General features: G+C 39.8%; 2 protein-coding genes across 3 annotated transcripts; one reads left to right on the top strand and one right to left on the bottom strand.

The window, feature by feature from the left end:
* Positions 1-2,293: 2,293 nt before the first annotated feature.
* Ccnb3 (cyclin B3) lies at positions 2,294-58,035 on the bottom strand. Its single transcript, XM_021153631.2, has 13 exons — positions 57,994-58,035; positions 50,158-50,291; positions 44,987-45,076; positions 31,469-31,581; positions 25,577-25,892; positions 22,810-25,479; positions 20,917-21,030; positions 16,672-16,764; positions 13,207-13,344; positions 9,253-9,408; positions 8,414-8,563; positions 2,633-2,763; positions 2,294-2,375 (listed from the first exon to the last, which is right to left on the bottom strand). The coding sequence occupies exons 2-13, from the start codon at positions 50,251-50,253 to the stop codon at positions 2,294-2,296; spliced, it is 4,149 nt and encodes a 1,382-aa protein (XP_021009290.1). The 5' UTR covers positions 50,254-50,291; positions 57,994-58,035.
* Positions 58,036-84,988: 26,953 nt separating this feature from the next.
* On the top strand, positions 84,989-95,461 carry Akap4 (A-kinase anchoring protein 4). 2 transcript variants are annotated; one of them, XM_021154043.1, is made up of 6 exons: positions 84,989-85,127; positions 88,131-88,226; positions 90,757-90,807; positions 91,243-91,344; positions 92,588-94,705; positions 95,117-95,461. In XM_021154043.1, the coding sequence occupies exons 1-6, from the start codon at positions 85,101-85,103 to the stop codon at positions 95,270-95,272; spliced, it is 2,550 nt and encodes an 849-aa protein (XP_021009702.1). In that variant the 5' UTR covers positions 84,989-85,100; the 3' UTR covers positions 95,273-95,461. The 2 variants fall into 2 exon arrangements, with proteins under 2 accessions (XP_021009702.1, XP_021009703.1); XM_021154044.2 differs by lacking the exon at positions 84,989-85,127 and adding an exon at positions 85,641-85,806.
* The last annotated feature ends 26,435 nt before the right edge of the window (positions 95,462-121,896 follow it).

The raw sequence follows: 121,896 nt of genomic DNA, 5'->3' as shown, positions 1-121,896 counted from the left end.
TCACTTGACTTTTGACAAGGGAGCTAAAACCATCCAGTGAAAAAAAGACAGCATTTTCAACAAATGGTGCTGGCACAACTGGCAGTTATCATGTAGAATGCAAATTGATCCATTCTTATCTCCTTATACAAAGATCAAGTCTAAGTGGGTCAAAGGACTCCACATAAAACCAGAGACACTAAAGCTTATACAGGAAAAAGTGGGGAAAAGCCTCAAAGATATGGACACAGAGGAAAAATTCCTGAACAGAACAGCAATGGCTTGAGCTGTAAGATCAAGAATCAACAAATGGGACCTCATAAAATTGCAAAGCTTCTGTAAGGCAAAAAGACACTGTCAATTAGACAAAAAGGCCACCAGCAGATCGGGAAAATATCTTTACCAATCCTAAATCATATAGGGGACTAATATCCTATATATATATATATATATATATATATATATATATATATATATATATATATCTCAAGAAGATGGACTCCAGAAAACAAAATAACCCTATTAAAAAATGGGGCACAGAGCCAAACAGAGAATTCTCAACTGAGAAATACCAAATGGCTGAAAAGCACCTGCAAAAAATGTTTAACAACCTTAATCATCAGGTAAATGCAAATCAAAACAACCCTGAGATTCCACCTCACACCAGTCAAAATTGCTAAGATCAAAAATTCAGGTGACAGCAGATGCTGGCGAGGATGTGGAGAAAGAGGAAAACTCTTCCATTGCTGGTGGGATTGCAAGCTGGTACAACCACTCTGAAAATCAGTCTGGCATTTCCTCAGAAAATTGGACATAGTACTTCTAGAAGATTCAGCAATTCCTCTCTTGGGCATATACCCAGAAGATGTTCCAACTAGTAATAAGGACACATGCTCCAATATGTTCATGGCAGCCTTATTTATAATAGCCAGAAGCTGGAAAGAACCTAGATGTCCCTCAATAGAGGAATGGATACAGAGAATATGGTACATTTACACAATGGAGTACAACTCAGCTATTAAAAACAATGAATTCATGAAATTCTTAAGCAAATGAATGGATCTGGAGGATATCATCCTGAGTGCGGTAACCCAATCACAAAAGAACTCACCTGATATGCACTCACTGATAAGCCCAGAAACTTAAAATACCCAAGATACAATTTACAAAACACAAGAAAATCAAGAAGAAGGAAGACCACAGTGTGGATACTTTGTTCCTCCTTAGAATAGGGAACAGAATACCCATGGAAGGAGTTACAGAGACAAAGTTTGGAGCTGAAACAAAAGGATGAACCATCCAGAGACTGCCTCACCCAGGGATCCATCCCATAAACAGCCACCAAATCCTGACCCTATTGCATATGCCAGCAAGATTTTGCTGAAAGGACTCAGATATAGCTGTCTCTTGTGAGGCTATGCAGGGGCCTAGCAAACACAGAAGTGGTTGCTCACAGTCAGCTATTGGATGGATCACAGGGCCCCCAGTGAAGGAGCTAGAGAAAGTACCTAAGGAGCTGAAGGGGTCTGCAACCCTATAGGTGGAACAACAATATGAACTAACCAGTACCCCCAGAGCTCTTGACTCTAGCTGCATATGTATCAGAAGATGGCCTAGTTGTCCATCATTGTGAAGAGAGGCCCCTTGGTCTTGCAAACTTTATATGCCCCAGTACAGGGGGAAGCCAGGGCCAGGAAGCGGGAGTGGGTGGGTAGGGGAGCAGGGCAGGGGGAGAGTATAGGGGACTTTCCGGATAGTATTTTAAACGTAAATGAAGAAAATATCTAATAAAAATAATAAGTATTTGTTCTATCATAGTATCAATTTCTCTGGCTCTGAGCTTTTGAGGCCTGCCTGGGGAGGAGAATTGGTTGCCCTTTTTGTATTGGGCACTACTCTCCAGGATTATTCTTTTATAGACTCTCTTAATAGTTCACACCTAGCTGAATTCCTTTTCCTCTAAGGAGAAACTGAGTAAGTGAGATCCTGAAACAAGCTTTACTGGGTTGTAAAATAACCTTCTTGGGCTATGGCCTATGCATGGGGTGTCTTAGTAATAAGAGGGGACATGAGCCATTCTAGTAACCATTGTATTTTATTAAATTTTTTAAACAAATATAACAAAACAATTTCTCTTCTTTCATAAAAGTAATTTAAATATTTTTAAGGTTCCATAACTATCAGTTTAGGAAAGTAAAGAGAGGAAAAATATTAATGAAAAGTTAACAAAAGGGAAACTTCGTGCATAAGATAAATGGATAAATTCATACTATTGGTATTTCTGCCCAGCCCTGACAGCTGCTGTCAGAGGTCCTCAGTGGGATAATTCACAATTCAAAAGATTCTCTAGATCTTGCTTGCTCAAAGGAGGGATTTTGGCGACTTCAAAGTAGGTCCTGCAAAAGGAAGTGTGGTCTGCTTAGAGGAAAGTAAGCCAAAAAAACCAAAAAATCAAAACAAACAAACAAACAACAAAAACACCAGGCTCCACAGGAGAAATGGCAAGTTAGAGCCTCTCGCGTCCACTGTAGAGTAGAACGGAAGGTACAAAGTTCCCGAATCCTCTGTTTAAAGTGAGATTTCTAGGCCCAATATTTTAATGGTTTATTATGAGTGAGTGTAAACTCCACTTTAACTGTAGTTTGGCACTTACTCTTCAGAATACTTCTGAAACACATTCTTGAAGATTCTATGGGATCGGAAGTTCAGCAAATGGTTTAACTTCCTGACCAAGATATGGAGTTCTGCCATCTTGTACCCAGTGGAATATTCCAGTGTAGGAATCTGACAAAAAGAAGAATGAGCATTAACTTCTATTATTGGAAGTATACCCTGACTCCAAGTATGCTTTTCAAGTCCAAACATCCCATCTCTGGTTTAGGCAGGGAAATACTCAAATCACTTCAAATAATCATACAGTATAGAGACTGACTAAAAATTATAGGCTAGCACCTAAAAGAATAAGTTATAAGCACAAACTTCCAAGATGATTATGTTCAAGTGTTATCATTTATGTTAGTCCTAATTAACTAGCCCAAAATAGTTCAAGGATGCTAGAATCCACCAAAGACCAAGGAATAGGATTTAGAATTTTATCCTAAACATATCATACTTATTCCTTTAGTGCCTCACATCTTTTTAGTTAATAGTTTGTCCACATTAAATATATCCTCTCACAAGTTTCTACTCATCTTTCAAGACTGAGCTTAAAAATTACCCTTGTACTGTGGACAGAGAGTGAAGCATATGAAAGTAGACAGGAAGGATGCTGAGGATGAAAAGCTTTAAATGACGATGGTGGTAGGGGTACAGGAAAGCAAATGTGAAGGTGTTCGTTAACTAAAATTAATAATGTATGAAAAAGTCATATAGAAACCCAGTATGTTGTGAGTCAATGTTAAAATATAATTTTAAAAAGACTTTAAACAACAACAAAAAAGTATTGAAAGCTGCAAGGAAAACAAACAAAAACAAAAACTGAAGTCATGTATAAAGGAAAATCCATGAGAATAACAGCTGACTTCTCAATGAAAATTTGAAAACTAGAAGGGCCTGGAATGATGCATTCAAATTCCCGAAAGACCATGATTGTCCATCTTGACTATACTAAAAAATATCTGCTATAGTTAAAGGAGAAAGACAGACTTTCCAAGATACAAATATCTCTAAAAATATCTTCAACAAACTAAATGTAAAGAAAATGTAGGAAACAATGTTTTGGGCTGTAAAGAGCAATGAACATAGCCAAGAAAGTGAGGACAGAAACACAAAGCCATATACAAAGATACAAAGTACCACTTGAAACACAAACAACAATTCCAAAATCAACAACACAATGGCCACAATTAACACAAACATTTCAAAAATAGCTTTAAATATTAATGACTTCAATTTTCCAATCAAAAGATACTGGTTGGCTGAAAGGAAGAAACCAAAATCCACCTATTAAGAAACACAGCTTTAAAGATAGTCACCACTTTGAATTAAAGACAGACAAAAGTACTCTAACCAAGTCGGAGCAAGAAGCAAGGAAACATTATTATTATAGTACCTGACAACACAGACTCCACACTAAAAGTAATCAGAAGAGATAAAGAGCAACAATTCATTCTAATCAAGAGAACAGTTAACAAAAAAATATTACTATCCTATATATGCATCAAACCCTGGGGTGCACAATTTCATTTAAAAATTACTGCTGAATTTAAATACAGATTAACTTCAACCCAATAATAATAATTATAGGTGGCTTCAATATCCCACTTTCTCCAATAGACAAGTCATCTGCACAAAAACTAAACAGAAAAGTATTAGAAATAAATAACAGCATATATCAAATACAGATATATACAGAGTATTCTACCCAAACACTAATGTCAAGCAGATATATACAGAGTATTCTACCCAAACACTAACATCAAACAGATATATACAGAGTATTCTACCCAAACACTAACGTCAAACAGATGTATACAGAGTATTCTACCCAAACACTAACGTCAAGCAGATATATACAGAGTATTCTACCCAAACACTAACGTCAAACAGATATATACAGAGTATTCTACCCAAACACTAACATCAAACAGATATATACAGAGTATTCTACACAAACACTAACGTCAAACAGATATATACAGAGTATTCTACCCAAACACTAAAGAATACCCATTCTACTCAGTTGCACATGGAAGCGTCTCTAAAATAGGTCACATCCCGGGGCACAAAACAGATCTTTAGAAATTCAAAAAGATTGAAATCATTCCTTGTATCTTATCTGACCACAATGGAATAAAACTTAAAATTGACAGCAAAAACAAACAAACAAACAAACAAACAAAACACAAAAAAAACCCTCTCCAATAAATATACAAAGTCGGGGATATTAAGATACTCATTGCTTAATGATTAATGGGTTAAAGAAGATATCAAAAGATATCTTCTAAGAACTAAATAAAAATGAAAGCACAACACAAGAAAACCTCTGGGATGTAATAAAAGTAGTCCCACAAGGGAAATTTATATCTCTAAGTGTCTGTGTTTAAAAGATAAAAACCAGAAAGAGCATAAATAAAGATCTTACTGATAAAACTCAAATTTTTGGAAAAATAAGAACAAACTAAAACCAAACCCAGTTGATAGCAAAAAAAAAAAAAATAATAATAAAAATCAGAGCATAAACCAATGAAAAAGAAAAAAAAAAACAATACAAATAATCAACAACCTAAAAATATTTTTTGGTTTTTTTGTTTGTTTTGGGTTTGTTTTTGTAGAAGATAAACAAGATTGATGGGCCCTTGGACCCAACTAATTAAAATAAAGGGAGGAGATGAATGAACAGAATCATAAATGAACAGGGAAACACTACAATGGATACCAGAGACATTTAGAATGCTCTTAGGGAAATATTTTTTAAAACCCGCACTCTATTAAGCTGGAAAACCTAAAACAAATGGGTAAGCTTCTATATTCAGCTAAAATTAAACCAAAAAGTCAACTATCTGAATAGATCCATAACAAATGAGAAATTGAAATAATAATAAAAGGCCTCTCAGCACCCTCTCAAACAGGTCCAGAGCCACATGGATTCACCAATGGAATTCTACCAGACACTCACAGTTCTACAATTAATCTTTCTTAAAGTATTCAAAAAAATAGAACCAAAAGGAGCACTTCCCAATTACTTCTATGAAACCAGTAACACTCAAGTACATAAACCAGGTAAATTACACAATACAAAAAAGCCAATATCCCCAGTGAACATCCTCAAAAATACTCAATAAGATACCTGCAAAAAGGATATAGACATGCATCAAAAAGATTATACACCATGAGCAAATCTAACTTATACCTGAAATAAGAGGACTGTTCAACATTTGCAAGTCAATAACAACTTAATAAGCCTTTGACAAAAATCTAACACATCTTCAGGAAAAAAGTCCTAGAGCAGCAGTTCTCAAACGGTGGGTCGTCACCCCTTTGCGGGGGGTGGGGGGGGGGGAGAAGTTGAATGACCCTTTCCCAAGGGTCACACATCAGATATTTACCTTACTATTTATAGCTAGCAAAATTACAGTTATGAAGTAGTAACTAAAATAAATTTATGGTTGTGGTTACCATGTCTGAGGCATGGTATTAAAGGGTCACAGCATTGGAAGGTTGAGAAGCACTGTCTTAGAGAATGTAGGGCTACAGGGAATATACTTCAACACAATAAAAGCTATCTATGAGAAACCATAGCCAACATCATCCTAAATGAAGAAAAACTTGAAGCAATCCCACTGGAGTCCAGAATGAAACAGGTATGTCCATCATCCCCACTCCTTTTTAATATTATACACAAAATTAGAGCAATATGACAAAAAATTAGAGGGATACAAGTGAGGAAATAAAGTGTCAAACTATCCTTATTTGCAGATGATACGATAGGATATAATAGAGAATCTAAAATTTCTATCAGAAAACTTCTAGAAATGTTAAATAAATTCAGCAATGTGGTACAATACAGAACCAACTTTTTATAAATCAGCAGTTTTTCTAACACTAGCCACAATATCACAGAAAGGGAGATTATGGGTGCGCTCATTCACAATGATTTGAAAGAAAACAGTGTCTAGAAATAAATGTAACCAAGGAAGTAAAGAACTGTACAATGACAACTTTTCACCCCTGAAGAAAGATACAGAAATAGACTAAATACTAAAAATAGAAAGATATGGCATACTCATGGATTTGTAGAACTAATTTTATGAGAGCAACTCATTTTACTAAAGCCATTTACAGATTCGGTGCAATCAAAATCAAAATCCCCAATCTAATTCTTCACAGAAAGAGAAAAATAAGAACCCTAAAATTCATATGAAACCACAGAAGACCCTAGAAAGCCAAAATAATCCTGAGAAAAAGAACAACATTGAAGGAATTACACTGGAGGTATTAAGATATATAACAGAGCAATAGTAATAAAATCAATATGATACTGGCACAAAAACAGACATGTAGACAAGTAATGATATTGAAGACACAAATATGAGTACACATAACTTCAGCCACTTAATATTTGAAAAAGATGCCAAAATCATAAACCAGAGAAAAGAATACATCTTCAACAAATGATTCTGGGAAAACTGATTGCCCACATGCTGAATACATCTAACCCATACTTATCACTTTGCCTAAAAGTTAACTTCAAATGGATCAAAGACCTAAACATGAAACTAGAACACCAAGACTTCTAGGAAAAAAAGAGAAGTAGTACTCTATACAGTGTACGTGTGCAGAAAAGAGCTTCCTGACTAGGATTCTACGTGCTCCCCAAGTTAAGGCCAACAATTGACAGCATGACTTCATAAAACTATAAAGCTTCTGCACAAATTTAGAAATAATCACCTGGAAGAAGAGGACACCCACAGAATGGAAGGTCATCTTTGCCAGCTATACATCTAACAGATTAACATCCAGAAATACGTAAAGAGTCAAAACTCAACTAGTCAAAAATGAATGCCTCATTCCAAAAAAAAGGGCTTGGGACCAGAACAGAATATTGTCAGAAAAAGAAAAAATGGTTAAGAAACACCTCAAAAAAATGTTCATCATCCCCAGTAATTAGGGAAATGGAAATAAAACAATTTTGAGATTTCATCTTACCCCAGGTATAATGCAAAAGATTGGTAGAAACATGAAACACTTAAAACTGCTAGAAAAAATACATCTGGTGGCAGTCCAGCAAACTGTCTATGTAGCTTTCTCAGCATTCAAAGGCTTGCTAATCAAAAGTGGCTCAGAATTTCTAGGTAAGAGGTCTTAGGAGTGGATCAAAAAATGCATTGTTAATCATATTGTCTCTCCTTTGGTTATATTTTACACATCTGTAAGAATTCAAAGTTTTCAAAGTTACTTTTCTCTACAATGTTTTATAAAATTGAGGAAAGGATCAAGTATGAATTCTAATTATAGGTATCTACAAGTGTTTGGAGGCTTTCTACCTGAAAGGTAGCAATACAGGCATGGCCTGTTATCCAAATGGACAGATCCTTGCACTAGCCTACAGCCTCTGGGTCAGTGTTTCTCACTCTGTGTGTGTATGTGTGTGTGTGTATGTGTGTGTGTGTGTGTACCTGTGTGTGTGTGTACCTGTGTGTATACATGCACAACTCATAGGAGAATTTTCAGGTATCCTGCGCTATCATTGTCCACCTTATTACTTTGAGACAGAGTGTCTCACTGAACCTCAAGTCAAGCTGGCAGCCAGTAAGTTTCCAATGATTCTCTTGATACCCCCCAACTTCCCCCAACACACACACACACACACACACACACACACACACACACACACGACTAGGGGCACAATCAAGCCTGGTTACATGTAGCTTTTTACATGGGTGCTGGGGATTTGAACTTAGAACTTAGTGCCTGAGCCACCCCATCTATTTACACAATTGCTGAGATTCCTCATATAGAGGGCCAAGGTGAAAGAGGCTGCAGCTAGCTTTGAAGGCCTCTCTTCAATATACTCATATTCCTGCAGGGTCATCTCACAGATGAAGCGGGATAAGGTTAGTGTCTTCATGCTAACATGGATGCACTAAAGGAAACAAGAAGAATGGTTAGCAATCAATTCAGGAAAACAGTTGCAGGATGAAGAATCTCTTTCAAGTTATCTCATCCCTAGTCCACATGGCTCTCTGCTTGAACAATGTACTACTTCTGCCCTTTTGCAGACTCCTGCCTACAAAAATGCAGACATTCTGGGAGAAGCTTATGGTACTGGCATGGGGGGTTGAGATCTTTAAGGCTCCTAAACAACCAAGTGACTCTTCTTGCTATAGTAGTCATCCTTTGATGGGTCAAAGTCTCCTAACTGTGACTCTGCACATAGTCCTACACTCTAGGAGATGGTTCATGCTCCATTCTGTTCCTTCTTATGTTTGAAAAAATTGTAACTTATAATACACATAAAAACAAACATAAAACAATTGAAGAACACAATGAATAATTTTAAGGTGATATTCCTCTAAAAACTAATATTCAACTAAGGAAAATAAGATTGCCAACATTTCCCCCAAATGTATTCATCCTCTCCTGATCAAAGAATATTTTTACCTCACCCTCTACTTTGCCCCTATTCCAAAACCTTATAGCTACACCACAGAAATCTATGATATACACCATCCCAAGTATCTGATAATCTTTCACGTAGAAGTCTGTCAGACACTCTGGATATAGAAAAAATAGTCCACAAATCAAAATAACTTAGCTGTGTCTCCCCATTACCGAAGCATATCTACGCAGAAAATTATATGCTGTGGGAATATTGATGTCAAAGTTGAGAGTTTTCAGGATGTTGATCTCCAAGGATGCCATATCACTCTTTTCATAAAGATTTTCACAAATGAACAGGAACTCTGACAGAGGAGGGGGACAGGATTCCTGTGGATGGAAAGAGACACAATCATCCATATATATTTAGTCTCTCTTTTAGTCTCTAATTATGATAAAAGGAAAATAGGGAAAGAAGTGAGGGATAAGAAGGAGTTGACCACATTTCTAGACATAGACTTTCAGGGCAGATCTGAGCTGGTTTTAGTTCATTTGAATGGCTCAACAGAAAGGAAAAAAAGAAAACAGAAAAAAGAGAAGAGTTTGCTGACCTAAATTCTACTAACATCAAGCAGAGGGCAGGGCTAAAGGTTATAGGTACTTACACAATGCTAAAAAAAAAAAGCCTAACATGTAATAGCATCTGAGAGTAGGAATGGGCCTTCCTGATGGGTGAGAATAGAACTGAGAATAGTGAGAGCCAAAGCCTGCTATGAGAAAGGAATGTAAGGAAGCCAAAGAAAGATGAGCTAGAGATAGAAAAAATATGCATGGCAGGATGGAGAGGAGCTGTGAATACCACTGTGCCGAGAGTGCCTTCTTATCCTCTGTTCTCTAGAGACTGAACACTGGAAAATCATGAGGATATAAAGAACCCTTGATGTTTTTACTCAACTTAGAGCTCACTGTACACTCCAGCCTTACTTTCCTCTTTACTTCCTTGCTGTCCTTCCCTCCTCTCTCTTCCTCCCCCTCCATTCCTCCTCCCCTTATGAAATCATCAGGTTCACATACCTCTATATTACTTGTTCCTTTTCCCACATTCATCCTAATTCCACACCTCCCTTGAAAATTCTTTCAGCTCACTTGTATAGTGATATTCCCCACTCTTGCTCCCTCCTCCCATGTTCCATCTTTACTTTCCTGGGTTTTTTTTTTCAGTTACTTCAGGATATATTCACAACTGAAGACTTGGAGTTAAAAAGCAGCAAATCAGAGAACACATGGCATCTATCGTTTTTGCTTGGGATACCTTACTCAATATACTATTTTCTAGCCCCATTGCTTTACCTCCATCTTTCATGATGCATTTTTCTTTACAGCTGAATAGCATTCCATTGTTTATACATACAGTTTTAATCATCCATTCAACGATTGAAAGGCATTTAGATTGTTTTCATTTCCTATTCTGAATAGAGGCACAGATGCATTGTTAAACATGTTATTTGTGATGTAGGAATATCAAGTCCTTAGGATATCTGCCAAGAAGTGGTATAGGTGGGTCATAGAGTTTATTTATTTGTAGCTTTTTATTTATTTGAGGATTTTCCAAGCTTAATTACAGAATGGCTGTACCACTTTTATTCTCACCAATAGTGAATGACGGTTCCCCTTTTCCCCATATGCTGTCTAGCATTTATTGTCATTTTTTTTGTAATGCTCCACCAAGAGCCACAGATTACCTACCAAACTTCTCAGAACCAGGCAGGAGAAATCTCTTTTCAAGCTGTTGGTCAAGACAGTCCAGAAGACTACCAAGACAATATAAGCTACTGCTGTTATGCTTGGGTGGCTCCCAGAGATTGAAAGAAAGTATCTGTTGCTGGAGACATCACACACTTTGGAAACATACAACTTTGGATGGATCTGGCCTGAAAACTTCCTCCCTGAAGTCTAGTTTTCATAGTACCAGAAGCAATCAACAGTCTTACCCAGCTATGATACTTGTAACCCACACCAATGACAAGCATAGCACGATATCCCTAAGGTGCAATAGTGACATTCCTGTCTTGGTGGTAATCATCAGCTGTCTAATAGACTTAAGGTCACCCACCTCAACAGGAAGAAAACAACACCTGTTCCTGGAAACCTACACCACTCCCCAGGGTGAGTGAGGTATTGATCTTAGAGAAGAGCCTACTACTGGGGCTCCACTAAACCAGCATAATTCCTAACTGCATTCTACAGCTTCTTCTTCTACCTACAGGTGAGTGCAATTCCCACCTTCATCAAAGAAGCGTCACTTTATAGCAGCAGGTGGAGAGCATTAGAGAAAACCATAAATGGTTAAGATGCAGAAAGCAAATGATCACGGGGTATCTATACCCAGTTGGTATAACTACAAGTACAAGACAACACCCACACCTAAGACTTAGGAAACATTGCAGGAAAGTGGGTATAAAGATTATAAGAGTCAGAGGGCTAGGAAAGCTGCTGTGAGATGCACCTAGAAATGACAGGAAGTATATATCCATGAAATCTCAATAATATGGCTGTCTAAAAAAAAACCTGAACAATGACAACACCAATTGGCATACTAATGTGGAAGAAGAAAACCTCACAAGCCCCACTTCTATACAAGGAATTACAGGCAACTAATAACTACTAAGAGAGGGGGGGTCCTTCTCAGAAGTGGTCAGCCCTGAAATCATGTACATACAAGCAATATTAAATGAACTCAACAGGTTGTATATTTATGTGTGTATGTACATAAACAATAATAATTAAAGAAAAAGAGATTATGAGTTTGAAATGGAGTAAGGGATGTTGTGGGGGGGACAGAAGAAGGAAAGGAAATGGGTAAAGACTGTAATTACATTTGAATTATTTTTTTATAATTTAAAAAATCTCTTTCAGGGGCGAGAAAAATAGCTCAGCACTTAAAAGTACCTACTGCTATTGCAAAGGACTTGACTTTGGTTCCTAGCTTCTATATCAACTGGCTTATAGCTGCCTTTAAATTCAGCTCCAGAGACACTCAACAACATTAATTTCATGTATATCTGCACTCACATGTGCAGACTCCCACACAGACATAAACACATTATTAGGAAATAAAAACAAATCATTTTTTAAAGTCTTCTTGCATTTCTAAATCCCATAAGGGGAAGATATTCTCCACTGGTCTTAGTAGATTTTCTTCTGACCACAAGAAGAGGAGTACTCCTGGCTCCAAAGCTTGGTAAATATACCCCATTGACCTACCTATGCCCACCCTTGAAAGTAAGATGTAGAACAGCATCTCTAATGATAAGCACAAAGGTGCACATGAGCAGAAAAGCAATGACATAGAGAGGGAGAAACAGAGAAGGTAGAAAAAATATAGGTAGCAAGGGGAAAGGAGAAGAGAAAACAGAGAGCGAGTGAGAGAGAGAGAGAGAGAGAGAGAGAGAGAGAGAGAGAGAGAGAGAGAAGAGGGAGAGGCATGGGAGCCAGCAGACACACCAAAAAATAGCTCAAAAAATTTTGAACCTTAAAAAAACTCCATAGTAAAGTTGCTATCTTGTCTTAAACACTAGTTTGATACTACTAACATAATTGAAGGAAAACTTAAAGAGTTGAACAAAATCATTAAGTACCTAAAAAAAGGAAAAATGAGAGAGATTAGAAAGAAGAAAAGATCAGTTGTCTTTATACTGTTTATACTATTACTTCAAAAATAACTCTTTTACCTAGGCCATTTTAAACTCACTATAATCTACACCAAACCATTTTCTATTGTCTCCAGTATCCCACTTTGTTTTATTATATGTGCAGACAAGGATGTAGTTGGTGGAACAAGAAAAGCTTTGGGAGAGGGCAGGAAATCATGAATAAACAAAGTTTTTAACAGAACCACTTATCAAACTAGGTGCCTTTCCCCATACATATTTTTAAAGACTAAACAATTGAACCTTGCTGATACCAGGACAAATATGCCACCATTATCAACCAGTGACTTTCCAGAGAAATAAACAAAAATTTGATAAGAAAGGTGTGTGTGTGTGTGTAATTTTTATATACATATAGATAAATTTATAAAAATTCATAAACACATTTTTCTCATGGACAAATACATTTCCATATGCACTCTATGTTTAGGATGGATATTTGTTAAGTTTTGCTCAGACCTTGAGGATTCAGACTCACCTCAAATTTGGCTGCAATCATGTAAGTAGTGGAACCAAGGAGTTGTAGATGATCCTTCTTGCATTGTGCCTTCATTAGGTAGAGATCTATTAGCTTCACTGCCAAATACAGGGTCTCATGGTTCAACTGAAAGGATGCCTGAAGGAACAAATAAGATAGGAATCTATATATTTTCCAAATAAATAGCCAGCTCCAAAGTAATCTAGAAACCTTGCCTGTCTGAAGCATCAAGGACAGCCCTAGATAGTTTGTACTTTGCTAGGAATATGGAAAATGTTTCAGAAAGGTACCAGCACATACCTTAGTCTAACCCCTCGAGGGACCCTACAATTATTTGTAATTGTCATTTGGACAGAAAATCAACCTTACAAGGTAGTCAGAAAATATATACCCTGTCTGTGATTGCCTCAAGTCCATATTCCCTTTTTCTCCTTAATCTCTAATACTCAGATTCCTGATTTCCTTGTTTATTACTAACTTGTAAGTTCCACAGAAATAGTGTTTATTTAGTTTTAAAACACAGAGATGGGGCGAATAGTCAGGTTCATAACAGGTCCATCTTCCCCTCTAGAAGTTCTATTAAATAATATATTATCTTTCCTTTTCTAGTTTGTAGAGGCAACTCATTTTTTTAATCTGTTGCACCTTTCATCTTCCAAACTTATGAATAACCAGACAAATCTTTATCATATTACATTACCTGGTCTCCCTGGTCCACATTTAAGGACACCTGTAATAGGCTCACTTTGATAGTCTAAGATCATTGGTGTATCACAAACTCAGCTGATTATCCACTTTAACATTTCACAGGTCCTGGAGATTCTTACATGAACATTTTATTTTGCTTTCCACAGTATCCAAATGAATGTCTTAAGAGAGAAAATTCCTATACCCAGAAGATGCTCCAACAGATAATAAGGACACATGCTCCACTATGTTCATAGCAGCCTTATTTATAATAGTCAGAAGCTGGAAAGAATCCAGATGCCCCTCAACAGAGGAATGGATACAGAAAATGTGGTACATTTACACAATGGAGTCCTACTCAGGTATTAAAAACAATGAATTCATGAAATTCTTAAGCAAATGGATGGATCTGGAAGATATCATCCTGAGTGAGATAACCCAATCACAAAAGAACACACATGATATGCACTCACTAATAAGTGGATATTAGCCTAGAAACTTAGAATACCCAAGATACAATTTGCAAAACACATGAAACTCAGGAAGAAAAAAAGACCAAAGTGTGGATACTTTGATCCTTCTTAGAAGGGGGAACAAAATACCCATGGAAGGAGTTACAAAGTGTGGAGCAGAGACTGTTGTCCTCAGGTGCCATCTACCTTAGTTTTTGAGACAGTCTCTGCTAGGCCAGGCAGCCAGTTAGCTCCAGTTCTGGAATTACTGACACATACTATAATGCTCATCTTTTTATGTGTAGGCTGGGGATCCATTCATGTCCTCATGCTTGGCTGGCAGAGAGCCTTCTATCCTAGTAAATGGGTTTAGCAGAAGACAGAACCAAGTTCTTTCCTGCTACATTCTTGCTGCCTACAACTCACAGTCCCATGAATCCTGGTGCTAAGCCATTTGTAGACAACTTGCTTCTGAGAGTTTAATAGTTAGCAGAGCTGTATGCTTTCTTCAGGCTATTAAAAGTCAGCCCTTGATGTAAGTATTTTTAAAACAAGAAATGAAAAGTAAGAGAAAAGTAGAAAAAAAAGGTAAAATAGTATATAGGAAAAACAATAAAATTTCTTGGAGTCAAAGAACAAGCATATTAATTAAAAAGGCCTTACATTATAACAACATAATTATAGAAATCAGAGCCACACTTAGGGATTGTTTGTTTAATTTCAAAAATAATATAATATACTTAACAAGACTAATATAGACCTAAAAGCTTAGATTTTTAAAACTGAAAGTCAAAAAAAAGGAATAAATTAAAACATGCAAACTGTTTAATCTTATGTTAGGAGAAGTTAATTAGTTCAGTTCTATCAATAGGGCTAGTTAACTAAAAGATTTGAATAGTTAAGATAATCACAGAGCCATTTTTTTTAAAAAAGAGTACAGTAGGGGAGAAGGACAAAAAAATAAAATAAAAAAGAGTCCTGTAGATCTATATTTATAGGGAAAGATAACTTGGACTATTTTTTGCAATTGTTTTGAGATAGGGCCTCACATAGTTCAAACTGACTTCAAGCTTGCTGGGACACTGAGGATGGCACTGCCCTCTTGACCACCTGTGTCTACTTCCCAAATATGGGGATTACATGCTTGTACCACCACATTCATGTTAGGGATTGCTTGGTTGTTTTGTTTTGTTGTGATGTATTATGTTTTAAAAAAAAAAAACAACCCAGGTATACATACTCTCAGACCTGTAATCTCAGAATTACAGGCAGAAGGATCAGGAGGTTAAGGCGCATGTGTATTACTGACATAAACAAGAGACAGCAGAACCTTAATAAAACATACAGGAAACTATCCGAAAGCATACATTCCAACTAATGTATAATTGTTAACCATTAGAGAATAAGGAGCAGTGAAATCAAAAAGTAACTTGCCTTAATCCAGCTTCTGTAGTGGAACAAGTGTGCCAAAGTAGACTTTCTGTTGAGTGAACTACAATCTGTAAAAGTTGGAACCTCACCTTATAACCAAACAACTGAGTACCAGTCAATCAAAGAAGCTGACTTTATAGCCAATTAGAAGGTGAAATCTCCTAAATCATGAGCATATAAGCGTAACACTAGTAGCCACCATGAGGGCTGTATTATATTCACTTGTCTTCATGGCTTATTTTTCCATCTAAATGATAAATTCCAAGAAATCCAGAACTATTGTTTATTGAGCTCTATACATTCAGTATGTTTTTAGCATGTTTGATTTGAGCTGGAAAAAAAAAGAACAGCTTCTCAAGGCTGAAGGCAGAATTTTTTGTACACTGTGTAAGGTTTATCCTTGGGTTATTCAAATTCTGACTTCTCTGCCCTCACATCTTGGTTCAATCCAGACATGGCTTTGTTGTTTATTTTTAGAAGCTCCTTTCCCAACTTTATATAAACATTACTCCTCATTCATTCTCTGCCTTGCCAATAAAAGCCAAGGAGCCAATACAGAGCTTTAGAGAGAGAATAAAGCGAGATTTCCAATGCTAAGAGGGGAAGAGAAAAGAGACAAGAAGGGAAGGAGGGAGCCACAAGGAGAGATAAAAAAATATCAGAAGAGGGCTGGAGCAAGGAAGGATGAAAAAATGCAACACAGGAATATTGTCTGGGAAGAAGCCTGACTCGCTTGCAGTAATCACTCAGTATTTGACTCAAGGCAATTTTAATAAATCTTAGTCGTGTGGTTATTGGTGAATTAAGCTGGTTAAGGAATAACTACTGCTGTACTAATTTTATGAATCAGTCTTAATATAATACTTTTACACGAGGCAACAGTTGCTAGACTTACCTGTACCTCCACCAACCAGTCCACAAGAATGGCTCTCATATAACTGGTGAGTTCCATTTGCCCATCCATGTATTTCTGAACTATGAACTTTTCCTGTGTTGTTGAAAAACATGTTAATAAAGTATTCTTGTACTCCAATTTTTTTAACAAAAAAATCTTCTTCATGATTATAGCTCACTATTTTCAACTGGTATCAGATATGAACATATCAGGTTATCTTTTTCTGAACAAGTTCCAGCTATCTTTGGAAAGTGGACATATAAGCTATTAAAGTGTCAGAAGAGATATTGGGGAATTCACCTATTGCTGTCAATGAATACTAGAAAAGTTGCAATTCTTCTTTGCAATTCAGTCTAAAACACAATACCATGGTGTGCAGACCAATGCTTTTCAAGTTTGAAATGCATATGTAGTACTCAAATATATTTTAAAGCTTCCTATTTTGATTTAGAAATCTAATCTTAGTTTCTACATTTATGTTAAGATTTACAGTGAGATACACCAGAGCCAGTCTACTTTTCTGTCTGACCTCTTAGCCACTCCTACTGAACACTCTGTGAACCATGTAGTATCCTGTGAGATCAAACTCAGTCATGGGCCCCAGAGCTAATATACAATCCACTCCACCCGCTGTGCTACCCAAAAATCTCATGGCTCCAGTGAATACAACCCCAGGTACAAACCTATATCTCAGCCTCAGCCTCAATCCCACTCCCTTCCACCTGAGGAAGGTGTAGCATTCTATGCCCTACCTCTAGGGAGCACCTTCCACTCCCACTGAGATCCCACATCTACTATCTAAGAACTGACTATTAGAATTGGGCTAGTGGGCCCTCACAGACTTCTGAAGATCAGCCATAAGAATCTTCGAGTTACAGATGGTTTGCTCCTGGGCTCAAAAAGTTGCATCTTTTCCTAGCTTAAACAGGACTAATTAAGACACTCCATTTGAACATCAACAGAGTTTCTTCAGCACCGAGCTCCAGTACTATTCATCTGCACCACAACTTGATAAATTGGAGTAGCAGCGAATAAAGATCCAAATACCCCACTCAACAAAGGGGAGAACAGATCTCTATACCAAAAAAAAAAAAAAAAAAACCCACTAACGTTTTAACTTCAGATGCTTATGTCACATCGTGTGTGCAACGTACACACACACACACAAAATGGAGTCATAGAATATTTTTAAAAATCATGACCTTTAATCTTCAAGCCTACTGGCTAGCTTTCCTTGTTCTGGAAGATGCTGTGCATGTTTCCAGGGAAGAAAAATTAATGAGTCTTACTCAGCTGTGATTCCTGCAAACTATAATAACAACTACCCTGGCAAGAGATTTCCCCTGGTACAATAGTGCAGTGAATGTTATGGAAGTAACCAAACACATTCTAATTGGATTTAAGGTCTAGTTCACAAGGTGGAAACCATATCTGGCACCGTTACTGGAGTCTAACACCAGGGGCTACACAGACCTAAGGGGAAACCTAACTGCTAGTACTCTAAAAGGACATAGTATTAAATCATCTTCTAATGATTTAATGCTACATCCATAGATTATACTCATCTTTCAACCCTCATCAGAGAAGCTTCTTTTTGAGCAGAAGAGCAATTAACTAAGACCCACAACTAGTCACTATGCTGAAAATAAGACAATATGGAATGATCAGCCCCAGCCAGCTCAGGAATGTTTATAGAAGAAGGAGTAGAAAGACAGTTAAGAGTCAGAGATGATGGCTGATTACATCGAAACAGTGTTTTCCTGGCATAACACATATGAACGCATAGTGGTTGTGATAAACACACAGAACCTGTAAAAACTCTGCCCAGATAAAATCTCAGCATAGAGGAAGAAAGTGAGCATGAAATCCCACCTCTAGGTGAGGAGCTATTGGCTATTTATAGCTTCTGAGAAAGGGAAAGTTCATTTTCTTGAAGAATGTCATTCTTGGTATATCAACTGTGCTCTAAGGGTGGCCCTATACCCAAGAATTAATACTAGGGCAACATATATTGCACTTGATGGACTTAGGAAAAGACGACACAAATTTGGATGCTTATGTAGGTGGGATGGATCTAGGAAGAGCTGGGAATTTGTGACTATATTCAAAATACATTGCTTGGGGGTTGGAGAGATGGCACAGAACTGACTGCCCTTCCAGAGGTTCTGAGTTCAATTCCCAGCTACCACATGGTGGCTCACAACCATCTGTAATGAGATCCGATGCCCTCTTCTGGCCTACAGGCATACATGCAGGTAAAACACTGTAAATACGATAAATAAATAAATCTTTAGAAAAACACACAAAATACATTGCTTGAAATTCTCAAATAATACAATAAATTTAAAAAAAGATTTTAGAGAAGAGAAAGGAGGCATGGAGTTGGATGGGCAGGGAGAAGGGGAGGATCTGGGAGTAGATGAGGGAACAAAAATCATGATTGGAATATACTGTATAGCATATGGCTCATGTGGAAAGGTATCACATGATGACAATAACATATGGCAGACAGGAATCACAGAAATCAAAAAGGCTATGGTCCCCAAATATCCTCCACAAGAATTCCTTTGATGATTGAATCTCCTCTTATAAAACCTACCTAAGAAAGACGATTCTACTTCCTGCTATCACCTCAAGTGAGAGACCAAGCCTCTGTGGAATGTTCTAGATCCAAATGATGGCATTAAAATCATGGAAAATCTGAAACTTGTTATCAAATGTGTAGAAATATGGGTATCCTGGATACCTAGTCTATATTTGACATATGAAGCTGGTGCGTTACTGTGTAACTGAGACCTTTATTTGAGGGATCTGATGTGCTCAGAATTGAATCAAACTGTTCAATAGTCAATTGTGTTAGAGAAATGGGAAATTGCTGCTGTACAAAATGTATTAGCTTTGGATGTAAAAAAGAAAAAAGAAAAAAAACAACTCTAACCCCTAAAAAAATAACATTTAGTACTTACTTCACCTTAAAAATTAATATGCTATATGAAGAAACTCTATTTTCAAAAAATAAAAGCTAGGAAACAGGGAAAACATTTTCAGATCTTATCTAATACTACTAAGCCAAGACACAGTTAAGGAAAACACAAAACAAAAAACAAAGATATTTCCTGTTTTCTCTAAGGTACAGATGGTCCTGAATTATAATATTTCAACTTAATTTTCATACTTTATGATAGGTAAAAAGCAATATACATTTAGTAGAACATAATTACTGGTTTTTAATTTTGATCTTTTTTCAGGGCTAAAAATATGTGTTCTTTCTCAATACTGGGTAGCTTCACCAATTAATATTTTATAGTTAATATTCTGGCTGAGAATGAACATTTCAATTTTATTCAGATTTTATCCTCTTCATATATCAAGAAGTATCTGTACATTAGAAAAATCATAGGCCAGGCATGGTGGTGCACATCTTTAATCCTAGCACTCAGGAGGCAGAGGCAGGCAGATTTCTGAGTTCGAGCCCAGCCTGGTCTACAGAGTGAATTCCAGAACAGCCAGGGCTACACAGAGAAACCCTGTCTCGAAAAACCAAAAAAAAGAAAAAAAAAAAAAAAGAAAGAAAAAAGAAAAATCATGGATTCTAAAATCAGGTAACCAATTCTCTCTAGAAAAAGTGTGTGATGTGATTTCACCATAATATATAAAGTCTGGTAAGATTTCTATTTGGTAGATAATCTCCTTACCTATTTCATTGAAGAGAAGAAAATTTGAAACTAGTGAATATTTGGAGCAAACTTTTCATTTTTAAAGGCAAAGAATACTGCACTAAATTGGAAAGTGGAAACAATGGGTGTTATTATTACACACAATGTCAGAAACATAGGAAAATAACTTCTAACAGAAGTTACTCAGATACAAGGTACTTAGGATTTTCATGTCTTAGATTGTCTGGTGAGCAGCTAGATGTTGCAAAGTTGTGGTCTTCATGGTAGTCAGATTTTTGTTTCTATTTCAATTCTACCATGTAATATATATGACTCTGGGCAGTTCTTCCCACAATATAAAAGGGAGATAATAATCTCCACCATCAAAACATTTTGGATGAATGAAGATAATGTCTACAAATCCTTTAATATAATAGTCATCTTACAATAAGCTACCAATAAATGTTATTCACTGATATTGTTATTTTCAACATCACTATAGGCCCCTCAATTTACATACTGAGGAAGAGAATGAGAAGAAAATGAGAACTAAAAATTACTGTCTACTTTCAACAACCTTCATACCAACCTCTCTTTCTTTCAAGTAAATGAAGATGTCTTTGGCATATATAGTGTTCAATAATGGATCATGGTCTTCCTTTTCAATTCTTTCCAGGCTGTCACTGTCATTCTGTATGGTTATCTAATTAGAAATAATCAAAAAGATATTAGGAAAGGAATATTTCAAAGAAAGATTAGTCCACACATACTTATATTCATTTCACTGTCTTCTATTATGGTTCCTCAAATTTCAAGTATTCTGAACTATCGTAGATCATGTCTTGGCCCTTCGATCTGCACACTGTTCTGCAATCAATATTTGCCTAGTATATGCCTGTTCTGCCCCAGGAACAAGGCATCCCTTTTACACGTAACTTCAAGCCTCTCTTTTTATATGTATGAGCATTTTACCTGAATGCTATGTATGTGGAGCATGAACATGCTTTGCCAGTTCAAGGACAGAAGGCATTCCATTCCCTTGGGACTGGATTGATAGTTGTAACAAGTCATGCAGGTTCTAAGAACTGAATCTGAGTCCTCTGCAGAAACAGCAAGTATTCTTAACTACTGGGCCATCTCTGCAGCCCCAATTCAAGCTTCTCTTATGACAACATTTTTATTATTTCAGCTAGCTATGTCATCTGTCTTCTAACATCTCATGCTATGTATGCCTCAATCTTTTGATCTGCCCTGACTCATCTTAGTAGTTTTTTCCTACATCTAAAACTTTATCTAAGTTGTTTTGCTTCTAAATAGGGAACATTTCTCCTTTAACTTGTTAAATATCATCCCTTTATTTCATTCTTATAATTTACAACTTAAAAACTTGTGTTATGTCCCAATACTTTTATCTGGCCTAATTCATCTTAGTAGCTTTTTCTTACATCTTAACCTTTATCTAGGTTGTTTTGCTTCTAAATAGGGAACATTTCTCCTTCAACTTGCTAAATATCATCCCTTTATTTAATTCTTGTCGTTCACAACTTAACTATGTCCCTTCTTGGGATATATATGTCTCAATATTTTGGCCTTAATAAGCATAAGTACTTTCTGATTGCTAAGCTTCATCACTATAAAATCATAAATTAAAGATATCCTATAATATCAACTTGAAATAAGAGGAAATTTTCAAAGGGTCTAGTAACATTTTTCCACTTCATGGGTAACCTCAGGGTATGAAAAATGAGAAATGGGAGATTATGCATCACTTCTCATTAAATAAGAAGGTAGCTAAAAAATTATCATCTCTTCCTGAGTTGAAGCTCCTTCCACAACACTGTATAAATTGCTTAGTTGTTTAAGAAGCATATAAAAAGAACACTTTTGAGGTTCTGGAGTTATGGCTCAGTGGCTAACCTGCTGCTTTTGCAGATAACTTAATTTCAGTTCCCAGCACCCATTTTGAGCAGCTCACTACTGATTATAACTCTAGCTCCAGGGATTTTTCAATGCCTCTGCCTTATACAGATACCTAAACTAGCATGCATAGACAGACACGGGCAGACAGGCAGGCAGGCAAGCAGACAAATAGGCGCACACTTTATTAAGATATTTTTTTAAACAATCTCTTTGGTAAAAGTTTATCTTAAATTAGATAAATCATCTTACCTAAATTAAACAAAGCCCTTTACTTATCTAATTTAGAAAAGAAAGAAAGAAAGAAAGAAAGAAAGAAAGAAAGAAAGAAAGAAAGAAAGAAAGAAAGAAAGAAAGAAAGAAAGAAAGAAAGAAAGAAAGAGAGAGAGAGAGGGGGAGGGAAGGAGGAAGGAAGGAAGGAAGGAAGGAAGGAAGGAAGGAAGGAAGGAAGGAAGGAAGGAAGGAAGGAAGGAAGGAAGGAAGGGAGAGAGGGAGGGAGGGAGGGAGGGAGGGAGGGAGGGAGGGAGGGAGGGAGGGAGGGAGGGAGGGAGGGAGGGAGGAATACCTCAGTTTCGTTTCCACCCAGAGTTGACTGAAAGCTTTTGGAACTAGATACATATGGGTTGGAGTTCTCAACAGGATTGAATGCCTTTGAACTTGGCATGACAGCACTGAAATTGTCTGTTCTGGATTCAAAAGCATTGCTGGACATATTAGGGCTATTCTCATTTTCAAAGACAAGGAATGATTTGAATAATTCCTCTTCATCAACAATTTTAGTCTCTTCAAGATTCTGTAGATCTGTAAAGGACAACTGGTCGGCAGGAATGAGTCCCTGACTCAGTGCTATTACCATCTCATACAGGGTATCTATGTTGTACTCTTCATCAGTAAATACCATTCTGGCTATTTCACCCTTCTCAGTGTCAGGCTTATGATCAAGGGATAAAGAGTCCTTGGGGGTTGCATTTTTATTGCTGGAATTCTCTTCCAAGGACAATAGTTCCTTTGGAGTAATGTCTGTTTTAGTGCTAGGTTTCTCCTGCAGAGTAGATTCGTCAGCTGTAGAGTTCTCCAGCAATGCCAATACTTCCCTCAAGAGAGTCTCTACATTACTGGGTGGATTCTCCCGAAATGCTAAGGCCACCCTCTCCAGCCTGGGATTCTTCATTGAAACAAGTAGCTCCTTCAGAACAGTCAACAGCTCTGCTCTGTGCTTCTCCTGTGAAGATAAGGACTCCTTCAAAGTTGCCACTTCATTGATGCTGGTCTCTTCCAAGGACAAGGATTTCTCAGCCTGAGCTTCCCTGGCAGCAGGGAAATCATCTTGAGTAGACTCATCTTCTGTGACCAACATCTTCATGAGGGCAACCATATCCTCAGTGCTGAGTTCTTCCAAAATGTTTAGAGGTTCTCCCAAGGCTTCTGAGGCCTCCAAGGCTTCTGAGGCCTCCAATGCCTCTAAGGCCTCCTTCGTAGTGTCAGAATGGTTCTGAATGTGAGGTGACTGATGACTAAGAGGCTCATCAACATCACTACTGGTATTCTCATTCAATATTTTCATTAAGAGGAATTCCTGTTCTAGAGCAACAGTCCTCTCTTGGCTTGATTCTTCAGTGGAGGAGCATCTGTCCTTACAAAATAGCTTTCTTAAAAAGGACTCTTCTTCGGAAACACTGTCCTGGGAGTCAAACATTTTTTGGGGGGAGTCATTTTTTCTATCAACCTGCTCCTGCAAGTCCAAAGACTTATGGAATTTCAATGTGTCTTCATCAGCAGAACTGAAAGGAGAAAATAGGTCCTGAGAGAAGTAGTTCTTGTCATCATTTGAAGCTACCGATTCTTTCCTATGTTCTCTTTCTTGACTGGTGGTCTTCTGTGAGGCAAATGGCATTGAGTGGGATAGTTTTTGTGAAATTAAGCAATTTTCATTTGGTGGCAATGGATTCTGAAGGAACTCAGGTGGAGGTTCCTTCCTATGTGATCCAGGCGTTATAGAAAACAAATTTCTGTCTTCATCTGTCATTTCCTGCCACTCTGACTGTGCTTGCTGTAAGGTTATTGTGTGAGTAGTACTCTTTCTTTTCAGTAAAGATGTATTTTGTTCCCTAAAGGATGGAGGCTCCTTAGTCAGTGACTTTGCTCCTGAAGTGACTGTTGGTAATACTAGTGGGTTTCTCAAATGGAACCCTGTCTCTTTAGTAATAGTCTGCTGCATCTCTACCTTTAAAGGCTTATGGGTGGAGGCTGGCTCCTCCCTGCTGTGCTGTTTCTTAAAAGCTGAATCTAACCAAAAATGTGAATCCTCCTCCATGTTATGCTTTGGTGAGACATGCTGCTTCTTCTGTTTGGACAATTCCCCAGGACTGATATGCTTCTTTGGCAGTGCAGATGGCCACTGGGAAGGGGGATCTTTCTCAGTGGTAGACTTCTTAAAGAACAATGGCTTGCTAATGACTCTTTCTTGTACTGCAGAGTTACTGAAGAAATGTCTTCTTTTAGGGAGCTGCTGCTGCTTCCTTAAAGGTGAGGGCTTCTTCAGGCAAGGGGCCTCGGCCATGTTATGCTGCTTCTCCAAAACTGTAGCTACTGGAAAATATAACATCTTCTCCTCAGTGGTAGGATTTTGCAGAGCCAGGGATTTTTTCACAGTGGACACCTCCATTCTCAAATGCTTGTCTGGCAGTACAGATGGCCCATGGAAATGGGAATCTTTCTTCTTAGTAGTTGACTTCTTAGAGAACAATGGCTCATTTTCATGGGTGACTGGCTGAACTCCTAGTGACCTCAAATTAGTGCCTTTTCCCTGAGTGTCAGGATTACTTTTAGAAGAGGATGGCTTCTTTGTATGGGTTGCTTCATTGGTACTATGTTTCCCTTTAAAAGTAACTGGCTCTGTTAAAGTATCATCTTTGTTATTTGTATTCTCTTGTAACACCTGTGGCTTCTTCAAGATGCTTGCATCTTCTCTAGTATTATATTTCTCTTCCAGTGAAGATGGCTCCTGTAACAAAGGCTTCATCTCAGTGGTAGGCTTCTTTTTCCTGAAATGTGGCTTTTTGACTGGTGGCTTCTCTTTAGTAGTCACCACATTTGATACTAATGATATCTTCTTGAATGAACTCTTCTCCTGAATCACAGGTTTCTCTTCTTGAACAACATGTTTATTCTTTAACCATAATGGGCTTGAGGTGAGCGTCACCTTCCTAATAACAGGCTTCTTCAAATCAGTCATCTGTGGATGGAAATAATTAACACAATTTTAGCCATTCATAAACAGTAGCTTCTGGTGAAGCTAAAAGCAGGTACCACTTATTCCCTATGGCTATTACCTCCTCAATGATGGTTGGCTCTTCAGGTTTATCCTTCTTTTTAGAAGTCATCAGTTCTGGATCAAACTCATTGTAATCTTCAGTCTCCTCCAGCGAGGTTAATGGTTTCTCCATTAGAAGTGTCTCCTGATGAAATGCACAACTCTTTAATGTCTTCCTCATAAGGCATGTCTCTTTAGTAGCAGGCTCCTCATTTAAAACTGTCTTTTCAAAGACAAATGGTTTCTCAGTAGTTAGTGTTTTAGGCTCATTGGGTATATCCAGAATAAACTCTTTCTCCATGTTTGACAGTGAGGTAACATGCCCCATCTTAGAACTGTAAATAAAACAAAGTCAGGGTAAGAAAAATGTAACTCTTAGTCCTCACCCACCACTTCATTCTGTTGCTACATTAACTAAAATCAAAGGAAAGAGCTTCAACTCCAAGACATTGCAAAGGGTTAAAAAAAGATATGTCATACCAAATCAAGTTAGTACCACACAGTATAGTTTCTATTCTTATATACTTACACTTTGTACTTTTCCCATGAAATCCATGTCATAATTTCTTATATATAGTTTATTTCCATTATTTATATACAGTGTTCCTACTATAATACTTATCTGGATGCATTATCTGCATATGCATTGATCGCTCTCACTAGAACTAGTTATTTATCTTTGACTATCAGCACCATGCCTCTGATAAAGTGCAGAATGAAATTATTACTGTTTAAGAGATGAAAATAATTAGAGATGAAGGCTGGTGTTTAATATTGATGGTATCTAACAGGATTCTCTGTAACAAGAAGTATTCAGAAGTTTGACTTCTCTTTAGTTTTTAATTTGACTTTTATTCTTCAAATGATTTGATTATATTACATTGATTACTCATTAATCATGGGATTCTATTCAAACCACCATTCGGAACACAAGGGATAAATGCCTCTAAAGACTACATAGCATATGATTCAATCCACATAAAATATACAGGATGCTAGGGTATAGGTCAACAGTTCTCAAATTGTGGATTGTGACCCCTTGGGGGTTGAACAATATTTTTTCAGAGTTCACCTAAGACATGGATATTTACATTATGATTCATAACAGTAGCAAAATTATAGTTATGAAGTAGCAACAAAAATAATTTTATGATTAATATATTACATGAGGGAAATATATTAAAGAGTTGCAGCATTAGGGAGACTGAGAACTACTGGTATAGGAAGAGCTGGAAATTAAATATCTAGATAAAGATTGTTTTGAAAGTGTTAACATTTTTAAAGTTACATGGTGGCAATAACACTAGAAAAATTTAAACCGCTGTATTGTAAAAGATAACAATTTAAATGTAGTGCCTTATTAAGATTCTGCTCATCAAAACACCTTCCCAGAACTTCCTGCTGAGTTCATTTACAATTCATCTCCAGGTCTTCAGATAGTCTACGTATAATAAGAACATACATTGCCTGGAGCTAGTCTGTCAACATTCAAATCCTATGCCCTTATTTAGGAACTAGGTAACCTCAGGCAAATTAATTCAGTGCTTTGAGTTCCCTACCTATAAAATGAGGATAAAAGTAATAGCTCTTTAATAAGTTTGTTGTGAATATTTGACAAAATAATATGCTTAATGACACTTAAAGGAATGTTAAGAACAGTTAAATGGCAATAAATTATATAATTTAGATAAAATGAACAAATTTGTAGAAAGTCACAAACTATCCACACTCATTAAAGAAGATAATAGAAAATTAATTAGACATATCATATGAAGGAACTGAGTTAACAACTGAAAACCTGACCACAAAGAGCTCAGGCTCAGACAGCTTCACTGGTGAAGTCTACCAAAAAGTTAAACAGAGATTAAAACCAGTTCCTCATAATCTCTTTAAGAAATAAGAAAGGTGGAAACAGGTTCCAACTCATATTTTAAGAACAGCTGTATTATGATTTCAAAAGAACAATAGTATTACGGGACAATAAAACTAAAAATCATACCTCTTATGTATAAAAATGGAAAACTCCCCAACAAAATACTAGAATAACAAATGCAGAAATGCATTTTACAGGATGGTCCACCATAATTAAGTTGATACCCTAGTAGTGCAAAGTTATTTTAACATCCAAAATTCAAGTATTATATCATACTAACAGAACAAAAATGATGTGATTATCAATAGATCCATACAAATCACTTGACAAAATTCAATACTTTTTCATAATTAAAACCACTCAGCAAACTATAAATAAAAATGAGATTCTTAGGCTGGCAAGATGGCTAAGCAGGAAAAGCTGCTCGCTATTTGGCCTGATGACTTGAGCTCCATCCCTAGGATGAACATATAAATACATAAACGCAGACACAAATGTGAAAAAAATAAAGGATAGAGCATACTAATTGGAATCAATAAGTTGTGTGTGTATGTGTGTGTGTGTGTGTGTGTGTGTGTGTGTGTGCGTGCACGCATGTGCATGCATGCACATGTGTGCACATCTAGACAAATGGACAGGCAGTCCAGTGGAAAGATAGGCAGACAACAGACAGATCAAAAGATGGCAGATAGACAGACAATAGATGGACAGACAGACTGATGAAAAGATAAACAGATACCAGACAGATTAAAAGATGACAAATGGACAGACAGATGAACAGACAACAGATATACAGACCAATGGACAGACAACACAAAGACAGACTGAAAGACGGCAGAAAGATGAACAGATGACAGACTGATGGATAGAGAAACAGACAACAATCAGACTGAAAGATGACAGACAGAAAGATAAACAGACTGACTGACAGACAACACAGGCAGATAGACAAACAGACAGGTGGACAAAAACCAGAAAGACTGAAAGATGGCAACTGGACACATAGGAAGATGAACAGACAACAGACAGACTCAAAGATGGCAGACAGAAAGATGGACAACAGACTAACAGATGACAGACATGCAGACAGATGGACAGAGAGACTGAAAGATAATAGACATACAGACATATGTACAGATAACAGATTGATAGACAACAGACAGACTGACAGGCAACATAGACAGACTGATGGACAGTCAACAAGCAGACTGAAAGATGACAACTGGATAGACAGAAAGATGGACGGCAGACTAACTGACAACACATAGACACACAGACAGATGAACAGACTGAAAGATAACAGACATACAGACAGACTGACAGACAACAGACAAACAATAGATTGACTGACAGACTTATAGACAACAGACAGACTGACAGACAACAGACTGACAGATGACAGACTGACAGACAGACTGACAGACTGACTGACAACAGACATACAGACTGACAGACTGACAGACAACAGACTGACAGACTGATAGACCGACAGACTGACAGACTGATAGACAGACCGACAGACCGACAGACTGACAGACTGACAGACTGACAGACAACAGACAGACTGATAGACAGACCGACAGACTGACAGACTGATAGACAGACAGACTGACAGACTGACAGACTGATAGACAGACTGACAGACTGACTGACAATAGACATACAGACTGACAGACTGATAAACAGACAGACCGACAGACTGACAGACTGACTGACAGACAGACTGACAGACAGACTAACAGACTGACTGACAACAGACATACAGACTGACAGACTGGCAGACAGACAGACAGACTGATAGACAGACTGACAGACTGACAGACTGACAGACAAACTGACTGACTGACTGACAGACTGACAGACAACAGACAGACTGACTGACAGACTGACACTGACAACAGACAGACAGACAGACTGATAGACTGACAGACAACAGACAGACAGATAGACTGACAGACTGACAGACTGACAGACAGACTCACTGATAGCCAGACTGACAGACAGACAGACTGATAGACAACAGACAGACAAACAGACAGATCAACTGACAGACAGACAAACAAACAGACTGATAGACAGACAGACTGACAGACTGACTGACAGACAGGTAACAGACAGACTGACAGACAGACAGACAGACAGACAGACAACAGACAGACAGACTGACAGACAAGCAGACTGACAGACAAGCAGACAGACAGACAGATATAAAGACAGACAGACAGATAAAAAGACCATGAATTCTAAAATAAGTGGTTGGGAGGATACATGAGAAGCTTGATTGGGGTGAAGGGCCAGCAAAGATGCAAATATAGTGTATTCATATATGAAATCCTCAAATACAAATACATCTGAAGAAGAAATCAGATTCATGAACCTGGTATAAAAGACATCTACAAAACCCTAAAGTTAAAATCATAGTTAATAGTGACATAATAATGCTTTTCTATCTAACATTAGCAAAAAGACAAGAATGACAAACTTTGGGTGCTTCTACATTTTACCAACATTCTAGCTAAGGTGGTTAGGTAATAAAATTAAATAAAGGCATCCCTGTTAGAAAGGAATAATCAAAATTATCTATAGTATCATATACAATTATATATGGTAATATATTTATATCATATAAATATATAGATATATAATAGTAAGGAATCCACACAAAAACGTTATAACTAATAGATAAGTTAAGCAAGATATCAGAAAAAACTAGATGCCCACATGCAGAATAAAAATAGACCTTTATCTATCACACTGCACAAAAATTATACTCAAGTTCACTAAAGACCTCAATTTGAAACAAAAAAAAAAAAACCTTAAAAACTGCTAAAAGAAACAGGAACTATACCTTATAAGATATAGAATTAGAAAACTACTTTCTGAATAGGACTATATTTGCTCAGAGATTAAAGTCAACAATTGACAATTGGGACTTCATAAAATGTAAGGCTTCTGCACAGCTAAGGAAACAATCGACCAAGAAAAGATAAGGCTCACAGAGTAGAAGAAACTCTTTGTCAGCTACACATTTAAAAAAGGATTAATATACAGAATACATAAAGAACTAAAAACAAAATCAGAAAAATTGGGTTATGGATCAAAATGAAGGGTTCTCAACTGAAGAAATAAAATGGGAGGTGATGGGGGAAAGTATAGAGGGTCAGGAATTTGAAAGGAGGAGAGTAGTAGTGGGAGAGGGAGGACTGGGGGTAAACATTAGAAAGTCCCAGATGCCAGGGACCTGAGAGGTTCCCAGGACATCACAGGGAGGACAGTAACCAAAATATCCAACAAAGACAAGATAGAACATGTAGAGACCATATCTGGTGGATAGGCCCTCAGTTAAGAGATGGGGCCATCCATCCATCTCAAAAATATTAACACAGAATTCCTCCTGTCTAAAGGAAATGCAGTGACAAAGAATGGAGCAGAGACTGAAGCAAAGGCCATCCAGAAACTGCCCCACCTAGGGATCCATCTCATCTGCTGACAACAAACCCAGACACTATTGCTGATGCCAAGAAGTGCTTGCTGACAGGAGCATGGTATAACTGTCCCCTGAGAGGCTCTGCCAGAGCTTGACCAATACAGATGTGGATGCACGCAGCCTAACATCGGACTGAGCATGGGACCCCAACAGAGGAGTTAAGGCAAGGACTGAAGGAGCTGAAGGGGTTTGCAACCCCAGGAAGAACAACAATATCAACCAACCAGACCCCTCCCCCCAAAGCTCCCAGGGACTAGGCCATCAACCAGAGTACACATGGGCATGGCTCCAGGCATATGCAGCAAAGGACTGCCTTATCGGGCATCAATGGGAGGGGAGGCCCTTGGTCCTGTGGAGGCTTGATGCCCCAGGGTAGGGAAATACTAGGGTGCTGACGAAGGAGTAGGTGGGCTGGGTGGGTGAGGCAGGGGAAGCAGGAGGGGATAGGAGGTTTGTGGAGGAGAAACTGAGAAGGGGAATAACATCTCCAAAGACGAATGCATAGTCTCTCCTTTATCATATGACACAATGCCTGCTGAGTGTTCTCTTACGTTTTTATTTTTTTCTGAGCAATTTCACCAACTCCCTTTTTTGTCCTTTTGGAAACATGTCTTTTAAGCTCTATATTGTCTTCCTTTGACTGGACACATTGACTATGAGATGCCTACAAGCAAACAAAAAAGAAAACAGTAAATTAAGAGAACCACATATTATTCAATACATGATTCTTATAAGAAAGCTATGACATGTTCCCAATCCTAGTCAGTTTATTTGAATGTTCACAATTTAAAATGTTCATAATGTATGGCACTAGGCCCATCCACCACAGTGGGAACTACACCAAGTAATCAGTATGATAATACTAATACATATCAACAAAATAGCAGCCATAAGTGTTCCCAAGGGATGTAGGATACAGTTCTGATTTCCATGCCAGGGATACTGGCTCATGAATAACTGACAAGATAGTTCGTCTTCTGTTCTGACTTAAAATGTACAGAGTAAGCAGGAAACATAACAAAATCTACTGTCAAATTTTGCTAAGAACAACTAGCTACTCAGGGTAGAACTCTAGCATAAATCTCTCTCTCTCTCTCTCTCTCTTTTACCTTCTCTCTTTCCCCCTGCCTTTCTTCAATAAAACTCTAAAACCATACTCTTTCTGTTCATCAAGGCCCACTGTGTTTGGACGATGGGATAGGCTTTCTCCTAACAAGCCTTGCCTAATCTCCCATCAGAAGGCCTTCCTACACTCTATTAGCCATGGACCAGACTAAGGACTCTCTCTTTCTCTCTCTCTCTCTCTCTCTCTCTCTCTCTCTCTCTCTCTCTCTCTCTCTCTCTCTCTCTCTCTCTCTCTCTCTCTTTCTCTCTCTCTCTCTCTCTCTCTTTCTCTCTCTCTCTCTCTCTCTGGTTTTTGGAGACAGGGTTTCTCTGTATAGCCCTGGCTATCCTGGAACTCACTTTGTAGACCAGGTTGGCCTCGAACTCAGAAATCTGCCTGCCTCTGCCTCTCGAGTGCTGGGGTTAAAGGCCTGCGCCTGCTTGGGAACCTCTCTCCCTCTGCCCTCTTCCCGTATTCCAGGGGCCGAGAATGTCAACCTGGTGCCCCTGGTACCAGGGGTTGCCCCTTGTCCACACCCCGCTGTGTGGGGTCAGTGGCTTCACACAGCCAGATGCCCACCTGGGGCCGAGTGGAAAGTGTCTGGCACTTCTCCCGTGTCTGCCTGCCCAGAGCACAGGAACTCTGGCAGGACTCGAGCTCTCTCCCTTCCCACCCACCCCCTTTCCCCTATACCCACACCCAACAACCTAATACCAAATTCACTGGGATCTTTCTTTTGAATTGCTTAGCTTCTAAAACTGTGACTAATGAATTACTAATGTTGGGGCTGGAGAGAGATGGATCAAGGAGTTAAAATACTCACTGCTCTTTTAGAGCACCTGGGTTAGATGCCCAGTACCAACACAGCAGCTCATAACTGCCTGTAATTCCAGTTCCAGGGTATACAACAACCTTCCTTTCCTGGCCTCTACAGATACCATGAAAGAGAAATGCCTATACACATACAAATAAATAACATTTAAACATCATATTAGTTGTATACACAATTCATAGTTTCTTGTAGCAGTCCAAATGCACAAAAACAACTTGCCCCATTCCACATGGTGCTGTCAGAGATTGTATATGAGAAGTACCAGGGGGAGTTACACGATGACTTTCCTTCTGCTTTGAGTATCTACTGTATTTCAGTCAAGTTCCTAGATACATTATTTAACAGAATATGAAATAAACCAAAAATTACAGGTATAAGATATATGTATGAATACATATATATGAAATTATCCAAAATTAACACATATATTATAATCTGCATAAAAAGAGATTATATTAACAGGGATCCAAAGTGGACAACTTTGCTTATACAACCATTTTCCATGGGGTCAAACGTGATCTGACAGAGGTATTTTAACAGGCACAAAAATACTTTACAGTAAAAAAAAACAGGCTTTGACTGGACGTGGTGGGGCACACCTCTAATCCCAGCACTCAGGAGGCAGAGGCAGGTGGATTTCTGAGTTCGAGGCCAGCCTGGTCTACAAAGTGAGTTCCAGGACAGCCAGGGCTATACAGAGAAACCCTGTCTCGAAAAACAAAAAGCAAAACAAACAAACAAAAACAAAAAACAAAAACCAGGCTTTGCTGTAGTCTAAGTGAAGTAGACTTTAAAACCTATGCTGGTTCTCATCTGTCAAGTAGAGATGCTAGTAGTATCTATTCTTTAGGATTTTACCAAGAGTGCATGGGCTTATACAAGAAAAATTCCTTAGACTAATTACTCAAGGCATCATAACCACTCATTAGGTATCAATTATGATTTTCTAAGACAGTGACTCCTTTTGGCCTGCTTTTTACATTGAATTACCAACATTCTATTATTTCTGATTTTCCTAACACCTTAACCTTATTCAAAGTTAAGTGACTCTTTTTGGCATACCTAGACAGTGAACTCATGAATTCTAGTAGTTAGGTCTAAAACATGTCCCTAAAACTCCTAGGTATGAGTCATTTGCCTCTGCTGGCTACTGCTACACACCACATTTGATTCCAAATTTTAAAGTCCACCTCTTCAGCTTCAGTTTTTTTCCCTCTACCTCCTCAACCCACTTGTCTCTCCCTACCTACTCAGTATCTTCCCAGAGCTACCTGCTCTGTCTCTCTTGCTTACTCAACAAGAATCTTATTGCCATCCCACAGAAGGGCTGTTATCAGGTAAACACAACCCTAAACTCAGCAGTCCTCAGAAACCTTGTGAAACAGATCCCTGTTTGTCAGGAAAAGCCATCACTTCCATTGTGCTCCCCCAATGGTCAACTACTGGGGCAATGGGCATCTAATTCCTGATTAATACAAGCATTATGTAACACATCAAAGTTTCCATGCTAAATCCCAGGCTTTCCTTGATTGTACCTCTCTATTCACCACTAATTGTCCCCACAAAACTGACAAGGTTTTCCCTGCTGCCTGCTATTTTCCATTTTCTGACCCTGGAAGTGTGGTTCCCCAAATAAAGTGTCTTTCTGCTTATGGAGTGATTTAATTTGGTAGTTTCACTGTGCCTTCACATACATATGGTGCCCAAACCTAGGAAAGACACTTGGGCACTGGAAGTCCAGTCCTACTACAACCAAACCAAACTGCCAACTTGGTCCTTCTGGCATAAATTGCCTCTGCTTGCTTTTGCCACCCACTACATTCGGCTTCAAAATTTGCTGTCTCTTCAGCTTGAGCTGCTCAACCTACTTGTCTCTCTTCACCTACTCAGTACCCTCTCAAAACTGCCTGCTCCCTCCCTCTCCCTCTCTCTTTTTTCTCTCTCTCTCTCTTTCTCACTAACTCAACAAGTCTTCCTGGTATGCCTTGTAGCCTCCCTATACCCTTTCTGGTACCCCATCACATGGACAAGAGCTATCTTGTGAAGCAGGTTTCTGTTTGTCAGGAAAAGGAATGCCTGTTCACATGATCATGGGCTTCTCTCTCACAAATCTCAGTCCCTTGCAAATAACCTCAGATTGAGACTTTGTCTTATGGCCTTATCTTTTGCCACGTCACCTTCCTTTATGTCTCCACTTTTATGATATTGCCATCCTTCTTCTGGTGGGTCTCCTATTTACAAGACCTTTCCTGAGTCTATCCTACCTCCTCTTGGCTTTCCTTCTGAGATTTGATACCATTTCTTCAAAGGTGTCTTCCTTTCTCCCTCTAACTAACAGGGGGCTCTTCCCATTCAGAATTAGGCTTCTCTTGCCTGTCTTCTCAATTTTCTCTCCCTCTTCAGACTCAGAGATACCATTAAGTGCTGCTGCCTTATTTTTTACTGTAAATATGATGGGGCCTTAATACAAGCTTGATTATTAGTCTCAATGGCAAGAAAATGGCACATTCAATTACTAAATCCTCATGGATTGTGATCATTTCTGCCAAGCACAAGAAAATGATCTGAACTATCTATCTCTAAGTCTTCTTTGCTCCTCCGTCTCCTCTCTCCTGATCATTAGGTTCTATCCAACAGAGATTCAAATCTCCGTAGGTGTGGATAATAGTAGAAAATTGTTACATGCTGTTTTACTGTACTGAAAAGCTGGCTCTTAGGGTGGGATTTGGTCTGCATACTTTAGACCCAAGCATGTTTGTCTCCAAGGCCAGCCTCTGACTCTATGACAGGAACAACAACAACAACAACAACAGGACAGCCCGGAGGGTGGGGAACACCATATTCTTGGGAATAGCTAAAAAATAAACTATTTCCAACAGAGGTTACTATTACTTTTCTAATGCTTTTTAAATTTATTCAGGAGAAATTTATGTATAAAATTAATGTGGCTAAATGTAATCACATGTTTATCTCTCTAAATAGTACTCCCCTTTTCTTGGTTTTCTTTACCAATATATTGGGCCATTCAAAGTCATGGATATCTTTGAAGCTTCTGCAGAAATGCAAATGTTTTTATCTTGGGATTTGTAAGATCACTGGGAGTGAAGTTTAAAGAAATATCTGTAAAATCCCATGCAGAGGAAGGAGTAGCTAAAACTTGCAACAGAAAAGGGTTGATAGTGAAAAATCTATATCCTTTATAATCTTAATTTGCTACACCATACCACATATGTAACTACAATTCAACTCTTATTTAGGAAAATAGATGTTTTTAAAAATTAGAACAAGGGGGCAACACCAGCTCTTCAGGATGGCTTAGCTTGGTTTAGTTTCCTTAGATGAAGAAGGCAACACTGGGCTTCTAATATATTTTGCATAAGGCTAAAATGTTTGATGATTTTCTCCTAAGAGTGAAAAACAACAGATGGGGACAAAACCACAAACAAGGTTTATGGAAAATAGGACTTAGGAACAATATTTGTTTGATGATTAAGTTTTATAAAATTCTAAGTTTATAATGGTCTGACCTAAAGACGTGTGTCTAATCACATATCTTTGCTAATTGTGGAAGGATTTAGCTACTTGAAGAAAACTGTCATACCAAAAAACAAATCTGTGATATTTTTAAAAAGTATACTGTAGAGGGAAGCAGAAACCGGCCTGAGTAGGACCACAGGCCTCATCCGGCTGGATCAGCGCCGGGGTAGCGGGAGCGCAGGGTTGCCTGACACCCGCCAGCTACCCACGACCCCCGCCGCAGGATTTTGGGACTGCTGGTGAGTGGAACACAGCTTCTGCTCCAATCCAATTGCGCGGGACCTGAGACTGCATTAGTTAGGGAAGCAGAAACCAGCCTGAGTAGGGCCACAGGCCTCACCCGGCCGGATCAGCGCCAGGGTAGCGGGAGCGCAGGGTTGCCTGACACCCGCCAGCTACCCACGACCCCCGCCGCAGGATTTTGGGACTGCTGGTGAGTGGAACACAGCTTCTGCTCCAGTCCAATCACGCGGGACCTGAGACTGCTCTGGTTGGGGAGAGAGAAATCCGGCCCACACAGGGCCACAAGCCTCTTCCGGTCAGAAAAGCACCTGAGCAGCTGGGGCGCAGGGTCTGCTGACACTCGCCAACTGCCCACAACACCCGCCACAGGATCTTAAGACTTCTGGTGAGGGGAGCACAGCTTCTGCTCCAATCCAATTGCGCGGGACCTGAGACTGCATTAGTTAGGGAAGCAGAAACCAGCCTGAGTAGGGCCACAGGCCTCACCCGGCCGGATCAGCGCCAGGGTAGCGGGAGCGCAGGGTTGCCTGACACCCGCCAGCTACCCACGACCCCCGCCGCAGGATTTTGGGACTGCTGGTGAGTGGAACACAGCTTCTGCTCCAGTCCAATCACGCGGGACCTGAGACTGCTCTGGTTGGGGAGAGAGAAATCCGGCCCACACAGGGCCACAAGCCTCTTCCGGTCAGAAAAGCACCTGAGCAGCTGGGGCGCAGGGTCTGCTGACACTCGCCAACTGCCCACAACACCCGCCACAGGATCTTAAGACTTCTGGTGAGGGGAGCACAGCTTCTGCTCCAATCCAATTGCGCGGGACCTGAGACTGCATTAGTTAGGGAAGCAGAAACCAGCCTGAGTAGGGCCACAGGCCTCACCCGGCCGGATCAGCGGCAGGGTAGCGGGAGCGCAGGGTTGCCTGACACCCGCCAGCTACCCACGACCCCCTCCGCAGGATTTTGGGACTGCTGGTGAGTGGAACACAGCTTCTGCTCCAATCTTTAAATAGTGACAACGATAACAACTAACCCCAGAGATTACCAGATGGCGAAAGGTAAACGTAATAATCTTACTAACAGAAACCAAGACCACTCACCATCATCAGAACCCAGCACCCCCACTTCACCCAGTCCAGGGCACCCCAACACACCGGAAAAGCTAGACACGGATTTAAAAGCATATCTCCTGATGATGATAGAGGACTTCAAGAAGGACGTTAATAACACACTTAAAGAAATGCAGGAGAACACTGCTAAAAAGGAAGAAGACAATAAAGAGGAAGCACAAAAATCCCTTAAAGAATTGCAGGAGAACACTGCTAAAGAGTTACAAATCCTTAAAGAAAAACATGATAACATAATCAAACAGGTAGAAGTCCTTACAGAAAAACAGGAAAACACATCCAAACAGATGATGGAAATGAACAAAACCATACTAGACCTAAAAAGGGAAGTAGACACAATAAAGAAAACCCAAAATGAGGCAACACTGGAGATAGAAACCCTAGGAAAGAAATCTGGAACAATAGATGCAAGCATCAGCAACAGAATACAAGAGATGGAAGAGAGAATCTCAGGTGCAGAAGATTCCATAGAGAACATCGGCACAACAATCAAGGAAAATGGAAAATGCAAAAAGATCCTAACTCAAAACATCCAAGAAATACAGGACATAATGAGAAGACCAAACCTACGGATAATAGGAGTGGATGAGAATGAAGATTTTCAACTCAAAGGACCAGCAAACATCTTCAACAAAATTATAGAAGAAAACTTCCCAAATCTAAAGAAAGAGATGCCCATGAACATACAAGAAGCCTACAGAACTCCAAATAGACTGGATCAGAAAAGAAATACCTCCCGACACATAATAATCAGAGCAACAAATGCTCTAAATAAAGATAGAATACTAAAAGCAGTAAGAGAAAAAGGCCAAGTAACATATAAAGGCAAGCCTATCAGAATTACACCAGATTTTTCACCAGAGACTATGAAAGCCAGAAGATCCTGGACAGATGTTATACAGACACTAAAAGAACACAAATTCCAGCCCAGGCTACTATACCCAGCCAAACTCTCAATTAACATAGATGGAGAAACCAAAGTATTCCACGACAAAACCAAATTCACACATTATCTCTCTACGAATCCAGCCCTTCAAAGGATAATAACAGAAAAAAACCAATACAAGGACAGGAACCACGCCCTAGAAACAACAAGAAGGTAATCCCTCAACAAACCTAAAAGAAGACAGCCACAAGAACAGAATGCCAACTTTAACATCAAAAATAACAGGAAACACCAATTTCTTTTCCTTAATATCTCTTAATATCAATGGACTCAACTCCCCGATAAAAAGACATAGACTAACAAACTGGCTACACAAACAAGACCCAACATTTTGCTGCTTACAGGAAACTCATCTCAGAGAAAAGGATAGACACTACCTCAGAATGAAAGGCTGGAAAACAATTCTCCAAGCAAATGGCGTGAAGAAACAAGCTGGAGTAGCCATTCTAATATCTGATAAGATTGACTTCCAACCCAAAGTCATTAAAAAAGACAGGGAGGGACACTTCATACTCATCAAAGGTAAAATCCTCCAAGAGGAACTATCAATCCTGAATATCTATGCTCCAAATACAAAGGCAGCCACATTCATTAAAGAAACTTTGGTAAATCTCAAAGCACACATTGCACCTCATACAATAATAGTGGGAGACTTCAACACACCACTTTCACCAATGGACAGATCATGGAAACAGAAACTAAACAGGGACACAGTGAAACTAAGAGAAATTATGAATCAAATGGATCTGGCAGATATCTACAGAACATTCTATCCTAAAACAAAAGGATATACCTTCTTCTCAGCACCTCATGGTACCTTCTCCAAAATTGACCACATAATTGGTCACAAAACAGGCCTCAACAGATATAAAAATATTGAAATTGTCCCATGCATCCTATCAGATCACCATGGACTAAGGCTGATCTTCAATAACAAAATAAATAATAGAAAGCCAACCTTCACGTGGAAACTGAACAACACTCTTCTCAATGATACCTTGGTCAAGGAAGGAATAAAGAAAGAAATTAAGGACTTTTTAGAGTTCAATGAAAATGAAGCCACAACATACCCAAACTTATGGGACGCAATGAAAGCATTTTTAAGAGGAAAACTCATAGCTCTGAGTGCCTCCAAAAGGAAACTAGAGAGAGCACACATTAGCAGCTTGACAACACACCTAAAAGCACTAGAACAAAAGGAAGCAAATTCACCCAAGAGGAGTAGACGGCAGGAAATAATCAAACTCAGGGGTGAAATCAACCAAGTAGAAACAAGAAAAACTATTCAAAGAATCAACCAATCAAGGAGCTGGTTCTTTGAGAAAATCAACAAGATAGATAAACCCTTAGCCAGACTCACTAGAGGGCACAGGGAAAGCATCCTAATTAACAAAATCAGAAATGAAAAAGGAGACATAACAACAGATCCTGAAGACATCCAAAACACCATCAGATCCTTCTACCAAAGGCTATACTCAACAAAACTGGAGAACCTGGATGAAATGGACAAGTTCCTAGACAGATACCAGGTACCAAAGTTGAATCAAGATCAGGTTAATGATCTAAACAGCCCTATATCCCCCAAAGAAATAGAAGCAGTCATTAATAGTCTCCCAACTAAAAAAAGCCCAGGACCAGATGGGTTTAGTGCAGAGTTCTATCAGACCTTCAAAGAAGATCTAATCCCAGTTCTTCACAAACTATTCCACAAAATAGAAACAGAAGGTACTCTACCCAACTCATTCTATGAAGCCACAATTACTCTGATACCTAAACCACAAAAAGACCCAACAAAGATAGAAAACTTCAGACCAATATCCCTTATGAATATTGATGCAAAAATCCTCAATAAAGTTCTTGCTAACCGAATCCAAGAACACATCAAAACAATCATCCATCCTGACCAAGTAGGTTTCATCCCAGGGATGCAGGGATGGTTCAATATACGGAAATCCATCAACGTAATCCAGTATATAAACAAACTCAAAGATAAAAACCACATGGTCATCTCCTTAGATGCGGAAAAAGCATTTGACAAGATCCAACACCCATTCATGATAAAAGTCTTGGAAAGATCAGGAATTCAAGGCCCATACCTAAACATGATAAAAGCAATCTACAGCAAACCAGTAGCCAACATCAAAGTAAATGGTGAGAAGCTTGAAGCAATCCCTCTAAAATCAGGGACTAGACAAGGCTGTCCACTTTCTCCATACCTATTCAACATTGTACTTGAAGTCCTAGCCAGAGCAATTCGACAACAAAAGGAGATCAAAGGGATACAAATTGGAAAAGATGAAGTCAAAATATCACTTTTTGCAGATGATATGATAGTATATATAAGTGACCCTAAAAATTCCACCAGAGAACTCCTAAGCCTGATAAACAGCTTCGGTGAAGTAGCTGGATATAAAATTAACTCAAACAAATCAATGGCCTTTCTCTACACAAAGAATAAACAGGCTGAGAAAGAAATTAGGGAAACAACACCCTTCTCAATAGTCACAAATAATATAAAATATCTTGGCGTGACTCTAACTAAGGAAGTGAAAGATCTGTATAATAAAAACTTCAAGTCTCTGAAGAAAGAAATTATAGAAGATCTCAGAAGATGGAAAGATCTCCCATGCTCATGGATTGGCAGGATCAACATTGTAAAAATGGCTATCTTGCCAAAAGCAATCTACAGATTCAATGCAATCCCCATCAAAATTCCAAATCAATTCTTCAACGAATTAGAAAGTGCAATCTGCAAATTCATCTGGAATAACAAAAAACCTAGGATAGCAAAAACTCTTCTCAAGGATAAAAGAACCTCTGGTGGAATCACCATGCCGGACCTAAAGCTCTACTACAGAGCAATTGTGATAAAAACTGCATGGTACTGGTATAGTGACAGACAAATAGACCAATGGAATAGAATTGAAGACCCAGAAATGAACCCACACACCTATGGTCACTTGATCTTCGACAAGGGAGCTAAAAACATCCAGTGGAAGAAAGACAGCATTTTCAACAAATGGTGCTGGCACAACTGGTTGTTAACATGTAGAAGAATGCGAATCGATCCATTCCTATCTCCTTGTACTAAGGTCAAGTCTAAGTGGATCAAGGAACTTCACATAAAACCAGAGACACTGAAACTTATAGAGGAGAAAGTGGGGAAAAGCCTTGAAGATATGGGCACAGGGGAAAAATTCCTGAATAGAACAGTAATGGCTTGTGCTGTAAGATCGAGAATTGACAAGTGGGACCTCATGAAACTACAAAGCTTCTGCAAGGCTAAAGACACCATCAATAAGACAAAAAAACCACCAACAGATTGGGAAAGGATCTTCACCTATCCTAAATCAGATAAGGGACTAATATCCAATATATATAAAGAACTCAAGAAGGTGGACTCCAGAAAGTCAAATAACCCCATTAAAAAATGGGGCTCAGAACTGAACAAAGAATTCTCACCTGAGGAATACCGAATGGCAGAGAAGCACCTGAAAAAATGTTCAACATCCTTAATCATCAGGGAAATGCAAATCAAAACAACCCTGAGATTCCACCTCACACCAGTCAGAATGGCTAAGATCAAAAATTCAGGTGACAGCAGATGCTGGCGAGGATGTGGAGAAAGAGGAACACTCCTCCATTGTTGGTGGGATTGCAAGCTTGTACAACCACTCTGGAAATCAGTCTGGCGGTTCCTCAGAAAATTGGACATAGTACTACCGGAGGATCCAGCAATACCTCTCCTGGGCATATATCCAGAAGATGTCCCAACCGGTAAGAAGGACACATGCTCCACTATGTTCATAGCAGCCCTATTTATAATAGCCAGAAGCTGGAAAGAACCCAGATGTCCCTCAACAGAGGAATGGATACAGAAATTATGGTACATTTACACAATGGAGTACTACTCAGCTATTAAAAAGAATGAATTTATGAAATTCCTAGCCAAATGGATGGACCTGGAGGGCATCATCTTGAGTGAAGTAACACAATCACAAAAGAACTCACACAATATGTATTCACTGATAAGTGGATATTAGCCCAAAACTTAGGATACCCAAGATATAAGATACAATTTGCTAAACGCATGAAACTCAAGAAGAATGAAGACCAAAGTGTGGACACTGTGCACCTTCTTAGAATTGGGAACAAAACACCCAGGGAAGGAGCTACAGAGACAAAGTTCGTAGCTGTGATGAAAGGATGGTCCATTTAGAGACTGCTGTATCCAGGGATCCGTCCCATAATCAGCTTCTAAACGCTGACACCATTGCATACACTAGCAAGATCTTGCTGAAAGGACCCAAATATAGCTGTCTCTTGTGAGACGATGCCGGGGCCTAGCAAACACAGGAGTGGATGTTCACAGTCAGCTATTGGATGTATCACAGGGCTCCCAATGGAGAAGCTAGAGAAAGTACCCAAGGAGCTAAAGGGATCTGCAACCCTATTGTTGGAACAACATGATGTACTAACCGGAACCCTGGAGCTCTTGTCTCTAGCTGCATATGTATCGAAAGATGGCCTAGTCGGCCATCAATGGAAAGAGAGGCCCATTGGACTTGCAAACTTTATATGCCCCAATATAGGGGAATGCCAGGGCCAAAAGAATGGGAATGGGTGGGTAGGGAAGTGGGGGGCGCTATGGGGGACTTTTGGGATAGTATTGGAAATGTAATTGAGGAAATTATGTAATAAAAATATTAAAAAAAAAAATAAAATGCTGAACAATCAAAAAAAAAAAAAAGTATACTGTAAAAGGAACTGGAAATGAGGTTCCTGGTTTCTCTATGGACTGTGTTTACAGTTTGACATGTATTTTCATACTAAAGGATCTTCAATTTTGGAAGTTACAAATTATATGGCTCAAACTTAACATGAATTCTGAAATCCTAATATTATAAAAGTTACTAGCTTATTATAAACTGTTAAAGCTAATCAAGACATAAAGTTAATGGTCAGTCACCTTATACATGATCAAATTCTTTCATCTGCTCAAAACCATGCTTGTAGTCATGCTAAGTATCATTGTAATTTTTTTACAAGCTTGGAGGGAGAAACAAATTTTTATCTCCCATTATATATTCTTCTCTATATATTGTCAAAGTTAAGCCTGAAGCAAATAAGTGAAAGCAAGTTATCAATAAATTTAAAGTTCGTTTAATATAGATGATGGCCCTCAACCCCCTCAGAGATCTGCTGAATATGGCATGGAAGGTATTTAATGAAAGGGAGAAGCAGGAAAGGCCACAAAATCTTCCCATGGTAGGCAGAAATACCTGCTTCTGGCTGCAGCCCTAAATCCATTTCCAAGAAGAATAGGACACCAATGGACTCTACCTAAGACCTGCTTCAAGTGTGGCAATACCCTGTCACTAGATGAAGAACTGTGCCTCACCTCACCTGCCACCAGGACCCTGCCCAAACTGTGGACAGGCAGGATGCTGGAGAGACAACTATCTTTTGCCTAACCAAGGTAGGTCAGTACCGCAAGATCCTCCTCCATAGGAAAATTTCCTAGGTTTTCTGGGCCTGGTAACTAAAAACCAATGATGCTGTGGGACCTTAGCTTCCAATAAAACCATCATGATTACTATGAAGGAACCTAAGGTAACTGTCCAGTTAGTGAGCAAGACCTTCATTTTTATTTGATATTGAGATCATTTGGTCAATACTTCTGCTTATTCCAGTAAATTTTATCCTTCTCAGATCTCTGTGATGGGGGTTTGTTAGCCCCACCAGCCTAGTGCTATAGGTCCTCTCCTCTATAGTTTGATACACACAAGAGGTAGTTTTGATTGTCACTATGACTAGGCTAATAGTGAATTCGAATTTAAATAGATAGAATTTAAATCCTGGGAGACAGAAATGATAGGTGAGGTTAATCCTACAGAAAAGAAAAATAGTCTTCCCCCAAACTCCCATAGTGCTTGAATTGAAAATGTTATCCCGGATTATAATTATACTATCATAATTCATTTCCAAAGCCTAGGGAGCCGTTTCTGGATTTTGGGTAAATATAGTCTCCCATCATTTTTTTAGTTATTTAAAATTCCATAGTCACTGTTTACTGGCTCCAGAGAACACATAAATTGACCCAAATGGTTTATACCAGTAAAAAGAGCCTCTATTTTATGATAGTGTGTCACTGATTCCAAATAAATACTGCCGTCAGCATTCCGAAAGAGTCAAGGTCTGCTGGTAAACTGGAAAGATCCCTCAAGGCAAAGAACATCTAAGGGTTCTGTAAAACTACAGAAAAGAACAGGGTTAGCATACTCACATTAGTTACATCTTCAAACACTGATCTCTTCTTTACTGTGCCTTGAGTTGAAGATGAAGATGAAGATGCTGGGTGGTTACTCTTTCCAATCTATAAAATATAAGAATCAGATGAACATGGACCATTATAAATAGCCCCTTTATGAACTTTGGGTCACATTCAGGGTGTGGATAAACTCCACCATGTCCAAGTAACTGGGATATGTATAATAAATCCTATAACTACAGTCAAAAGTTTTAGTTTAAACAGTCAATGAAGAATATAGTCATTGACAATAGGGACATGAAGAGATTACATGGTCTTCAGTAAAAAATTTCAAAATGAGTACGTTTGGTGAAACTGATTTATTCTCTTCTTCTCATAGTTATGGTTATACTATCCAGGATTAACTATCATCATAGGAGTAGTGAGCCTTTCTATAGAAATACCTCCAACTAAGTTAGTTAAAAAGCACACGTAATTAAGTCTTTCTTATACTAAGTGAACTTTAATACATATTCAATAGGGACAAACCTAGGTTCTAGTCCAGATTCAACTCAATTTTTTTTTAAAAATATATTGATCTTGGAAGAGTCACTTAACGTATGAGACTCTAATTTTCTCATCAGTAAAATTGGAATGATAACCTACCTTACAGAGTCTTTATGGATTACAAAAGAAAATGTACTTTTAAAAGTGTTTTCTTGTAATTGCACTAAAGATTGGACCCAGAGTCTTACATAGCCTAAGCAATGTTTCTACTATAGAATATATTTTTTCAATCTATATAAATTTTAAATGGAAAAAAAGTACTTTAAAGCTATGTAGTACTGAATACTTATAAACATCACATGAAAAAATGTATTTTAAGAAAATAGTTAATACAGATTATCTCTAATGTTATTTGATATGTGAGACTCACGGCAGAGAAAATAAGTGATCAAGGAAAAATGGAAGCCATATAGGAAGCAACAAAGTTTTTCTTTCTTGGTACTATACATGCCTTAACCTACTCCCACATGACTAAGACTATCTCTATGAAGTTGGAAGTTAGGAGAAATCACTCTTGTGGCATTTTTCTATCTTTTAACAGTTACTATTTGGTGAATATCTATCTATTAATTATCAGATTTCTCTTTTCCAATTCTAAGAACAAACTCTGCCTTATCTATATAAGAAAGTTCATACAATTATTAAACAGAACACTGGGATATGACACTAGTTTTGGGCTAACTACATCATTAACAGTATATGACACAGTAAATGCTCCAAAACTTGGAGAATGTTATCATGATGTAATACACCATTCAAAAAAAAGATGCAATTCTAAGAATTATTTCCCATTCTATTTCAGCTTTAAAACCCTATTCATTTTTATCTTATAAATAATAAGCAATAAATAATCCTAATAGAAATAATTAACAAATAATAAAGCATCACTTTTCTTCTAAATATGCTAAAAAATAAACACTTAGTCTTCTAATTCTCACTTGATATTACTGTTAAAATAATCTCCTCAATTTCAAATTAACAGTAGAAACAGGACTTAATAAAACTTATATTTACAAAATATGTCCAAAATAAGGTTGAATTGGAAAACCAATAGCCATGAAAGTAAACTTACAATATCATAACTACAGTCAGAACATTTGATATAAACAAAAGCTCAATTAAGGTATGAAATCTTTCTTGATAAATATGGATGGGAAATCCATGAAAATCATTTTACTACAACAAAGTAAAAAGTAATTGAAAATGTTTATTGAAGCCAGGTGTGGTGGCGCACACCTTTAATCCCAGCACTTGGGAGGCAGAGGCAGGAGGATTTCTGAGTTTGAGGCCAACCTGGTCTACAAAGTGAGTTCCAGGACAGCCAGGGCTACATAGAGAAACCCTGTCTCAGAAAAAAAAAAAAAAAAGAAAAAGAAAATGTTTATCGGCACATAAAAAAGTCTGCAGTGCTAGAGATTGAACACAGGACCTTGGACTTGATAGGCAAGCGCCTCTGCCACTAAGCTACATGTCCAGCACTATCAAAAACTATATTGGCCCAATGCTCTCTCCTTTAGGAAATTCTCCCTGTTGGTGATTCATAAGTGTTAATATAACTATTGTTAAAATATATTTGGTAATGAACATAGAATATTCCAGGATGAAAAGGTCAATGTTAAACTACTCCAAAGTCAAATCAGGCAAGTTTAAGTGTACCTATACATTCTTAAAATCTAATACTGGTTAAGTATCCTATAGCTAACATGTTTGGGACTAGAAGTTTCTTGGACTTCACCTTCTACTCATTTGAAGTATTTACATATACATAATTAAATATCATCAGGATGGGACCCAGGATTTTTCTTTTTAATTATTCTTTTTGAAAGATGTATTTTTACTATTTTTAATTATGTATATGTATTATCTATGTTTTGGTCTGTGGATATGATTGCAGACATGGGAATCCCCCCTGGAACTGGAGTTAAGGTACGTGTGAGCTTCCCAATGTAGGTGCTGGAAATTTAACCTAGATTCTCTGGAAAAGCAGTAGAGTCCACTTCCAGTAGAAAGACAGGGCATCAAGTGGAGGGATGGGGATGGCATCCCACAGTCAAAAACTCTGACCCAGAATTGTTCCTGTCTGAAAGAATTGAAGAAACAAAAATGGAAAAGAGTCTGAGGGAAAGGAGGTCCAGTGACCAGACCAACTTGGGATCCATCTTGAGGGGAGGCTCCAAGGCCTGACACTATTACTGATGTTATAGTGTGCTTACAGATATGACTGTCCTCTGAGAGGCCCAACAAGCATCTGAAAGAGTCAGATACAGATACTTACACCCAACCAATGGACAGAAGCCAGGGGCCCCTGTGGTTGAATTAGGGAAAGGCTGGAAGAGGCTTAGGAGGAGGGTGACTCCATACGAAGACCAGCAGTCTCAACTAACCTGGACCCCGGAGATCTCTCAGACACTGAGCTAACTATGCAGCATACCATAGCTGATATGAGGCCCCCAACACATATACAGCAGAGGACTGCCTGCTCTGGCCTCAGTGACAGAAGGTGCACCTAACCCTCAAGAGACTTGAGGCCCCAGGGAGTGGGGAGGCCTGGTGTGAGGAGGGGGAGGGGTAAGGACATCCTCTTGGAGACAGGGAGGAGGAGGAATGAAATGAGGAAATGACAGAGGGTGGACCTGGAGGTGGATAATGACTGGACTCTAAAAAAAGATTAAAGATAAGTATTTAAAAAAAAAACCTAAGCAATTTTTCCAGCACCAAAATTTATTTTAACAATGAGCATGTGTGTGTGTGCATGTAAATGTGGGTACCCACAGAAGCCAGAAGAGGGCTTCAGATACCCTGGAGCTGGAGCTACAAGCTGTTGTAACCAGCCAGATATGGGTGCTGGGAATTGAACTCCAATCCTCACTAAGAGGAACAAAAGGTCTTAACCACCAACCCATCTGTCCAGCCTTTCTTTTAAAAAAGAATTTCACTTGGGCATATTCACTGTTCAAAGCAATGGGTTTCATATTGATATTTTGTTCAACTATATCAAATACTTAGATACATTTACTCATCCATTACCCTCCCCACCCTTATTGCCAAAATTCCTTTGTTTTATATATATATATACACACATATATATATACATATATATATACATACATATACATATATATATACACACATATATATACATATATATATATATATATTATAAAATCATAGTCTGAAGGCAATTTATATCATTTTATAACTTTAGTGGCCTGGCACTTTTTTTTATTCTGTTGTATATGTGTGTAGTGGCTATTCCTGGTTGTCAACTTGACTATATTTGGAATGAACTACAATCCAGAATTGGAAGGCTCACCAGTGACCCTTATCTGGAGGCTTGGAGATCCTTATCTGGATCTTGGTATGGAGATCTTGAGCCATAGTGGCTATGGATTCCAGAAGATTAAATCTCTGAGTTTAAGGAGATTTAATCTGGGCTACACCTTTCATCTGGGATTAAAGGTGTGGTGGAACACACCTTTAATCTGGGCTCCACCTTCTGCTGGAGACAATATAAGGACATTGGAAGAAGGGAGTCTAGCTCTTGCTCCTTCACCTGTTTGCTGTGTGAGACTGAGTAACTGCTAGATCCTTGGACTTCCATTCACAGCTGCAACTGAACCATTGTTGGGAATTGGGCTACCAACTGTAAGTCATCAATAAATTCTTTTACTATATAGAGACTATCCATAAGTTCTGTGACTCTAGAGAACCCTGACTAATACAATGTGTATGTATGTTTACATGTGTGGATACACATATGTGTGCAAGTATATGCATGTGATAATGTATACCTGTGTATATGGAAGCCCAAGGCTGACATCAGAGATGCCCTTCTATTGTCCTCAGCTTATTCAGAGCCAGTTTCTCAGTTGAGTTGAGTCTAGAGTTTGCCTATACCTTTTGCAGTAGAATTACAGGCAAGCTGCCATGTCCACTCAGCCTTTTACACAGATGCAAGGAATTCAAACTGGTCTGCATGCTTGTACAGAAACTGCTTTAACCACTGAGAGACCTCTTTGGCTCTTAGTATGCCTGCAGTTTGACTGTAAACTCCATTACTTGAGATTAAGTATGGCATTTTCCACTTATAGAACCAGGTCAGCACTCAAAGATTTCAGAGTTTGAAATTTTTAAATACTGAACTTTCAAATTAGGGATACTCAATCTGAATATTCAGAATATGATAATATTTTCCTGACAGAATGTACTACCAAGAATGTACTATACAGCCTCCTGGTAAGATACTTGGAGCTTCTAGATGAATATAAACATATAAACATGATCAATGATGAGAACTCAACATTTTTTGGCTTCGAAAATGTGAAAAATGTCCTTTACTTCATCCATACATATTTAAATACTAGTAGAATTTATAAGTTTTGCTTAAGTTACTTTGGGAAGTCAAATGGGATAGAACCTAAGGCTTGCCTTATGTAAGGTAAGAGATCATCCCTGAACCAAATCTTCAATTCCTAGCTCCATGTTCCAACCTGTTGGTATTCTTCAACTACAAGAATTGCTGGAAATTCCACTTTCTCAGATTAATACAGACATCATAAAAGATTCAGAAGTACACACAAGCACTATGACATAAGGAGACCACATGAGATAATATTGAAAGAGAGAGTTGGCCTTTTAACCTTTTCAGATTGCTGCTCCTCTCTAGGTGTGATCTTGTTAGACTGAGCCTTCTCAGTCTCCAGTTTGGATCTTTTGGGTAGTAGTGGTGGTGGCATCTTTACGAAGATTCAGCAGTGTTTCCTCCAAGACAGAGCTGCAATCAGAAAGAAATATCATTCACCAGAAGTACTACAAATTTTTGTAGACACTTAAGAAAACTTAGTTTTTCTATCACATCTCGAAGAAAATGCATACCTTAAGACTTAAGTAGATCTAAATACAGAGCTTCATTCTATCACAATTAATCCTGAGAAAATGACTTAAACAGCATAGGCTTCAGCTACCTCACCTATAAAGCAGAAGTAAATATACCTGTCTTTATCTACAGAGTCTGTTAACTAGGTAAGGCATGCTACCCTCTATAGGGACTAAGGCTGTGGCCTAGTATGCACAAATTTACATAAGAGTTGTGCACTGAAACCATCAAATACATAACAGTTAATATAGACTGGTTAATAGCTGGCAGACTTGATATTTTTTGAGTCCTGGTCACAAAAATTAAAACACTATAGAAAAATACAGGAGGATGATTGCATATAGCCATGTATGTATGGCAGGCAAGACTGTACCTAAAGCTGACATTCAATTAGAAAATACTATAATCTAGTTCTATATCAAAGTACCCTATCTAATAACAAGGTAAGAAAGTGAATAGAAAGATAAGAGCAGAAAGAAATGAATTATTGAAAGTAATTTGTGATAAGGATTTAATAGTCAGCCGGGCGTGGTAGTGCACGCCTTTAATCCCAACACTTGGGAGACAGAGACAGGCAGATTTCTGAGTTTGAGGCCAGCCTGGTCTACAAAGTGAGTTCCAGGACAGCCAGGGCTATACAGAGAAACCCTGTCTCGAAAAACAAACAAACAAACAAACAAACAAAAAAGAATTTAATAGTCACTCCATCCCTTATGAGAGTTCTAGCTTTGCCAGTCACAGTAAAGGATTTTAGTTTATATTCTAGGGTTTTTTAGTTTGTGACATTGGTAGTTATGATATACATATATACCTCATAAGCAGCTACATTACTATTAAAAGTATTCGTTGTTTTGCTATACAAGAGATCCTTTCAACTCTGACAGAGCTGCCCTCCCAAACCCACTCACATTCAGTTACCATTTATTTCCAGCACCAAATAAATTAAGTGAATGACTGCCCCAAACAAAATATTAACCAACACAGATTACCAAGTGTTTTCTAAAGTACTATAAAGTCTTTCTAAAAAAAAAAAAAAAAAAAAAAAAAAAACATTTCAAAGAATTGAAAAGTTGCAGTGCGAGGAGGTAGAATGAGTACAGGTTTTAGAGTTTGAGCTTCTAGTTTCTGGTCTAGGCTGGTGCCCTGAGCAGACCTTGGGCTCGAACTCTGTAGCCAGTCCCACAACACCCAGAGGAAGCTCCACTCCCAAGCGTTCTAAAACGCCCAGGACCAAGGATCACAGATTCTCAGGATCACAAAGATAGCTGAGGAGTTCTGACTCAAACAGAATCACAGGAAGGACAGGCTGCAGTCAGATATAGTGAGGGCAGCAAGCACTTGAAATAATCAGATGGCAGGAGGCAAGCATAAGAACATTAGCAAACCAAAGTTACTTGGCATCATCAGAACCCAACTCTCCCACCATAGCAAGTCCTGGATACACCATCACACCGGAAAAGCAAGATTTGGATCTAAAATCACTTCTCATTATGGTGATAGAGGACTTTAAGAAGGATATAAATAACTCCCTTAAAGAAATATAGGAGAACACAGGTAAACAGCTAGAAGTCCTTAACGAGGAAACATAAAAATCCCTTAAAAATTACAAGAAAACACAAACAGGTGAAGGAAATGAACAAAACCATCCAAGATCTAAAAATGGAAATAGAAACAATAAAGAAATCACAAAGGGAGACAACGCTGGAGTTAAAAAACCTAGGAAACCTATGTGTGTATCAGCAAGCATACATGCAAGTATCACCAACAGAACACAAGAGATAGAAAAGAGAATCTCACGTGAAGAAGATACCATAGAAAACATTGACACGCCAGGCAGTGGTGATGCACACCTTTAATTCCAGCACTTGGGAGGCAGGGGCAGGCAGATTTTTGAGTTCGAGGCCAGCCTGGTCTACAAAGTGAGTTCCAGGACAGCCAGGGCTATACAGAGAAACCCTGTCTCAAAAAAAAAAAAAAAAAAAAAAAAAAAGAAAGAAAGAAAGAAAGAGAAGAGAAAAAAAAGAAAGAAGGAAAACATTGACATAACAGTCAAAGAAAATTCAAAAAGCAAAAAGCTCCTAACCCAAAACATCCAGGAAATCCAGGACACAATGAGAAGACCAAACCTAAGGATAATATGAGTAGATGAGAATGAAGATTTTCAACTTAAAGGGCCAGTAAATAGCTTCAAAAAAATTATAGAAGAAAATTTCCCTAACCTAAAGAAAGAGATTCCCATGAACATACAAGAAGCCTACAGTCCAAATAGACTGGACCAGAAAAGAAATTCCTCCCAACACATAACACTACATCATTCCTCCCAACATCAGAACACTAAATGCATTAAATACAGAAAGAATATTAAAAGCATTAAAGTAAAACGGTCAATTAATATATATAAAGGTAGACCTATGAGAATTATACCAGACTTCTCACCAGAGACTATGAAAGCCAGAAGATCTTGGGCAGATGTCATACAGACCCTAAGAGAACACAAATGCCAGCCCAGGCTACTATACCCAGCAAAACTCAATTACCATAGAGGGAGAAACCAAGATATTCCATGACAAAACCAAATTTACACAATATCTTTTCACAAATCCAGCCCTTCAAAGGATAATAAAGGGAAAACTCCAACACAAGGAGGTCAACTACAGGCTAGAAAAAGCAAGAAAGTAATCTTTCAACAAACCCAAAAGAAGACAGTCACACAAACATAATCCCACCTCTAACAACAAAAATAACAGGAAGTAACAATCACTTTTCCTTAATATCTCTTAACATCAATGGACTCAATTCCCCCCAAAAGACATAGACTAGCAGACTGGATATGTAAACAGGACCCAGCATTTTGTTGCTAACAGAAACTGCACCTCAGTGACAAAGACAGACACTACCTCAGAGTAAAAGGTTGGAAAACAATTTTCCAAGCAAATGGTCCCAAGTAACAAGCTGGAGTAGCCATTCTAATATCAAATAAAATCAACTTTCAATCAAAAAAGATAAGGAAGGACACTTCATACTGGTCAAAGAAAAAGTCTACCAAGATGAACTCTCAATTCTGAACATCTATGCTCCAAATGCAAGGGCACCCACATTCATAAAAGAAACTTTACTAAAGCTCAAAGCACACATTGCACCCCACACAATAATAGTGGGAGACTTCAACATCCCACTCTCAGCAATGGAAACAGATCATGGAAACAAACTAAACGGAGACACAGTGAAGCTAACAGAAGTTTTTAACCAAATGGATCTAACAGATATTTATAGAACATTTCATCCTAAAGCAAAAGAATATACCTTCTTCTCAGCACCTCATGGTACCTTCTCCAAAACTGACCATATAATTGGCCACAAAACAGGCCTCAACAGATACAAGAAGATTGAAATAATCCTATGCACCAGATCAGATCACCACGGACTAAGGCTGCTCTTAAATACCAACAAAAACAACAGAAAGCACACATACAAGTGGAAGATGAACGACGCTCTATTCAATGACAACTTGGTCAAAGAAGAAATAAAGAAAGAAATTAAAGCCTTTTAGAATTTAATGAAAATGAAGACACATCATACCAAAACCTATGGAACATAATGAAAGCAGTGGTAAGAGGGAAACTCACAGCTCTAAGTGCCTCCAAAAAGAAACTGAAGAGAGCTTACACTAGCAGCTTAACCGCACACCTGAAAGCTCTAGAACAAAGGGAAGCAAATTCACCCAAGAGGAGTAGATGGCAGGAAATAATCAAACTCAGGGGTGAACTCAACCAAATAAAAACAAAACGAACTATACAAAGAACCAACAAAACCAGGAGCTGATTCTTTGAGAAAATCAACAAGATTGATAAACTTTTAGCCAGACTAACCAGAGGGCATAGAGGCAGTGTCCAAATTAACAAAATCAGAAATGAAAAACAGAGATATAACAACAGAAACTGAGAAAATTTAAAAAAAATCATCAGATCCTATTACAAAAGCCTATACTCAACACAACTGGAAAATCTGGATGAAATGGACAATTTTCTAGACAGATACCAAATACCAAAACAAAGTTAAATAGGGATCAGATAAACCATCTGAACAGTCCCATAACCCTAAAGAAATAGAAGCAACCATTAAAAGTCTCCCAACCAAAAAAATCAGAGGACCAGATGGTTTGGATCCACATCACTCATGTAAAAGCCTATCACAACAGTACATGCCTATCGCCCCAGAACTAGAAGAGGGAGTACTAGAAGAGAAGGTGGAAACAGATGGATCCCTCACACTCCTTGGTCATCCAGTCTAAACTGTGAGTTCCAAGTTCAATGAGATACTTTGTTTCAAACAATAAAGTGGAGATCAATTAAGAAAGACACTTGGATCTCTATCTCTGTCTCTCTATCTCTCTCTCCCTTCCCCTCCCTCCCCACCCTCTGTGTGTGTGTAACACACAATAAAATAAAAACCATAAAAGGGCACACTTGATTTTTACCACCTATAAAACCTCAAACTTTTCTTACAGAAAAGAAATCAGAATACTTTCCTCTTTCCTGATTTTCTATCTCCCTCATTTTATGTTGATAATTGTGGGATTCACTTTACTGTGCATTCTAACCCATACGAGGGTAGCAGAGTGAAAATCTGATCAAAACAGACTAGAGAGATGAGTAACAACATCATTTTATATCAAAGATAGTTGCACGCAGAACACTGGAAAGAAGTCTCAGCCCGATGTCAGTGAAAACAGCACTGGGTTAAATAAGTGCTTAGTGTTTAGTTCTGACCCTGTCAGAAGTTATTTTGATGACACTGGGCAATCTAAATCTTAATTTTCCAACTAACTAATAAATCAAGGCAACAAGGTCACAGCTGCTTCCATATTCTAAAAGTGATCAATGCCATGCAGCATTACTAACACCTGGGAGCTTTTCCAACCCCCCACCATGAAATCAAACAATATCTCCTAGTGATGTGTATGCATTTTAAAGTTTAAGAGGCTCTGCTCTGCAGTCCCTTGGACTGCTCACCTTCAAAGACTCTAAGTGAATCTTAGCAGAAGACATCCCTAGGAAAACCAGAGTTGAAGAGGGCTGAAGAAGTCAGCAGAAATAAAAGAGATAACAAGAGCGATGACAAGTTTCTACCCTTTAATCTATAGTTCAAAAGACATTTTGAAGTAGCACTCTCTGTCTTAGAAATACAGAAGATCTCACAGCACATGTACAAGAAACCAATTGTTTATACTTTCACTGTGAAAGACCTTTTGTTAAAGTACTCTGATGTGGCCATGTATACTGCATCATCTGTCTGAAAGCAGAAACCCATTCTCATTAGCTTTTCTAGCTCATCTTACAGTAATCCCTCTCTGCCCACGTTTGTGCAGGGTTCACTCCAAGAAGTTTTAACTGACAAAAGGAGACCAATGTTTCCTTACAGAACCACTGCACATCCGAACAAAAGAAGACAGGGTGGGAAAAGGAGCAGAAGTAACCACCAAGGACTAACTAGCAGGTGCCAGACACTTGAGCTAACATTACAAACTGACGGTGTCTATCTCACACTGAGATTAAGGATAGAACAAGAAAGTCCTGGAAAAAGGACAAAGACCAGTGACCTTACTGACCCAGTCTGTCTCAACCAATCCTGGCCTCTCTCTTAACGGGGCCCACTAGAGTTTGCTCCAGGGAAAAGCATGGTGGTGATTGGTAGCAGAGTGCCAATCAGCATAGGCAGCTATATGATCCCATGAAAACAAAAGGGAATGAGTATTTTTAAACTGGACTCCTGAGCTAAGGGACTGGTCATTGAGTTGCAGTTTTGAGTTGGGCTAGGCTTGTGGAGTAATGAGTCTATAAAGATATGTATTAATCCTCCTGGAGAATGGGTGGGGGAAAAATACTGAATAATGTCCTGCCATGTCAATAAAAACAATTAGCAACTCTTATAGAGTCCAGTATTAAGTCCTTAAGGCTTTACAAATGGTCAGAGGACATACATAAAGTTTGGCCCCTATTTTATGAACGAGACCCTGAAGTGCAGAAAGCTAATAGAAATTAAGATGAATTCAGCCACGGCTCTATGCTATTATGAAAATTTTATTGCTCTAAATATTGGCCAAAAAGATAGGTACTTTTATTATTCCCATTTTAAAGATGACAAAATACAGCTCACTAACTGCCCGATATCACAAAGCTACACTGAGGCACAGCAATTTTATAACACAGACATTCTCATTTATTTCATTTATATATTAATTCAGTTGTTCAGCAAATTAAAGAGCACAGGCTTTGCTCCCAAAACTAGAAAATATATAGAAGGAATTAAAACTTTACAGATTTATAATCTGCCTAAACCTCTGAGGAGGCAAAGAGAAAACAGAGATGGCAGGGATAAATCTAGGACTTTACCTATGTACAGCAAGTAATCTACAACAGAACCACATCCCAGGCTTCATTTTATAATCTCCATCCATATGACCTCCTGCAAGCATCATCACTCTGAATAACTATATCCCATAAGGATTAAAAAATTAATGAGTCACTGTGCTTTAGTCAAAAGAAGAAAGGGCTCATCAATCAATAGCAACATAAAAATAACAAAAGAAGTAATTTAGGTTTACCTATTGCATTCTAGTTCATCATAAAACAAAAATGCAAAGGTACTTTTTTTAAATCATTTAGGATTTGACATAGGATTTTACTATATAGCCTGAGATGACTTCAAATTCAAGATTGTCGTGTCTCATTTTCTAAGTGCTGGAAGTATGGGCGTGTACCAACATGATTGGCTCTTTCTAAAACTTAAAATTTTATTTCCCCTTAGTCTTCATGCCTCAAGTTCACTTAACCTTCTCTCAGGGTAGGAATCAAAAAGAACACAGAGGAAAGAAGTGCTAGCCCTTAAGTCCACATTTTCCAATGTACCACCTCCAGGCACACAATGGGAACGCCCTTTCTGTTCCTCCCTGTACTCTACATTAAAGCCCAGCAGAAAAAGTTATCTATCTCACATGAAATTATATTCCAGAGGGGTCCATGACTTAAATGTGAAAATGAAATATAGATTAAAATGAGCCATAGTAAACTATATTAAAATGAAACTGTAGATTAAAATGAAAGAACATTTTTATAACTTTAGAGAAAAACACTTAAACAACAAAGAATCCCCTTGATAGCTGCAAAGGAGAAATATCACCTTTCAAATGGGCATCAAAATATGTAAATGACAATGGATTGTTTATCAGAAACCATGATGCCAGAAGGAATAACACAATGCTTTCCAAGAACAAAATTACAAACCTGCCAATTCAGAAATATATTGCAGTGACAATATACTTTAGGGGTGAAGGGATAAAAATCAAGTGTTTTTCATTATGGGAAATAAAGAGACTCTGTTACCAATAATCTACAAACAGAATGATCATAAAATAGCAAAACAAATAAGCAAACAAACAAACATTTTTTTTTAAAAAGCCAATAGAGAAAGAACTGGAACATCAAGAAGAAAAGCATGGAAAGAGTGAAAAATAACAGAGGAGCTGAAGAGAGAGCTTGGTGGTTAAGAGTGCTTACGACTCTTGCAGCGGACCTAGGTTTAATTCCTATTGCACACTCACATGACAACTCACAACTGCCTGCAACTCCAGTTCCAAGGCATCTGACAATGAAAAGGGAGAAAGTATTAGTGAATATATAAAACAAAAAGCTGGTACTTTTAAGAGATGAAACACTTGACAAGCTCTAGCAAGACAAATAAGGAAAAGAGAGAACTTAATATAAAAAAGACACAAAGGGAGGATAAAAAGATGCATATTGCATACATATAACACATAATATATATAATACACACTCACACTTAAAACAAATCTTAATAGATAGGAATTAGTTATAGAGATATTCCACCCATAGTGTCTAGAATCCCAATGGTGTGGTGGCGTACACCTATAATCTCAGTCTTTATGCAGTAGGTTGAGGCAATATAGTTAGTTCAAAGCCAGCCTGAGCTACAAATGTAGACCATGTCTCAAAAAAATAAAGAAGGGTTGGGAGAGAGAAACACAGAGACAAAGGAAGAAAAAAAATACCAGAAATAAAAGAACTACTTTAATTGTAGTGATGTTATTGCAGATATTTACATATCATTATATATATATTTTTTGCAGGTCTTACATTTCAGTTATATTTCAATAAAACTGTTTAAAATGAGATAAAAAACAGAGCACATGACTAAAGAGCCTACTGCCACTAAAAGTAATCAGTAAATATTAATATTCAAACAAGTTTGTCAATTTAAATAAAATACACCAATTTCTCAGGAATTTCAAATATCCATAGTATATCCAATATGAAGCAATTTGAGTGAACAGTTTTTAAAATATTTTTATTTTTATAAGATTCAATACATTTCTACAATGTTTACTAAATCTACCCATATCTACCTCCATAACTGCCCATATTTACCTCCATCCAATTATCCCTAGAACCTTTCAATCCCATATTCCTCCCAGTTCCACATCCTACTTTTAATTTTTATTATTAATAACTCTCTAGGTCCAATTACTGCTGTCCATGTGTTAGCATTAGTACTATGCCCATCAAAAAACCCAAACAAACAACAACAACAATAAACACCACAAACTAAATGATACCAAAGCCAATCAAACACAACACACAAAATGAAAATTGCAGGCCAACATCACTCAATGAAATAAAATACTTAATATGTGCACATGGTCATAAGCCCATAGTTTAAAAAATTAAAATTTTAACTTGTAATTCCTCTAAAAATTAATCTCAAAGCCCAGGAGCTTTACATGGAGAAATAAACCAAGCATTTCAAAAATATTTAACATCAATTCTATACCTATCTCAAAACGACACAAAAAACTCAGGTAGTAACAGCCAACTCAATAATACAGAAACCATCCAAAGACAGCACACACAAAAAAGAAAGTTATAGGCCAACATCACTCATAATATAGAAGTAAAATATTTAATATGCACATACGGATATAAGCCAACAGTTAAAAATTAAAAATTTAATTTATAATTCTTCCAAAAATTATTCTGTAGGCCCAGATATTTTACATGGGAAAATAAACTAAGCATTTAAAGAATATTTCTATCTCAAAAAAACAAAGCAAAACAAAACAAAACTCAGGATACTAAAACCATCCAAAGACAGCACACAAAAAAGGAAATTAAAAACTAATTCACTAATATACCAGCGACATCCTTAAGCAATTACTAACAAACTTATTTTAGCAATATATGTAAACTACCACTAAAAAAATGAGTTTATCACAGGACATGAGACTTATTCCAAAAACTAAATATACACAAACCAGCATATATGCAGACAGGCTTAAAAAAAAACTACAGAAAAAAATTATTAGAGCTAACAAACAAGGTCAAGATTTTAGGATGCAAGCTCAATAGACAAATCAATTGGACGTCTATAGCTTTACAAGGAATAATCTGAAAAAGAAATTAAGAAAATAGCATCATTAAGAATGACCTTAACAAAAGAAGTATATTCCAAGATCACCACAAATAATTACTGAGTGACTAAGGATGTGCTAAATTCTATTACAAGATTAAATAATCTGTGCCCTCACTGAACCCATCTTTAAAAAAAAAAAAAAAGAAAGAAAACTTATCAAATGCCATGTACACAGGTTTCAGAACAGGGAATACTAACGGGGATTTGCCAAATTCCTTTTTGAGGAACTCAAATGTACATTTTTGAAAAAGCATTTTTCTAAAAGCTGCTATCCCTAGTAACTACATAAACCCACTGATTCTGTTCAGGATCCTGATTTGTGGGCACCAGGGACTGGCAAACTAAGGCTGATAGCTAACCTCTGAGTTGGACTCCAGCAAAGCCTGAGACCAAGCCTAGGGACATCCTCCAGGACCTATGTTGTGAGGAGCCTGTTCTAAAGTACTAAGGGAACCCGAAAGGCTTTTCGCTTAAAGATCTCCTTTACAGCTAACAAAGGCACTAGTCTAGACTGGAAAAAATAATGTTTTCAAACACAAAATAATATTGCATGTCAAGACAATTTTAAACATCATTTTTCCCTGTCGGGTGTTCAAATTTGTTGGTTTAACAGAAAACCGTCCAGATTGTGTGGCTAATTCTGTCAACCAAATTTCCTCTGGCATCTTGACCCCTAATACCAAATACAAATATATGAACCAAAAACAACAACAACAAAAAACAAACAAAACAACAACAAAAGTTTTACTTTTGTTAAATAATAAAAATAAGATAATAAAACAAGAACTTTTACCAAACTAAAGAACTATAGACAATTAGAACAAAAGCTGGAACACTGGAAATGTTCCAGTCTATGGAGGAAAAAAAAATCCCGCCCCCGCCCCCCCCCCCCAAAAAAAGAACCCAAAACCGGACAAATTGGAAATGAAGTAGTTTGAAAAATTAAAAAAAAAAAAAAAAAAAAAAAAAAGGAGCACTAACCGTCTTCGCATAACCACCTCAGCAACGGATTAACGGCGGGCCTCACGGCATAACCGCCTCGGCGCGTGACCTTCTAGTAACTGCTGCCTGCAAGAGAAGGCGCGAAGAAAACTGCCCCGGACCCTACCATTTTCACCGGCAGGCGGGGGGATCCAGAATCGGTGCTTCCCTCAGTTGGACTTTAAACCAAGAGATGGGGTCAAAAAATTATAGTAGGGAGGTTTTAAAATTTTGTCAGATTAGTTCTTATCTGAATCTCCAGAGTCTAGAAGAAATAAAAGACTTACAAAGCTCTGTATCCACGGGTGCACCCCTGCCAAAGTCGACAATGGAAGTGACCAGTAACGGACACCCCCACACACCTGCTCATTCCCGCCAACTGTCTAGTGCACGTGCCAGCCCCAATTTATAAAATGGAGGTTAAGCCTCTGGTGACGTAACTCCAGTAGTGAAGTGGATTCAAATCACAAAACTACCACAAGATGGACATTTCAGAATAAAATAATAGTTGTTTTAACTACCTTAAAATTACAAAGAATAAGTTGTGATATTATCTTGAATAATAAATAGACGGGAGGGTTTGCTGGGGCAATAGAGTGACTGAGCCGGCTTGCCAAGCCGCGTCAGTGGTTGCAGGGCTTGTTTTAAAAACTTTTTTTTTTTTTTTCTTTTTTCAAGGCAAGGTCTCCCTAAAATTCTCTACTGAGGCCACAGTTTATCTGTATTAACTAAAATAATTAATGTTTGTGCAAGCTAAAGCAGAAAATAAAATAAGTAGAGAAAGTATAGATCAAAAATAATTGTCACGTTGTGTCTGGAAAATACTGATAAATCTCTGGGAAAAGACAGATGTTACAGAGTTACTTCAGCCTCTTCGAACACTGATGTGATTGTGCTTCTTTCTTTCTTTCTTTCTTTCTTTCTTTCTTTCTTTCTTTCTTTCTTTCTTTCTTTCTTTCTTTCTTTCTTTCTGTTTTTAAATACTCTTGATCTGGCCATCATTAAAGGAAAGATCCTTATATGCTTAATTGCCTTAATTAGTGTGATTGTCAGTAACTAGCACTGGTCATTTCAGTATCTCTAAACAATTTATATTTTTTAATTTATAGGGGAATTGTTAAGGGAAATGTAAAATTCTGCTGCAGTCAGAAGCTTAACTAGATAGGTAGAAAATTATAACTACTTTTGACAGGTAGGTTTGGTTTGGCAGTAAAATTTGAAGGGGAATAGGAAGAAGTATATAGAAAGGTTTGAAGGGAGGAAAAAAAGGGAAGAAATGTAATTGCATTATAATCACGAATGCAATTTATATGATCACGAATAAATTGAAGTTTAGACCATCAATAAGGCAATAAACTATAAGGAATTATAAAGAAAAGTCTTCCAGCCAAGGCTAAGGTTATGTGTGCTGGTCTGTAACTAGAGAATTTTAGGGAGACCTTGCCTTGAAAAAAGAAAAAAAAAAAAAAAAAACGTTTTCAAAACAAGCCCTGCAACCACTGACACGGCTTGGCAAGCCGGCTCAGTCACTCTATTGCCCCAGCAAACCCTCTCATCTATTTATCGCTGTGATGAAACACCATGACCAAAAAGCAACTTGGGAAAAAAAAAGGGTATGTTTGGCTTACACTTCCACATTGCTGTTCATCATGAAGGAAGTCAGGACAGGACCTCAAACAGGGCAGGAATCCTGAGGCAGGAGCTGATGCAGAAGCCATGGAGGAATGCTGCTTACTGGCCTGCTTCCTATGGCTTGCTCAACCTGCTTTCTTATAATAGCCAAGACAACAAGCCAGGAATGGCACTCTCTACAATTGGGCGTGGTGGCGCATGCCTTTAATCCCAGACTTTTCTTTATAATTCCTTATAGTTTATTGCCTTATTGATGGTCTAAACTTCAATTTATTCGTGATCATATAAATTGCATTTGTGATTATAATGCAATTACATTTCTTCCCTTTTTTTTTCCTCCCTCCAAACCTTTCTATATACTTCTTCCTATTCCCCTTCAAATTTTACTGCCAAACCAAACCTACCTGTCAAAAGTAGTTATAATTTTCTACCTATCTAGTTAAGCTTCTGACTGCAGCGGAATTTTACATTTCCCTTAACAATTCCCCTATAAATTAAAAAATATAAATTGTTTAGAGATACTGAAATGACCAGTGCTAGTTACTGACAATCACTGCCCATCTTTTAAATAGTCATTGTATCAGCATCTAAACTAAATTGGATAGGATATACATACATACATACATACATACATACATACATACACACACACACATATATATACGTATATGTGTGTGTGTGTGTGTGTGTGACTGGAAGATACTTAGCAGGACAAATAGAATAAGCAGACTATGATTTTATGAATCATAAATTATTTGAATCAATAGTTCCTTTCTTTTTTCATTATTCAGAATATTTACATTAGAAATACAGGTCTCTGGAACAACAATCAAGGAGCCTGTATGGGTCTGACCTAGGCCCCCTGCATATATGCTATGATTGTGTAGCTTGGTGTTTTTCGGGACTTCTAATGGTGGAGAAGGGGCTGTCTCTGACATTTTTGCCTGCTTTTGAGACCTTTTTCTCCTACTGGGCTGCCTTGTCTAGCCTTGATATGACAGTATGTGTCTGTTCTTATTATAATTTGTTATGCAGTGTTTGGTTGATATCTTGGGGAGGCTTCTCCTTTTCTGAAGGGAAGCAGTAGGAGGAGTGGATCAGGGTGAAGTGGGGAGGTGAGAGAGGGACTTGGAGGAAAAGGAAGGGAAGATGTGATTGGGATGTATGTAATATATGAGCAAAGGAAAAACATTTTTAAAAGAAAGAAAAAATACAAGTCTCACATGTATTATCTTAATAGCTTTTACAAACCAAATGTAAACTAAAAATGTTTATACTCTTATTCACAAGTCTGTGTGGAAGAGAAGCTGCCTTGGTAGAAAAATAATAAGCTGGTTGTGGTGACCACATACCTGTAATCCAAATAATATAGGAAGCACAGAGGTCATAACATTATAGGTACAAGGCTACCTACCCTATACAACATAATGAGGTTTAGGCTAGTTTGGACTCCATAAGATTCTGTCTTCCATAAAACCAGAAGAGGGGGAGTGTAGAGGGGAAAATATGGATAGGTAATAATAGGGAAATAATGAATAAAGATTAAATTTCGGTATAGTTGTTGTTGCTTTCTGTGATTGTTTTTTTGAGGCATGGGCTCAATATGCTGCCAAGGCTGAACTAGAACTTACTGTGTATAGCACTTCTGGCCTTGAACTAGCCATCTCTCTGCCTCAGCCTCCCAGAGCCTGATAATACAGGTATGTGTTAGTATAGCCAGCTAGGATTTGTGTTTAACACCACTCTGTCTCCTTAAGTCTGTATTATTTGAGTATATATTATGCATGTGTATTCATTCATTAACATGGTATATTGTTTATTTTGAGTCTTTGAATAGATCTCCTCTCATTTTGCAACCACCCATAGCTAGTACGTGCCATTTTGAGAACTTCAGCAAGTCCAGACAAAGAAGGAGCAATGGTTATATTGTTCTTTCCTTACTTCCATTCTTTGTTTCACTTTCAGATGCTGCTCTTGTGTGTTTCTAGTTAACCCCCAGGATAACAGAATGGGGGTATTATTGAACAATGCTCTAATAGTCTACAGTTCTCTTTCTCACTTGGGGATTTGATGAGACATGTCCCAGACAAAGATACTGGTCTGAGAGACACAAAAATTTAATTTCTCTTATGGATATATGCTGTATGTGTATAGAGCATATAGATATTTTCTTCCTTTGCTTCTTATTCCATAAAGTAGAGCCAGACATAAGAGACTCAATTTTGTCTTTAATCACCAAAAGTTCTCTGCTAGGAGTCACCTGTAGATTTCCATATTAAACTCTTGTTAGATGTGTAATTGGAAATTATTTTCTTCCCTTATATAGGTTGTATCTTCACTTCTGCCATATGAAAGCCTTTAAGGTCTGACTCTTGCTTTACTTTTCTGTGCTTTTAGAGCTTTGTCTAAGAAAATCCCTACCCATATCATAGAAGAGTTATCCTATATTATGGGCACTAAGGCCCCTGGGTGGGGCCAGGCAGATGGTGAGGGAGGCTTCCATACCACTCTAATAGTACAAGTCCCCATGTCCACTGGTGTACCATGTGACACAAAATAGAGGATCCTAGAAAACTAGTAGAACCTCAGAATGGCCCCAGATCATAATGGGGACAGCTTCCCGTCTTTATGGAAGTCCCCTATGGTGCTAGCAACCTGGCACCTCCTCATACTGTCAGTTGGATGGTTGGCTACTCCAGAGCCCATGTCAGTTCCCCATTGGTCCAAAGGCTGTATAAAAATGCTTGCCGCTCAATGAAGTCAATCTGCACCTCAATGCTGACCTCCAAAGTCTGTTTCCCAGGTTTGTGACTCTGCCTCCCTCACCCAGGCCTGGATCCCAGTTCCCACACTATATTTTCTTCTAACTTCATTTTTTTTCCAGACAAATATTTAGTTATTTAATCCATTTGAATTGATTCTTCTAATTGGTGAGAAATAATGTTCTTGTTTTACTCTTCTGCATAAAATAGAAACTTCACCAGCACCATTGGCTGAAATAGACATTTCTCAAAACAAGATATATAAATAGGCAGCAGCATATGAAAAATGTTGATAATAACTATTCATCAAAGAAGTACAAATCAAAACCCCAATGAGATCGCACCTAATTCTAGTAGAAATAACTATTATAATAAATAAAAAAATCTCAAGGAAGTCCAAAGTGTGGATATTTCGATCCTTCTTAGAAGGGGGAACAAACTACCCATGGGAGGAGATACAGAGACAAAGTGTGGAGCAGAGACTGATGGAATGACTGCCCTACCTGGGGATCCATCCCATAAACAGTTACCAAACCCAGACACTATTGTGGATGCCAACAAGTGCTTGCTGACAGGAGCCTGATATAGCTGTCTCCTGAGGGGCTCTGCCAGTGCCTGACAAATACAGAAGTGGATGCTCACAGTCATCCATTGGATGGAGCACAGGGCCCCCAATGGAGGAGCTAGAGAAAGAACCAAGGAGCTGAAGGGGTTTGCAGCCCCATAGGAGGAACAACAATATGAACCAACCAGTATCCCCCAGAGCTCCCAGGGACTAAATCACCAACGAAAGAGTACACATGGAGGGACCCATGGCACCAGCCACATATGTATGTAGCAGTGGATGGCCTTGTCGGATATCAGTGTTAGGAGGGGCCCTTGATCCTGTGAAGAATCCATGCCCCAGTATAGGGGAATGCTAGGACAGGGAAGAGGGAGTGGGTGGGTGTGAGCAGGGGGAGACGGGAGGGGATAGGGGGTTTTTGGAGGGGAAACCAGGAAAGGGGATAACATTTGAAATGTAAATAAAGGAAATATCTAATAATTTTTTAAAAAAGAAGAAAAAAGAAATAATTATTATAATAAACACAAAAATCTCAAGTGCTGGTGAAGAGGACACAACTGATAGAAACATAAAGTAATATGGTCATTATGGAAACTCAGATGTGTGTCGCTCAAAAGAAAATTGAGCTACTGTATGATACAGCTATCTATTCTGCTCCTGGGTATATAAACACAGGAAATTAATTCATTACATTAAAGAAGAGTCTGTACTCTCCTCTTGGTTGCAACATTAATTGCAGTAGCCAATATACAAAAAAAAAAGTGTCTATCAGATAATGACTGGATAAAGAAATAAGAAGTACATATATACTAATCATACTATTTAGCCATAAAAGGATAAAATCCTGCTATTTGGTACAACATGGATGGGATTGAAGAATATTAATTTGAGTGAAGTAATCTAAGCATAGAAATATAAGTACCATATAATCTCACTTATATGGAATATGAAAATTTGTTCTCATAGAAGTTTAGGGTAGTCAGTACCAGCACTCAGGAAAGCCAGTTCTGTACCTTGCCCAGAGGGCACAGTGGAGCTGGCCCTGGTGGCAGGTGACCCAACCCTGAGGGTATGAGAATAGGAGAGCTGGCCTCACCACTTGTCTGCTGAGAAGTGACCTGGGCACAAAGTTGATGTTCCTTGTCCCCTCTCCCCTTGCTGACCCCCAAGGGTTTATGAGAGCAGGAGAGTAAGTCCTGCTTCTTGCCTGGACAACACAACAGAGCTGGCCCTGGTAGGAGGGATGGGGTGCAGCTGAGCCAGCCCTGAGTGCTTGAGAATGGAAGAGTTGTCCCAGACACTTGCCAGCCCTAGAAAGAGTAGGTCTGTGCCTTGACTTGGCAGCACAGTCAAGCTGGCTCTGGGAACCTAAGTGTAGGGGAGCCCTTCCCAAAGGCATGAGAGCAGGAGTGTTGACCTGCCTCCTGCTGGTGGAGACATTGGGTGACCTAGCTGGAGCAGTGCGGGCAAGTTTGTCCTGGTGGTACAAAGAAGGGAGGGCAAGCTGAGCAGTTCAGCTACCACCCAGGCCCAGATCCAGGGCTTTGAGTTGGCCCACCCAACATCTACATCATCTGTCAACTGTCAGAACACATAGAGGTTGGATGAGGTTGCTGATCCAGTGGCCAGGACCCATATGAGAAGGGATGCATGTGGATCCCTTTGTCTGTTCAGATGTATGAATGTGTGGTGGTCACACATGGTTGTTTTTACTGTGTCTGCCTCTCTGTCTATCTCCATCTGTCTCTGTCTTTTTCTCTCTGACTGTCTCTGTCTCTCTGTCTTCCTAACTGTGTGCCTATCTGTCTGTCTGTTTTGTTTCCTTATATTGACCAGTGGCTTTCTCTGGTGTGAGACTCACTCCCCACTCAGCTTCCTTTTGGCTCTGCTAGGTCACACAGAGATAGCCCAAAAAACCTCCAACTGTCTCACTCAGGGAGCCCTTGTCTGTTTTGCTGCTTGACTCCTGATCACACCAGTGTTGGTCCCTCTGTGGAGGTGGGGAGAGTTCAGGTCTTTCATCCAGAAACCCCTGCCATTTAAGCAGTATGTACATAGTAAGGGGGGAAATAGTCCCCCTAACCCCCTCTGCCCCCCCCCATGAGCATTCACTCTACAGTACACCTGGTCTAAACATCCCCAGGGAAGGGAAACATCTCCCAAGGCTGAGCCTGAAGGAAAAAAAATCCACTTCTTCTTTACTCAAGATTCTTGTCTCCTTTTAAACCAATGATCCATAAAACAAAACAAACAAACAAACAAACAAAACAGCTGGGCAAAGGGATTACTACCAGAAAACACAGACTAGACAAAGCATTCAAACACAAGCTTTGGGCTACAAAATGTCAGCTAAGAAAGTTCAACTTTGTAAAAAAGCTACTATCTTGGCTACCAGCTTTTAAAAACAAAACAACAAAAACAAAATAAAACAAAACAAAAAAGGAGCCTGTCTCAAAATAGGATTGCTGCCACCCTTTGATCCAATTCCAAAGACTAAGAAACAAGTTCCTAGGTGCAGCTGGATATTGGTGCCTCAAGACACCAGAGTTTGTGGAAATAGTAAGGCCAGCACAAAGGGGAGAACTGGGGTGGTTTGAATAGGAATACCCCCATAGACTAGTGTTTGAATGCTTGGCCCTTAGGGAGTGGCACCATTAAGAGGTGTAGCCTTGATGGAGGAAGTGTGTCATTGTGGGAGTGGCCTTTGAGGTCTCAGATGGCTCAAGCTATGCCCAGTGTGGCACAGTCTCCCTCTGCTGCCTGTGGATCAAGATGTAGATCTCTCAACTCCTCCAGCACCATGTCTGCCTACATGCTGCCATCCTTCTCAACATGACTTTGTCAGAGTTTCTATTGTCATGGTGTCCCTTCACAGCATTAAAACCCTAAGACTGGCACTGATTCCCTAATCTGGACTGAAACTGAAGAGAGGGCACTTGAGGCTTTAAAAACAGCTCTGACTTCTGCTTCAGGCTTAGAAATTCCAGATGTCTCAAAACCTCTTCATCTGTTTATCCATGAAACAAAAGACATTACAAAAGAGGTTTTAACCCAAATAATGAGGCCATGGAAATGCCCTGGGATATACCTGTCTAAACAACTGGACCCTGTAGCCACAGAATGGCCCACCTCCCTAAGGAGCTGTTGACCACCACCACTAGCACTATTGCTCATTTTATAAAAGAGAGAAGATAAGTTAACTCTGGGCAAGGATCTTATACTCATAGCACACCAGGATGTGGTTGAGGCCCTTCAAGGAGCACTAACACGCTGGCTGTCTAATGACCAAGTGCCATTCCTACTCAAGTCTGGGTTGAGAAACCCACTCCATCAGTTCAACCACCCTCTTGCCTGATGATATAGGTGCTCATCCATAACTGTCAGGAGAGGAAAGATGAAACCAGGTATCTGGGAGATGCAGTAGTTACTTTAACTCAAACAATTTAGGCCAAAGCCAGGTACCTCTCCCCAGAAAGCAGAACTGACAGATCTGACCAAGGCTCTCAGATGTGAAAAAGGAAAGTCCACCACAAAATACACAGACCATCAGTCCACATGGTTTTACTACTGGGCATGTCAATGGTGTGATTTATAGAGAAAGAGGACTTCTCACTGCTGGGACAAAGGACATTAAAAAGTCTTGGCCCTTCTAGAGGCTCTTTGGCTTCACTATAAACTACTCTCCTCCTTTGCCAGGCTGCTGACCTGGCTGCCTGACAAACAGTCCTCAGGCCAGTGGGGAATGTTGATATTCTGATAATATACCATAACCTGGTACTGCCTGAGACTCCATGGTGAAGAAGAAATTAACAGCTCAAACCCTCAGGTTGATGGAGGACACCAGAGGGAAAGGTCATTGTCTCAGAAACAGCTAAGGTCATTGTCTCAGAAACAGCTAAGCGGCAGAACTCTTGTAACTAACGTTCATCAGGCTTCTCATCTGGGCTCCACAAAACTTTCTGAGTTGCTCAGACCAAGGTATGTTATACCTAGACTAGACAGCCTAGCATGAAATGTCCCAGTAGGATGCCAAGTTTATGCTCCAGTGAATACAAAACAGAGAGCCTTTACCCAGGAAAGGATCCAAATGAGAGAGCAAAACCCTGGTGAACTCTGGGAAAACTGACTTTACTAAGATCCAGCCTGCTACAGGAGGAGAAAAATTCTTTCTAGGTTTTATAGATAAGTTTTCTGGGTAGAAAGGAGCATCCCCCACCCACACTGGAAATGCTCAAATAGTAGTTAAAATGCCCATCCAAGAACTGGTCCCTTGATTTGACCTCTCCCTAGCAATGGGGTCAATAATGGCCTAGCTTTCATCACCAAAATCTCTCAATTAATAGCTAAAACTTTAAACATAGATTGGAAACTTGATTGTGCAAATAGACCTTAGAGTTCGGGCCTGGTAAAAAGAATAAATGGGGCATTAAAAGAAACTCTAACATGATTTTCTGCTCTAAATGTTCTGATTTTTCTTTAATCAACTCTACCTATTCATTGTCCATCCACTCCAGGTAAACACAAGATTATTTCCCATTAAAACTGTATGAGACTCATAGAGAAACAGCAAGAAGCTGAGAAACAGTAAGAAATGAAGACTCTAATTAGAGCCCAGCAAAAGGTGGATTGGTCTTCCTTTGCTTTGCTTCAGCCTGCTGTACATGATATAGGGAGGGATTTATCCCCATGAGGTTATGCTTAGAAGTCCTCCCCTACTGCTTCCCAGAGTGTAGCAGTTGGCAGAACTCTCTATCCCTTTCTCAAGTCACTACAGGCTCTCCAGTTCTCCATAAAGCATATCCATTGGACTATTTGAGAGACCCAGCCAACCTCTGAGCCTACCACCAGTTTCCTCTATTTTAAGTCCAATAATACCACTTGGATGAAGCCAGTAGGCAAAAGGGTGCTGGAACTAACCTGGAAAGGACTGTACAAGTTGATTTCACACTTGAAGGTAGCTGGCATTGTACTATGGATCTACTAAACCCAGGTCAAGAAAGTAGAAGCCACAGACTCTGCTGTCAAATGGATCCAAAGAAATTAAAGCTTAATTCAGTCCTTGGCCCCTTCACTCCCTGCCCCTCTGTATCCTCTTGAGTCTTGTGTTTTACACTATGGGTATGAATGACAGGTTGATGGTCCCAGCTCCACTGGAACTGGAAACCAAGAAAGACAGAAGATACAGAGAAGGTATTAGCTAGTGTGACTACAGACCAGCAATCTATATTCCATATTGACCTTTGACCTTTACTTACTGATGTCCATGTTAAGTGTCTGGTCATATATAGAAAAGGGAAGATGTAGGACATCATTTTTTTGAGATAGGAATAAAGAGTTTACAATTCTATGCATGTCCTACAGCTGATCCCCTCTTTGCCAGAATCAAGGGAGTTTCCATTGCAAAAATTGGGATTATAAAACTGAAGTTTACTGAAAATTTCCTTTTAAAAGATTCTGGCCTTTGGAAAACAGGAAAAACTTGGGGAATTAGACTCTGCCACAGTAAGGGACCCTGGGAGATAGGGTTTATCATTCCCAACCAGAAATCAGCCAGGATTGCTGGTTATGCTTACACACCTAGACTACCTACTACATAGGAGCAGGAAAAAACACCACAGGTCTAAGATATTTCAGATAAGGATAATCTTTATTTGATGATTTTTTTTAAAAAAAATTTATTTATTTATTATATGTAAGTACACTGTAGCTGTCTTCAGACACTCCAGAAGAGGGCGCCAGATCTCATTAAGGATGGTTGTGAGCCACCATGTGGTTGCTGGGATTTGAACTCTGGACCTTTGGAAGAGCAGTCGGGTGCTCTTACCCACTGAGCCATCTCACCAGCCCTTGATGATTTTTTGTTGTTGATGATTTTTTGTTGTAAGAGTGAAAAGCAGCAGATGAGGACAAAGCATGAACAAGGTTTATGATAACAGCACTTACTAAGAACAAATGGTCGGTTATGGTTTATGAATTCCTAAGGTTATCATGCTATATTCAGGCTAATAGAAACTGAATCGACTCAAAGATATATGTCTAACTACTTATCTATTTGTTAACTTTGTTGAGCTTTAGTTCTCTGGAGAAAATGAGTCATTAAGAAAAAAACTGTAATATTTTATAAAAGCACACTATAAAAGGGTCAGGAAAATGTGTTTGGCAGTCTCTCCGTGGACTGTACTTGTTTTTTAAGGTTTAGTTTGAAGATGTACAAGTTAATGGTAAGTCACATTATAATTATCAAATTATTTTATGCACTCAGAACTATGTTTATAGTCATGCCAAGTACAAATGTGATTCATTTATAGGGACAAGCTTGAAACAAGAAACCAACTTGTATTTCACATCATATAAAGTTAGGCTTCTGTACCGACAAGGTTAACCCCAAAGCAGGTAACTGAAGACCAATTTATAGTAATGAATGGTCATTTAATGTAATATTCAAAACCAGAAATATTTTTAAAAATGTAAGGGACTAGATGATAGACCACAAACTCCTCAAGAGATCTGTTGAATGTGGAATTTAAGGTGTTTGATGGAAGAGAGGAACAGAAAAAGATGGAAGGGCTTCCCATGGCAGATAGACATACCAGGTACTGGCAGCAGCCCCCATGCTACATAACGATAGAAACAGTTCAAACTGTCAGCTCATTAACTGAAAAAAAAACAGCAGTTACATTCCCTTGCAGTAATGGTTCTGCAAAATCATAGGGGCTTATTCTCAAGAGACAAAGAAAACTATATCTGGCTTTGGGAGATCAATCTACTTAGTTTGAAACGCATCAGAAGAGGCAAATTTAGTCAAACCATGATACATGCCCACCAACATGTGGTCTCAGCAGCCCTGAGGGTAGCAATGGACTCCATCTGGAGCTGGCTTTGAGTATGTCAACACTGGTTACTTGGCAAAGAACCCTTGCCCACCACCAGAACTGACTACTCCTATGACTCTCAATACCATGTCTCCTTAAAACATAGACAAGGTTTAAAATCGATTAATCAATACCTTCTTTTTTATTTTTAAAATTAATTTATTTTTCACACCATATTTTATTCCCTCCCACCCCTGGTCCTCCCTCTGACTGTTCTACATCCCACACCTGCTCCCAATGCCCCCTGTCTCCATGTGGATGCCCCCCCCAACCTGGCCTCAAAACTCCCTGGGGCCTCCAGTCTCTTTAGGGTTAGGTGCAACATCTCTGAATGAACAGAGACCCAGAAGTCCTCTACTGTCTGTGTGTTTGGAGCTCATATCAGCTGGTGTATGCTGCCTGTTTGATGGTCCAGTGTTTGAGAGATCTCAGGAGTCCAGATTAATAGAAACTGCACTTCAAGTGAGGGATGTGGTTGCCATCCCACAGTCACAACTCTGACCCATAATTGTTCCTGTCTGAAAGAATTACAGGGGTGGAAATGGAGAGGAGCCTGAGGGAAAAAAGTGGGATCCAGCTCAAGGGAAGGTCCAAGGCCTGACACTATTACTGAGGCTATGGAGCGCTCACAAAAAGGGATCTATCTTGACTGCCCTCTGGAAGACACAACAAGCAGCTGAAAGAGTCAGATGCAGATATTTGCATCCAATGAATGGACAGAAGCAGCTGACCCCTGTTGTTGAACTAGGGAAAGCTGAAAGAAGCTGAGGAGAAGGGTGATCTTGTAAGGAGAAACAATGCCTTCTTAATAAAGGTGTTCTTAAGCCTGCTCACCCATCTATAATACCTCTATCTTGCCTATCCTAAAGTCTAATGACTCCTATACTGAAGTCCAGTACCTCAGGATTACTAAGGTGGCTGTCCTTCCTATATATTTAATAGTGCCTAACCCTTCCTTACACTCTATTTTCTCAGATTCCCTCTTGTACTTCTTTACTTTCTAGACCTCAGGAACAATTTCTTCGCCATTCCTTCACACCCAGATTCACGTGATCTCTTTGTCTTCAGCTGGAAGGACCCTGACATCAGAATAATCTCTTGGCTTACTTGTATTGTCCTTCTCCAAGGGGTTCTGAGATAGCAGCCATTTCTTAAGCCAGGCCCTGGCCACTGATCTTTCTCTTGACCTGTCTCTCAGCCACTTAATCTAATATGTAGATTACCTTCTTCTCTGCAGCCTCTCACTGTCACGACATATTGTTCAGCTTCAAAACTTTCTAAGAAACAGAAGATACAGTCACCCCTCCTTTAAAACTAAACATACTATCTTACAGGTCAAATACCTAGGCTTTCTGTCATCCTCTAAACCATGAACTCACTCTTGTTTGCAGATAGTACCTGTGGTCCCTCACACCCCCAACCACCAAGGAAAAGATTTCCTCATTCTTCAGCCTGGCCATGTGCCTTAGAACCAGGATTCCAAACTTTGCCCATCATGCTCACTGCCTCTATAAAGGAACCAAGGGCCTTTAACCTGTAGATCAGTGGTTTTCAACTTCCCTAATACTGTGATCCTTCCTCATGTGGTTGTGACCCCCAACAATAAAATTACTTTTATTGCTACTTCATAACTGTCATCTTGCTACTGTTATGAATTGTAACATAAATATCTGCTATGCAGGGTACCTGTTAAATGGCCCCTATGAAAGTGTCATTCAACCCCCAAAGGGTTGTGACCCACAGGTGAGAACCACTGCTCTGCATCCTATTCAGCCTGGCACATATACTTTCTCTCTCCTCTGAGATGTACTCCTACAATCCCCCACTCTGGCTCTCTCAGACCTTGACCAACCCTTCTTCCTGTGAAAAATGAGGTCTGGGGACAAATGAGAGGACCTACCTTTGTCCCTGTTGCCTATCTTTCCAAGCAGCTACCTAGCATCCTTGCCTATAGGTGTCAGCAGCAGCCTTCCTACTGGCCTGGGAGGCCTCTAAGGTCACCTTTGGTTGCTTTCTGACTTGTTTCTCCACAGTAGCTCAAGGATCTCCTATCACACAAAGAACATCTCATCTTTGACCCCTTCTAAGCTTCAACTTTTTTCACATTACCTCCTTAGAAAACCCTGATATCTCACGTGAATACTTCCCTCTTCCAAAAGCTATGACCCTCACCCATTCGTGCCTGGAAATCTCTTGTAACTCTTACCTACAAAAATCCACAACTTTCTAGCTGCCCTCTGTCATATTCTAACTATATTTAGTTTGTAGATGGATGCTCATCTCCCAGCTCCACTGGCTCCTGCTCTGGTTCTCCTCTGACAGGATTGTAGAGTCTGCCCCTTTACCACTAGGCACTGCTTTTCAGAAGGTAGAACTTAATAGCTTTCACTAGAGCCTACTCCTTAGCACAATATGAACCTGTCAATATATACACAGATACTAAATATACATTTCACATCTTATACTATCATGCATCCATTTGGCAGTAAAGAGGCTTTCTTACTATAAAGGGCATATCTCTTACCAATGGGCCTCTAATCCTAAAGCTGCTAGAAGCCTCTTATCTTCCCAAGCAGGCAGCAGTTCTTTACTGTCAGGTTACCAGGCCCCTACTAATGATATAGCCTTAGGAAATGCTTTTTTACTGACAGGAATGCTAAAGAGGCCAGCCAATACCCTACTATTCTGCTATTCTCCTCTTGGCTTCTCCAAACTTAACTCCTACCTACCCTGAATCCCAATGCCAGGTCCTCTAGGCTATGGGAGACATTACGGGCCCTCAGGAGTAGATTTTATACAGGAAAGGTATTATCTCCCTGACATTCAAGCAAAGCCCTTCCTGACAGTTATTCACAACTTCTTTCAACCTGGGTATCAATGCCTCTACTACTTCCTCCAATATCTAGTCTTCTCCCCTAATGCTTGTGACCCCTTCCTTCCTTCAACCAATACCAATTTCAGGGTGATCTGGGAGAGAACTGGGGATAGATTTCTCATATATGCCTCCTAACAAAACATAAATATATTCTTAATATGATAGAGACTTCCTCAGGATAGGTAAATGTTTCCCCTACTATAGGTGAGATTTCAGGAGTGGTCTGTTCCTGTAACAGGGCTCCAGACCTTAGTTGGACCCCAGGCCTTAGCACAACTCACTCATGGTCAAAGTGCCATTCAGGCTGTAAAACTCAGCGCATAGGCAACACCGCCTGCCAAAACTAAAGAAAAGACCTACCATCAAACTCAAAGGTGTTTAACAACAAAGAACTGATTGGGAGAAGACCTTTTGCATAAACTGAAAGCCACCATCACCTTCTTTGATGATGAGACACAGTTAGATTTAGAGATACCCAGAACAATTTTGGTGTCTTACCCTCTGTCAGAAGAATATCTCCCAGCCAAAAGTTCTGCCTCCAATCAAAAGATACAGCTGCCCTATCTCTCAGACTGACAACAAAGATTCCCAGAGGTGTGGGCAGAAACCTCCCAGGGCTAGCTCAACACGAAGCGCCTATATTGTTCAACTAACCAGTTCAGCTATCCCCTGAACAGTACCCAATGACCTTGGAAACAAAAAGGGAAGTTTCAGCCGTCCATATAGTCTAGTTCAGAGAAACAGGTATCCTGGTGCCAGAGAAACAGGTATCCTGGTGCCCTGCCAGTCACCTTGGAATATGCTTCTATTGCTTATGATGAATCCTGGGGCCTGTGATGTTCATGAGTGTGATTCTCACAGAGAAACAGGTGTGCACTGTCTTAGTACCAAAGTCAGCTACCTCAGCCCAGAGAACAAAACGTAATCAACATGATCCAGGATTTCAGATGGGGAAAAGGAAAGTCCACTGCTGATACATAGACAGTCACTATCACTATGCTTTTTGTATTGTACATGTCCACGGTATTATCAATAGAGAAAGAGAACTTCTTACCAATGGAAGAAAGGAAATTAAAAACAAAGAAAAACCTTGGCCCTTCTGGAGGCAATTTGACTTCCCCTACAAATTGCTGTCTTCCATTTTGACAGAATTCTGACCTGGCTGCCCAACAAATGGCCCTCAGACTAGTAGGACATATTAATATTCCAATGGCATACCTGGTCCTGCCTGAGACTTTGTGGTAAAGACAAAATGGACAGCTCAAACCCACACACAGGTTGATGGAGGACACCAGAGGGAAAGATCATTCTCCCAGAAACAACTGACAGGACTCTGGGAACTGACATTCAACTCATTTGGGGTCCACAAAACTTTCTGAGGTGCTCAGACCAACTGAGTGCCTAGACTGGACAGCCTGGTATGCGGTGTCCAGATTAGCAGGATTTTGCTCCAGTAAATCCAAAACAGAGAGCTGTTACCCAGGAAAGGCTCTAAATGAGAGACCAAAACCCTGGAAACCAAAACTCTTGGAAAACTGACTTCACCAAACTTGCTAATTTTTTAGATACCTTTTCTGGGTGGACAGAAGTATCCCCACCAAGACTGAAAATGCTCAAATTGTAGCGAAGAAGCTCCTCCAGGAACTGGTGTCTGGATTTGGCCTCCCACTAGCAATGGGGTCCAACAACGGCCTAGCTTTCATAGCCAAAACCTCTCAATTAATAGCTAAGGCTTTAGACACAGATTTAAAACTTCATTGTTTTTATAGACCTCAGAGTTTTGGCCAGGTAAAAACAGTAAACAAGACATTAAAAGAAACTAAAATAATTTTCATTAGAGTCCAGAGAAGGATGGGTAGGCCTCCTTCCTTTGCTTTGCTTTGAGCTTACTGCATCCAATACAGAAAAGGATTTACCATCTGTATGATTATGTTTGAAAGATCTTCCCCATAGCTTCCAAGGCTCAGAGACCGGCAGTTGGCAGAACTCTCTAACCATTCCTTTTTCAAGTCATTACGGGACTTCCCATTTTCCATACAGGCTATGCATTTGTCTATTTGAGAGACTCAACCTGTGTCCACCACCAGTTTCCCCGTGTTCGAGTTTGGTGATACTGTCTGGGTCAAAAAAGGTAGCCAAAGGGGCAATGGAACCAACTTGGGAAGGACCCTACAAGGTGATTCTATAGCTGGCAAGGGAGCTGGCATTACACTATGGATCCACCATATCTAGGCCAAGAAAAGGAAAGCCACAGACTCTGCTACCAAGTGGACTGTCTGGACCATGAACCCTCAGAAATTAAGATTTCATTAGTCTTCAGGCCACTCTAATCTCTGTCCCTCTACCTCCTCCTGAGTCTTGTGTTTTATCTTGAGGGTATAAATATGGGGTTATGGTCCAACCACACTCAGGCCTGGACATGGGAACTGAGGAAGACTGATGCAGAGAAGGTATTAGCTACTGTACCAGCAACCAGTATTTTGTATTGAATGTTACTGGTGTCCACTTGAAGTGTCTGGCTATATGGAGAAAAAAGATGGGAGAATTTATCTTTTGAGATAGGAATATAGAGTCTATGATTCTATGTGGCTGGGTACCATAGTTGCCAGAAACAAGGATGTTTCCATTGTGAAACTTGAGATTTTAAAACTGGGATCTTCTGAAATTTTCCTTTTAAAAGATTCTGGCATTTGGGAAACAGGAAAAAAAACCTGGGAAATCAGACTCTCTACCACAGGAAATGACTCTGGAAATAGAGTAAATCATTCACAGCCAGAAATCAGCCAGGACTGCTGGTTATATATACTTAGCCACCCAGCCCCCATACTACATAGGAATAGAAACAGTTCAAACTGTCAGCCCATTAACTGACAAAACTCACTGGACTCAGGACAGTCCAAATTATAGTTAGAGGGTTTATAAGGGGCTAATTTTTTCTAATATCTAAAATCTTTAACCTACATACTTCCCCTTATTCTGCTATAAGCTATTCTGCCTTGTGAGTTAATTCGTCTGGATAACCTAGCCCTGAGACCACCACTTAGTGGGCATGTACCATGGTTTGACTAAATTTGCCTCTTCTGATGCTTTCCAAACTAAATAAAAGTCTATAATTTTGGAAAGTCTCTAAATGTAGTAACCTTCCTTTTTAGCTTCTGTAGTTCTGCTTCTGGCTAAGTGCTCTTGTTAACTGAAGTGTGTCATCACAGAACATGGTTATTTTGCTTAAAAGCTCACCTTGTAAAAGGCTCAGGGCTATATTGAGATCCCAAACACCCAATGTAGCTACCAGATGGGTAATAAAAACTTTTTATTGCCTTAAACCCTTATCTGAGCTCTCTTCTCTGGTAATACCTCACATTTCCACCACATGTATAATATTTTAGTCATATTTGGAGTTCCTAAATCCATACAATTTTATAATGGCCTTACATTTGCCTCTATCTAAAGACACTCAGCTATTTTCAAGGTTAGCAGTACAATGTCACTTTCACATTTCTTACCATCCCTAATCTTCAGAAAAGGTAGAAAGAGCTAGTGGACTTATTAAGACACACTTACCATAAGTGTTTTCTGAACTTTACCTTTCTTGGATTTAACTCCTACCTCTAGCCCTAATTTACATTCATGCCACACACCGAACCTCCTCCTTCCTGAGATCATTTGAGTTGATTTACAGCCATCCTTTTCTTTGAGAAAATTTATCTCCTCTAGGAACCAGCTCCACTCCATGACTACTTACCCTCTCCCCTCTCTTAAGCTGCCTTCTTTGTGAACATGTTGATCTTGTCCTCCCTCACCCTCCACTGATCCTATCACCTAAACCATTTTAAGATGAAAATCCCCCTAAGCTCCTCAACCTTATATTCTTTCCATAGTCTGTTATCTGTCTTAACAGATTTCCACCCAGCAGATACCATCTAGGAGTCAATCTCTAGCCCCAAAACTGCTAATGGTGTTGTTACTATATGAACCAACTGGCCAAGTAGAAGAAATGATTAATACATTAACTGGCTTACGAATTACAGACTCCAGGAGTTAACTCCAGTGCAGGATTCCTGTTATGGTCTTCTATGAAGCCTTGACTTCTACCTATCCTCAGCCCACTTTTCTCTTTCCTTCTCTTAATAATGATTGTTCCTTGTCTCTTCTGGCTCCTCCAGGAGAGAATTAGTTAAAACAAAACAACAGTCAGTAAACCAGATGGAATTTCCTTGGGTATCCTATCATCTTGCCTTGAGCCTCTGCTTTGAACCAGCATTCCAATACCCATCTTTTTAAGCCCCCAATCAGCAGAATATAGACAGTAGACTATTGTCACTCTTATCATCAACAAAAGTCTTGGAAGTTAGGTCCATAGTGGGCCCCCAAAATGATGGTGATATGACCTTGGAAACGGAAGGATTGTTATGAGAATTCAGCATCCTCATAAATCTCATAAGGTGACTTTCAGTTTATCAGGAAAGCAGATCTCCTAAAAGAGGCTTCTGTTTACCAGGGCCTCCCTTAATCTTCACTCTAAGGTCAACTTCCTCAGGCAAGGGAGGACATTTAGTTTTTGGTCAATCCAAACAGTTCAAAGACTTTCACCTTACTGACTGCCATTTAAAATCTGCTTGCTTTCCTGACATTTGCTTCTCTCTGTTCCCCTGAATGACAGCTTTAGCATTTTTCTCTCCAATAAACATTACTTTCTACCCATGAAGTGGCTCAATTTAGTTGTTTCACTGTACCCTTTTCCTCAAGACCAATTCATCCAAGAGTAGAGCATCTTTTGGTGGGAAACACAGAGTGACCATCTTCCTCTGTGTAGTATAGAAAAGCAAGCCTCCTTGAGGAATGAGGTTTACCTTGTGAGCATATTGATGCCCCTAACTAACTGATGGGCTCTGAAATACATTCCAACCCTTAAAATACACATATATGAAGTAGGTTCATAAGCACACTGTGGCAGCTCATGTGGTCTTTGCTATAAGTGAAAAGACATGCAACTGAAGCTGATGTATTTGTCCAGAAAGAATTTGCTCATGTAGGGAAAAATTAGAGTGAACCAAAGATATGTGGCATCTTCCACATCATATTAGTCTTTAATTTTTCCAGAGCAAAGGTCAGGGAAAATAAAACATAAGATTGAGGTGACAACATGCCATTTCTTACCACTGGCAGGTTGTAAGAGAAAGCAAATATAAGCTGGCTATTTCCAAGAGCCCTCCTGAAATCCAAAAAAAACTGAAACCTATGAGAATTGGGCAGTAAAGAAGGAGAACATGAAGTACCAGTGTTGGAAGATACTCTGGAGGCCAGACCTTTAAAATTCATGGTTCAGCATGTAGATGGGGCCTTAATGGCCTGGTACCAGAAACTGTGTTAACAGGAGAAATTCTCAGTATCTGAACTAAGTGTGATTTTTTTAAGCAAAAAAGCCCTTCACGGTTTAGCTTAGGAGGTTGTAGAACATGGGGATAGGTGGAAACAGAGAAATGGAGTAATATAAGTAACCATCTCCCATTGAGACCAAGCCTGTATAACTTAATGCAATCTGAGGGAAATCATATTCCGTGATGTCGCTGATGTTACTGGCTCATATAAGCTATTAGGGGTACTTTGTTGTCATGGGTTAAGGTCCTCATCAGGGATATAAAGGCAATATAGAGGAAAGTGGCATTACTAAGAGAACTAGATAGGAAAGAGGCAGTGTTTGATGCCCACTTCACCAGACCTAATAGAACTGTATTCTTAGGAATGTTAAGAAAAATGCTGAGGGCTGGAGAAGTAGCTTCATTGTTTAAAAAAAAAAAAAAAAAAGAAAAAGAAAAAAAAAGCTTGCTACCCTTCCAAAGGACCTGAATTATTGAGGGACTTACAGCCATTTGTAAGTCCAGCTTCAGAGAAGCTTTTTGAGCTCTAGAGATACTGCACTTAGATGTGTAACACCTACACCTAGACACATATATGTAGACATAATTAAAAATAAAGGAAACATTTGTTTAAAAATAGAAAGATGTTGATTGAGCAGGTACCTTGAATCTGCTATTGAAGATTTAGTGGTATTTTTGAGCCTTATAGTGGGATGAGATCTTTACAAGGTAAGAAGGGGTACTGATACATATAAGTGGTTTAAACCACATATAAATTGGATTCCTAAAGTTACAAAGTAATCAAAAAAGGGTGCCTATGTGCCACTCATAGGCAAATTTGGCAAGATTTGTGTTGAGTCAGCATTTCTGGGGAACAGAATTGATAGAAAGCCAAATGCTGTGTTAGTGAGTTTCTGAAAGGCTGTCAAGATGAGCAACAGTTCACAAAAGACAAAAATAACAAAATGCTGTAAGTGAAAACTATTAAGCTTATCCTAGGGTTGGGCTGTTATTCTCCCTAGAATATGATATATATTATTTTCCTTAAAAGAAAGTATACTGGGAGTGAGCATGGTCTACTTAGACAGAGGTCTTTTTAGTACCTAGTTATAACTGTTGTAAAATGAAGGATCATGGTACTGGCTCAAAGTCTGTCAAAACCAAAAAGCTAGCTCCAGAAGCAAGCATGGTGTAGCTCTGGTCTTCTTTGGGCCTGAGTTGGGTTGAATAGCAAAAGCTATCTCAATAGAAACTGTCAGGGTAAGCAAGTATACAGGAAATTTACAGCCGAGGTAGCACCACAGGATGAGGAGACTTAATAGTTCACAGAAAATGACTGAATTATAGATGGTTATATGGAATAGTGACTCCTATCCATGATTCTGCACCCAGTATTATTTTTTGATGAAATAATTGATAAAAGTGGGGGGAATGCATTCTAGTTTGTTTTCCATTCACTGTGATAAAGGTGATGACCAAAAGCAATGTGGGAAGGAAGGGTCTTATTTGGCTTAGACAGCCCAAACACAGCCCACCATTGAAGGAAGCCAAGGCAGAAACTTGAAGGCAGGAATTGAAGCAGAAGCCATAAAAGAATACGGCTTCTTGGCTTTCTTCCCAGGCTCATGTTCAGCTACCTTTCTTATATGTCCCAGGACCACCTGCCCAGTAGAACCATAACTGGTTGTAGGAGGTTGGCCTCCCACATCAGTTGTTAATCAAGATAATCATTAAAATCATAGACTTATTGTGGTTTGAATAAGAATGGTCCACATAGGCTCATATATTAGAATGTTTGGTTGTCAGTTGGGCAGTTGGTAGACTGTTTGAGAAAGTATGTCATGGGGGACGGGGGGGGGGGGCTTGAGGTTTCAAAGGCCCATGCTGGCTCATTTTCCTTCCCTCCCTCACCTCTGCCTCCAACTTGCTAATAAAATGTAAGTGTTCATGCCTGCTGCCACACTCCCTAGCATGATGGCCAAAGAATAATCCTCTGAGAGTGAAAGCAAGCTCTCCTTTAAATGCTTTCCTTTAAAAGTTGCCATGGTCATGGTATCTCTTTACAGCTATAGAGCAGTAACTAAGACCCAGGCCTCAAAGTTGATGTGATGGAGGCAATTTCTTGATTGAGCATCCTTCTTCCCAGATATGTCTAGGTTTATATCAAGCTGTGAAAATCTAAGCAACACAGGACCTTTTCATACTGTACCTGACATTTCAAGCAATTCCTTAGCTACTTAGCTACCCAATTGCAGTGGACAATGAGGGATCTTTAACTATCCTAACCATCCATGTAAAAATGTTTCATTATATTCTGCTTACCCTTGAATGTCTTATCCATATAAACATTTGAAAACCAATGAAAACAGCAGTTCAGGTTATTAAACAAAGATACCTCATAGAGGTTGAAAAAGCTACTTCCATACCATAATATTACTACTGCTGTCAAACCTAGTCTGCCATAGAAAGAAACTTACTTGTTTTGAAATAAGTTATGTCTTACAGAGACTCGTAGCCAGTTAGGTTCCTGAGATTGACTGTTGCTGAGAGTTAGTGTCCAATGCTCAGACAAAAAAAAAAAATAGGAAAAGGGAGTTAGACATCTATATCACCTCCTCCAAGGCTCAGAAAACATCACAGGAGAGGGTGGAAAGAATGTAAAAAGAAATCAGAGGAAGAAATGACCATCGTATATCTCTCTTTCTCTACATTGAAACATTCCCTCCTGGAGGGAGGAGAGGAGCTTATATGACTCAGGATGCTAACAAAACTTAAAAGCCTCAGGAAATGTCATGAAAGTTACAAAATTTCTAAAGACACCCCCACCAAGAATGAATAATAAGAACACAGTTGCTGAGAACAGGATACTCTCCAAGTGGCCAACATGTCCCCAAATTGTTCAGGATGCTCTAGGAATGCAACAGCCATTAGTCATAACCCATGATGGGGTAATCTTTCTGGTGGTACATCTGCCATTAAGAGTCATCTATGGTCCTGTAAGAGACCTCTCATCTTTGCTGTTAGGAAAAGTATCGCCTCAGGAACCCTGTGCCTGAGAGAGACAAAGGGAAGGGATAAGAGACTAAGACAGGAGGTGGAGGATGAAGGGGAAGGGAACAAGGGATAGGGAGAAGGGGTATTTGTCATGGGGGACAAAGGACTGCCTCTGAATATAGAGGAAACAGACATGACACATAGGAAAATGGAAGTTTATAAAGGTACAAGGGGAAAGCTGTGTTAGATTGAAGTGTTTAAAATGTTAATTAGGTGAGCCAAGCAGGGCTTTTGATTGTTGGACTTCAATACTTTGGTGGCTGGACTTTAGTAGTCAGCTTCAGGAGGAGGACATGCCAAATAAACAAATAGACCTTGGGATTGTAGCTTTAGGAATGTAATCTAACAGTTTTTACCAAGGCAGAAGAAATCAAGGAGAAGGGCAAGGCCTGCCAGAACCATGCTAGCCACACTCAAGCTGGCCAGAGTCCCTTCATATGTTCCTATATATAAAACCCTAATAAACTCATTGGTTCACTGAACTAGACTTTGGTAAAATCATTTTTTTTTAATCTATCATATGTGCCCTATCTTGGGTAAATAGATATTTGTTTACTTCTTTTCAGGAAAACTCATTCAACAAGAAGAAAGTGAGGATATGACCACAACATGAAACTGTATTATCTAGGGGAACATCTCAAATGATTCTGGGTTTGGTTGAGTTTATTCACATTCAATTAGTGAAAGAAGAGACACAGAGAAAGGACAAAGTACAGTTAAGTATGATTTGGACACAGAAGAGAGGCCCTCCTTTGGTATGTGTTAATATTTTTAAACTGGTTTAAACAGGAGGCATCCCAATGGATATAGAGAATTCTCTAAAACATACTGCAGCCAATAATGATCACTGGCCAAAACGGAAAACAGTAAGTGGGGGGCTTAAGTCTTTTTCATGGTTTGACCATGTAGATCACCGAGAATCCTAAGGCTAAGGCCAACCATTTTGTCCTGTCATTGTTCTCTATAGAAACAGTGATGTCATGAACTTTAAGTTCTAGTACCAGCTGGCAAGTAGGCTTCAGAAGAGTATGGAGGGTTGAGGAAAGACCTAATATCTTGAGGCAGACTGGAAGAGTCATCGCAGCATCCAAATTCTCCAAAAGAAACCATCCAAAGGTCCAAAATGATTGCCTACTGTGGTGCTAAAATGGTAGAGACATTTTCTGACTTCTTTGTGGGTAGTATGGGAGGTGTCTTATTAGTGTCTAAGGCAGCCTCTAGTTTTAAATTTCCATTTTTTCTGAGATAACTAAGAATGACTTTGGTCAAAATTTCTTTTCTCTCAACATAAATCTAATCATCTCTTGCCACACAACTCTGGTGCTGTCCTGGGAAATTCAAACAGAAGCAAACAAAAGTGGGAAAATGTCTCGCTTGCCCCCCCACCAAACTGCTAATGAATGGCATTAGATTATTCTCAAAGTCTAGGAGGGAAAGGAATAAGATGCTTGATATCAGGAGGTTGTGAACTGTGAAAAATGTTGTGAAATACATGTGCCCACTGAGACATAGTAAAAATTTGTCCTTCAGTAGGTAGCTTGGCATACTTTGGGTATGAAAAGGTTACTGAGTTTTCCAAGTGTGCCATGCCTTTGCTCAGGTTGCTACATCACCAGGTATTATGACTCAACAAAGATACTTGTCATACCACAGGGTCAGAGCCAGCAGGAAGCAGCTTGGCCCATCAGTCTGGTCTAACAGCTGACCGGGGTGGCAGCCAGCTGCAAGTGCCTAAGAACTTGGCACTGCCCCCTTCCATCTAAAGGGGCACATCTCACTTCTGGGTGACACACATTCAGTCAAAGGTACAAAACAACTCCGTCATCAAGGTAATGAGTTTATACATCTCAATTTTTATGGGTTTTTAAGATCCAACTCTCAGAAGGGATCTTGTAGCTTCTGAGTTTTTTTGAAGCTAGTAGTTGTTCACTAGTTGCTCAAAAAAAGCTCTCTCATCTGAGGGGTAGTAAGGCCTTTTCCATGAGCTTTCTAAAGTTTTGTAGAATTCTTAATTGAAAACATTTCCAAACACCTTGGGAAGTAGTCAAGATACATATCATGTAAGAAGATAGCCACTAGAGAACTTTTTTTTAAAAAGTGATACTAAGAGAACACAGGGTAGAAGATGGAATAAGGAAATAAGGGGGAGAGAGGAAAGGGGGAAAGAAGTGTGGTAAGGAGAGAGGAGGAGAGAGATAGAAGGGGAAAATCATAGGTGGGGGAGACAGAGGGAAGCAAGAAAAGGGCAGATAGAGGAGGGAGAAGTTAGGGAGAAGACAAATAGAAGGAAGTAGAGGGAGGATGGTGGAGGGAGAAGGGAGGAGAGAGAATGAAGGAGGAGGAATGAAAGAGGGATGAAGAGAAGGTAGAGGGAGGGGAAGGGTTGAAGAGAGGGAGAAGGAGGGGAAGGGTTGAAGAGAGGGAGAAAGAGGAAGGGAGGGAAGATGGAGAACAGGGAGGAAGGTGGGAACAAAGGAGATGGAGGAAGGAAAGGGAAAGAGGGGGAAGGAGGAAAGGGAAAAGGGGTTAAGAGAGGGAGGAGGGAGGGAGGATGGAGAATAAAGGGAGGGAGGAGGGAGGGGAGGAGGAGAGATGAGAGAGGGAAGGGAGAAAGAGAGAGAGGGAGGAATGAGGGGAGGATGAGAGGGGTAAGGGGAGGGAGGAAGGGTGAAGAGAGGGAGGAGGGACGGAGGAGGGAGAATAAAGGGAGGGAGGAGGGGAGGGAGGAGGAAGAGAGGGAGGAGGGGAGGGAAGAGGAAGAGAGGGAGGAGGGGAGGAGGAGGGAGGTGAGGAGGAAGGGGAGGAGGGATGAAGAGAGGGAGGGTGGAGAATAAAGGGAGGATGGAGGGGAGGAGGGAGAGGAGGAGGGATAAAGAGAGAGGATGGAGAATAAAGGGAGGATGGAGGGGAGGAGGGATAAAGAGAGTGAGGATGGAGAATAAAGGGAGGATGGAGGGGAGGAGGGAGAGGAGGAGGGATAAAGAGAGTGAGGATGGAGAATAAAGGGAGGATGGAGGGGAGGAGGGAGAGGAGGAGGGATAAAGAGAGTGAGGATGGAGAATGAAGGGAGGATGGAGGGGAAGGAGGAGGGAGGAAGGAAGGGAAGGAAGATGAATGAAGAGAAGGAGAAGGATCAAGGAATGATAGAGAATAAAGATGAGGGAGTAAAGAAGAAACAAGGGATGGAGTAAGGGTAGAAAATGAAGTTGGGAAGAGAGGGAAATGGAGGAGGAGAAGCAAAAGGCAGAAGGGAAGATGGATTAAAAGAGGGAGGAGGCATGGAGGGATGATAAAGAAAGAATGAAGGGAGGAAGGAAGAAGAAAAGGAGGCAGGAACACAGGGAGGCAAGATGAGGGAGGGAGAGAAGGAGGAGGGGAGAGGAAGAGAGGGGGAGGAAAAGAAAAGGGAGGCAGAGGGGAAAGAGCAGACTAGTTTGAAGAGGTAGAGGGAAGAGGAAAGATCTAGTAATCTAGTGAAGCTGAAGAAGAAGGTTTTTCGTGTGTGTGTGTGTGTGTGTGTGTGTGTGTGTGTGTGTGTGTGTAAAAAGGAATTCTACAGCCCCCTACTACTTAGAAGAAATGTATTCTGTTAAATTCTGGAGAAAAATCCAAGTCCCAGACACCAAAACACAAGTCTACTAAGTTGTTAACTGGTCTAAACAGCAAAATTTTATCACTAACTTATTTGGTTGTCTTTGTCCCTTTGGCTCCAGGCTGGATTGGGAAAGTAGAACTGTAGGGAGTCAGCAACTTTCTAAAACAATAAATTTGATTCTTTCAGAACCTGGTGTTGTTTCTCTAAGACACTTGATTCTCTATGTAAGGCTGTGAGCAGCTTTCTTGGAATACTTTATGAAACAGCTATTTAGTTAGATAGACATAAACCACTAAATGTAAACCCTAGTTTTTAAACTTAAATTTGCTTATTCGTGTACCACTTTTCCTGCTGGAATCTTCTCAAGTCAACATGATATTACCATGTTCAAGATACTTAGTAAGGTAAGTCTAATCACAATCATTCCCCACTTTCACATCTTTCCTAAACTTCAATTCAACACAGATGGGGATTGGGGCCCCACAAGGTTTATTAAAACTGACTTCATTTTATAAACCACGTGTAAGAACTTCACATTTCTTTTGCTTCTTCCTGCAGATGTCTGACGATATTGACTGGTTACACAGCCGCAGAGGCGTGTGCAAGGTAGATCTTTACAGCCCAAAAGGACAACAAGATCAGGACCGAAAAGTGGTAAGATACAAACTGACTCCAAGGAGTAGAAAAATTTACCAAACGGGTATAGATATGTTGTAGTCCAAGATAAAACTCATGGAAGCTGATATGTGGCTTCTCCAAGCATCCAAGCTCAGTAAGGGCTGTCAGAGGCCAGCACACATCTACATTACATTGCACAGGAGTGAATCAAAAGAGAGGCAGAGTGAGGAGTGAGGAGAGGGGAGGGAGGAATGTGAGGGAAGGAGGAACCTGTAGAAAGGAAGGAGGGAGGAGACTAAGAGGGGAGGGGCCTAAAGAGGGAGGAACTTAAGAGTGGGAGGGGCCTTAGAGGAGAGACCTATGATGGGAGGGGCTCAAGAGGAGGGAGGTGCATAAGAGGAGAGGGGCCTGAGAATGAGGCCTAGAAGGGAGGAACCTAAGAGTGGGAGGGGCCTTAGAGAAGGAGTGGCCTATGATGGGAGGGGCCCAAGAGGAGGGAGGCGCTTAAGAGAGGAGGGACCTGAGAGGAGGAAGGGGCCCAAGAGAAGGGAGTCACCTAAGAGTGGGAGGGGTCTGAGAAGAGGGAGTGGCCTAAGAGGAGGGTGGGGCCTAGAAGGGAGGAACCTAAGTGGGAGGGGCCTAAGAGAAAGAGAGGCCTAAGATGGGAGGGGCCCAAGAGGAGGGAGGTGCATGAGAGGGGAGGGGCCTGATTGGAGGGATGAACCTAAGAGTGGGAGGGACCTAAGAGTGAGAGGGGCCTAAAAGGGAGGAGCTTAAGAGGGGAGGGGCCTGAGAGGAGGGAGGGGCCCAAGAGAAGGGAGTCACCTAAGAGTGGGAGGGGTCTGAGAAGAGGGAGTGGCCTAAGAGGAGGGTGGGGCCTAGAAGGGAGGAACCTAAGTGGGAGGGGCCTAAGAGAAAGAGGGGCCTAAGATGGGAGGGGCCCAAGAGGAGGGAGGAGCATGAGAGGGGAGGGGCCTGATTGGAGGGATGAACCTAAGAGTGGGAGGGACCTAAGAGTGAGAGGGGCCTAAGAGGGAGGAGCTTAAGAGGGGAGGGGCCTGAGAGGAGGGAGGGGCCCAAGAGAAGGGAGTCACCTAAGAGTGGGAGGGGTCTGAGAAGAGGGAGTGGCCTAAGAGGAGGGTGGGGCCTAGAAGGGAGGAACCTAAGTGGGAGGGGCCTAAGAGAAAGAGAGGCCTAAGATGGGAGGGGCCCAAGAGGAGGGAGGTGCATAAGAGGGGAGGGGCCTGATTGGAGGGATGAACCTAAGAGTAGGAGGGACCTAAGAGTGAGAGGGGCCTAAGAGGGAGGAGCTTAAGAGGGGAGGGGCCTGAGAGGAGGGAGGGGCCCAAGAGAAGGGAGTCACCTAAGAGTGGGAGGGGTCTGAGAAGAGGGAGTGGCCTAAGAGGAGGGTGGGGCCTAGAAGGGAGGAACCTAAGTGGGAGGGGCCTAAGAGAAAGAGGGGCCTAAGATGGGAGGGGCCCAAGAGGAGGGAGGTGCATGAGAGGGGAGGGGCCTGATTGGAGGGATGAACCTAAGAGTGGGAGGGACCTAAGAGTGAGAGGGGCCTAAGAGGGAGGAGCTTAAGAGGGGAGGGGCCTGAGAGGAGGGAGGGGCCCAAGAGAAGGGAGTCACCTAAGAGTGGAAGGGGTCTGAGAAGAGGGAGTGGCCTAAGAGGAGGGTGGGGCCTAGAAGGTAGGAACCTAAGTGGGAGGGGCCTAAGAGAAAGAGCGGCCTAAGATGGGAGGGGCCCAAAAGGAGGGAAGTGCATAAGAAGGGAGGGGCCTAAGAGGAGGGAGGGGCCTAAGAGGAGGGCAGGGTCTAGAAAGGAGGAACCTAAGTGGGAAGGGCCTAAGAGAAAGAGGGGCCTAAGAGTGAGAGGGGCCCAAGAGGGAGGAGCTTAAGAGGGGAGGGGCCTGAGAGGAAGGAGGGGCCCAAGAGAAGGGAGTCACCTAAGAGTGGGAGGGGTCTGAGAAGAGGGAGGGGCAGATCCTAAGAAGAGGGATGGCCCAAGAAAGGAAGGGTCTAAGGGGGAGGAGCCTAAGAGGAGGGAGGGACCGAGGAGCCTAAAAGGCTAAGAAGGGAAAAACCCAAGAGGAGTGAGCAATCTAAGTGGGGTAGGAGCCTAAGAGGAGGTAAGAGTGGTGGTTGCCACTAGCTTCTATTTCTTAACATTAAAGCCATAATATTTAGCTACCAGTAAGTTGCTCAGTATGTCAGTCCACTCAGGAGGGCAAATTACTTCAACAATTTCATACCGCTTACCAAATTTCAAATTATTTGGATAGTACTTCACTTTTTCTTCCTGATCAAGTATGAAAATTATTTATATTTAGACATGATCATCATTCTAGGCAATATTATTCATAATACCACAAGCTTCATATTTTAGTACAATGTACCTATTAATCATAGAAATGTTTACCTGTGTATTACTAAAACATTTGAAATTTACACTATCACTTACTTTTCCCAAGAACCCTATGAGGTAAGTGTTCTTATAATCTCCAAGAAAGAAATTGATTTTTCCTCTAGAGTGTATCAAAATTTGCCCCCTTATTTTATGTAGATATGCTTTGTGGATGTGTCTACCTTGAATGTGGAAGATAAAGATTCCAAGGTGAGTATTTTCTGTTCAAAGTGGAAAAGGGTGAGAAAAAATAAGGGTTTTCTGTGAAATATGAGGAAACGGGAAGAGGTGAGGGAGAGAGAAGAAAGGTAGAAGGGATGCGGGTCGAAGGCCCAGGTAACTGGTTAGGCTAAATAAAAGCATGGATATACATTATCTGTCCCAAACGGTGGTATATAACAGAATATGGCTCTTGAGATGGATAGTCTTGAATGTCATCAGAGGATAGATTAGAAATTTGTGGAAACAATCTTGTTTCATTCTTCAAATATTGTGTAGCATTGAAACCCTACCTCTCCTGAAAAAACAAAGGATGATGGGGGACAAGACCTTCATACTGTGAAGTTATAGCCTAAGGGGTAGGGCAGCTTGGAGAAATCACAAAACTCAACTTTGCATTAAAAATCTCACCCTTTAACTCCACAGGGTGCTGCTGGTTCCAGGTCAGAAGGCGAATTAAATCTGGAGACTCTGGAAGAAAAAGAGATTATCGTAATCAAGGACACTGAAAAACAAGACCAGACTAAGGTGACCTAGCCTCTGAGATTCTATCATTCTTCATTTCTAGGGCCAATAGTAAATCTGAAGACTCTGGTTCAGAGATGGTAAGGAAATGGTTGTCCAATAGGTCTGCCAACCTGGAACTTATGACATTCTAGAGAACACAGGACTAAGTTCAGGGCCATGCAATATAAGTTCCACATGCAATATTTTAAAACAGTGTTCATTAATCACGAAGTTTCAAATTACTACTCCATGACTTGTAAGTATCTACTCCAAACAGTACTTTGCTATCCTTGTTCTAAGAAAGGTGTACATTTAGTATTGACCTTTGCAATGTTCCTTGCTGACTTATATGCTCCTGTGCCTCATATTGCCCACTATTTAATAAGGAGGAAAGATATGGAACAGAGAGAAAACACGTATCAACCAAGAATTTGGGTACCTAAAGAGATTACATATGTAAGCTGTTGCATAAACACACACCAATATACATTAACACATGCAAACCTTGACCAGGTCAGTGACCCTAACTAATTCAGACATTGACATACACATTATGGATATGGCATATGGAAAGACCTATGTGACAATACACAATCATGACTGACATGCATACATATATACATACAAACTTATATAAAGTAACACACTTGAATGATACTTTGATACACATATTTACACAAATGCAGTTATATATGTACTATGTTATTCACGTATGATTCTTAAAACACCCAGAGTATGTGCAACATTTATATACACAAATACCTACAGATCTTATAAATGTAGAATAAACCACATATGATTATTATTTTAAATAGTAACATTGAAACTGACAGTGGGTTCTTTACATATTCAGACATACTAACATATACAAGTGTATTTTTCCATTCACTAGTATGTACAAAATGCATGCTTGTGTTGGCTTACATGCACAATAGATACTGATATTAACATATTATTATATATTATTATGTATGTATATCACATTGTTGACACAATGAGACATACATAAGTAATCAAATGAAATTGGCAAACACATTGGCAGCACTTGTAAACAGTTACATCTACAAGCATATATACTCTATACTCCATATACTCCAAGCTTTTGTTGCTATCATGGTGCTTTATACTGGATATCTTTATATGCTAAAATGTCAAATCTCTGTTACTTACAAGCTATATCTTCTAACAACCAGAAAACAAAAGGGTAGAATTATCCCACCCAAACTCTTCAAAATCTTATGGCGAGGTGTTCTTCTTTTTCTAGACGGAGGGATCTGTGTGCCTTTTCAAACAAGCTCCCTCTGATCCTATAAGTGTCCTCAACTGGCTCCTCAATGATCTCCAGAAGTATGCCTTGGGTTTCCAACATGCATTAAGTCCCTCAGCCTCTAGTTGTAAACATAAAGTGGGAGACCTAGAGGGTGAATATAGCAAAATACCATCTGAGAACTGCTACAGTGTGTACGCTGATCAAGTAAACTTGGATTATTTGAACAAAGGACCTCAAAACCTTCGCCTAGAAATGGCGGCATCCAAAAACACCAACAATAACCAAAGTCCCTCAAATCCTGCAGCCAAATCTCCTAGCAATCAGAGGTCAGTTGCCACTCCTGAGGGAGAATGTTCTATGGACGACCTTTCCTTCTATGTCAACCGATTGTCATCTCTGGTAATCCAAATGGCCCGTAAGGAAATCAAGGACAAATTGGAAGGTGGAAGCAAATGTCTCCATCATTCCATGTATACATCAGGAGATAAAGGGAAAACCAGCCCCCGGAGCGCTGTCAGCAAAATTGCTTCTGAGATGGCCCATGAAGCTGTTGAACTGACCTCATCAGAAATGCGTGGCAATGGAGAGGATTGCAGGGATGGCCGGAAAACCTTTTTGTATAGTGAACTGTCTAACAAGAACAAGTGTGGAGAAAAGCAGCAGATGTGCCCAAAAGACAGCAAAGAATTTGCAGATTCCATCAGCAAGGGGCTTATGGTTTATGCAAATCAAGTAGCATCTGACATGATGGTCTCTGTTATGAAAACTTTGAAAGTACACAGCTGTGGGAAGCCAATTCCGGCTTGTGTGGTCCTGAAGAGGGTACTATTGAAGCACACCAAGGAAATTGTATCTGATCTGATTGATTCATGCATGAAAAACTTACATAACATAACAGGAGTCCTGATGACAGACTCAGACTTCGTTTCTGCTGTCAAGAGGAATCTTTTCAATCATGGTAAACAAAATGCAGCGGACATCATGGAAGCCATGCTAAAGCGTCTGGTCAGTGCTCTTCTTGGTGAGAAGAAGGAGACTAAGTCTCAAAGTCTGGCATATGCAACCTTAAAAGCTGGAACTAATGATCCGAAATGCAAGAATCAGAGCCTTGAGTTCTCAGCTATGAAAGCTGAAATGAAAGGAAAAGATAAATGCAAATCCAAAGCAGATCCATGCTGCAAATCATTGACAAGTGCTGAGAGAGTCAGCGAGCATATCCTCAAAGAGAGCCTTACTATGTGGAACAACCAGAAGCAAGGAAACCAGGGCAAGGTGACTAACAAAGTATGCTGCACCAATAAAGATGAGAAGAGAGAAAGGATCAGTCCTTCCACAGATTCACTGGCCAAGGATCTAATTGTCTCTGCCCTTATGCTCATTCAATACCATCTGACCCAACAAGCCAAGGGCAAAGATCCATGTGAAGAGGAGTGCCCTGGTTCCTCCATGGGGTATATGTCCCAAAGTGCACAATACGAAAAATGTGGAGGTGGCCAAAGTTCTAAATCACTTTCAATGAAGCATTTTGAAACTCATGGAGGTCCTGGACCATCTACATGTATGAAGGAAAATCAACTGGAGTCCCAGAAGATGGATATGTCAAACATGGTTCTGTCCCTGATTCAGAAACTCCTGAGCGAGAGCCCTTTCAGTTGCGATGAACTAACTGAAAGTGACAATAAGCGTTGTTGTGATCCTAGATCAAGCAAAGCAGCTCCCGTGGCCAAGAGACCTGAAGAGCAATGCCAAGACAATGCAGAACTGGACTTCATCAGTGGGATGAAGCAAATGAACCGCCAGTTTATAGATCAGCTGGTAGAATCCGTGATGAAACTCTGCCTGATCATGGCTAAGTACAGCAACAATGGAGCAGCCCTGGCTGAGCTGGAAGAACAAGCAGCCCTGGTAGGCAGTGGCTCCAGATGTGGCCGTGAAGCTGCGATGTCACAAAATTATCCTGAAAGTCCTGGCCCTGAAGTTATTGTCAACAATCAGTGCTCTACAAGTAACTTGCAGAAGCAGCTACAGGCTGTCCTGCAATGGATTGCAGCCTCTCAGTTTAATGTGCCCATGCTCTACTTCATGGGAGATGAAGATGGACAACTAGAGAAGGTAAGAAATGCATGAAGGCCCAAGAAATTAAAGACAGAATGGGTAGATGTGAGCAGACTAGCATTCATATATATAACTACATTCTCTGTCTCTGCATGAATGCTTGTGCATGCACGCACGTGTGCACACACACACACACACACACACACACATGCATGCAGTTCCTACATTAGATTTCAGAGAAATCACATAGTGAAATCATGTTCGGTATAGGAGTTGAAATAAAACTATGCAACTCTCCTTAAACCCATCTCCTAGGTCTTAGGGGAAAAGGCTAGGCATGTCAGCAGTTCTGGATCTGTGACATTAACCTTGGGGGACAGTCACAGGGAGATGTTAGTTCCCTTTGCATACTGGGTCCTCCTTCTGAAAAGCATCAGATTACTCAAGATCACTCTGCTCTCTCCACAGCTCCCTGAAGTTTCCGCTAAGGCTGCAGAGAAGGGGTACAGTGTAGGAGATCTTCTTCAGGAGGTCATGAAGTTTGCCAAAGAACGACAACTGGATGAAGCCGTGGGCAACATGGCTAGAAAGCAGCTGCTAGACTGGCTTCTCACTAACCTGTAAGCTGAGAATTCCTTTGACTCCCCTCCATCCATCCTCTCCCCAGCAGCAATTCCACCCCAGCTGGAGCCACCCTCACCATCAGGCTGGTGAACTGCACAATTGTGATCACATTTACCAATACATCTGAGCAGTTGCACTGTGAAAATACTGGGTGCCCTCCTGGGCAACATGAATAAAAAAATTCAAAAACTTGTTGTCATTGATATTGGAGAAAAGGGAGGGACAAGTGGGTTCCTTTTCCATGGCTGGTGAATTTGTATCCACATCTCACACTGGGCTCTTTTCTGAGCACCCAAGACACAAGGTCTCTAGCCTGTTTCACCAAAACCTCCATGCAGAGTCTGTTTAGAATTCTGCCACCTAGGGAGAAGGGCAAACTGAACTAATCCCCTTTCTAATCCCAGGTAGTTCTTAGTCTTTGCTAAGGATGTACAGATAGACTTATTTAAAACACACACACACACACACGGACCTATACAAAGGCATACACACACACACACACAAAGACACAGAAAACAAAGACACACAGACACACACAAAGACAAACACCGACACACACACACATAGACCTATACAAAGGCATACACACACACACACAAAGACACAGAAAACAAAGACACACAGACACACACAAAGACAAACACCGACACACACACACATAGACCTATACAAAGGCATACACACACACACACAAAGACACGGAAAACAAAGACACACAGACACACACAAAGACAAACACCGACACACACACACATAGACCTATACAAAGGCATACACACACACACACAAAGACACGGAAAACAAAGACACACAGACACACACAAAGACAAACACCGACACACACACACATAGACCTATACAAAGGCATACACACACACACACAAAGACACGGAAAACAAAGACACACAGACACACACAAAGACAAACACCGACACACACACACATAGACCTATACAAAGGCATACACACACACACACAAAGACACGGAAAACAAAGACACACAGACACACACAAAGACAAACACCGACACACACACACATAGACCTATACAAAGGCATACACACACACACACAAAGACACAGAAAACAAAGACACACAGACACACACAAAGACAAACACCGACACACACACACATAGACCTATACAAAGGCATACACACACACACACAAAGACACGGAAAACAAAGACACACAGACACACACAAAGACAAACACCGACACACACACACATAGACCTATACAAAGGCATACACACACACACACAAAGACACGGAAAACAAAGACACACAGACACACACAAAGACAAACACCGACACACACACACATAGACCTATACAAAGGCATACACACACACACACAAAGACACGGAAAACAAAGACACACAGACACACACAAAGACAAACACCGACACACACACACATAGACCTATACAAAGGCATACACACACACACACAAAGACACGGAAAACAAAGACACACAGACACACACAAAGACAAACACCGACACACACACACATAGACCTATACAAAGGCATACACACACACACACAAAGACACAGAAAACAAAGACACACAGACACACACAAAGACAAACACCGACACACACACACATAGACCTATACAAAGGCATACACACACACACACAAAGACACGGAAAACAAAGACACACAGACACACACAAAGACAAACACCAACACACACACACCAGTTCACTATACATGGCTGACATGAGGGGATTCTCCACTAGGCTTTTGCAGAATTTCAGTTGATAAGAATTTCCATCTTTCACTAATCTGAAAGAAAAACATCCCAAGAACATGAAGTGAAGAGATGGTAAACTGACCATCTATCCCAATATTACCGGATGTCAGAGTCTTCTTAGGGCCTAGGTACTGAGGTCTCACAGTTATTCTGTGTTTCCCAGTGATCAATCATGATTATGGGAATTCATTGCAGACCAGATCAATCAGTGGTCTCAACTCTGTGGGCTCTGTTAACTATTCACTTATGACATGCTTTGTCACTCAAGGTGCTACGTGTAGTACAAAATGAGCCTTCATCTATAAAATGTAGCTGAAAACCATGCTCAACACACGTTTGAGGCTAAACTGTGAAGGGAGGAATGGGGGTGATAGTGTTTTACACCTGGTAAATTTCATTACAAATGTAAAGATGTGAAAAACTCCACACTTCTCAAAGCCTGCCCTAACAAAGCTGGGAGTGTTCTCTTAATTTCAGAGCTGAATACAAGAACCATCAACATAAATGGACTTCAGGTAAGACACAGGTAAGCTGCAAGGGTCATAGGTCAAGATTGCCAAGCCTTCACAGTACCTGGGGACTGGGAGGAAGGAAAGACAGGCCTCCTCAGAGTAGGACCTTTCAAATCTCCAAGCCTGCCAGGATGAATCAAATGTTTGTCAGTCTTACCCAACCTCGTGTAAAGCTCTGGAGTTGAGGCAGCATAGATCTCTTTTTGTCCTTGAAGAAAATCCTTGATAACCAACTCCTGAGGCCAAGGCTGTATTTATAATGCCTGAGTCTTTCCCGAGCACAGCTGGGTCCCATGAGAGCTTACTTTCCTGATTAACTTGGCTCTTACCTTGCTCCTGATTTGTATTAGAAGGCAGCCTTGGGGACTCCTTGAAATGTGGAAATAGAGCAAAGGAAGTTACATATTCTGTTAAATGAGGCAGCCTGAGGCAAGACGCTCTCTAAGGGACCTTCAGTTATGACATTTGAGGATTATGAGAACATGTCTTTTCTCCAGACTTTCTCCAGGAACTGTGTGTGGATAATAGGCAAATTTGGGGTGAGGAAATTTGATCTTTTTCAGAACTAACTGACAGATCCCAGCAGGGAAAGGAATGCTTTGGGCTACAAGAGCCCTGACAGGGGTCTGGAGAAGCTCAATAGTCCTCAGGGTTTATTCCTGGAGAGTGAGGCCTTGGCCTTTGACTTCTGTCAATGAGACATGATCCCGGGCACCCCAATAGCAATGTGGCGATGCTCAGTGGCTGCAGCTGGAAAAGCTCAGGGCTTATGCTCAACTCAGAGACCTGTGTTAGTGGGAAAGGATGCAAGGCAGAGAAAGGTGATCCTCTCCTGGCAAGTACAATCTTCTTGATAGCTCAGAACAGTTTCGGCCTCTCTAAAAGGAGGCCTCCATCTCAAAAGAGTCCTGAGTGAAACTTCTCAAGGTTATCACAGGACCATAGCTGCACTGTGCTGAGGCAAAGAGCTCCTTGTCCGTGTCAAAAATGGAGTTGTCAAGAGATACCACACATGTATACAACCTATCTTGGTGACATTCATCTCCATTCCTCCCTGCCAGCCCCTCCAGGCACTTCCTACAAATCTCTCTCCCAACTTTAAGTCTTCCCCCCCCCTTTTTAACCCACTGAATCTGAATTGGTAATGCCCACATGTACATGTGGGGCATAAGGAACTTAATAATGATCATTCCCCCCAAAGAAAAGTGACTTCCTTCATCAGCTATCAACTGCCAATAGCTCCTTGGGAGTGGGACATGTAGGTCTTTTGCAGGTAGCCATGGCTGCTGAGAGTTCACGTGTGCAACAGCCGTGTTACACTCTGAGAACAGTATCCCACAGCGCTCCTCCCTATCCACCAGCTCTTACATTCTTTCTCTCTCCTCATTCATTCTTCCACGCCATTCCCTGAGTGTTAGGTGGGAGGGTTGATACAGCTATTCTACTATAACTCGTAGTGACTGACTCTCAGTCCTTTGGACTGTTATGAGTCTCTATTAACAACCTACTGCAATCAGTTTCTCTGACCAAGGTTAACAGCAACACAAATCTCTGAATAGAAACACAAATATTTAAAAAGTAGTTTGACAACATGAACATTTAGAAAAAACAAAAAAAACAATGCCAATAGCTTCTTTACTAGGGTCTATGTCTTCCTTAGCCATGGAATTTTTATCATGTTTATAGGAGCAGACCTCAAATCCAACAGGATAGTGGTTAATACATCCATAAACAACCTTGCCACTATCACAACAGTGGGCAAAGCTTGCCTTAAAGGCCAGTACTGCAGTATGCAAAATCCAGCATTGGGTAAGACCACTGATGTCTTTCTGCCCCGACAGCCCTTTGTAGCACTTTCTGGTACCAAGAAAGTTAGCCAGCAGAGCTTCCTGAGCATTTCAAGGTAGCGATCTTCAGTTGCAGGACAAAGAGAAGTAAAACTTCATGACATTTAAAAATAATGTCAAACCCCACACAGTGAACCAAATACCAAAACGTGGTAATCCAAAAGATCAGGGATAAAGAGGGAACACTGGTAAAACTGTACCTGTAAGAATACTTTATAGAGTCCAGCAAGACAGTATGTAGAAAATGTGTTGCCCTACAAGCTTAAGGCAAGGCAGAAAACTCGTGAAACTTAAGCCTTAAAAAGCCAATCAGTGAGGGAGTGGTGGGCCAGTGCTTGCTTTCTGGTGTACAGGGACAGGAGTACATGTTTCCTAACAAAACCTCTTAGATAATTTCTTGCTAAAATTAGCAATCTGAGCCAGTAAGATAGCTCAGCAGGTAAAATCGTTGATTACCAAGCCTGATGACCTGAGTTCAATCCCCCAAACCCACATGGTGAAAAGTGAGAATTGACCTCTTACAAGTTGTCAACAACACACACTCGCGCGTGCGCTCGCACACACACACACACACACACACATGCACTATAAAAAAGAAAAAGAAATCCATTGCTCTTGTTGCAATTCTCCCTTAACAAATCCAGTAATTACAGAAGAAAAAAGTAGTAGTAAAAGAAAACTGCTGAGTTAAACTGCTACTATTGCAAGTGAGATTTTGGTGTATCCATGAAATCAAAACCCCAAAGAGGTTTGCAAATGGACGTGATAGAAGACATAGGCAAACTATAAAATTCTACCACCAACTGAAATGATCCCAGCCACTTTCTCCACAGTTACTGAAACTTGTAGAACAGATCTAACAGTTCCTCCACAGCACACTGAGGTGTCAGAGCACCAAATAAATCTGAACTAATCTAGTCACCCAGCTAGAGAAAATACCAACGTCTATTTACAATAGTAAAAATAGACTCTTGGTTTTTAAAGAGAGGTGTCCTGGACACCAGGTGTCTTAATTATTTCAGAAACCATTTTGAGATGTTTCCTATTAACTGCACTTTTATAGATGAGAAATTAGAGGTGTGGATTCAATTGCCTTTCTCAAGGTCTGCCAGGAAGTACAAGCTGAGAGAACCAGATTTACCTCAGATCAAATCCTATGTTCTTAACATACACCGAGTTCCTATTAGATCTATGCTTATTAAAGAACAACAATCTGTAAAGCAGTGGTTATCAACTGTCCAATGCTGTGATCCTTTGATACGGTTCCTCATGTTGCTGTGCCCCCAAACACAATTATTTCTGTTGCTATTACATAACTGTAATTTTGCTGCTGTTATGAATCATAATGTAGTTTTTGAAGACAGGTTTGTTAAAGGGGTCATGACTGAGGTTTAGAACCACTGCTATAAAACATGAAAGAGAAAAATCTAAAGTAAAGTAAAAACTAATGAGTACAAATAAACTGTGCTCCTTCCTGATTGGTTAAAAAGCACTCTCTAATACAACAAAGTAGATCTTATACATTGTCAATTCAGCACACTCTAATTCAACACAGACTTTATATACTACAAGCATAATACTCTCTAATTCAAACAGAGACTTTATATGATGTTAATTTAAATTTATAGAATAATTTATATATCCAAGGTGTTTATTAATAACTTTACACTGGAGAAACTCTAGTCCCTTGTTTATTTGTATTTCCTGATATGATATAGGGAGATGGCTATTTTATCTGTATTTCCTTCTGTCCTAAAAAGTACCCAGTCTAAGTATAAAATACCATCAAACAGACACAAAGTGAGTTCATATTATGTATCATATCTAACCAGAACAGACTTCCAAAAGCACAAATGAATATTTTAGGGTGCTATAAATTTAGGGTGCTATAAATTTAGGGTGCTATAAATATATCTACTCATCTTTATAGGGGAGATGCCCAACAGAGATATAGGTAGGTAAGTAAGATGATAGATAGATAGATAGATAGATAGATAGATAGATAGATAGAAATACACCTCTGAGGACCCATCAAACTTGTACCCTTAAATTTACTGAATTTTAGTCACCTAACAGGTCTCATTAAGGTTGACTTAATGCATGTTTAGTTCAGTGACAGAGCATGTGCTTAGGATGCACGAGGTTTAGGCTCAATCCCAGCACATATACAAACATATTTAAACTTAATAAACACCTAGAGGGGAAACAATTGCTTTCTCTGCTTCCAACCCTTTTTCCTCCACCAGAAAGAGGGAAACTCTTTTTCAAAAAGTCACTTCCACATCTCTCTGGCTGGGCTCTGAGCCATCTTTAATATATAGACCTCTGGTTTGTTCTTGCGTTTTTGTCTCTGGTGGACCAGAATAGGATCGTGAGTGTTCTTTATGGAAACTTCCCTCCTACATCTTAGCTATATTCCTAAGGAGAGGAGGTTCCCAGATCAACTCCTTCTTCTCACAAAAGTTGTCACCTCAGGAAAGGCTTCCTTCACTACCATGTCATCTTGCCTATAGCACCCTGCTTTGGTTTTGATCACACAGAATGATATGTTCTGTTTATCACTATTTGGTTGCTTATTGACTGTCTCTTCACACTAGTATGCTGACTTCAGGAGCCGAAGGACCTGTATGTCTTGCCCACTACTGTACTCTGAGCACCTGAGAACAGTGCTTAGCATATAGTAGCACTTGGATACATGTTTATTAATAGCAAATTTCAACATTCCTTAGTGAGGACAAATAGTACTGGGTTGTGAATCAGAAAAGTTGCCATTAACCTTAGCTACCTCACTTATATAGCCTGGTGTTAGCTTCTCTACTTCAAAAGGAGAGATACTGATCAATACATTTCATACACACCTCTCTGGAAATGCTATGAAGATCAACAGAGGCAATCAGACTGAAAACATTTGAAAAGAATGCCTAAATGGCCCACTAAAGCTTCAGTACAAAATGATAGTATTAATAATGTTAATAGATTTTTACTATGGGTCAGACATTCTTCTAAGTATTTTCTAGAATGATGTCATCTAACCCCTCCACCAACCCTATGAAGTAGGTACTATTGTTATCTCATCTTAGAGATGGAGTAACTGAGTTCCAGAGAGGCTAAGTAACCTCCAGAATGAGATGAGTAGTTTGGCTGAAGGAATCCAGCCTGATGCATAGGCCTAAATTTTCAAAAGGCCTTTGCAGGCATGTGGCTTTCGAAGCTACCACAAAATGCTGGGACACAACATAAGCAAAATCTGTCCTCCCCAGGTACAAGTGTTAAAAACGCAGCCCAGGAAAACATTTCCTCACAAGGTTCTTGACTACTTGTTGTGTGGTAAAGAGCAACTAGACGTAGGTTAACACAGGAATGCACTGATGAGAGACAAGCACAGTGCACCCAAGAGTCAGACTGGTGAAGGTGGAGCTTAAGGTAGAAGTGGAGGTAGAGGAAAGGTTAGGGGCATTTGGGGTCAGTACACAGGTACTTCAACATTTTAACAGCTGGTGCATAAAAAAGTGAGTAACAGCCCTAGGTTGGAAAACATTTACTGCTTCCTTTCCTCCCGAGGCCTGGGGAATTCAGGACTGCACCTGACCTGACTGAGGACCAGGCAGAGAACACACAGAGCTGTCTCACTCAGCTCTGCCCTCGAGTAGGTTTTAGTCTTATTAAAGTCCTAGTTTTGTGTGTGTCTTCCATCTGGACTAGAAATAGGGAGTAATAAATGGATGTCAAAAGCTTCCACCTCCTGGGAAGCCAGCTAATGTTCCTTGAGTCAACCGTGCCCTGCGTGCTGATTTGGGATATCATGCTGTACTAGGCTCTTTTCACAAATTCTCTCCTCATATCTTCCGCCCAGGCTGCTGGAGCCATGCTTTTCAACTGAAGATGTGAAGACAACGAAGTTTAGAAGCTTACTTTTCCCTAGAATCAAGCTCAAGCAAAACAGTCCTGAAATAGGCGTCTTTAACTCCCATGCTAGATTTTAGTTGGTAGAGGACATACATGTGCAAAAAAGTCAGAGGTGAGTCAAGTATGGCTTGTTTGTGAACATAGTTGTGAACATAGTGGTCAAGGGAAAGTTGGAGATGACAAAGCCAGGTAGATGGTAGCAGATTGCATATTACATTCTAAAAACAGTCTCACTCCTAAGATCAAGAAGACCCCTGAAGGATTTGAACCCTGAGATTTCAGATGAGGTGTGCACTGTGGGATACTGACTTCCTTTGCTGTCAAAAGGAAGCATTGGAGTAAGTGGCTTAATTCTTAACTTTAAAAAAATTGTTTATTTCTTCTTCTTTTTTTCCATAAAAAGATGTGAATACAGGTGCCTGAGGAAGCCAGAGGCATTAGACCCACCCAGAGCTGCAGTTACAGCTGTTTGTGAACCATCCAGTATGGGTGCTGGGTACTGAACTCGGGTCCTCTACAAGAGTTATGTGCACTCTGAACCATGAACCATCCATCTCTCTACCCCCTTATTTATCTTTCTGAAAAGTCAACACCGATCTTGATGAACTTTACTGAGGGTAGAAAGGCTTTCTCAGCACCCGAGGCAATGCTGCAATTTGCCTCCCAGACCATATTTACTATTCTTACTCCCACTACACGCCAAGGACAGTAGTTCGCAGATTCCGTACTCTCTCCAACGCCAGATGCATCTTCTTTGACCTTAGGGTTGTTTTACACATCACTTCCTTGAAAATATAAACTCTGCTCCTGAAATCAGCAAGAGTAAAGCAAAAGACAAAAGCAAACACCTTGACCTACCACTCTTCCTCTCAGAGACATTGCTTTTGGAAAAGGAAATTCTCCTGCCAGAGATTGCAAGTGTCTTTGTCATGCAACCCTGTGGTATAGACCATCTGGCAGAGGGACGATATCCAGAAAAAAAAAAATGTCTAGAGCAGCAGTTCTCAACCTGTGGGTCATGACCCCCTTGGGGATAGCATATCAGATATCCTGCATATCAGCTATATACATTGCAATTCATATAGTAGCAAAATTATAGTTATGAAGTAGCAATGAAAATAATGTTATGTTTGGTGGTCACTGCAACATGAGTTAATACAGTTAAAGGGTCACATCCTTAGGAAGGTTAAGAGCCACTGCTCTTGAGATACATGGTCTATATCTGAACTAACAAAGCAACTTGCTTCTAGTCTGACCTGAACATCCTCCAATCAGGCAGCTCTGAAGAGATTTCATTCCTACTTCTCTGGTTTTTCCTTTCTCCTCATTCTCTTTTATACAATTATCTCTCTGTACATATGGTCTATCCCATAATCAGGTCTCATCAATGCTCTTCTTGATGCCCCTACTCCCTAGCTGAGTAGGCCCAACTAGGAAATTGTCAAAGAAAACCACCAACAGAGTTTGGGTCCTAACGGATAGAAAGAATCAGAGGAGCTAGGAGAGAGTGTAAGACAAACTTCTCCCAGTTGTTTCTTCCCTGTGATCCTGGAACAATTAAATGCATACTCTCAGCCTGCCCCACTCCAAGAAAATTCTCTCTTCAGCTGCAGTGTGGGTGTGTGTATTTTAAAAACTCTTTAACAGGTAATGTTGCATTGCCCCCTTTTATTTTGAATAAATTAAACCCTACAGAATATTTAAGATTAGTATAATGAGTACCCATACCCTTCATCCAGCTCCAACTGCTAATATTTTGCATCTTGCTTTATCTAGCACACAACGTGTCTTGTATCAATAAAAATGATTACATAAAAAATAATTTTGCTGACCTATTTTAAGATTTGAGCAGACATCATGATGATCACCAATGTGTTAGGTATTTTCTAGGAATAAGGGCATACAATTTATATGCAATCTTCTTAAATATCTCAATAATAGCTTTTAAAGCTGCTACCCTCAATGCCATCCAAAATCCATGTATTGCATTTATCATGTCCCTTTAGTCTTCTTTCATCTTGAATATTCCCTAGCCTTCCCCCCCCCCACCCTTTTGCTCTTTTGTGATAGTGGCACTTTAAAAAAGTTTTGTAGACTGAGAAATTATAATCTATAGCCAAGATTAATTAAAAAAAAAAACTTGGTTTGGAGGGGTCATGAATAGGCAATGAATGAACTGGAAGTCAGAATGAAGAGCTAGGAACTGTGCAGGCGAGGCGTGCAATGAGGAAGGATGGGTAACAAGATATATTGTATGCCTTCAACCTGTAAAATAAGTACATTCAAGCCTTTTCCATTTTTAGATAAACAGTCCATTGTAACCCTTTTCACCCTACTACTCTATAGCTAGCTGTAGAGTCTTGTGAGTCTTGGGTCTGTAGAAATGGATTTAGTTAGGTTATCAGCCTTGACTTCAATAGTACGTTTTAGCTTGGGCCATAGAGGCTTCATCGTGCCATTTGGTTCATTAGCCAATGAACAGCTACAGCATATAGAGATTTATTGAGAATGTAATATGTGTCAGGTACTGGGTCTAAGCACAGTGATCGAATTTGCAGAGATGATTGACTTTTCTCACATGATCAACACAAACAACGGTCAGTCAGTTTGCAGTCAGTTTGGGTCACAAGGAGGATTGTTTAGCAGAGTTCTAAAAGTGTTGGGTCCGTTAGAAAGACAGTTTATTGCGGTTTTGAGAACTGTTGGGTCACGCGAGAAGGGCAGTTTAAAAAGGTTCTGTGTATTTGGTCCGTGGAAGTGGATCTAGCTACATTCTAAGTCTTAACTTCCGGGACCAGTTAGCATACAACATAGCGTCTTCGGCATGCAATTTAGACAAGGCGTGTTTGGGCTGAGGGCGTAATGTTGAGCAGCGCATTCGCCTATCATAAATAAGACCTAATGTTCAACTCTCAGCCCTTCCTTTTTTAAGACCTAATGTTCAACTCTCGGCCCTTCCTTTTTTTTTTTTTTTTTTTTTTTTTCTCCAAAAGGTCCACTCTCTCCTGATCTTTTATATTCCCTCATATATTTTGCTTTTCTGGCCACACGGGAGGGATGAGAGGAAACTGAGGAGAAAAAGCTCCACTCTTTGTCCCTACAAGTTTTGTGATTAAGTTCTAGTGTATTCAGAAATAAAATTCATGGCACTTTTATAAGTAAAATTTTATATTAGGGTTTTTCTAATGAGTTGTGTGTATGCATCTGTGTATATGCATGTGCATGCGGGTCCTTGTGGCGGTCCAAGAAGAGATTACCATCCTTCCTGTAGAACTGGAATTACTGCTGATTAGGAGCCACCAGGGAGGTGTGTTGGGAACCAAACTCTGGTTCTCTCCTACAGCAGCAGGCACTCTCAACCACTAAAGCCCTTGGCTCACTTTTAAAACCTGTATCATTGTGCCTCCCCAAATAAATGTCCTTTAGACACTATGCATTCATTATGTTTTATATAAGCCAGGATTCTCTAGGGGAAAGAATCGATTTATTGAATCATCTTACATGATTGGAAGCTTGATAGTCCAACAATTGCTGGAGATCGGTCAAAACCAGTAGTTACTCAGTCTAAGAAACTTGCAACCTCAGAATTTGAGGAACCAATAATGCAGTCAGTCTAATGGCCTAGAGAGCTGGCAGTAGGAGTTTTCATTGAACGACAATGACAGTAGAAATAGATGTACAAGCAGGAGAAAGGTACTTGCATAAGTTGGCCACCTTCATTTCCCATTTTTCAGGTCCCCAGACCTGAAATGATGACACCTACATTCACCGTGGTTCTTTTTCCCTCAGTTTCTCTGCCATATGTCAGTCCTCTCTGGAATCATTCTCAAAGACACACTAGAGGTACATTTTGCTAAGGATCCTCCAAGGATATCTCAATGCATCATGTGTAACCTATAAAATTCATTACTTCTTCATCTAGTCTTACCTCTTCCAGTGTGAACCCCCATCATTTACCCTTCTGTCCAATTTAGAAGCAGGCTAGTAATGTACTCTTCCTTATGTCCTTGCACCAGCTAAAAGTACTCAGCTGTTTATTCTTTCTCACCTGGAGTGTTGCTAAAGCAACAGGTGTGATGGGTGGTACTTTGTTTTCTCTTTTGCTTTTTGTTGGCTGTTTTCAGAAACTTACAGATTTTATTATCCCAAACTGAACCCACCCGTTGCCAAAAAAAACAAAAAAACAAAAAACAGAACATTCCTAGCTTCTAGGGATCTCTTTGTGTTTCCTCTCAAACACGCCCCATTCCATTCTTCTTATAGGTGACCACAGCACTGACTTTTAACACCGCGGCTGGATTTTACCATTTTAAAAGAGAACCCTTCATGTACAGAGAGAATCATTCTATGTGGTTTTTGAGCATCTACTTTTCTTAGCTAAACATTAGGTTTGTGAAATTCAATGATGCTCTTGCATATTGTTTTATTCTCTGTGCTATATAACATTTTCAATGTATTTCATATCATCCATCTTAGATATTTGAATTGTTTCTAGATTGGACTTTTATACAGGTCTTTTAGTGCTCATTTATGCTGGATGTCTATCTAAAATATTTCTAATATATACATGTTAAACATTGATCAACATTATCAAACTCTATCAATGCGTTTGCACCAGTATCAAGTGATGACACATTTATGTCCCTTCCCCCCTTTTTTTTTTTTTTTTTTTTTCGTTTTCTGAGACAGGGTTTCTCTGTATAGCCCTGGCTGTCCTGGAGCTCACTCTGTAGACCAGGCTGGCCTCGAACTCAGAAATCCGCCTGCCTCTGCCTCCCGAGTGCTGGGATTAAAGGCGTGTGCCACCACTGCCCCCACTATGTCCCTTTTTGTTTGTGTGTTTCTCTTTTCTTTCCCTGCTGTCAAGCAGGTAGCTACTTTCTGGCTCTCTTGACTCTCACAGTATTTCTAACACATCAGAGAGCTGACATTTTCAACAACACTTACTGAGTTTATTAATAGCCCTCTTGAGCCCCAGAGGGATGAAAGTAAGGTTGGAAGTAAAGGAAGGAACATGCAGGGAAAAGAATTTTCTGAGCTTCAAAGGAGCTAGTTCCTCAGTAACAGGGGGAAAGGAAACAGTGCCAGTTTCAGGTTCTAGTTATCCTGTTCTGACAAGTTTGCAATGAGCAAAACCTCAGGATAGTGAGGAAGGGAATCTAGGAAGTTAGGACAATGGGCAAACATTAAAAATCAAGCAAATAAATGCCATTGTGCTTCCAGCTCTGCAGCTCCTGCTCAGGGACCTATGAATATCTCAGCAGCAGCCTGTGTGAGTAGATGACTTGACAGGATTAGATAGATGTTTCACAGGACAATATTCCAGTGCAAATAAAGCCTCAGAGCTTGGGGACATAACTCTAAGGGAGAGGGTCACAAGAAAATCCTAGGGTAATTTTCCTTCAGGACTGAAGAATTAATCAGAAATGGAATTTGCTCTAAATTTCTAAAGAGACGTGATATTTCTCAGGCACTTGTCTGTTATTCCTAGAGAGTATTACTGGAACACAATCTAGTGGAAAAAAATAATAAAAATCAGGATAAAGACACTACCTCTGAACTAACTTCTTTTTTTTTTTTTTTTCTGGGCTGGTAATGTTGTGTCAGGGTAGAATTGTGGTTTAAGTACAGCCCTTGTGCCACACAGAACCCAAACAACTACACACCAAAATCCTCAATGATGGATTCTTGTCCCAACACAGCCTTCCTGGCATGAACAAACTTTGAAGCATATATCATACCAGTTCTGCCATGACACAAACACATTATTAGCCCCACCCTCAGCCATGGATGCTTCTGAATCATTGTAAATGTGGCTATTTCAGATTGAAATACATTGCCAGTGTAAATACATAATGCTGTCATGTCCAGAAAAATATTTAATTATCATTGATAATCACTGATATTTTTTACATGTTAAAATGATAATGTTTTGAATATAACTTTCCTCTTTTATTATTATTTTTTATTTGGTGCTGAGAATGAAATTCTTGTATACTTGGCATGTACTCTTCTAGTCCTGAGCCATATATACCAGCCTCCTCCTTTTTATATTAGTGTAACTGCCAGGAAATTTTATATTGCATGTTGGCTTATATTGTATTCTTAATGGACAATGATAGCCTAGATAAACTCTAACCACCTGACTTTACCATTAAAGCACATTATATCCTGGCATTTGCCTCTTTTATGGCCTTACCTCTCCTCTCCTCTTCCTCTTTCCTCCCCACCCTTCCACAATGCATATGCACATCACTAACATGGCGCTGCAGGTGCACTAATCCCCTTATACATTTCCGCTCACACCGTTTACTTTTATAAGAGCTTTTCTCTTTTCCTCCAAATGTATTTGTCTCCCTTGGGTCTTAATTTCTTCATGCATCAAATTAAGGAAGAACAACAGATCGCTAACGGTTCTTCCAGCTGAGTGGCTCTGTAATTCAGCCTCTGAGAAGTACACAGTGGCCTGGACAATCCAAAATCCATTTGTATTTTCAGTCAATGAGAGAAAATAGGGATAGAGAACATGCACTGTTGGCCTAGTGTATGTCAAGCTCTGTTTTTTATTGCTTTCCAAATTATGTAATCTCATCAGTAACCCTATGTGAAAACACTGGCTCAAAGAGGTAACATAATTTGCTAAGGTTACCCAACCCTCACAGCTTACACTGTCTTATACTGCATCCAAGAGTTTCAGAATCGATACCACTTTCTATTGAAGGAAGCCAACCACACAGTAAAAGGGCAGATAAGGGAAAGAAGTCAAACTTCTCAGACTATTCTGTCCTCTTTCTTTCAATATCCACTGCCTGGTCTTTCCCTGACCCTGGTAGGCAGGTTTCTCTCCCAGTATCATTGCCTGACCTTCCAAGTTTCCTTTCTCTTAAAAGCTAAATTGAAGAGGCTTAGCCCACACTATCTGTAAAACACCTTTGGATGTTACCTCCCCACTTTTCACAGCAGTCTCTAGTGTCCAGAAAGTTTTGCCAGAGGGGATTCTCAATATCTTCAAGCTGGATATTTTCTTGTGTTTGGAATTGGGTTTCATCACTACCAGAAAATTCACTGGTCTTGGGGCTGGAGAAATGGCTCAACTATTGATACTTCTCTTTCAGAAGACCTGAATTCAGTTTCTAGCAGACACATCAAGCAGCATAGTGTTGCCTATAACTCCAGCCCCAGAGTGACCCAATGTCTCTGGCCTCCAATGACACTAGCACCGATATGTCCAAACATACATGTAGGTACACGCACGCATGTGCATATATTTATGTGTGTATACATATATAGTTTATGTATTTATATAAAATCTAGGATTCACAAATAAGAGAAAACATAAAATATTTGTCATTTTATGTATTGGCTGTTATATCAACTTTACACAAGCTAGAGTCAATTGGGAAGAGGGAAATCTAATTGAGAAAACACTGTCACCAGATTGGCCTGTGGTTGGTGTGTAGTTCTTAGTTGAGGATGGAAATGGGAGGGCCCAGACTGCAGTAGGCAGTGAAACTCCTGGGCTGGTGGTCTGAATGGTATAAGCAAGCATAATGACCAAGCTATGAGGAACAAGCCAGTAAGACAACAAGCGCACACAGAGAGAGAGAGAGGGAGGGAGGGAGAGAGAGAGAGAGAGAGAGAGAGAGAGAGAGAGAGAGAGAGAGAGAGAGATCTTCAAGATCTCTTGTTAAAGAACACCTAGAAACTCCACAAACTTTTCATTCAAATCTCTCTTCTCATTTGTCACCAACCATGTGTGTAATCTAGAACAGGACATTTAAATCCTGCAACTCCTTCTGGTTTCCTCTCTCTGTGGCATTTCTCTAATCACTTGGAACACTGTCTCCAGTTCTCACAACAAGTCCTTGCACTCGTTAACAATTCTGTCTTTCCACATGAATGGAAATGGTGCCTTCTCAGGCCACATTTGGGTACCCAGTCCAAGTATGAAGTAAAGCCTTAACCTCTAAAGTGCCTTTGTTTCCTTCCTAACAGTTATCAGATCTGAGATTATGTGTTTAGCCATATTCTCGCTGGATAGCTGTTTCATCATCAGACTGGGAGATTTAGACTAGGTGATGTTGTATATCGTGTTCCTTGACTCACCAAACACTAAAAACTCACTTACTGCTGGGTACCCTTATGTAGCTGGCAGTCAGCTGTGGAAAGCTTCGGGGGGGGGGGGAACACCAAGATCACTAGCACTTATTTGTACCTGTCTTTCAGTTCCACAAATAACCCAATAACAATTAATTTTTCATTCACATACACACACAAAAGGAGGTACAGGACTAAAGAAATGGCTCATTGGGTAAAAGCATTTGCCTTGCAATTCTGGTGACCTGAGTCCAATCCCTGAACCTATAGAAAAGTGAAAGGAAAGAATAAACTCAACAAAGTTGTCCTTTGACCCCACACCTGCTACATATACACCATTATATGCACTAGCCCCTCTCACCACACACACACACAAATACACACACAAATAATTTTAAATGGATTCCATAATGAGGGAATTCAGAAACAAAGCTATATAATCTACCTGAGTCCTCTTTTTTTTTTTTTTTTTTTTGGTTTTTCGAGACAGGGTTTCTCTGTAGCCCTGGCTGTCCTGGAACTCACTCTGTAGACCAGGCTGGCCTCGAACTCAGAAATCCGCCTGCCTCTGCCTCCCGAGTGCTGAGATTAAAGGCATGAGCCACCATGCCCGGCTCCACCTGAGTCTTTCTTGCTACCTGAATCCTCCTGGCAAGAAAGAATTAGATCTTCGTTAATTACTATTTTCAACCACCCTTGTAGGCAACACTCTACAACTACAAACAACAAGAACCTGGATGTCTCAGGAGTAAAACTGTATTATCCTGTGCCAGACTTGTCAAATCAAACGTCTCATTATCCCAAAGCAGAAGAAATGTTACTTTAAGAAAGGATCAAAAGTACGAGGAAGTGGCCCCATTCCCATGTTACCTACAATTCTGCATGCTTCTTCCAGAGGGAAGCAGGGATTCGTCTTTGAAACATATCGGAATGCTTTCCTCAAAGGTTGAGAAACAGCTCAGATGAAAAGTAGAAAAACGTAAATCTATGTGTATCCTCAGCTCCTGGATTTCCCCTCTTTACAAGTAGGCCCTTTCCAATACAGTAGGGATAGAATTGCTCCTTGAGACTATCAGATGGACAAATTCCAATGTAGTCATAAGCATTCACTCTCCACACCTGAACTGAGTAGAATTAAATCCATGTATTAAGGTTGCAAGGCGCTACCTGGTGAGATAGCTTAGTGAATAGAGGCGCTTGCAGCCAAGCATGACAACTTGAGTTCCATCCCCAGGAGAACTGACTCCCACAAGTTGTACTCTGACCTCCAGATATGCACTGTATTGCAAAGGGAGTAGTGGTAGTATCTTGGGTGAGCAACCTCTTACAGATCTAACCTGAACACACTCATACGTAACCAAACAAGCCCCACTTTTAAATAATCATACACATGGTATTTATTACCTTAACCTAAAAGAGATGTTTATTATTAAAGAGTCGGTTTTCTCTTAGGGTATGGCCCCTGGTAGGTCAATCACATTCCAGTGGATAACCCCTCATCTGGGAGTATAAAGACATTACAAATTGAACTTGATAGGTTATTTTTTTTTAAGATACAAAATTAGATGATAGAGAGTCAGGATGGATTTTAAAAGAATTAGGGTAAATAGGAACAAAATACAGTGTATGAATTTCCCAAAGAAATTTAGTAGCATTAAAATGAAACCGTAGGATCCATTTTTCCAGTCTTGTTTTTGATAAAGCTACTCATTTGAATAGTTTTAAGATCCTTGCTATATATTTAAATCTTGCAAACTACATTATTCCATGGTTTTGTAATCCAATAGTTTCAGAGTTTTAATTTTTAAGGATTTATTTATATATTTACTTTATGTATAGGACTGCCCTAACTGCATGTACACCTGTATGCCAGAGGAGGCATCAGATCCCACTATAGATGGCTGTGAGCCACTGTGTGGTTCCTGGGAATTGAACTCAGGACCTCTGGAAAGTCAGACAGTGCTCTTAACTGTTGAGCCATCTCACCAGTTCCAAGTTTTACTTTTTTAAGTAAAATATTTTTATTTATTCTTTAAGAATTGTATATGGGCAGATAGTATAGACATGTGATGTAGTTTGAGCATATCCACCCTCTTCCCCCATCCAACTCCTACCAGATCTTCCCCATATCCTGCTCCCAGCTTTCATATCATATCCTCTTTACAATTTCTTTCTTTCTTTGTTTTTTTCTATAGCCTTCTGTATCTAATTCATGGTGCTCACATAGACATGGCTATGAGCCATCTACTAAAGCATGGCCAACCTACAAGGCTCCAGAACCCTAAAGAAACCATCAACTGTCAGTAGCTCCTCAGCTAAGGGCCAGGGTTTGTGTGTTCCTTCTGGATCCATACTGGAATGCTGCCTGACTTGATCTTATGCAGGCAACTCCAGCTGCTCCGAGTTCATGAGTTCAATATTCTTGGCATGTCCAGAAAACCCATCCTCCCTAATCCTCCCCAACTTCTGACTCTGACAATCTTTCTTCCCACCCTTCTGCAATATTCCCCGAGCCCTGGGGAAGGGGTATGATCCAGGTATCACTTTTGGGTACTTATTCTCTGCACTTTGGCCAGTTGTGAGTGTCTACATTCACTGTCATTTTTTGCATGAATACAAATTCTCTGATGAGGTAAAAATTGTGCTGGTCTATGGATATCTGGAAGGAAATTTGATACTGTCTCTTTAGCATAATAATAGTAATAAGTTCCCCCTTCAGGTATATGATGTTGCTGACCCAAGGTATTGGCTAGATTTGTGGTTCCAGGCATGAGTATTAGTACCATTCCTCTGAAGTAGACCTTAAATTGAATCAAAAAGCATTTGGTTACCTCCATAACATTTAGGACACTATTGCACCCATGGACATATATTACTAGGCCAGGTATTGTCGTTAACAAAGTTCACTGCTGGGTAAAAGTGTTGATGGCTTTTCTCTCTCAACAACCTGCATAAAACCTTCTTTTATTATGAAAACTGGCCATCAGGACAGACATCTCCAGGTTAATACTAGCTTAATTTCTCCACATCATATGAACAAAGTGTGTGGTGCCTTCAGCAATAGGTAGGCTCTTAATATAACGTTCTGGTGGGCAACCAAAATCAATAACAATAGTCAGTTTGGTTTTAAGGGCCTCTGTGACATACCACCCATTAACCACTTCAGGAGAGATACCATGCACCTAGATTGGGATTTTATTCTGTGAACTTTTGGTGCACAAGTTTTTGTTTGTTTGTTTGTTTGTTTAAAAAAAACTTTTTAAAGGAAAATGTAAGCATTATAAAACTGATTAAACAGATATTGCCCATATTTGATTTTTTGTAGGACATGATTTTAATATTTTCAACTATTAATATTCAACAAACAGAATAATTATTTTAAGAGATATTTTTTTTGGGGGGGTTTTCGAGACAGGGTTTCTCTATGTAGCCCTGGCTGTCCTGGCGCTCACTCTGTAGACCAGGCTGGCCTCGAACTCAGAAATCCACCTGCCTCTGCCTCCCGAGTGCTGGGATTAAAGGCGTGCGCCACCAACGCCCGGCGAGATATTTTGTTGTTGTGTCTCCCTTTTCATTTCTGATTTTATTAATTTGGATACTATCTCTATGCCCTCTGGTTAGTCTGGCTAAGGGTTTATCTATCCAGTTGATTTTCTCAAAGAATCAGCTCCTGGTTTTGTTGATTGTTTGCATAGTTCTTTTTGTTTCTACTTGGTGGATTTAAGCCCTGAGTTCATTTCCTGCCTTCTAATCCTCTTAGGTATATTTGCTTCTTTTTGTTCTAGAGCTTTCAGGTGTGCTGTCAAGCTGCTAGTGTAAGCTCTCTCCAGTTTCTTTTTGGAGGAACTTAGAGCTATGAGTTTCCCCCCTAGCACTACTTTCATTGGTGTCCCATAAGTTTTGGTATGATGTGTCTTTATTTTTATTAAATTCTAAAAAGCTTTAATTTCTTTCTTTATTGTTTCCTTGACCAAGCTATCATTGAGTAGAGCATTGTTCAGCTTCCATGTGTATGTGTGCTTTCCATTGTTTTTGTTGGTATTTAAGACCAGCCTTAGTCTGTGGTGATCTGATAGGATGCATGGGGTTATTTCAATTTCTTGTATCTTTTGAGGCCTGCTTTATGACCAATTATGTGGTCAGTTTTGGAGAAGGCACCATGAGGTGCTGAGAAGAAGGTATATTTTTTTTTGCTTTAGGATGAAATGTTCTATCAATACCTGTTAAATCCATTAGGCTCATAAATTCGGTTAGTTTCACTGTGTCTCTTTTTAATTTCTCATTCCATGATCTGCTGAAAGTGGGGTGTTGAAGTCTCCCACTATTATTGTGTGGAGTTCGATTTGTGCTTTGAGCTTTACCAAAGTTTCTTTTATGAATGTGGGTGCCCTTGCATTTGGAGCATAGATGTTCAGAATTGAGAATTCATCTTGGTAGATTTTTCCTTTGACCAGTATAAAGTTTCCTTCCTTATCTTTTTTGATGACTTTTGGTTGAGAGTTGATTTTATTCGAAATTAGAATTGCTGCTCCAGCTTGTTTCTTGGGACCATTTTGTCAGAAAATTGTTTTCCAACCTTTTACTCTGATGTAGTGTGTCTGTCTTTGTCACTGAGGTGCATTTCCTTTAAGCAGCAGAATGCTGGGTCCTGTTTACATATCCAGTCTGTTAGTCTTATGTCTTTTTAGGGGAATTGAATCCATTGGTGTTAAGAGATATTGGAAAAGTGATTGTAACTTCCTGTTAATTTTGTTGTTAGAGGTGGAATTATGTTTGTGTGGCTATCTTCTTTTGGGTTTGTTTCTTTCTTGCTTTTTCTAGGGTGTAATTTCCCTCCTTGTGTTGGTGTTTTCCATCTATTATCCTTTGTAGGGCTGGATTTATAGAAAGAAGTTGTATAAATTTGGTTTTGTCATGGAATATCTTGGTTTCTCTCTCTATGGTAATTGAGAGTTTTGCTCGGTATAGTAGACTGAGCTGGCATTTGTATTCTCTTAGGGTCTGTATGACATCTGCCCAGGATCTTCTGGCTTTCATAGTCTCTGGTGAGAAGTCTGGTATAATTCTCATAGGTCTACCTTTATATATTAATTGACCTTTTTACTTTAATGCTTTTAATATTCTTTCTGTGTTTAATGGATTTAGTATTCTGATTATTATGTGTTGGGAGGAATTTCTTTTCTGGTCCAGTCTATTTGGACTGTAGGCTTCTTGTATGTTCATGGGAATCTCTTTCTTTAGGTTAGGGAAGTTTTCTTCTATAATTTTGTTGAAGATATTTACTGGCCCATTAAGTTGGGCATCTTTGCTCTCTTTTATATCTATTATCCTTAGGTTTTGTCTTCTCATTGTGTCCTAGATTTCCTGAATATTTGGGGTTAGAATCTTTTTTTGCATTTTGCATTTTCTTTGACTGTTGTGTTAATGTTTTCTATGGTATCTTCTACACCTGAGATTCTTCTGTATTCTGTTGGTGATGCTTGCATCTATGAGTGCTGATCTCTTTCCTAGGTTTTTTTAACTCCTGGGTTGTCTCCCTTTGTGATTTCTTTATTGTTTCTATTTCTATTTTTAGGTCTTGGATGGTTTTGTTCATTTCCTTTGCCTGTGTGATTGTGTTTTCCTGTAATTCTTTAAGGGATTTTTGTGTTTCCTTGTTAAGGGCTTTTAGCTGTTTACCTGTGTTCTCCTGTATTTCTTTAAGGAAGTTATGTTCTTCTTAAAATCCTCTATAACCATCATGAGAAGTGATTTTTAGATCCAAATCTTGCTTTTCTGGTGTGATGGTGTATCCAGGACTTTCTATGGTGGGGGAATTGGGTTCTGATGATGCCAAGTAACCTTGGTTTCTGTTGCTAATGTTTCTATGCTTGCCTTCTGACATCTAATTATCTCTAGTGCTACCTGCCCTCTCTATATCTGACAACAGCCTGTCCTTCCTGTGATCCTGGTTGTGTCAGAACTCCTCAAAGTTCAGCTGTCTCTGTTATCCTGTGATTTGGGGATCCTGTGATCCTGAGATCCTGGGTTTGTCAGAGCTCCTGGGAGTCAAGGTGCCTTGGGACCCTGAGATCCTGGTGTGACCAAGCTTCTGGGATCCTGTTGTCATGGACATGTAAGAGTGCCTGGGAGTGGAGCTTCTTTTTGAGTGTTGTGGGGACTGGCTGCAGATTTAGCACCCAAGGTATGCTCAGGGCACCTCTTATCCTTTGATCCTGGGTGTGTTAGAGTGTCTGGGTATAGAGCTTCCTCTTGATGTTGTGGGACTATCTGCAGAATTTGTGTCCCATGAGTCTGCTCTTAGAAATCTCCCATCACACTGACTTTGGCTGCTAGTCTAGTATGACACCAAGCTAAATAGTTTTTCAACAACAAAAAAGGATGAAATTTGAATTCTTAGGACTTTACTCACTAGCAACAGCAGGTTTTAGATTTCTAAGGATATCTGGCCCAGACCAGAAGGAACCCATGTCACTGGTCAGGTGGAATTCTGGGTCCCACTGGTCCCAGTTATGTCTGGTGTTGGGGCAGATATTGTGTCCTCCTCACCTGTGATCCTATGATCCTAGGCGTGTTAGAGCAACTAGGAGTGGATCTTCCTCTGGGTGTTGTGGGACTGACTGGCTGCGGATGTCACTGCCAAGGCCTGCTTGGGACACTGGCCCAGACCGAAATCCCATATTTTATTTTTAAAAATAGGATGACATGTTTCTTTTGGTCCTGTGGTATAGCAGAATACTTGCTTTCCACCTCCTCGTTCCCTGTCCCTCTCTCCCTTCCTTCTTTCTTTCCTTCCTTCCTCCTACCTCTCTGTCCTCCTGTCTCTCCATCTTTCTCTTTTTGTGTTCATGTCTGTCTTGAGATAGTATCTTACAAGTAGCCCCAGCAATCCCCAAACTCACATCTATATCCTCCTGCCTCAGCCTCCAGTATGCTGGATTTATAAGAGTGCAATATCACATTTGGCACTTCTTTCTTGATAATGCTTTGACCTTCCTGTATATTTTTTTTACAATCATAAAATTTCATGTAGTAAAATGTAAAAAACAGATCTGGCCTTGGAACTCACACCTGTAATCCCATTGTTTAGGAGGCTGAAGCAGGAGGATGGTAAATTTGAGACCATGCTAACTTGATTAGCAAGTTACAGTCCACATTGAGCTTCACAAAAGGCCCCTGTGCCAAAGCTATATACAGTAAAATTCACTTTGTCCCACGAGTCTGCTCTTAGAAAGCTCCCATCACAATGACTCTGGCTGCTAGTCTAACATGACACCAAGCTAAGTAACTTTTCAACAACAAAAAAGGATGAAGTTTGAATTCTTAGGACTTTACTCACTAGCAACAGCAGGTTTTAGATTTCTAAGAATGTCCAGTTTCTTTGTGTTTGTTTTGACAGACCAGCTATTCTCAATCAGGTTTATAACATCTATAAAGTTATCATATGTGCTATCAATATCTTTAGATAATTTTAAAAAGCTACAAAGAACATTGGATATTAGCACAAGTCTCTTTTTAAAAAAAAAAAAAAGATGACTCTAAAGACCAGAGGAGATTTAAACATGTATATCTGGTATTGGATTCCAAACACATTAGTCTCCTTGTAGAAATCTAGAAAGTCCTGTCTGATGTCGCTGGATTTTACTAGTTGACCTTTAGGTCTAAAGAAGTCTTATTTCCCAAACAGTGAGTCAAATGATGTTTTTGTTGTGACACACATATAATATGGAACAGTACTGAAAGAGTCAGGCCCACTTTTCCTAGGCACATGGCCTCTTTGAAGGTCTTCCAGTTTAGAAATGGCCGATAAATTTCTGTTTTACCATAATCGTTTATATCACTTTCATCCTCAATGTCTTTCCAAATTAGAGAAACGCATACTTCTCTTTCAACACTTTAAAATTATGTTTTATGACATATTCATAGTTTCCTTTTGCTGGTGACATTGATAGACATTTAAAAATCTTCTGGGCTTCTGCATGCTTTCAAGAAACTGAAAAAATGATCCCAAACTTTCATTTTGCATGCTTTAATTTTAGGAATAAAGCAAACACATTTGTTTTAGCAGAATTTTATAGTGTGTGTGTGTGTGTGTGTGTGTGTGTGTGTGTGTGTGTGTGTGTGATTTAACAGATTCTATACCATCTTCTCCAAATGAATAAATAGTGCATACTCCCAACAATAAAGAAGCTTACAGACTAAATAGAAATATCCAGGATTTATATTTGTACCATCTGCTGAATTCACAGATAGATTCTAGATTGTTTTATTTCACACTTTTGTGGTTTTATTAATATCTTCATAGACAATTTGAAAAGACAATATCAAACTCCATTTCTTAAAGATCAAAGGGCCTAATAGCTAGGGTAAACCCTTATTCTTGCTGCAATGTACTATGGCCATTAATAAAACATGGAAGTATGATTGCTGGTTAGATCTGACAGAATCTGCAATGCTGTGGAAGAGACCAACATAAATGTTGTCAAGATTTCCCCCTACAGGACATCTTAGTGATAACCTCTAACTCAAGAAATACAGTTTTAGGTTTGAATTCATTTCATAGAACCATCAAGGGAATAACTGAGTGATGCTTTTGTTTGTGTGTGTGTGTGTGTGTGTGTGTGTGTGTGTGTGTGTGTGTGTGATGCTCAAGCTAATTCAGCAGTCACTAGTTTTAGTTAAGCATGCCATTTGGGGAAGAGGAAGCTTTAGGTTGATGCTGAATATCTGCAAATCTTATCCTGGACTTGTGAGATTCAGCATCTATATATGCCTTCACATAGCCTCCTCTACTGCACCTATTGGGTAATTAATATGATCTGTTTAGATTGTTTGTCTCTCTAATCCACTTGTAAATGATCTCTGTCATCAAGGCAATATGATTGTTGGACTTTTTAAAAGTATTTTTATAATGGTGTGTTATAGTCTTCATTTCAATTGCCTGAATATTTACAAAGCAGAGTGCTATGATCTAAATTATGTCCCCTCAAAATTCAAATGTTGAAATTCTCAGCATTTCAGAATGTGACTCTATTTGGAAATAAGGCCATAAAGAAGTGATCAGTATGAAGTCATTCAGATGTTCCTTAGCCCAGGTAGTTCAGTTGTTCTTAGAAGAAAAAGAAACTGGGGCATGCAAAGGTATATCACAGGTGCAGGATCACAAACGGACATTTACATAGCCAAAAAATAAAACCCTATATCTATAAGGCAAGAAAGGGGGCCTCACAAAAAAACAAACCTGCCAGTTCCTTGACCTTGGGCTGGCATACAGCCTTCAAAATTGTGAAGAAAGAAATTTCTGGGTTTTCATTGTTGTTGCAGTGGTGGTGATGATAGTGGTTGCTGTTTATTTTGTTTCTCGCACAGTCTGTGATACTCTTATGACAGCTCCTGAAAACTAGTGTACATATTCACAACATTCATGATGTTAAGGTTAAGTTAGCACTAACTCAAACCAAATCCCAATTGATCCATATGTGTGGTGGTTTGAATGAGTAATGTCCCCCATAGATCCAACATGTGAGCATTTGATTCCCAGTTGTTGATACTGTTTGAGAGATATGATTGTGTGTGTGTGTGTGTGTGTGTGTGTGTGTGTGTGTGTGTGTGTGGTGCAGCCTTGCTGGAGGCAGGCTTTGAGATTAAAAGCCTCAAGCTACTTTCAATTAGTCTCTCTGCTTTGTGCTCATGGCTGAAATGTGAGCTCTCAGCTTCCTGCTCTCCTGGTACCATGCCCCTGCCCTCATCATGGTGGACTCTAACCCTCAGAGACCATAAGCCCAAATAAACTTGTCCTTCTAGAAATTGCTTTGCTCATGGTGTTTAACATAACAACAGGAATGTGACTAACACAATAGGTAAAGAGTGTTTATATAACTGCCTGTGAAAAAGTTGCATAAAACTAAGCCAGTCAACACTCAAGCAAGGATGGAGGTCATGAGACCCCACCCCTAGCTTAAGAGCTACTAGCAATTAACAGCTAGCTACTAAGGTAGGGAGAGTCACTTTTATTCAGAAGTCTGGAGCCTCTTAGGTTGCCTGTGTTTCAGTGGATGACCCTACACTCATAAGTATTTGGGTAGCACCAATTGGACTCAGTTGGGTTTTTTTAAAAAGAGGACATAAAGTTGTAAGGGAAGAGTTCAAGGAGGGATGGAGATTGGATATGATAAAATACATTGTGTACATTTATGAAATTCTCAAAAAATAAAAAATAGTTTTAATGATTTTAGTTCAAGGTGGCCCATCTTTATAGTGCCTTAGACATTTATGCAGGTAATCCAATATTGCCCTAGGTGGATGGCATCACATTATCAAACATAACATATGCCCAACTCCATATGGTCTATTGCTTTATATGGTTCTTGCAGGTAGAATTATTGGTTTCTTTAAGAAACTTTAATGATACTCATAAAGCAGACTTTATTCAGGACCAGCCCCATAGGAATAGGGACAACAAAACTGAGATTTTTGCACTGGAAGAGATTGCATTCAACTCTG

The sequence above is a fragment of the Mus caroli genome, unplaced genomic scaffold, assembly GCF_978045245.1.
Source record: "Mus caroli unplaced genomic scaffold, Mus_caroli_1 scaffold_5, whole genome shotgun sequence".
NCBI lineage: Eukaryota > Metazoa > Chordata > Mammalia > Rodentia > Muridae > Mus > Mus caroli.
This window is presented reverse-complemented; position numbering and strand designations above follow the sequence as displayed.

Excerpts from the sequence above, each read along its gene's own strand:
- Ccnb3 (XM_021153631.2), bottom strand. The coding sequence starts at position 50,253 with ATGCCACCACCACTACTACCCAAAAGATCCAAACTGGAGACTGAGAAG. Across the intron at positions 45,077-50,157 it reads AGGAGCAGCAATCTGAAAAG|ATTGGAAAGAGTAACCACCC; the intron begins GTTAAAAGGCCA and ends TATATTTTATAG. Across the intron at positions 13,345-16,671 it reads ACTGGTTGGTGGAGGTACAG|GCATCCTTTCAGTTGAACCA; the intron begins GTAAGTCTAGCA and ends TTGTTCCTTCAG.
- Akap4 (XM_021154043.1), top strand. The coding sequence starts at position 85,101 with ATGATTGCCTACTGTGGTGCTAAAATG. Across the intron at positions 85,128-88,130 it reads CCTACTGTGGTGCTAAAATG|ATGTCTGACGATATTGACTG; the intron begins GTAGAGACATTT and ends TTCTTCCTGCAG. Across the intron at positions 90,808-91,242 it reads TGGAAGATAAAGATTCCAAG|GGTGCTGCTGGTTCCAGGTC; the intron begins GTGAGTATTTTC and ends TTAACTCCACAG.